At 39.6% G+C, this 144179-nt stretch overlaps 1 protein-coding gene and 1 pseudogene across 2 annotated transcripts; one reads left to right on the top strand and one right to left on the bottom strand.

Moving 5' to 3' along the window:
* The first annotated feature begins 76148 nt into the window (after positions 1–76148).
* Positions 76149–143438, top strand: LOC140530963 (uncharacterized). 2 transcript variants are annotated; one of them, XR_011976205.1, is made up of 3 exons: positions 76149–77177; positions 77928–78053; positions 83688–88042. XR_011976205.1 is itself a non-coding variant. In XM_072650127.1 (2 exons), exons 1-2 carry the CDS (start codon positions 76574–76576, stop codon positions 142384–142386), a joined length of 621 nt encoding a protein of 206 aa, XP_072506228.1. In that variant the 5' UTR covers positions 76149–76573; the 3' UTR covers positions 142387–143438. The 2 variants fall into 2 exon arrangements, 1 of the variants encoding a protein (XP_072506228.1); XM_072650127.1 differs by lacking the exons at positions 77928–78053; positions 83688–88042 and adding an exon at positions 142370–143438.
* Positions 94321–97837, bottom strand: LOC140530962 (mortality factor 4-like protein 1 pseudogene; annotated as a pseudogene).
* Positions 143439–144179: the final 741 nt, after the last annotated feature.

Genomic DNA, 144179 nt, shown 5'->3' with positions numbered 1-144179 from the left:
TCAACCATTTATGAAGCACCTACTAAAACCACTGGAAAGTCAGTCACATTCAGGGGATAGGTAATGGTCCAGTCTGTCTGAAAAGCAGAGTGAATGGACAGCAGCAGCACAAGACAGGATTCTAAGGACAGGAGGTCACCAGATCACAGAAAGCCTTGAAGGTTAAGCTGGAGCAGAGTGCAAGAATCACATTCCGTACAAGAAAGATTGTCAAAGATACTGGACTACGTGGAGTACAGATTGGAAGAAGAAAGATCAACAAAGGAACAGTGCTGCGGTCTAAGAGAAATGCTGTCTGGGACAGGGAAATTAGGTTCAGATCCCAGGTCTGGCATTTACTCCTTGTGCAGCCTCCAGCAAGTCACTTCAGTTCTCTGGGACTCCATTTTCTTATCTGTGAAATGAGGATTTAAACTCCAAGGTTCCTTCTAGCTCTGAACTGGCGACTTCTTATGTTCTCTTGCCCCTTTCCGCCACTCACAGACTAGTGGGGTGAGTCTGGGCAAGCCATGCCACCACCTCTGTGGGCTTCAGTGTCCCATCTGATAAAGGATAGGGCTTAACTAAAGGAATTCTAAAGGTCAAGTCCTCCAAATTCTAAGAGCGTGTCTGGTATTCTAGGCAGGGGCCAGAGTGCTTCAAGAATTGGCTAACAGATCTAAATCCAGTATCTGGTTTAAGAAAAAAATACCAAGTCCTTATCTAATAACTCTCTGTGAAAGACAGGCTCAGATTTCAACAGGAAATGGACTTGATGATAGAAGATAGTGACCAAGCAATGTGGCTGAGTTCATACAATAAAGGTTTAGGAACCAAGAGTATGCTGCGCACCACAGGCATTGCCAGAGTGGCCTAACTGTGGAGGGGAGGGATGCTAAAAGGGTGCTAACAGATTTAGGGATGTAAAATTTCCAGGAACGCTGAAACTGTAGTAAAGAAGCCATTTTGGAAGCAGGCATGTAGAAATTATTTTTAAGCCCATTTTGCAAGTCTGAAATTACTTAGTTTGTGAGTACAGAAATATTGTCTATAACTCGTCTTGTTCAAAGTTTAATGTGAATAAACTAAGAATATATAAATTAAGAAATGTGAAAGTTCCCCCCACCCCAAATAAATACATCCCCTGGAAGACCACTCCACTCCTTCATTTAAGGGGAAGGGGAAGGTTGAAACAAAAAGTCCTCAAAGTATGTGTCTTTTTGAAATAGGAAAAGAAGAGAGCTGCCCTCAATATATTTCCCCTGCCCCATCACACCATTACAGCAAATAGGCCCCCATTTGAATAAAATGGCATCCTGGCATCCTGGCATCCTGTAGTTGAAACAACATGACCACAGTGATTTCACTGTAGAAAATCTAAATGGCTTTCTTTTCAACAAGTCCTTTCAATGGACATTTACTGAGTACCCATTATGGGGGTAGGCAGAGAGAAAGAAGGGAGAGAAAGGAAAGAAGGAAAGGAGAGACAAAGGGAAGGTGGGAGGAAGAAACAGAGGAAGGACTTAGCAAGCACTTGCTATTTACCAGGCAAGAGGTGAAGTGTTTTAAAAATTTTATCTCATTTGATCCTCATAACTCTGGAACATAGATGGTTATTATCCCATTTTACAACTGAGGAAACGGGTAAACAAAGTGAACTGCTTGGGGGTCACACAACTAGTAAGGGTCAGAGGCTGGATCTGAACTGAGGATTCTGACTCCAGGCTCAGAGCTTTGTCCATACTAGCTGTCTAGTATAACGTACTATCTGTATATACTGTAGTGTATATTCTGTACACCTCACCTTTAAAATGAGCTGGAGAGAGAAATGGCAACCCCCTTCATTATCTTTGCCAAGAAAATTCCAGACGATGTCATGAAAAGTTGGACATAACTGATACGACTGAACCACAACAGCAACCATTTGGGTGTAGTATAATGTACTATCTGTGTAGTATATAGCCCCTGCAAACAAGCAAATTGTTTACTGTTTCCAATGAAAATGTTTCTGATAGCTGCCCACTTTCCCTTTTTCAACCAATTTGAGTCCAGCTGGGATACAGCCTAGATTCTCTGATTCCCAATATCTAACACTTCTCCCTAAAACCTGGTAACTCCTATTTCACCAGGAGGGCCCTGGATGGTCCCTAGACAGAGCTCAGAAGAGAAGGGGGTAAATTCACAAGAAGGAGCAGGTGGGTAGGGAATAATCAAAACCGAAGATTCTCAATCCTTCAGTCAGGACGGCTTCCTATATTCAGAGAGAAGAAAAGATTAGCTTTTATGATAAACATTTATCCAAGAACTTAAACTTGTTCCAAGGCCTTTCAGCTGGCTCAAAAAATATTGAGTGACTAGGAATTATTTGAGCTGGTCTTTTCACATTCAACTCTCTTTTAAAGACATGAGTAATTTTAGAACAAAATTTTAAACAGTTCAGTAGTGGTTAGAATATTTGAAACATGTGCGATAATGACAACTTTTAAAGTTATATGTAGGAATTCCTGACCTAGGCTTCTGAATTTTTTTTGGTTGACTAAAACTTAGCTTGGTGGTTTAGGGGAAGGATTTCCCCCATAGATGATCAAGAACCATACCCCTTTCTAAGGTTGTTCACCAAGTGACAGTAAGGTGACTGACATGCTACTCTAACAAGGCTTTTTTTTAACTTTGCCTCCAATTATTGAGTTCTAAGACTGCCTGAAGAAAAAATATCCTGAGGCACCTAGAGAAAACAATATCAGACATTATTTCCCCAAGAATACAAAGGAGGAGAGGGGAAGTACAACAAAAATGATTTCTAAAAACAAATTTTACAGATTAAATGAGTAGGTTTCCATTACCAGAAAAATTATCTTATGTTGAACATATTCCCAAATGACTGCTGTTGTGGTTCAGTCATATCAGTCATGTCCAACTTTTCATGATCTCATCCGGAATTTTCTTGGCAAAGATAATGGAGGAGGTTGCCATTTCTTTCTCCAGCTCATTTTAAAGGTGAGGAAATAGGCAAAAAGTGTGACATGACTTGTCCAGAGTCACACACCTAATAATTGTCTGAGGCCAGATTTGAACATAGGGTTATGAGTCTTCATGATTCCAGATTCAGTATCATGCCTGTGAAGCCACCTAGATGGCTTATTTCCAAATGATTTCAAAAACAATAAGGCACTGATGTACAAGGGGAAAAAAATACATAACTGAAATACTGAGAAAAACCGACAAGTTCAAGAAGTTAGTCCAGATAATATGGGAATTAAAGGAAGCATTAAACCAGTTATATACCTTTGAATCAGCCTATAAGATAAGAACCTGAAAGGCCTTAGATTGGGTCTAAACACATCTGGTAGTAGACACATAAGAACCTTCATTAAATTTTCAAATAAAACTCCCAACACAGACACATGCTACTAACTCCACTAGCTAGTGAACCCCTGGCAAGTGTGAGAAGGAGCTGCTGCCCATGTTTCAGTCAGTCTGACACTTATAATATTATATTAAGAATTCTGTATAGCTTTTTAAAAAGCTAGGAGGCCACAGTGGGTATACATGATACAGAGGAGGGGAAAATCTAAATATCCAACACACCCATTTCATGTGAAAGACATAGCAGTTCCATGACACCAGGAAACAATGGTTGGCAGAGTTGGCCTGGCATAAGCTCCAGAATCTGTCAGTGCTCTCTGAAAGCAAATTATGCCTCTTATTCCACAGATCTCTGCCTTCATACTTCATTTAACAAACACTACAATGGACAGTCAAAAGAAGCTATGAGAAAGAAAAAGGTTGCCAAGAACCAGCCTGTCTCTGTGTTCCACCTCCTTTCTATAAGAGAAAGTACAATCACAGAGAAAAGGAGAGAACAAAGTTATCGATAGGATTCAGGGAAATTGCTTGTACATCCTAAAAGAGAAAGTTACAACTAAATGGTACAACGGCAGGATAGGATTTCACTCGTCACTTAAAATCTAAGTCTTCTCTGAAGCAGTAGTCTACACAGCAAAATAAATTAAGACTCTACAAAATAAAGCGCACAACTGTTGACATGAAGTTGACTTTCTTCTGTTTATTTCTTTGAGTTTTCTTTCACTTACGGAAATTTTCATCTGAGTGTTGAGAGGGTGTGGGGTGGGGTGAGGTGGGGAGAGATGGGAAACAGCTCAAGCTACACACCCAAAGATTCCCTAACATTATCCCTAACAGGGAGATCTTGGTGTAGTGCACTGGTTTGGGAGTCAGAAAATCTGATTTCATATACCAGCTCTGTGACTTAACTACCTTTTCTTACATATAAAATAAGGAGGTCAGAGCAAATGACCTCTAAGGAAGAAGTTCCTGATCCTGTAACTTAGGAAGTTCCTGATCCTGTAACTTAGAAAAGCAATAGAAATAATCAGAAATTCAAAGGCCGTGAGATAGGAGGAAATTAAGGCAGGCCTTTAAAAAAAGGTTTCAAGATATATACATTTTAAATAAAAAACCTAGCCATATTGTTACTCTATCTCTTAAAGCTACGGATAACATCAAATGCATCAAAAATATCTCTCTGTTGATTCCTAATTTCATTGTTAGACAGTCATTTCTTTGGATTGCAACTTCAATCCCAATGAACTGGACTGGATCTATAAACAAGATCTTAAACAATACATCCGTTTTAACAAATTTACTTACAACGATTTATTTACCTATTGAACTCCTGATAGATTTTTCTCATAAGGAAATTCCTTTTAATCACTCCATATTTTATTGAGCCTTCCTTCCAACATGGCCTTTTAAAGTGCTTTTTTTTTTTTTTAAATGCCTCTGTAATTCACCCATTCATCAAGCTCTGCCTGGATTTCTAAAGCAATTTATTTAATGTCACCTTACAGCCAGTGCAGGACTGCCATCTAGTGGCTAAATGAGTAACTGCAGGATTTCAAATCTGTCAGTTTAAATGTTTACTATGGAGGAGGGCAGAGGCAAAATACTGGCTTTCCAGTGAAGAATATACTTTTAAAGTATGAAAGACTTCCTAAATACTGCCTAAAATACACAAACGCACATACACATATAGATATATATGTATATATATGCATATACATACACACGCACATATATACATTATGTATCAGCTAGACGCATGTACCTAAGTTGTTTGATATAGTCAGATTTACAAACAAGGAAATGATTATCGCAGCGCCAAGAATACAGTAAGTGCTTAATAAATGCTAATTTTCTTTCCTTTATTCAATGGAGAAGGAAGTATATTTATTAGGTCTTATTGGTAAGAAAAAGAGTTTGTAGTTAGCAATTTTTCCCAATATTTTCAAAAAGTTTATAAGCAGATAAAACAAATAGGTATAGGTCTTCTCACCGCCAAAGATACTTCAAATCACATTTCAAAGGAGAGTGACATTTTGCACATTCAAAGAATTCACAAAGGTGACAAAACCCAAAACTCGGGGTATCTTGATTCTTCAAAAGTAGAAAATACATATACATATACATATATATATGAATGTATGCATATACATATATATAAACGCAGACCCAATGACTCATACTAATATTAGAGTGTTCCATCTTAAGAAAGCCCGCCTCCTTTCTGTATTGTCCAAATGTGCAACCAAAGGAAGTTTTTAAGCTGTACAGCAAAAAGCTCAGCAACTGTCACTCATCAACAATTACTGTAGGTCAGACTTGGTTTGAATCAGACAACTGGTGATTCAGAGCAAGTCAGCTTCTCTGACTCTGTTTCCTCATCTGTAAAATGGGGATAATAAAGAGCACCTACCTGACAAGGTTGTTGTGAATAAATAACATATGTTAGAGCAGTGTATTTTTTCTTTTGTCACTGTATTCAGCTACATCTGACTCTTCATGACCCCATTTGGAGTTTTCTTGACAAAAATACCAGAGTGGTTTGCCCTTTCCTTCTCTATCTCATTTTACAGATGAGGAAACTGATGAAAGCAGGATTAAATGACTCTCCCAGGGTCACACAGCTAATAAATGTCTGAGATCAGACTGGAACTTAGGAAGACGAGTTTTCTATCAGCTAGTATTATGAATTACTATTATCATCAACTGATTCACTGATACCAAAATGTCCTTCTGAAGAATATCTAAAAAGAAAAACTCCTACAAAAACCAGCAATGCACTTTAATTCTCTGTTTATCAGCCTTAAAGTGTAATGTCATTAGAGCAGCTATTCATTTATAATTTTTCAGTTTCCCCAGCACAAATAACCTAATGAAATGCAGTGTGACCACAAGTCCATTCCAAGCAGCAAATACAACAGTGTCTTAGACTCCAAACTATGAAGCCTAAAGTCAGCTTGAACGTTCTGCTCTAAATGTGCCTTGAATACAATATGGTTTTTCCACCCAGCATTGCCAAACAGATCTGTTTTTAATCTATTGTTTTCCACTATCACGCTATTCAAAACTGCCATATGTCCAAATCACCAAATGTCCAGTCACCAAAATAAGCAGATGTCTCGATACTTCAAGTATCCTGGGAGATGATGTAATTGACAGCTCACCATTCAGCTACACCTCGGTTTTGCCCCCTCCCCTGAAAGCATAACTGTACAAACACTGGTTATCAGTATTTAACATTCGACTACTCTAGCTCTTATTTCTGTAAATATAATTTTAAAGTTGACTTTACATTATCCCTACATATGACTTGATAGTTTAATTTCTAGAAAGAAAGTGGGGTTATCACAGAGTGAGGGAAAAAGTAACAGTTGGGACACCGGCTGAGCTCTGTCCTGGCACAAACAAAATGCCACAAGGCCTCGGGGCAGGCCACTTTCTATGGAGGATCACTGGGGAAAAAGGGGCAAAAATCACACAAGATACAATGGTATGAGCGGACCAACTGACCACTGGGACAAAAATGTTATACTACCACTCTAAATCAGATAAGATTGTAAAGCTAGAGATAAAAGAAAGCTCCTTTGTATCATTAAAAAAAAAAGACAGTAACATGAACAATGACATCCTTATCTAATAATTCTGTTAATTAGTGGGTAGTCCCTCAGAAACATTCTGTCAATCTCCTTTATTTAGATTTACATTAGCTTTAACCATACAAATGTCAAAAATCTTGGGCCTGAAAGATACTGGGTAGTAGCAAACCAAGAATTGTGATGTTCAAAATAACACGTCAGATGATATTAGATAAATTTAATATACCTTTATGATGCTGATTTTTGCAGATTTATGTTAAGGAGGAAAAAACTTGGTGTTGTCATTAAATGCTTTGAGGAACTGTGTTGGTGGTTTGCTAACTTTTTAAAAATATTTGAAATTTATGCTTTATTAAGGTACTATATGTATCTAGAGGAACAAGGGCTTTTACACCGAGAAATTACTTCTACCCAGATAAATAACTGAATTGTTATTTTCCATCAAGATGGTTAAAGCATCAAAGCTACTAATTTATATTAACAATAGAGCATTATTTGTAACTATTGTGCAGTTTTCAATGTGCAGCTGCATTAATAAATACAAATTTATTTCCAATATGTTCTTCAGCCAAACATCCTTTTAAAAAAGAGAAAAACATATATGTATACATGGAGCTACATTTTTCATAATTTATGACCACTGCTTTCCATAATAATATAAATAAAAACAGCACAAGTAGTCTCTTAAATGTAAGACATTCATTTATGAATTTTTACAAAAGCTAAAGTAAGATACATTCGAAATGTTTTTAATGAATCGCTTTGCTATCAAGGGATTCATTTTCTTTCAGAACTGCACAAAAATACCGCTCTGGTAAGATAGCAAAAATTCATTCATCAATTCATGGTATACTAGAAGACACTCCGGATTTGAATTCAAAATGCCTGAGTTGGGATCTTGTCCATAATGATTACCGGCTTTGTAACTTTGGGTCATTTGAATCTCAGAGCCTATTTCTATATCTGTAAAACAGACATAATACTACTTAAAACAAAACATCATGGAAAGAAAGAATGAGAAGCCCTCAGCTACTCTATTATTGTATGTGAATTATTAAAATTTTCTCTTATGTCAAGGAATCACAAAATTAAAAATCACCCAGTGAAAATTAACAGGATTAATATGTTAACATAATTTTAATTTTTTTTTTTTAAAAACCAGTCTACTTACTCAAGTATGATGTAGTTTTATCAGTCTTGATCCTCAGATTGACAGATCTGGACTTTATCCAATCAATAATTTATCCAACTCTTCTGATTCCTGAGTATCTTTTGTTAATATCTAAATTACAAAGTTTTAAGGCTCCAACCAGGAGGAAGCACTTATGTGTGGACTGTCTAGACAAGGAAGACTATCCTTTTCCTGAAGATTTTTTTCTTTCCCTCTCTTTTTTCCTTTTTTTTAAACATGAAGGTTCGAGAGCAACTTAATTCATCATCCTGGGAACTGTGGGTAACCTGATAGGGAGGGTAATACTTGGTAGTGCAACTGCCTTTCCCTTTTAAGAAATCTCTTTGGAAAGACGTCAAAATAGATACAATGAAATATGTATCCTGTACTAAAAGTTTTATCTGTCTTTAACATTCCTTTACCCCCCACTTCCCTACCCCACCCATCTTGCATGTTCATACACTTCAATATCAATTTCATTTTGAAATTTGGGCACTCAATATTTCTGTAAACCTTGCCAGTCTGCATTATTTATTATTAGATGATATTATATAATTATTGTTATATAGAATAATTGTTTTATATAATAATATATCATATAATTATAAAGTTATATAAAATAATTATATTATATTGATTATATACAATAGTTACATATTTTAATAGCACTTAATTGTATTATATAACAATTTCACAATTATATATGAAAATACAGAATTACATGGCATATAATTATGACATTATAACATGCTACATAATAATTGTTATATAACGTAATTGATATAATATTGTTGAATTTTACATAACCTTCCTATGAAGCTTCATGTGGCATATATCAAATGATTCACCTTGATGCACTCCTAAAGGCAGTACAGCCTCAGGTATGTATTGGGGTTGGACCTTTGGTGACCTACATACACTAACAGCTGCCTTAGGAGTTCTCCAAAGGAGCCTAATGAGGACTGCATAGTTTCTGCAGTGCTTGGGTTAAGTCTGTCTGAAGGAGTCATAGGTCAGGTTCATTTAGACATACATTCTCTCCCCTCAAAGGGCCCACAGATCAGATTTGTTTTATGACTTAATGGTTGTCAACCCCCAGGCCTTAGTTAAACTCATTCTCTCACCGTTAGCACAAAACAATTTCAAATGTCAGACACAAAAAAAAAAAATTGAAAGAAAATAATAAAACCTACAAGCTCTTTATAATGGTTGTCTTTTCAGTCGTTTCCCTCCAATCCCATCAATACCTTTGTCTATGACAGGTTAAGTGATCTAAGGTCACATAGGTAATAAATAGCAGAGGACCCCTTGTTTCAAGCCTATATATACATACACACGTATACATATAAGCACATATATACATATACACATATAGTTTTGTCTGTAGGACTGGGAAAAATTGACAACACGGTCAATCTAGCTATTTCAGCCATCTTGATTATATATTTGGCTCAGTCTAACCAATCATATAGATAGTTCAAAATAACAGGTCAGTTCTACCACACTCATCAGACATTGCCTATAACTACGATGTAAACTCATCAAAGGCAAAGACCATCTTGTTTTCGTGCCCTCGGTGTCTAACACTATGTCTCCTCCACAGTAGATGATTAATAAAAATGTATTGAACTTTATTGTTGAAATAGAATGACATTTAAAATCATCTTCTGTGTGGTGCCTCATACACGAGGCTAATGTTTACTCTTGATAATAAATTTCTACTGAAGAAAGTTTAGCTTCACCGTATTAAGCTAAAGTGGCTTACTTTCTTTATACTAAGCAGGCCATGTTGAAGACATTTTGGTCTCAGTAAATACCAAACAATTCCAACTTTCATTTTAATATTTCTAGTCTTACTGTTTTCCGAGGAGTCATAAATGAACTTGATGCTTAGATTTTAAAATCCAAGAGAGACCTTAGAGATTATCTAGTTCAAATCTCCTACAAGATCAGGGGTTGTCTTTCTAATGGTATACCCCCCAAGCCCCTACTGGTGTGCTCTCTGCCATGGTGGACTTAGGTTTTATAGAAAGAGATATTAAAAGTGGCTGTCGGCATAGTAGATTCAAATGTTTGCCCCCTCTCTGTGACACACTCTCCCACAATCAAATACAAAGCCCGAAGGAAAGTGAGCTAAAGCTTGGAGAGTACTTGTAGCCAAGGGGTAACTCACAGCTCCTGAAAATCCTTCTGCTGGAGTCACACAGATATTCTCTTTAGGGGGTCACATCATTTTTTGTATTGTTTTGTTTTTTAACTTACTGGCCTCTTTATAGAGCTTTCAAGTCTCTGTCCAGCCTGTTCTTGGCTCTGGGTGCAGACAAGGCCATTAGCCATTCCGAAAATACTGATAGGATACCAACAGGAAGGTGGAAAATTGAAAATTCTCCAGAACCTTTCATGTTCCAAGGTCCTTCCCCAACCAAAGGGAGGAGAGAGGGTGAGGCATGCTCTCCTCTTCCCCAAAAAAAATTCCTCAAGGAGTTTCCCTCTCTGGAATTGTCTGAAAAACTCTCCTGGTTCTCTGCTCACTTGAACCTCTTGGCTTCTGAACTAGCTCTCGGGATTTATGTGAATCCCAGAGTGTGTGACTGAATACCTCAGCTAATCTGAACGTACTTCTGTGGAACATAAGGAGTTGTCCAATCTTGTTTACATACCTAGTGAACAAGGAAGATGTGTTCTCCACTAATAAATAGATTGGGGTTAAATGAAGTGGTATGATTTCAGTACTGCCTTTATACAATTAATAAGAGGCTGAGCTTGAATTGGAACCCATTGTACCCAGTTGCCTCAACTTTCTGTTTCTTTGCTGCAGTAACTATTTTATTCAGTCATTTTTCAGTCGTGTCCGACTCTTGGTGACTTCATTTGGGGTTTTCTCTGCAGAGATACTAGAGTAGTTTTCCATTTCCTTCTCTAGTTGATTTTATAGATGAGAAGACTAAGACAACCAGTTAAGTGACTTGCCCAGGGTCACACATTTAGTCAGTGTCTGAGGTCAGATTCGAAGTCAGGGAGATGAGTCTTCCTGCCTTCAGGCCTGGCACACTATCCACTACACCGCCTAGCTGTCCCAGGTAACAATATACGGACTACGTTAAAGATACACTGTTCTGTGCTTGGAGCTAGAGGTGGAATGGGATGACAGACTTGCTTTGGCCAGACTGTGTACTGCTCCCCTTCTCCTCCACCAGCCTTCTTTCTCTCTCCTCAAAGACTGAAAAGTCTTCCCTGCCCTGGGCTCTCAGAAGTCTCTTAAATATCTACTTCATTAAGAATCCTCTTTTTGATGGAAATCCAGCCAATATAAAATAGCTGACAACCTTCTTCAGATGAGCCTCTTTTACCTAACTGCAACCTTTTTTTAGCCCTTAGCTACAACATATTCCCAGGCTTCTGGGTACTTGACTGATGTACTATCACAAACAGGGAAGCTGACTTGTTCCCTCTTCTCAGTCCTACGGACAAGCTTCTAGTACTTCTAAACAAATGAGCCAATTCAGACTTTCTGTGATTTAAATAACTCAGTTCCTCTGCACAATTTCCTGAGAACAAATAAGAGCCTATTTGTGACAGGCCTGACAGGATTTTATCATCTATGAAGTATCTTCTAGTTCTAAAATTCAATAACTCTACTACAAATTAACCAATGTACTGAATCAAAGTCATAACAGGTTTTTCAGTCATTTGTCACGCCGATACCGTCCATGGGGCTTTTTCTTGGCAGATACTGGAGTGGTTTGCAACCATTTCGTTCTCCAGTGGATTAAGGCAAACAGAGGCTAAATGATTTGCCGGGAGTCACACAGCTAAAAAGTGATTAAGGTCACATTTGAACTCAGGTCTTCCTGACTCCAGGCTCAGTGCTGTAATCCTGAGTCATCTAACTGCTTTAAGCTAATTCAAAAGCACATGCTAATCCACAATGGAGTCAAAAATATAGAATGAAGCGGACTATTTTCTTTCTTGTTTTGTCTTTTTTTTCTCTCATGGTTTCTCCCATTCATTGTAATTCTTTTATGCATCATGACTAATGTGAAAAGGTGTTTAATAGGAATGTATGTGTAGGGAGCATCTATCAGACTGCATGCCGTCTTGGGGAGGGAGGGGAGAAGGAGAAAATTTAAAACTTATGAAAGTGAATGGTGAAAACTAAAAATAAATTAATTTTTAAAAAGCATATGCTAAAAATATTCTCAATAATCAAGTAATGAATTGTGCGTTCATCCATTTGGGACTTCCCTCCAACCAGGGAAATGAAAAGATGGAGATATGGGGGCTGAGCCTCTGAGGGAAGGGGACAGCTAGTTAAAAAGCCCAGAAAGGAAGGAGATGGAGGAACCTCAAACAGGCTAGCACAGCTCAATCACAAGAGTCCAAGTTCCAAGGAGGATGAGACCTTGCAGAATGATGAGGTTTTCCCAATAATGAACTTTCTGGGGTCAGAGGAGAACTTGGACAAGTCCCAACATAACTCATCAAGACCAACAGGCCAATAGACAGATACCCCATCTTGTAACGAAGAAGGAGACAAACCAAATACACACACTGAGCAGCTCTGCAGCTCTGCCCAACCCTTTACTTCTCTTCCAAGAAGTGGGAAATCTGCTTGACCACCAGTTTTCTGAAAGCACCACTGCTTGTGACTTTGTTCAGACCTCCCCAGTCGTTCAGACTAACATCAGTATAGTCATGGTATCAATCCTTCTGTTGGTTCCGCTTCCTTTACTCTGCATCAGTTCATACGAGTCTTCCCAGGGTTCAGCGACTCCATCCTTTTCATTATTTCTTATAAGACTCCATTGCATTCATATACTCTCATTTGTACAGTCAGTGTATCAGTGCCTACTTTGTTTCTAGTTCTTTGCTACCACAAAAAAAGTGCTACTAGAAAGACTTTTTACAGGGAATCCTTTCTGTCTGATTTCTTGGTCATATGCCTTGTAGTAGTAATGCTGGATAAAAACACAGGTGCAATTAAGTGACTTTTGGGGTAAAACTCCAAATTGCTTTCCAGAATATTTCTACTGAAATAAAAGTTTTAAATAATATTTATGGTCATCATTTCTCTTTTCAAACTCATTCTAACCTTTTAATACTGTAATTTCTTAATCTGATCATCCATATAATTGTAGCAGAAAAAGAAAATTTAAATAGACTATAAATGTCTCTAATTCCTTAAAGATCCTGAAATAAAACTGTCTTGCTAGTACTCTGTTTCTAGTATCTTATGGAAAAGACCTCCCTTTAATTCTTTACTAGAGGGTAATAAATAAGCTAAAACCATTTTTGAGTGTCTTACCACTCACCCCCAAAATCAGAGTGCTTGAATGCATGCCCTACCCCACCCCCCACAGCTTTCCAAGTACAGACCCTTCTATAAACTATGTTCTAATAACTTAGATTATATAACATCTCACTGAGAGATTTTTGTGCTTGGGCCCCACGGAGAAGAGGGAGACAATATCTGGGTGCAAATCAAGCTCAGTCAAGAACCGGACTAGTAACTGTTAAGTCACCTGTGGTTTCTCCACCTCTGATAAATTGTAGAGCTGCACCCAGCTAGCACCCACCAATTCCATGTTCTCTTTTTGGGTGTGAGTCAGGAGGAGAATAGGGGGGGAAAAGTCAAATAAAAATGAATTTGACTCTAGAGTGAAAGAGTATGTGCTCATCAGAATGCTGGTGTCACCCTGGACAAGTCACTTAAATTAAATTAGGATGGCCTAGCTGGGAAATCTAGCAAAAGGAAATCAAATTCATATACAAACAAAAGATATCAATAAAATCTATTTTTTCAAAGTTCATTTTGCTCCAGAAATTGCTATGTTGACTTTCTCCTCGCTGCACAAGATGCTCCACCACATAACTACAGTTACACCCCATTTTACTTCAAGAAGCATATCGAAGCTACTTACAGTGTTCATTCAAGTAGCACTGGCCTTTAATTCAAAAAGAACTTGGTGTAGGTTAAATCAACAGCTTCCATAAAGGTCTGAGGTTATTTTTAATGTTTTTTAAGATGTGCAACAAAACATTACTGCTAAAAATTAGAGTAAGAATAATCATAAAACTTGTATGATCTCTTCTTTAAATGGTGTCAAATTTGGCTCTTCTCAGAAATACAAAGACCCACGACAATTCCAAATGAACCTCCAGAGAAATACCTGACGGAATCTGAATGCACAGCGAAGCATACTATTATCGCTTTATTTTTCTCATTTTTTTTTCTTTTGGTCTATTTCTTCTTGCACAACATGACTAATATGAAAATGTTTTATATAGTTATATATATATATACTATATTAAACTGCTTAGTATCTTAGGGAGGAGGGAAGTGAGGGAGGAAGAAAATTTGGAACTCAAATTTTTTTGAAATGAATGTTAAAATGTCTTTTAAATGTTAAAATGTCTATTAAAAAGAAAATAAAAGACAAAAAGGCATCAAAATTTAGTATATTCTAACACTTCTCCCTTTTAATCTTCATCTAAATAACCTAGTACAATGATTAATAATTATTGTTTTCCTGCAACAATGCACAGTAATATTAAGCAAATTCTTATGTGCCAATCATATGGTTTCATTGTTTCTGACTAGGTAAGCGTGCTGACAACAAAACTAAAACGATTTTATTTGGTACATGTCCTAGTGTTCATATTCACCAACATCTAAATTGTCAACAATAAATCATAAACAACCTCAACCAATGGATTAAATTGTTCAACTATTTAAGGATGTAGTTAGTGGTTCACTCATGTTCATGAGCCCACACAATCTTAAGAACTGAAAGAAACAGGAGAGGTCTTCTAATCCAACTCCCTTTTACAGTAGGACTAGGCAAATTTGCTTAGGACTTAGGAGTTAGTCAGGAGCCTCATGGAAATTTCAATTTCTAAGGAAGGAAGACAGGCAGGCAGGCAGACACACACACACACACACACACACACACACATATGCTTTGGAGGGAACAGAAGAAGGAAGCATGTCCCTTTAGACCTATCTCAGGTCAAAATCAAAATTTGGGTCCTTGGGGGCCTATTCAACAGACTCCTTTAATAGCTCAAAAAAGAATCTAAGTATATTGAGGCCATGGTACTTCCTGGACCATATGTAGAGTTGGCAGATATCCTAGTGGTCATGACTCCAGCTCCCTTATCAAGCTATTTATTTTCCCCTTTCCTCCTCTCTTCCCTTCAGCTTTGGCAGGGAGGACAATCTGAGCCCATACTTATGCTAGAGTAAATGAGCCCCTGGCATATCAGGCAAATAAATTCCCACTACTATCAAGTGACACTACCTAGGGATATATGGTCATTTTTCAAAATTATGAGTAAAACAAACATAGGATTACAATAAATAAATTCCATTTGTAGAGTTTGAGACAAAATATAAATACCTGCGCCACAATTACGTTGACAGGAGCTAGGTTCCCCTGGGCTTGGCTGAGCACCAATATACTGAATCTCCAGCAAGGACATCTAGTCTCCACTCGAACATAAACCAGGATGACCATGAACTTCTTATCTTGCCAAGCAGTCCAATCCATTTTCAGGAAGCACAGTTGTAAAGAAGTTATTCTTATTTTAAATTAAAATATCTCTCTCTTTCCCCTCCCCTTCTGGGGGGTGAGAAGAGAACCCCCTCCTCCCCCCACACTCACTGGTTCTACTTTCATCACCTGGAGCCACGGAACCTAAGCCTTTCCCACATGACAGTACTTAAATATCTGAAGATGGCTATCACATCCTCCTTTCTCAGATGAAACACTCCCAGTTCCCTCAACAAATATTCATGATGTATGGTTTTCAGTCCCTTTACTCTCCTAATCATACTTCTCTGACACTCTGGCACTTTTAAAATGAGGTACACAAGACAACAAAATAAACACCAGAGATGTGGTCTTAACAATACACACAACAACAGAACTAACATACTTCCTTCATCTGTGTATGCTTTGTTTTTATTAACATAATCTATAACTAAATTTGCTTTCTTGAAAGTTGCATCACTTATACAACCTAGGTGAACTGTGCTCAACCATCAGTCAATTAAATCTATCAGGTCTTTTCTGAACAAACTATTGTATACTCATGTCTTCCTATTCTGTGCTTATACAACTGATCCTTTTTAACTTAATGTGGAACTTTATTTTTTTTCCTACTAAATTTCATCTTGTTGGTAGATTTAGTCCAGCAGACAAGTCTATAAAAGGCCTTCTTGGATTTGGATTTTGTCATCTAAGTAGCCCTCCAAATCTTCCAATAATCTATGAATTTTATAAGCATGCCACTTTTCTAATGTTTCTTAACACCCCTCTGGGATACTCCACCCAATTTACACTTGAACTCACAGATTGGGTCTCCAGAGGGCAAAACCTACGCATGTGAAATTTTTTACGTTTAAGTCTACAAACCCCCCCACACTGGTGTGCTTCCCAGTAACAATCCCTAATAGACTCAATTAGCTCTTAGCAAAGGCATTTACTCAAATGGCATAGCAAAAACAGTAGTTAGAAAACCTGGGATCCACAGTCACAGGAAGAGTGAACTAAACTTAGAGGACATTAGTAGTGAGGCAGATGTGTTGAATACATTATTGTGAAGTTCTTGCTACTGCCTGAAAGTCCCTTTTCTCTTCTTAGCACCTTCCTGCAACTCCCTTAGGGTACAGTGTCTCTGCTGAGTGGGTGTTTGGATGAGTTTTCCCAGGGTCTTCCATCTCCACAGTCTCACTCTCTTCGCTGATGTAAAGCACCCCAGTCCTTGAAGCTGCTTTCCCTCCTCTCTGAATCTGTGTCTATATCAACCTGCTTGCAAGCACCTTTCAAAGAATGAATCCCACTCTACTATTTGGTACCTTTCCCACTGATCCTTTAAAACCATTACTATTTATTCTAACCTTAGTCTCACACACAGACTTTGATTTGATGTGCTTTTTGGTAACCAATTCTGCTTCTAATGGGGAGTCAGAATTTTTCCAGGGTATGTACCTGACGTCAGTCTCTTAAGGTTCATTTATCTCTCAGCAGCTGGTAGCTAAGCTATCATGGCGTGAGCCCTCTGCTTCCTTCCAAGCTAATCAAAGGATGAATGTAGTGTCTTTCTAACTTCCCTATTGTCAGAGCATCTGATCCCTTTTTCATAAGCTGAAAAAAACAGAAAGGAGAAAAAAAAAGTTGTATCTTTCCACTAAGAAGTGAGAACTCTCTATAACTAGGGTGCTCTCTGATCCTAAATGATCTATTTTTAGTACAAGAGTGAAATCCATCTCTTTTCTACTCAGTTCAAGAGTAAACGTTCAAGTTCAAGTTTAAACTATTTTGCATATCATGTTTAATCAGATTCTAACAACACTTAGGAATATGTGTTTCTATAAACTGCTTTAAAGTTTAAGACTTTTTAAAAAAGACTACACCCTCTTATGCAAAATGTAACATTATATATTTTAAAACATGAATGTTTTTGAACAAGGTTTTAAATTCGTTTTATGAGGTCAGTTCCTCTCAGTCAGCCTGTCTGGATTACACTTATAGGGAGATGTCTGTTAAAATGACACTTTCTGTTTCTTCATGACTTCTCATTTTGTTGAAGATATTTTTAAATAGACTATACTTGGCTAAGGTTTTAGGTCTTACATTCCAGATTTCCTGGGATAGTCTTGATTTTAAGAATATAAAAGTAGGTTTTTTATTACAAGGCTTTCTGGAAGAAATAATACCCTGTCATCCAATGCATCCCAATTTCTGGTTCAGAAAATACGGACTGCAAATAATGAACCCAAATCCCGTCAGCCTCGTTATTGCCTCATTATAGTTTTTAGCTGTAATGAGCACCACCATCTTCTTTGTGCTTTCACCTCCTTTAAACAGGACATCAAGTTCCCTTTACTCACACAGTAGTGATTTCATTTTACCACTTTCAAAAAGAGAGTGGGATCTGGGGTAATCTTGGCCTATACCAAAATAGACAGAAGACACAGACAGATGAACAGACAGACACATTCCGTTACCACACTTTCATACTATTTTTCAAGTCATCTGAACGGCTAAAAATGCCTTTTTCAATAGTAGCTAATTTTGAACTGGTTTTAGCCAGTGTAAAGACATCATCTAATTAGTGTCTCTCAATTAAACTCAATTCAAGGCAGACAAAAGAATGGCATCCCTCCATGGGGCATTAGGGCCGAAGGCTACCATTACCTTCCCTACCCACCACCCCTATCTAAAAAATTAAATTTCAGTGACCTCAAATTTACACTAAGGCTATGAGATGAATTTTTAAAAAGTCATTATTGGTTCTTATTTTATAAATCCTAGAAGAAAAAGAATTACCTAAATTAAAGAGTAAATTTTTCCTTCTCTTTAAAAATGTTCACCACTTATTTATTCATCTATATTATTAAAATTACTGAAATTCTGCTGTAACAGCACCTCCCATAAACATGGACAACCAGTAAACTGGGTCCATCTTGGACAGACATCAAGTCTGTCCATTCTAAGGCTTCTATCATCTTCATCATAGAATTAACTTCTGTCAGTTGGTAAGAAAAAAAGATACCAAGAAAGGGGAGATACTCCAGGTCAAACATCTGATCTAGGGAGCAGAGGGGACAGGTCTGTTCTAGATTCTCACAGTCTCAACGAGTAAGGAAAATGTTCCTCCTTCTTATAGTGCCATTTTTTCTAAAATGCTGTCACATAGCCTGTGAGGATCCCTTACCTTTTAGGTCTCATTTTCCAAAATGAAGGGCTTACATGTTTTTTCCCCTGGTTTCAGAATAGAGAGAAGCCTACCCAGCCTACCCTTCCCTACAGTGTGTGCCAGAATGAGACTCTTACTAGAAACTGTTATATATGTAGAGTGTTCCAGAAGACTTAGTGTAGTTTTAAGTTCTTTTTTTTAAGTTATGAAAGCTTTGAACTGCACTAAGGTTCTTGGGACACCCTGTATTTTGAGTATTTAAAATATCACATACTTCATTATTAATGGACAGGTAGGTGGCACAGTGGATAAAGCAACAAGCCTGGAGTCAGGAAGTCTAATGTGTGAGTTCAAATCTAGCTATGTGACCCTGGGCAAATCACTTAACCTTGTTTGCCTCAGTTTTCTCATCTGTAAAATGAGCTGGAGAAGAAAATGGCAAACCAGTCCAGTATCTTTGCCAAGAAAATCCCAAATAGGGTCAGAAGAGTTAGACATGACTAAAAACGACTGAACAACAAAACTATTGTTAATGTCAACGAATATAACTTAAGGGCCTCAAGAAAAATTGTATCTACCGCTGGGAATGTCTTGAATTATGTAATCAAAGGGAACGTAGGAAAAAATGTCCAAGTCTTGTAAGCTGGATCTAGTTTGATGAGCTGGAGGCACCAATCTCCTTTACACACAAATAAGTTGCTGTATAACTGCATTTGTTCTTCTCAGAAGCAATCTGACAGATTTCTGAAGATGTCCCTCAGACCAGCAACAAGAACTGAGTGGGTGGTTCTGAGGACCACACACACACACATACAGACACACAGACACAGACACACACAGATACACAGACACACAGACACACCCCCAGAGACACACACACACCCAGACACACCCAGACACACCCACACCCAGACATACCCTCAGACACAGACAGACACAAACACACACACACACAGACACACACACATAGACACATATACACACACACACACACACACACACACACATAATCAAGGCCATGCACCCACTTGAGAGACTAAGCCAAGATGGTGGCTTAGAACAACAGATGAAGACTCCACGTTCCACTGAAGGCCAAACAAGTGTTACACCCTACAATGGAATATTATTCAGACAAAGCAAACAAGACAACATTAAGCTGAAGAAAAGAAAAAGAAAGAATGGACTCCCACAAGCTGTCTTCCAACTACTCATGGTTGGATATTAAATTTTCATTTGAAATTAGTATTCCACAAACTCTGTTCACATACTTTCATATGTAATACTGTTTGCTCTTTAATTTTTAAGAAAATTGCTTTTTTTAACAACAATTCCAACTGTCAAGGCAGAGTTAACCTCCTTATTAACTTTCTCAAAGGAATTCTGATTTTAAAGGAAGTTGGGTTGACTAAAATAGATTTCAATTTGGTGGAATTTCAGGGAGAATGGCAGGAAAGGAGAGCTTGTGTCTTTCAGTCCCAACATCTGAGTGGTAGGGAGACCTGAATTCCTGGTTCTCTTGGCAGTTTTTCTGTCCTGTGCTCTTCAGTCCTTCCTTCCCCCTCAACAGCCACAGAAATATGCTCGGCTCATCCCACTTCCTAAAGTCTCCCCACCACCACCATTTTTTCTTGGTGTTTGCCTTATGAGTCACTTGAGGTGACCTTAGATCCAGATCTGTTTTCTCAGGTCACTGCCAAGGAAATTCATCTCCTGCCTGGAACAACACCCTGATGCTACTGGTGCCAAAAGGCCTCTTGAGCCTGCCTCAATGCTGCCAATTCTCCATCTTTGAAAGGTGAATATGATTTTTTTGGAAACAACCAAAGGGAATCACCTCCCCCTCCCCACCTCTTGTGTAACTCCCTTGGCATGGACTTTCCTTTTGGAATTCCCTTCAAAGTCAGCTTAATAAAGAAAGATGTGAAGATCTACATTTTTCCTATCCTACCCCCATAAGTTGATTATGAAAATAATTACAAGATTAAAAGAAGGAGAACTTTATCTAGAAGCATCTGAAAGGCGCTGCCCATGATGGTGGACTTAAACCCTGCTTCCTTACTCAGGACTCTAATTGGTCCCCAGGGGCTTCATCTCAAATAACAAGCTTCAAGGGCCATACTGCTCTAGAGTCTACAAAAACTGAACACCTACTTTTGCTTCTTCTGGAATACAGAGAGTGAGAGACAAAGGATTTTTCCCTTTTCTTACTGCCAGGAGTCACTAATGATAGTTAGCAGGATGCTGAGCTGTCTGGGCTTGCCCAAGTTGTCAGAGAAGGGAGTTCACAGATGCCTTTTAACTTGATTTCTTTTTCTGAGCACAGGTTAGAGGGTAGAGTCACTCAAGCTTTGAAGCTACTTCATGGGAAACTCCAAGTTCAAGTTGCCTAGTTCCAGCATTCAGGAAACAGCCTCCAAGAGAGAAAAAAAATTTCTCCAACAACTTGCTTCTTAAAAGAAGAGGATCTCAATGAATTTTAGTCTAAGTCTCCCAGAGACAGGTAACTTCAGGTAAAATTTGGCACTGATGGAAAAGTTAACATTTTAATGGTAAATTTGATTTTATGATTGTTATTTAAGCAGGAACTAGAACAGGTTTAGAAAGGCATGTAAGCCACTTAAGACTTGCCTCAAAGACGTTCCTTAGCCAATGCAAAATTGCAGTCATATCTGAAACCCGGTTATTGGAACTTGCTATTTTAAGATGCTATGGGACTATTAAGTGACTGTTCTTCTGAGTCTAACTCCAGGTATGGATAGCAAGAAAGACAGTCGGAGCCTCCATTACATGATGCCAGTAAGCCTGTTGAGATGCTGGTCTGAACTGCAATAGGTGATCTCATGGGAAGGGTGGGAGAGTGGCTGTTCAGCCTAGGCTGAGGTAGGATTCTCCTGACTCAATTTCCCCACTGACACCTGGCAGATTCTAAGCCTGACTGAATGCCAGTTGACAATCTACTCCTGCCTGGAATTGACATGAAGTAAGGAAGATATTGTTTCCCTGCAATGTCCCTACTCTTAGTGGCAAATTCCTAGAGTCAAAAGATTTGTAAGCTTAACAGCAGATCTATCAAATTATAGACTGTTGATAGGGGAACATTCGAGGTCAAGTCTAAAATCAAGCTATTAGGCTTAGGACTTTAGACCAACAACAAGTTAGGGTCCTTTAATTCTTAGTAATAGCGTGGAAACAATTAGGTCAAGGGCTTATGAAATTAGCATACATAGTTACTATTTGTGTCCCATTTGGTTAATGTTAAAAAATAATCTGTTTGTCGTCTATATTGTAAATGCTTTAAAAGAAATATCACCTGACCAAAAGTTGGAATTGTGTTACGAGATATGAACTGTGTTAAAAATGAAAAATAAAAAAAATAAATAAGTATAAAAAAGAAGAGGATGTCCTGTCATCTGAAGGACTAAAGCTAACTTTCCCTATAATTACTGAGTTGTTCAGATGGTAAAGGATAAATGGGGGACTTCCCCAGGAAGAGTCTAAAGAATTTAATGGGTTTAGTGCATCAAGTTTCTGTATTTGTTACATGAGTATTCTGCATTTGTCCTATGAGTCCTTAACATTCTGTATACTAAGTGACATAGAATCTGGAGAATCCTATCACCTATGTTTGTGAAAATCTAGAAATGGGTCTAGAGGTAGAAGCAACGAGCAATGGCCAGGATTATAACTGGTCCACAAATACTGGTGGCCTTCTAGCAGCAAGCAGCCAGCCCCCCCCCCCCACCCCCCCCAACAACAATAGGAAAAGCTTAACAAAATAAATAAAAACACAGTATAACATAGACAACGTTAATTTGTGATTCTCTAAGTCAGTATGGGGCCTGCAGAGATCTGTTCCTATTTTCAGTTTGACTCTAGACCCTAAATTACACTGGCATAAGTATGTACCTAACAGAGATCTAAATATCCAACGCTAGTCTTCCTGTTCATTCCACTGCCACATCGCCAACTATATATCAAACATTTCACACTGGCTGGCCTATAAGCATCTCAAACACAGCATGTTCAAAATAGGACTTACTATCTTTCCCCAAAAACCTTCCCCTTCCCAACTAGAGACTAAATCTGGCTTTTGGGTGGCAAACTGACTTGTGCTACTCACTTAAGCTCATATCAATGTTGTATCACTTCAAATCACACTACAGCCTGCCTCCAAAACTGTCCTCTAATGGATCACTCAGCAACTGGTTTTGTCTACCAGCATCATTGATTTTCATATGACCAAGCAGACCAACAGTCCAAATGAGCCATGAATTTCAATGGCTTGGAACTTAGGCCTTTGTTCTTGGCATTTCCACATACCATCAGATAGAAAAGACCAAGAGAACACTGCTGAGACCTTGGATATCACCTGAAGATTCCCTAAAAATGGAGGGCCAGCTATCCTAGGCATACAGCAAGTGACACAGTTGCATTCCTTTGTGACATTTCACTCTCAACTGAGGTTGGTACTTGGTACCAGACTCATCTGCCACTCTGCCAAATGATGCTGGAAAGTTATTTACGACTCACTTTCAGGGTCTGATATTCTGGCATTGTCCAGGGTACAAACGTGAAAAAACACATCGAATATAAATACCACTTATCACTACTGTATTAATGCTGATTTAGCCTATAATATATTATATATTCAATACTGTTTAACCATATTACAGGAAGATAGTTTTATTACAGTGAAATCTAAATACTAATAATATTAAAAGCAGATTAAAAGCAAAGGGAAAATTATATCTCATTAATTCATTTATTTTAAACACATGAATAAAGATATGAAGATAAAACATTTAAGTTGCCATGAAAAGTCTAGTAGGGCACTGTATTAACATGATTATAAAATCCCATAATTGACCTGTAGATTCCTTAGGGGCAGGAATTCAATAGTAACCCTGAAAGCAAAACCATCCACATAATGCAGCATGTAAGATAACAAATGTAAAAGTCTTCCTCCATTGGAGGGTGGGAACTATCTTCTATCTGTATTTGTATCCCCAATGTTAGTAGAGTGTCTGGCACTTAGTAGGTGCTTCATAAATGTTTACTGACTCTTGATTGACTTTGAAATGAAGCTCAAGTCAATAACATTAGAAAGAAACGTCCAGTCCCTCAGGGTTCTGTTAGAATACTGATCAAGAGATGTAGCCTAGCCCTCTGGTGGACTCAATGTGTCAATGTGACTGGTAATTGGAATAAGATCCCAGGAGTTTATAAAAGCTATATATGATTATAGGAAGCTACTGGCCACATCTATTCTTTCCACACCCATTACTTCTCATTTTCTGTCTAGCCAGTTTTAGGTACAGAATGTTCTTTGATCTAGCAAATGTCTCTAATAGTTCCTCTCCTGTATCAAAAGAGTTTCTGATCTTCTGGATGGTCAGAGTCTTCTGAATAATGCAAGTCTATTCTGGTCACTTGAAGGGACTAATCACTTGGTCAGCATCTTTTCTGAAATCTCCTATACTGCTATACACAAGACAAAAATAAAATTAGACTTTTGACTAAATACAGATTTTCATAGCTATTGTGAAAGTGGATATAAGTCAGTCAAAGAAGACAATAACGATAGCAATCTAAGGGTGTTAAAGCCAGGGTAATATGCGAATACTGGGAGCTCCAAGGGCTGGGTCAGATGGACAACAGTGGTATGCGCAATTTGCCAAACTGTCAAAGGTATACTATGTATAAAAATAATTTCTTAAAATAAAAAAGTCACCAAAACAAACCCAGGGACTATATGGACACAATTACAAGACACTTTTCGCACAAATTAAGTCACTTCTAAGTAAGTGCAAAAACATCAGTTGCTCATGGGTAGGCTGAACCAATATAATAAAAATGACAATTCTACCTAAATTAATTTACTTATTTAGTGCCATACCAATCAAATATCAGACAAATATTTTCTAGAGCTGGAAAAATAATATCAAAATTCATCTGGATGAACAAAAGGTCCAGAATATCAAGGGGACTAATGAAAAGAAATCCTAGGGAAGGTGGCCTAGCGCTACCAGATCTCAAATTGTATTATAAAGCAGCAATTATCAAAACCACTTGGTACTGGCTAGGAAATAGAAGGGTAGGCAAGTGAATAGCCTAGGCACTCAAGACACAGTAGGCAATGAATACAGCAACCTACTGTTTGATAAACCCAAGAACCCCAGTGTCTGGGATAAAAACTTACTGTTCAACAAAAATTGCTGGAAAAACTGGATAACAGTGTGGCGGAAATCAGGCATAGACTAATGCCTGACACCCAACACAAGAATGAAGTCCAAATGGGTACACTATCTAGGTATAAAGACTGATACTATGGACAACTTGATGGAGCAAGGAATAGAGTATTTATCAGATTTATGGAAAAGAGAAGATTTTTTGACTAAATCAGAGATAGAAAGCATTATGAAGTGCAAGATGGATAATTTTGATTACATTAAACTGAAAAGCTTTTGCACAACCAAACCCAATGCAACCAAGATTCAGAGGGATGCAGAAAACTGGGAAAGAATTTTTGCAGCTAGTATCTGTGATGAAAGCCTCATTTCTAAAATATATAGAGAACTGAGTCAAATGTACAAAAATACAAGTCATTCCCCAATTGATAAATGGTCAAAGGATATGAACAGGCAGATTTCAGAGGAAGGAATTAAAGCTATCTATAATCATATGAAAAAATGCTCTAAATCACTACTGATTAGAGAGATGCAAATCAAAACAACTCTGAGGTACCACATCATACCTATCTGATTGGCAAACATGACAGAACAGGAAGATGATAAATATTGCAGAAAATGTGGGAGAGCTCCATCATTGGTAGAGCTGTGAGCTGAAGGGCTACAAAAATGTGCATACCTTTTGCCCCAACATTACCGCTTCTAGGACTGTATCCCCAAGAGATCATAAAAATGGGAAAGGGTCCCACATGTACAAAAATATTTATAGCAGCTCTCTTTGTGGTGGCCAAAAACTGGAAATCAAGGGGATGCCCATCAATTGGGGAATGGCTGAATAAATTATGGTATATGAATGTAATGGAATACTATTGTGCTGTAAGAAATGATGAACAGGAAGACTTCAGAGAGGCCTGGAAAGACTTATATGATCTGATGCTGACAGGAGAACTTTGTGCACAGCAACAACCACAGTGTGTGAGAGTTTTTTCTGGTAGACTTGGAACTTTACTGCAATGCAAGGACTTAAAAAAATCCCCAATGGTCTTTGAAGGCAAAATGCCTTCCGCATCCAGAGAAAGAACTTTGGAATTCAATCACAGAATGTAACAAATCACTTTCTTTTGTATTATGTTTTGGTTTGCTATATGATGTCTCCCATTCATTTTAATTCTTCTACACAGCATGTCTATAGTGAAAATGTATTTAAAATAGGAATGTATGTATAGAACCTATACAAAATTGTAGACCATCTCACAGAGGGAGGGAGAAGGTAGCGGGGAGGGAGGGATGGGGAAAACAATCTAAGTTATATGGTAGTGATTGTAGAACACTGAAAATAAATAAAATTAATAAAAAATTAAAAAGTCAGTAAATGATCAAAACAAATAGCTGTCATTTAGATTTGGTCAATTGCTGAGAAATCATAGGCTTTCCAACATGAATTTCCAATATTAATTTCCATTAATATCTCCTATCACAGTGATGGGGGGAAGCAATAGTTAAGCTTTAAAAATTCAACTTCCCAGCTTAGGTTGTCTGTAATTTTAAATTTCAGATATTTACACAGAAAATCTAAGTTCGTCGGTTTCACTAGCCACTTCACCAAAATCCTATGGCCCTAGTGACACTGCTCTCCACCAACTCCAAACACATGGAATACGGATGCCGTCACAACCCTACTTCTCCGTGATGATCCATCATCCTGTATGTCATCTCTCTTTGCTGCAGCTGGAGCATTCCTCCCTAAAACCCAAGTGAATTAAGTCATGATTTCTCTTACCTTTCTTCTCCCCACCCCTCCCTGGTCAGTTAACAGCCTTGAGAATCTCTAAGAAGATTCTATTCATCTGGCTTTTGGGGGGATGACATTACTGTAATTATTTTATCTGTATTTACACCTCTCACTTCCATTCACGCCCAGAAAACCTGTATCTATGTTACCAGCTCCCTCTCCAGGCACCATGCTTTGCTGCTAAAAAAAAAAAAAATTGGTAATACAGTCAAGTACAATTTTACAGAAACGTATCCCCTTAGCATTCTCCTGTTGTTCATAGTCTCCCACACCTAACTCTTCCTCTTCAGCCAGAATCTTCCTCATTAGGCCTTTTTTTTTTAACTGTTTCTCATTGGTTGTGTGCTATGTTCTGAGGAGCAGTTTCCTTTTTGACCTGTTTCCCCTCTCTTCAAGCATTCATCAAAGAATATTTTTAAATAGTCTTCTCACTAAATCAGACAGACATTTTACCTAATTTTCTGTAATACAAAAGTTTTTCTAGAGAATAGCTTTTTGGTTCTCTGGAGAAAGACTCTGAACAAAAATTATATGGGAAGCACGTGTCTTCAGCATCCTTCCTCCCAGCTCAATTTTCTGTCCTTTTCTTTGTTCCCTCCTGATGTTATACCCAGTATTCACATGCTTTCCATAACTTTTCTCTCAGGATAAATATTGGATCTGATTAAGCTAATTCATCCCATAGGGTCATGACAATATAGAACCCCTTCCTGGATTATATGCACTTTAAGTGAAGCCCTAAGAGGGAAGGCTTAGCAGAAGAGGCAGGAATGACCTGGGACAACATTTTAAGCATCACCACCAGAGAAGAGAGTTGAGGGCAAAGGGTACTTCAGGAACATCTTAAATCACATCCCACTTCCTAACCTACCTACAGTCAAGCTGGTCCTTCTCAGAAGACATGTTACCAAAATATATGGAAAATATCAATTTCATTTTTGCACAAACAACAAAAAGAATTCACTCTTACCAAATAATGTCTTTATTTCATAAAATTATGGTATTTGGTTCAATTATTCTCTGAGTACTTACTTATATCATAGGAAGATATTTATGACCTAAGATTTATATGACTGAAGTCATACTACAATGCAAAATGTCCTGCACAATGTCCAAAAATAAAAAATAAAGACAGAGTACACTGTATCAAAGGTAACAATCTCAAAATGCTCTTTAAGGATGATATTGCACTATTAACAGAACAGTAGAATACTACACAAAACCTTTCCAGAGAAATTCAAAATCAGACAACTGGAGAACTATTTCATAAAGTGAATGATAAGGGAATTATAATTTTCCATAGGAATAATGTTCTATCTGGGGGTTACATTACTGACTGAGCACACAGTATAAAATAAATCACAGGTGTGACCCATTATTAGTTCATAAAAGCAAAGATATAACTACTACAAACCTCAATAATAATCTGAATCAGTAAAATTATGTTCCAATGCTCTCATAATATTGGCATAAATATACTATTCATGCTGATTATACAAGAAGCCCCAATGTACCATATGTACATATTGTAAATAAAAATACATCTCCACTATTTCATAAATCTGATCTAAAAATAGCTATAATCATGAATCATTCTGTTGATAAGAATTTAAAAGAACTTTGAAGAAATTATTTGGATGGTCCAGATCTCAAGAGAGACAGAGACAAAAGAAAAATAAAATGAAAACCCTTAAAAGGAAGTATTAGAGAGGAACTGGTCAATGAGGACCAAGTGCCTAATAGAACATGCTCGGCTTTGCTCTTCCTAGTGAGTTAGGGAGAGAAGACGTATGGATCTCCTGCTTGGTTCCACTCCAATATAGGGAGACTTGCTGAACCTACTTCTGGCCATGAGGAACTTGAGACGGTGGTACTGGGTAGTGATGAAGAACCTTCTGGTTGGCAGAGGAGCCAGGACCTATCACCCTTGAGTTATGGAGCCAGAACTGTATACATACAAAAGGAATGATCTGCCCCTCTATTAAGCACTTTTTGCTTCTTTTCCTTTCTAATTCTAAATTGCTATATAGGAGAAAAGCTCTCTGTCCTTTTTCCCTGGGTTGCCGCATGTCCATGAGTGCATATTGCATTTTTCTTGTGCATTTGTTCTCTGCCCATCTTAGGAGAAGAATTATTCTGAGAGAGGAGCATCCAGGTGACTGAGAATTCAATCAGAACCACCAGAGGCCCCAGGGGCAATCAGAGTTGGGATACATAGGCTGTGAAGAGTGGCTGGGTTTGAAAACGAAGGAAGTGCCTTCAAAATGGAGTTGGGAAGACAATTCTCAGAGGAAGTCAGTAACATGTCAGGGTCAGAAGTGCTGGCTATGGCCTCTAGAAAGGCACCGCACCATCCTTGGAGCCCTGCAGAGAGCTTATGAGGAGACCTCATAAAGACTCAACAAAGGGAGAGAAACGCTGCTGGGAGCAGCAATTGGAGATACCCCTTTGCTACACGTGTTCCCTACTTATGCACCTACCAGTCACTCCACTTTCTAAGTATGAGCCCATTCTTCCCTGGGATCTCATGTATGATAAGGGAGAAACATTCCCAGGCTGGGGAAAATGTTTTGTAGCTCCCTTCACAGCAAATACACTCTCCTAAAATCCTATAGTTACTAAAATTCATCGATGATGGGGAACACAAGACGGTTTTGGGAGTGACAGTGTTCTATTAGAAACCCCAGCACCTTAGTTACCCACAGAACCCTGAGGAAAGTAGTAGCTCACTGCCCTTGAAAACTCAACCTATCAGTGCACGTGGGAGTTGGGAGGAGTGCACTGGGGGGTGCTACAAAAATCTGAGCTGATGTGCTTGTTTTTTTCCAAAAAACTTCCTTGTACCAGAGACGCATTTCGCTGATTTTGCCCTTTCCATAACCACAGTAAGTGATTATAATAGTCCTGCCAATGAAAAACATTTTAAATTATCTCTATGTCCAAACAGATATTATTCTCTATGACTTTTAGAGCTCTCCATAACCCTTGCCTTATCCTACCTTTCAATATTTATTATTCATTCAACTAGCATTTTTGCCAAACACCTACAATGTTCCAGGACCTTAGTATCCCAAGGATGGGAACTGTTGTTGTTAAGTTTCAGTCACGTCTGACTCTTCATGACCCTATTTGAGGTTTTCTTGGCAAAGATACCAGAGTCTTTTGCCATTTCCTTCTCCCATTCATTCTGCAGATGAGAAAACTGAGGCAAACGAGATTAAGTGACTTGCCCAGGGTCACTCAGCTAACATGTGTCTGAGGCCAGAACTCAGGTCTTCCTGACTCCAGGCCTAGTACTATTTACTGTACCACCTAGCTGCCCTTATGACGTATTAGAAAATTTTAAAAAAGAGCAGCAAAATAATCTTACAAAATTGCTAAAGCAGGTAGGTATAAGGCAGTATCCTAAGTGTTCATGTTGCACCTCAACCATTTCACTTTGGTAATAATGGCAGACTGAGATATTGGTATTATACAGTGTTGAAAGATTGGTGCAGTAACATGAACAGTGAAAGGATGAGGTACAATATATTCATATAAATTGCTGAATAAAATTGTTTAAAATGGGTCACAAGAAATTGTGCACTAACACCTCAGGCACATTTTCTTATCAATATCCTTAAATAGGTTGACTTGAAATTTTAAAACTCAATTTTCCCATACATGTCAATGTCTCCCTTTGCCTCCTCTTATACTAAAGTTATTCTAATCTAGTTGTCCTGGACTGAAAGTTCTATCAGGAGCTGAGAGGAAAGGACCATGTGACCCATCATCTTTTTTTTTTTTTGTACCACCTGTCTTCCTCTTCAACAACATCTTAGATTCTCCACTCAGGTAGTCTGCTCACATATGCCTTTTCCCCTCATGACTAGCTCCTACACAATTACCTCAGAAAAATTTCTCTTTTCTCCTGAAATCTATTCCATTTGCGAACCAAAAAACTGAACATAACCATGCTTTTAAGTATTAGGAGTACTGATAAAAATTACTCCTCAATCAAGGGAAAAGAAAGCTGTAAAATTTTTAATGAAATTAGACATAGCAAGAACCTAATTCACCAACCTCCAAAGCTTTTATAAATTATCAAAAGTCCTCTTCAGAAAATCCGTAAGTTTTCATCTCAAAAATGACAGAATGTCAGGGCTTAAATGCCCTAAGAAATCATCTAATCCAACCCCTCTTCATTTTTATAGATGAAGAAACTAAGGGCCAAACACATAGATGACCGGCTCAAGACAGCAACACTGAAGTTAGTGGCAAGCCTTAAATTTAGATGGTTCTCAACTCTCTGACCTCAATGCTTCCTGCTGCATTGTCCTCATTTTCCTGTAGATAAACCTGCTCTTTCTCAAAAACCAACATTTGAGATACTATTTTTTTTATTTCAGAGATCTAGGCTAGGTTGGGAAATCCAGTCTGATCACTTACCATCGAGCTCTGTCCTCCCCAAGTTTAGAGGCAGCCAGATAAGACTTTTATCATTAGCAACTTACCCTTCTCCCCACCTCCTAGCCCCAAATGACCTCAAACTTCATAGAAATAAAAACTGATTCTGCCCCCCAAATTGGTTGGAAATCACTACTATAATCCATGTAATTATTTCCCTATTTTGTTTAAGTAACAGCATAAAAAGCGGATGCGTGCCAAAAGTGTTGCATAATAATGTGCAGCAGAGGAGGTGCTCTCACTTCCTTTACAAGACATAGTCATGTTGTTCAGTATTTTCAGTCACGTCTAACTCTTCGTGACCTCTTGTGGGGTTTTCTTGGCAAAGACCCTGGAGTGGTTTGCCATTTCCTTCTCCAGCTCATTTTACAGATGAGGAAACTGAGGCAAACGCGGTTAAGTGACTTGCCCAGGGTCACTAATAAGTGTCTAATGCCAGATTTGAACTTCCTCACACCAGGCCTAGCACTTTGAGTATCTGAGACATGACTCTAACAGGGATACACCTGACTTCAAGTCAAGCATTCTAATAGGCAATGGATAAATAAAAGTATGAGGGACAACCCCACATTCAAAGACTACAATTACAACAGAGAAGATGGGTCCTGCTCAACCTCATTTCCCATGAACCTCAAGGGCTTATCTCATTTTGGACTATATGCGTATTATGCCCTTCTGCTTATAGGATCTCCCATTCAGTCCCTGGGAAATGGGACTGCCATATGGAATCAGTATCTATTTGTCACTGCTAGTGTTTCACCTCTGTCCCCAATCTGATCAGAAGGTAAACAACACATATGAACACTGCCTGCTTTGGCTTCAGTTAGAGGACTCATATCTCCACTTCTTCTTCCTCTCACTGAGCAAAAAGCAGAGCAAAAATGCCAGGTGCCAATATTTTTTGCCACAAAAACCCCCAAACCACTGAGAGCTGGCATCGAGGAAAGAGACACAGCACCAGGCTGTCATAGGCACTTCACCTGCAGGGCAAAAGATAGATGACCAAATTCTTTCCTCTTCCCAAATGCCAAGTTCAAAACTCATTCTCAGTTTTAGTACTCACCACTCTTTTAATGAAACTTTTATCTTTTTTATTTATTCTTGGTTAACTTCCCTTTCTTTGATCTTCTTTGCTCTATATACCCACACTAATTTATTCAGAAACCTTCCTCTTTTCTTCCTCATAAAAACTACTTATAAAATCTCAGTCCTCCCTCACTCAAAACAAAGTCAAGTGCAAGTCATATCATTATTTCTCTGATGGCATGGTCTTCTTCAGCAACAAAGGACCAACACACACACACATACATTTATACAATCTGAATTTATTTCTTGAAGGCATCCTTTCTCTCTTGGCCCAATTTTCCTATTGAATTTTAGGCCACTGGGCCCTATCTAGGCTTCCAAGAGATGGGGGAGAAATAGGAATGATAAGGGGGGGGGGGAAGGGAGGAGAAATGGTAAGAGGGGGAGGAGTCAATGATGAGTGGAAAGACTAGGCAACAGTCATAGTTAAACAGCAGTCCAGAGTTTGAAAAACCACTGGACAAGAAATGCAAAGAAAATGAGGGAGCAATCTGATGCAAAATAATATTAGAGGGGCATCTCACTCAACATACAGGAAGTTCCAAACAGATATTCAATAACTATAAAATGTCACATTAAAAAGAAGTGAAAGAAAATGATTGGGGTGATCTTTCTAAGATATAGAGAATTTTTAACCTAATGCCTTGTGATAGAAATCCCCAAAGAGAAAACAAATAATTCTGATTACATGAAACTGAAAATAAGTCTTGCACAAACAAAATCAATGCAGCTAAGATTGGAAAAGAAATTGTCAATTAGGAAAATATGCCATTAAATGGACAGGTATATCCCAAATACAAAAAATCACATTTTAAAAAGTTATGTTTGAAAATTAGAGACTAAGTACATTTAATAACTACTATTAGGGGGAGAATTCCTAACTGAACAGGATCACAAAAGGCAAAACAGAAAATTTACATTACGTGAAACTTAAAAGTTTTGCACAAATAATATAATTGCATTTTGAGTAACAGGAGAATCAGGGGAAATTCTGCATAAAATATCTGATACCCTATATATGTAATATGTGCATCTATATACATACATATACATGTATAACATACATATGTAGATATGTGTGTGTTCTGTATCTTCGAGATAGAAAAGTCTCTAGTGATGGTGATAGCCCAAGACATGAGCACCCCAGCTACAGGTAGCAATGCAGATGAGGTCATGTGGAGATGAGGAATATGAAGGTGTGAAGAATTACAGAATTAAGAAACCAAGTGAGAGAATTTATCAGTGGGAGTAGGAAGTCTCTGGGGAGGGTGAAAGGGATTGTGACCTAAGAAAATACTGTCAACTAGTGCTAAAATCACTGATAACTCAATCCATCGACAAATATTTATTAAACATTTATTGTCTATCAGGCATTGTGCCAAGCGCCAAAGATAAAGTGGTAAAAAGTGAAAATCACTGTGTGTGTGTGTGTGAGAGAGAGAGAGAGAATAAACACAAACACAAAGTAGTTGGGAGGAGGGCACAGGGAGCCGTGGGCACCAGGAAAGGTTTTAAGCACAAGAGGGTGCTGCGCAACCCCTTAGAGAGAAGGTAGGGCCTCTAAGCAGGCAATGAGGCACCAGTCTGTTCCAGGTGTGTGGGATGGCTCCTGCAAAGGCACTGAGACAGCAGGCAGAGGATCTTGTGGGAGGAACACAACCGGGGGCAGACTGAATGACAAAGTCAGAGCGTTACAGTGACAAGGATCAAGAAAAAGAGAAATAAATCAGATGGCAAGAACATCGAAGGGGAGGGAAGGGTGAAAGGATTAAAAGGAGCACCTACTATGTGCCAGGCACTGTACTAAGAGCTTTGCCATTCTTATTTCACAACAACCCTGAAAGCTATGTGCTATTACTACACTTATTTTACAGATGGGGAAACTGAGGCCAAAAAATGACTTTCCCAGGCTCTCTCATTTACAAAATGTCTGAGACTGAATTTGAACTTGGGTTTTCCCGACTCCAAGCAATATGGAATGAGGAGAATCTGAGTCCTCCTGGTGCTGAGGGTCACAGAAGGGCCACCACTGGAGAACGTAAAACACCAGGCTTCCATGATCCTATATTTACTCTAACAACGTGCACTGGTGAGGCCCTCAAATACCACCCAGCACCTCCCAGGAGCTACTGGAAGCAGACAGGAATCCAAGGTCCACTCCCCTTAGCTCGGCCCCTTCAGTTCTACCCTCTACATCCGTGGCAGGCCATGCATCGGACATGTTCCACAAGGCTTACGCTGCTAGCAGAGGTCAGAGTCAGAATCAGGGCTCAGAGGCGTACTCCCACTGTGGCTCTCTACACTACAAACCCAGGAAAGGAGGGTTATTCAGAATGCAGGGGCTGATTATCTGACCATCTGGGAAGGAGATGGAAAGGATTTTCGAGTTACGGCATAAACGGGAGTGAGCACCTCAGAGACAGATTCTTGGGCTATTCACCAGCCCCACGGTGCTAATTGCAAAATAAGGCCAAGCAGTTTTCACAGATTGAGTACCCCAGGGCATCAAGTCACAGATTTGACTGTGTCTGGAAAGAGCTGGTGCTCTGACATGGGGAGGTGGGAGAAATCAAATTAATTGAATCACTGAGATGGATAAATTCTTCAGGCTTCTGTGTAATTGAGAATGGCCAGTCAATCTACCAAGTGACTTATAAATGTTTTGTTTATCTGTCAATATTTCATCTACATAAAATGCAGCCCATGGGATAGATATGAATAAAAATGTAGTCTCTGATTTATCCTATTTAAATAGTCCGACTTATTAAACTACAAGCAAGGAGTCAAATGCTTGTCACGAGGTGGCACTGTACAAGGCAAACTATTTCAAGGCTTAAAAAAATAATGCTTCCATGATCAAGTTAAGTACTGAACTGCTGGATTTAAAATTTTATAGCTATTTTTAAGATTAAATGTTTAGTGCTAAGGCTATAATGGAAAATAAAATCATATAATTCAGACACATTTTAGTTTAAAACTAAACTAAAAATTATATAACCAAGTTGTATTTTAACTTAATATCATTTCAGTTGAAAAATCCTAAGCATGTCTTATTTACAATATTAACAATAAACACAGCCAAGTTAATAACTGCACTTTCCAAGACTAATATTTCAATTAATTTTTAGCCTAGAAAAACATGGGAAGTATGCCTAGAAAGAAGCTCTTGATCACTGCTATACACAAGTGACAAATGCACTCGAATTCACAGTCAGTATATAGAAACAATCATAGAATATGATGTCACATGCTAAATAAAGGACTGAAAGCTAGAATCATCATTTAAACTCCACTGGCATTACTCAGAACCGTTGCCCATTGGTGCTAGATTCCACTTAAAAGGTGTCAGTCTCTCCCACCCCCAAAGATTACGTGATTTATTTTACATGGGGTTGGGGGACCAGTACGGATGAGGTACCTGTTCTTTATCATCATGGTCTCCAACATCATCACCTCCTCCTTCAAATAGGATTTTCTCTCATAGACAAAATAAGAATTTGGGGGGGAGTGAACACAGAGATAAGAAAGGAATAGGTTCAGGATGAAGAAGATGAGGGCCCCCATTCTTCTGTCCTATGATCTCGAAGCACCACTCTAAAGAGGTTGGAGTGAGTATGTATAAGTGTGTATGTGAGGGAGGAGGGCAAAAGAGGTTAGTTGGGTGACATCACTGCTTCTTTTCTAAGGGGAATGCTCAACCTCATTCAGCATCAAGACTTCTGCAAACCAGCTACTTCCATCCTATCCCTCAGACCGGCAAACCCCAATTTCTCTCTGGAAGAGATGACTCTGAAACAAAAATCAGTCCCTCCCTCCTGCCACATGCCTGAGGCTCAGGAGAGAAACTTCAACCCCTTGTGGGACAAGCCTAGTCCAGAGCAAGACCTGATGTACTTGGTCCCCCCAGACCTACACAAGGTCTTGTGTCTGGGAGGTGGAGGTGGGGGTGAAAAGGAGGCAGAGCAGGAGCGTACCAACATTCTGTGCTTGAGAGTTATGTAACCAGAGCCCATTATGGGTACTGAGAATGACTTTCTTCCTTTTAATTTCAATTCCTAATTAAGATTAGTAAGTCCCCTTTCCTAGATCCAAACTCTCCATCCCAGCCTAGTGAACCACAATTTGCCCCTTGAGGGGCTTTTTCCAGCATTCTGACCTGTCCCCACAACTGAGACATCCACTCTCTCCTCCAGGAAGGAGTTCCACAGCTGGAGCACTGGTCTCTAGATCACTACCTAGGAGGATCACCTCTTCTTGTCTCTGTGTCCTGAAAGACTGATCCATCTCTATCTCCAAACGGGGAGATGAGTTCTTACCTCTCACAGCAGAGCCCACGAAAGGGCTGCGCACACAGTGTTCAGAACAGAACAGTCTGTGGTAGGGGAAGGAAAGGAGGAAGGGCATGGTCCACTTGCCCTCTCCTGTTTGGAAACAAGGAAACCCATAACCTTTCATTAGGGAGGAGACCATAAGGTCGGAGGTGGAGTATGGGGAGAGGGCTCTGATAAGGAAGCTGGGGTACAGCCAGAATGAGATGTAGAAACATTTCATAATCAACTAGGGGTGCACATCAATGTCCCCTGATAAATTCAGTCAATCAATCAGGTCATCCCATGACTCAGTTCTGTTAATGATAAGTTATGGAGAATGGGGGAGGTAGTCAGGGAGGGAATTGGGAAACCGAAATTAAAGTGAAAATTGCTTAAATATCTCTGCCAAAGGTCAAGCAGAGGCAGAATGGAGGAGACATGGACAATTAGAGCAAAGTAGCTGGATAGAGGTATGGGGTTAGGTTGCCATACCCCAACCGCACCCCTGTTTGAAAAGGCTCAAAGACCAGAGAGGGCCCGTGATTTACAGAGGCCAGGAGGCTGTCAAAGGTGCCAGACGATGTTGGGGAGGTCAGTGTGTATGTGTGCATGTGTAGATGGGGGAGGGGATGGACTCAAGGACTGAGAGGGCTGAGAGCCCAGCAGCCTCTCAATGCCTACGCTGAGATCCCTACCAGAGCAATCAGGACCTGCAGGTCAGCCTTTCAACTGATGAAGCCCATGGCCGAGCTGCTCCAGCTGATGCTGAAACTGAATCTCTGCTGTCTGCACCTGGGACTTTCCTCCTGCAAAAAGCCAACTTTTCCATCAGCTGCTGCTGGAGGTTGGCAGTGCCCCCTGCTGGGAAGGTACTAGCTGGTGAGAATGCGGAAGTGATGGGGGGCTCTGGCATGCTGCTTTGACCTGCTACAGAGGGAGGTCCTAAAGCTGCCATGGCTAGGCACTAGACCTGAGGCCTCTGCCTGCAGTATCTACAACCCCTGTTGGATCTGTAGTAGGACCTGAATGGCCCGGGACCTGGTAAGAATGGACATCAAGTCTAGCTCTGCATCTGCTGTAGAAAGACAGGGAGCTGCAGCCAGAGCTGCTCCTGCAACTGAGATTTTTCTCATAAACATGGTATGGTAATTGTCACCTCATCAGTGAAGTGAGAGTGTTCTGGATGTGCCTGCATTATACTTCACATATATAAGGTAGAGATCATGTTTTGCATTAGCTGGGGTTTCTCTGAAATTTGCTGGAGAAGGCCCTGCATCTCAGAGCTACTAAACATCCCTGACCTCAAGCTAGCTTCACTGATTCCAAAAGAGTTGCAAACTGTTGGGTGCACAATCCCTGAGCCTCCCGTGCCCTCCCAATTGGGCCCTGGGGTCTGAGGCTCCAGGGATTACGGAGGGGCTCCCAGTCCTCAATCTGGAGAGTTTGGAAGAGCTGCCAGAGTTCCTTGCCTGCCAATGAGGAGAAGCAGCAGGATCCTGGACTTTCCATGGGGGGACAGTGAGTCCATCCTTGATCCCATGCTAATTTAGTATGTTTCCATCTCTGAGACTCTTGCCAGTAAAGATCAGAACAAGACAGTCTTGTTGGGTCTTGAGCTTCCAACAGATCTCCTGCTCACTATCCTTTGGCAAGATGCAACCACAGATCATAATCTCTTCCTTGTACCTGGGGGTCTTGATGGTGACCCCAAACAGGGACCAGCTCAGGCCCAGACCCTCTGAGCTCAGCCATGCAGCTGCCACCACCCATCCACCCTTGTATCCTCCCACCCACCCGAGTCAGAGATGCTTAATTAATAAAGTGTTACATTTGATAAATATGGCCATAATTTCAATCTAGAAAAGATACCACAGCTGGTTAAGCCATTACAAGAAAGACAAAAAGTCTTAAAGAAATAAACAGAAAACTTTTAATGAAAAAAAAAGTTCCCTCCTTCCTCTATCCCACCCAAGTTTTATCCAGAGGGCATTTCTGATGTAGAGATTTTGTTTAAAAGAAAAATTTTAGGTTTTAAAAAATTATGTTTAAAAAATTACTAAAAATCATCAGTTGTTAGAATGATAAATAGAATATTAAAAAATAAATTATCTATTTCCCCAAAATTATTGTTATATCATAATAATAATTATATAGAGAGGAAAAACAATGCAGCTACAATTCTCAAATCTACAAGTTGATAAATCTGTCCCTGTTCCCATTTTTTTCCTGAAGAATAGGAAAATAAAATTAAGTACCTTTATTGTGCAAAAGACAAAGACAGAGGAGAACAGTAACAATCCTGAAGGATTTGAAATATAGAAAAAAGGTGAAAACCTTCCTATCTTGGTAATTATCATATGCCTCTCCAAAAGGTCCAGACAAAACAAATTTTTAAGAATTTAAGCATATTTCTGCTTATAACTGACAAACTAAAATAAAATATTTTATTAAGAAACAGAGAAAGAATTTTGTTATCAGTCAATTTGTCTGTCTACAAATCTCATAGATCTGAGGTCCAAAACATTCAAGTGGTAATAATGATGCCACTCCAGTTGGCTGTATGATAAAACAAGCAGCCTAGTTAGAATCATCGTGTTGGAAAGGAACTTTCAAATGGTGTCGAAGATCTTGGAGAATCTGTCCTAGGAACACCACCAAGAATGCCGCCAACACTCTGCTGCTGTAACATAGCAGGGCAAGGTAGGACATGGGCTGTGACTGCTCTGCTTCAGATTCATCAGCCTTCTGCACAATCTGTAAAAGAAACTGGTCTGTGTTTGGAGCTATGTTAAATTTTTAAATAAACATGTTAAGAGGACAAAAAAAACCCCTTTCAATCTGGGCAAAACTTTAGTTTCCAGAAGTCAAAGAATAAGATAAAAATGAAACAGGAGTTTCATGAAACAGCTGTCATTAAGAGTTCAGATAATGAGAATGACAAGATAATATTTCAAGTTGTGAAAATTGCATTTGCTGTGACAGGAGAAGACAAGAGGAATTAAGTAAATTTCAAGGTCAGCCCTGGGCAAGTAGGACACATACCTGGGGAGGTATATCATGGCAGGGGGTGGGGGGGGGGACCTTCTGATACTATTACTACATATATTCAAGATGCGCTCCTTGTAGGAAAGGCAGGCTAAACTATATCCTTCCACCTTAGCTTCCTAATTTAGCCCAATCCTCCCTCTGGAGGCTGATTTGGCTTACCAGGGAATCTTAAGAAAAAAATGAAAACAAAATCTCTTTTCCTACTCATTTCCTAGTAAGGGCATGAAAGGCAGCTGGGCTCGATTTCTTAGTTCAGGACTATTCCTGATGTCATTTTACTGCTCTTAATCAGTAGCCTCTGCTCCTGAATCCATACAGAAAGCATCTCAAAATCCCAGAAATCACCATGACTTACTGGAAAAGAGAGTCAAGGAGGCTTTAGGAGGAACCTTAAAATAGTTTGCTGAATTCACTCATCTGAGAGGAACCTTGGTCACAACATAAGACCTCATAGGAGTCACCTAACACAGCATTTCCTTTGAAGAGTGAAGAAGGTCCCAATTATAATGCATGAAAGGGACCTGGATTTCTTTCTCTTTCTCTCCCTCTGAAACTATGATTTTTCAATTTACCATGAAAGAATGAAAGAAGCACTTCTTAAGTACTCACTGTGCACTGCCCGGGGAAACAGTCCCTGATTTTAAGTGGCTCACATGCTACACAAAAATGGTGGACAAGGTTGGGTTTAGAAAATCACAGAGACAATGAATGTAGCCACAGGAGAACAAAGCAAAGGTAGTATTGATTAGATTTTGCTTTCTAGAGGTTAAAATGTGATGTAATCACTCCTCTGGAGTCCCATCTAGCCCTCAGATTCTGTATTTCATTTGACCTGGAACAAAATCAATATGGCTTTACTGATCTATTGCTTCATGAACCAACCATACTGAGGAACTGATTCTTGTTAATCTATGTCTTGGACAAGAAAGGCTTTTACCTGACTAACCTGTGATCCAACTATTCTGCCTCAATGGTCTCTATCCCCACCATGTCTCCCGATTTGATTCCACTGAGCCTAATCATATTACAAGTCCTTTCTAACATACCTTTTCAGATACCCATGAGATATTAGTTATATTATTAGTATCCATTGCTAAGTAAATCCATGATGACATAAAGCTATTACAAATTAAGTTATGCTTTTAAATGAGTATTATTTTATTCATCAGAAAAGCAACCACCTATCTCAATGTCAACGACCTTTGAATTCCTCTGACACGGGAACTTTCTCCACCAATACTCATCACATAATCTATAGTCTTAGTTATCTAAGGTTCAAAGATGCTAAATAAATTGCCCATGGCTACTCACTTCATTGGCAGCGAGGTGGCACAGTGGATAACATGCCAGATCTGGAATCAGGAAGGCTCACATCTTTCTGAGTTCAAATCCAGCCTCAGATACTTACTGTGTGACCCTGGGCAAGTCACTTAACCCTGTTTGCCTCAGTTTCCTCATCTGTAAAATGAGCAGGAGAAGAAAATAGCAAACCACTCTAGAATCTTTGCCAAGAAGACTCCAAATGAGGTCACAGAGAGTACAACACAACTCTCAACAAATGCCTATAAACTTTTTTTTATTTTAAAAGCAGCATATAACTATACATAGTACTGCCTATCCTTTTAGTGGTTATTTGGGCCCTCCAGTTTGTGATGGGGGAGGGGGGTTAGAAAAGAGTAAGCCACTAAAAAAAAACTGAGAGTTAAAAACGATACCTGCCCTTGAAGAGTTTATAGTCTAATAAGGACAATCTGACACATATATGTATGTCAAAAAATTGTGATATCATTAGTCTAAGTACTTCCTCTACCAGTGCATGTCACAACTCCTTTAGTAAACGGTCTTGTGAGACACCATGGCCAAAAAAAAAATGCTAACTTGCTAGCTAGCCTCTCTTCTAAGACTGACCCCTTTCTAAACTTACCAAGGCTGATCCTAGGGTAACAGACCATCCCTGGGCCCACACTCCAATTCTTGACAGCTTGGCAGGGCCTCTTCTAGAATAAGCTTAGAGAAACCAGTATCACTTCTGTGCCACAATTAGGCATCGGAGTAGGACTTTATGGGAGAATGCCAAGCCGAGGCTGAATTATATTGCTAGATTTCCTATTTTAAGATGATGCTGATTCAGTTCAGTTACTATATTTTTGTGCCATTGCAACTGAAAGTCATCAATATTGCTTCCCAGTTCTTCCCATATTGCACAGTTATGAAGAATATTCTTCAATTTGTGTTTATAGGCAGTATTTCCATTCTAATTTTTGAGACTCTGTCCTTTAAATTTCTCATCAACACAAGTCTTTTCTCAAGGCTAATTATCGACTAGAATCTCAAAGTACTCTTAAGTACATCTAGTAGAGAAAATTTAAGACTGAACTTCATAGATTCCGTTTCTGACTCTACCAGTCACTTGTTTTATCCAAAAAGTTGGTCCATTTCTTTTTCTTAATGCTTGCAGAAAAACTGTAATATATTCTATATCCAACTGTTCCATTTGTCCAGTCCTTTGACTTAAAGAATTATGTGGTCAGGATCATTTTTCTGTTCTCTCTCTCACTCACTCTCTCTCTTTCTGTGTGTGTGTGTATATAATATGTGTATATATTTATTGCTTTAGAGTCAATCCCACATTCTATCCTTTTAACACTGGGAAATAGTAATACTTGTATTATATATCATTCTTTCTAAATATATCATTATAAATATATGTATTTGGAGGAGGAAACAGAAGCTCTGAAAGGCTAAATGACTTGACCAAAATATGAATTTAAGGACCCTACGTGGCTGTCAAGCCTCAAGCCCAAGTTCTCAGTCTCCAATCCAACGCTCTTTTGGTTACGCCTCTTCCAGATAAATCTTCCTAAAACATACCTGTCACTGATCTTTTCAGGAACCCACAAGCGACACAGAAGATAGACAGATGGACAAACAGATATTAAATGCCTACTGTGTGCCAGGCCCAATACTAAGCAATGAGAATTCTCCACACACTCACTCACCTACACACACACTCACACTCACATACCCCCCCCCAAGATGAGGGGTGCTTTAATAGGGGAAAAAAAGATGAAGGGAAGTTGGAAAATTCTACACAATCTTGAGGACTCAGCTCATGTCACACTTTCATCAAGACTTTTTACAGCTATTTTATCACATAAGTAACCATTCCATGGTCCAACGTAGATCTGTACTCACACAGACTCTCACATCCTGGAGGCTTATCATACAGTAACATCTCTTTAGGGTTCGGAATTTTCATCACTATTAGCTCTTAAAGTGTCCTCAGGCTCCTATAAGCACCAAGAAAATAAGGCATGGAATACATAAGAGGTTTATCATATATAACAAAAACTACTGAAAAAGGCTTGTGTGTGACACCACAGACAACCAAGAACTTTTTTCCTCCCTCTCCAGAAAGTCTCTGCCTTCCCCAGGAACCTATACAATGGATCCAGATTTAGAGTACCAAACTATGGCTGAGAACCTCCCAAGTGAGAAAACAGTTCAGGGTTACCAACAAGTTTGCACACACCCACAATGCACCTCCACAGTTCAAAGGACTCACACTACCAGTGAAGGCCAAGGCCCAGATTTTCTTCTTTACATCAGAGCTGTGTCCTTTTCTGTACCTCTGTTCTAGCTTCTTCAGCTCCTGACCTGTCCCAAGAACCCTTTACCCCCTTTGCCTGGGAAATCCTCTGCATAAACCATTCAAGTCAACTCCACTGAGGGCTGGCCAACCTATTTCCAGTTCTGGTGTCAGTCCTCCCGATTTCTGTCACCGGAGTCCCAAACCAGCACTATGTCATGCCTTTCACCCAGATATGCAGAGGAACTTCGAGAAAACAGAGACACAAGGTAGAGAGAAGGTCAAAGGTGGCAGCTTCAACAGTAAAAGTCCACATCCCCTTGTATAAAGGTATGTGTAAAATGTTTATATTATATATGTGTGTGCACTCAGGTACTAATCAGGGGAGACCCTCTCCTGACATTCTGGACCAGGATACCATGCCCCACATTCACCCCCCCTTGCTCAAGAACACGTATGACCAGTGGAACCAGCCTGACCCCAACAGCCCCCATCACTGGGGCTGTGTTGAAGATGACTGGTACTTACCCAGGAAAAGCTACCCACACAGTAGGCTTTAAATGGCAAAAAATTCCTTTTCCTCTGTCTCCTCTATGTATTTTAACTCTAAGCTTTAAGAGATTTTCTCTGGGAAAACAGAGTTGCAGCATAATGAGTCAGAATATGAGAAAAAGCCTGTATCCTTTCTCTCTGAGGGCAGTTTGCATTAGTCCAGAACCAGAATTCTTTATCTTCTCCCAGGTTATGTTCCATAACCACGGTTGTCCCTCAGGGGTCTGTCCCAGGCCCTCTTCTCTCTTCTTCTACACTATCTCATTTGGTAATCTCTTCAGCTCCCATGGGATTCATTATCAAAGCTGTGCTGACGATTCTCAACTCAACTTCTCCTGCCCTAACCTCTCTGCTGGCCTCCAGTTTCCCATTTCCAATTGTCTTTTAGACATCTCAAACAAGATGTTCCACAGACCTCTTAAAATCAACAGACCCCAAACTGAACTCATTACCTTTTTCCACAAACCCTAACCCCTTCCCTAATTTCCCTATTTACTTTTGGGGACACCACCATCCAAATGGATACTTCCTTAATTGCTCATTTTCTCTCAACTCCTCAATCCAATCTGTTATCAAGGTCTGTCAAATCTGCATCTCTCAAAGATGCCCCCTTCTCTCCTCCCACTCTGCCACCGATGCGGTACAGGTTATCTCATACCTGGCCTGCTGCTGTGAGTGGGGAGGAAGGAAAGGAATAAACCTTCATATTATACTATTTTATATTTATTATTAAATTTATGTTATATGATATTTATACAATATATTATATAACAATAAATATAAAACCAAATATAATGATAATATACATATAATAATAAATATAAATTTGTATTATATGTTATATTAGTTCTGTGTTAAGTGCTTCTGGTTGATCTGCTCAACACAAGTCTCTCCCTATTCCAGTCCACCCTCCAACTCAGCTGTAAGAGTAATCTTCCGGAAGCTCAGGTCTGACTATGTCACCAAGCTACTTTAATAAACTCCAGAGGCTGCCCATCACCTACAAGATGAAATACAAAATCCTTTGTTTGGCATTCAATGCCCTTCATAACCTGCCCCCACCCAAACTTTCTAATCTTCTTACATTCTCTTCCCACCAGGGACCCTGGCCTCTTTGTTGTTCCTCTCCAGACCAGGAATGCTTCTCCTCGGCGGCTCTGACATGACACCTGGCTTCCCCGGCTTCCTTCACATCCCAGAAAAAATCCCACCTTCTACAGGAAGCCCCCTTTATCCCAGCATCTTTCCTCTGTTATGTCCAACTTACCCTGTATGTAGCTTATCTGTACATGGTCGTTTGCATGTTGTCTCTCCCATTCGGAGGGAGGTTCAGTCTTTTACCTTTTATATCCCCAGTTCTTAGCACACTGCTGAGCACCTAGTATGTGCTTAATAATCATTTTTGTTAAGGTTCGGTTGTTTCTGATTGTTTGTGATTCCACCTTGGGGTGCTCTTAGCAAAGATACTGGAAGGGTTTACCATTTCCTTCTCTAGATCATTTTACAAATGAGGAAACTGAGGCAAACAGGCTTATGTGACTTGTCCAAGGTCATACAGCTACACTAAGTATCTGAGGTCAGATGTGAACTCCGGTCCCCCCAACTACAGGTCCAGCACTCCATCCACTGTACCACCTTGTCATCAATAAACATTTAGAGACTGACAGACTACTGACTGACTCTATGGACTGGGAGCCTCCCCTCAAAAAAACAGAGGTTCAGGCTTCTCCTCAGACTCCCTGGCTCATTATACACAGATCCAGGACTCCCAGGGAAAATCTCTGAAATTAAGATTAAAGCTTATATCTAAGGTGTTCCTCAAAGGGAACCTGGATTTCCTTGATTTGAGAAGGAGCTAGAACCAGAGCAAGAGCAGCTAGCTAGAGGGCTCAGTGGATAGTGTGTGGGGCCTCCTGAGTTCAAATCCAACCTCAGACACTTACTAGCTGTGTGATCTTGAGCAAGTCACTCAACCTTGTTTGCCTCAGTTTCCTTATCCATAAAATGATCTGGAGAAGGAAATGGAAAAGTCCTCCAGTATTTCTGCCAAGAAAACTCCAAATGGGGTCACAAAGAGTCAGATTCAACTGAACAACGAAAACAAAAGAACCAGAGCTCTAGCTCTAGATTAATGCGATCTGTCCTTAAAGATAAAGTATCTTCTCATATTCTCACTCATTATGCCCCAACTCCGGGTTTCTAGGGAAAATCATTTAAAGCTTAGAATTAAAGCAGATAGATACCTAGACTGATAGCAGTGATGGACTTGTAATTCCATTGGTATAAGGACCTCTCATCATGCAATTCAGCAAAGAGATCCCCAGAGCACTAGGAAGGGAAGTCAAAGCTGGTCCACGTCAGAGGAAGGACTTGAACTCATGTCTTCCTAATCTCAAACCCACTATCTCCCTTCCTACCATCCTCCAATGCCTGCCATCTTCCCTTCCTTCTTCTCTTTCTCTCTTCCTCCCTCTCCATGTATGTATATACACATGCTTATATACAAATATTTACATGTGCACGCAGGTATAAACCAATCTCCATGTGTGCATATGCACACACATTTACATGAATGGGGCATATATAAAGCTCAACACATACCTATGTACAGACACATACAAATATACAGCTAAGGATCTGTGATCTCATCAGTTTGCAGAATTACCATTGGGGAAATAAGTCCCATCACGAGAGGCATACTACAGAAAATGACTTGTCCATGGTCATGATTATGAGGTGTCTGAGGCAGACTTCTCCCAGGTCTTCTGGACTTTCAGTCACGACTGCTTTCCCAATAGGCAGGCAGACAGAGAGGTGATTTGACAGAGAGGAAGCTCGGCACCTGCTCTGCAGTCTGGAGTCTTAGAGAGCCCTGCGCAGGTCCTGCAGCCAGGATGTGTCAGAGGCAGGTTTCGAACTCAAGGCAGTCCGGGCTCCCAGGCCACCTTCACTTTTCATTACGCTGGCATACTGCTGGACTCAATTCTACATACGGTCTTTCAGAGGAAAGCCCACTTCACACTTCTTCTGCAGCCTTACGCAAGTTTCCATTTAATACGTATTTGTAGATTTTTAAGTTCTTGCTCTTGAGATCAGTCTCCTACACTATGATAAAGTAGTGTAAGTTTAATTTTAATTTTAACAATCTGAGTTACGACAATAGATGAAATGTCATTACTATACCTTTGTCTGACAAATGTTAACGAAGATTTAATGCCAGCTGAAAGGCAGTCTTCAACATGATTAAGCCAGATTTCAGCTAAGTACCAACACAGAATTCTTTTTAGAGTTTGATAAAATGAATTATAATAAAAAGTCAGTCTATCAGTAGATAAGGAGAGAATCTGTTTTACCAGTATTCTCAAAACTGCGCCTTAAGCCTTTGATAACAACTGATAAGCACAGAAGTATATAGAATTCTGTGAATTATTAAGGACAGATCCATTTGTCTCTATTAACCACAAGATGCCTAATGACCACAGAACCGCAATTCAACACTCCACAGCTTAATAAACATTGAGAAAAATGCATCTGGCCTTTGTCAGAAGAGGCGCTAAGTACCAATCAATATATTTGTGCTAATCATACCACAGCTGAAAAGTCAACTTGGCAATTAATTTCTGCATTTCATATACCACATCCTGAATGGTATGCAACATAAGGAGTGGTAGTGAAAAATTAACAGCTTTATATAGTGAGAGAAATCTTAGAAAGAAACCCCTTTCCTGTGGGATTTATGATGTAGCCCCTCCCCGTTGTGGGCTCTCCCACTGATGCACAGGATGGGTCTCCTAGGAAACCAAAGGTCTCTGTGGATCCACACTCCTAAAACTACAGCTCATGAGCCCTCACCAGAATATTCCCCTTTAAAATCCAGCCAAGTCACACCATCAGCTCAAAGCAAAGGTATTTACTGAAATGGCATAGAATGAACTATGAAAACGATTCTCTCCATAAATCAGGCGTACACTCCCTCACAAGTACACAGAGCACACAAACAGAAAGATAGACCAATAGGAAACCCACAGCTCTGTCACTACTGGGCCTCTCAACGGTGCCCTCATCACTGCTCCCGCAGAACACGGCATCTCTTGTCAAGTTTCTCTCCTTAGCTCAGCTCTGGAGTGCCTGGGCTACTTTCTTCTCAACTCACAGAGCTCATTCCCTGCGCCTATTCTCTGCTGGGCACAGTGTCTCCTATTGGGCAAGTGCTTCACAGCAAGATGGCTTGGAAGATGGGGGTGGACGGAGAAGAAAGAAATGCCCTGCCTCCACTCCACTGCTACAGCTAACATTCTCAGAGCTGTCTCCTGCCTTCACTAACTTTAAAGGAACTGTGTATTGCCTGCAAACTTGGCCAGCTTTTTAAAGGCCCCCAGGGATGTGACTGATCCCTCAAGCCAGCAGATGGAAGGCCCCCTAAAATTCTATCAAACTGATAAAGGAGCTTCTTCATCCTTCCTAAAGTATCAATAAATACTTAATACTGTAGTGACTCTGTTATGAGCAAAGCAGAATTGAGACAATACAAAGTAAATGTAGGATGCATATATTTGGAGTACCTACCCCAAATATTCACACAGAGTAGAGCATTCCAAGCTCGTATTGGTCTGATCAGCCACAGTTGGACATACTGAAACTTCACTTTATCATGGTGATGTCATTTTGGTCCTCTTCCAGAAGGAAGGACAACAACCAACCAACCAACCATCTTCTCCACAGATCACACCATTTCCTCACATGGGCTAGGCCCTTTTACTCCTCCCACTACAATTATATATTTATACCCTGTGTAAACGCAATGCACCCCCCAAGTAAAATTTTGTCTTTGTATCCCCAATATCTAGGACAGTGCCTTAAAAATAATAGGTACTTAATAAAGGCCTGAAGTAAGGAAAAGCTCCTTATCAATTAGCCTACGTAAAAGTGGATCTGTCTTGTCTCCTGAGGGATCAGAGATCCCCCCAGGAGAATTTTCAATCAAAGGCTGAATGGTCAACTGCTTACTCCAGCATGCTACAGAATGGATTCTTCCTTCTATCAAGCCTCAATCTTTCCCTCTACCCCTTCCACCCATGGGTCTTCCTTCTGGGGCCTCAGAGAACAAGCTGAAGCCTTTTTCCAAATGACAATCCTTTTAAGGAATTGAAAATAGCTTCCATGGTCCCAGCACCCCATAAACATACATTGAATCTTCTCTTCTCCATGATAAATCTCTCTAGCCCTTCACTGAGCCTTCTGTGGCATTCCCTTGAGCCCCTTCATCATTCTGGCCACAATTTAACTCTTTCATATGGTTATGTTTAACTCTTCCCCACCATTAGATTGTAAAGGCACTGCTATGTCTCCTATTTCTCCTATTTAACACAGTGCTATGATTCACACAGGTATTTATTAAAGAAATATATGAAAAAACATATACAGAAACATTAGCACTGGAACCACCACCCGGATGTTCACTCTGAAAATAGCCTAGGGTGCTTGACCAGTGGCCTAGGGACTACTCAAACAGCAGTCACACAAGGTACAGTCTACTTGCGTACAGGCAATAGAAATCATCCCATCCTGAACAAACACAGAAAATGTGTCCTTCAGCCTCGGAGTATTTGTTTGAACCTATCAGTCAACAAGAGAACTGGAGAACAGGCTTATCAACTAATAATAATGGTGCCATTTCTTAATGTTGAAATAACGATCTGTTATCTACTCTGATAGTATGCTTTGATTGGAAAACGTGATTCACTAATATGAAATTTAAATATGCTGGCAAAGGATCTCTGTCTGGCTAAAAACAGGTGCCATATGTAATATAAATAAAATCTGAATATATTATAGCTGAATTAATTTAAATCTGTTTTTCACAAATGACTTTGTTGCAGTTAACTGAGCTTTAAAAACAAATCTCATATCCCCAAACATCATAAAATGAAAAAGGGACCAAGTCTACAAAAATATTAATAGCTTATCTATTTGTAATAAGGAAAAATTGGAAATAACCAATGTATAAAACAACTAGAGTACAACTAAATGAATTATATCTTAATATAATGGACTATGGTACAATAAAAATTTGAAAAACACAAGGAAATGTGGAAAGACCAAATTTGGTGACAGAGTCAAAGAAACAGAACCAAAACTACCGACACAGTGACTACAACTATATTATGAAAAGAAGAAGGCTAGAAAAGAAGGGAAGGAAAGAAAAAGGGAGAAATAAGAGAAGAAAGGAAAGAGACAGATAGGAAAACAGAAGGGAAAAGTTGGGGCAGACACAAAACAAAGGCAGCTTGTTTACTGGTTGTTAATTCTTTTGTTTCTGAATTTTCCAAATTAGAAGGTTTAAGATAGGATTTTGCTTCTAATTTTATATGGTTATTTGATTATTTGCTTTTGTTAATAGTTATTAAACTTAAAACTTCTTTTGATGTAAATTAATCTCAGAATTGGAGAAGACTTCAGAAACCATTTAGTCTTATCTCTCATTTTGTTGATGTTCAGCTGTGTCTAACTCTTCCTGAGCCCATTTGGGGTTTTCTTGGCAAGGATACTGGAGTGGTTTGCCATTTCCTTCTCCAGCTTATTCTGCAGATGAGGAAACTGAAGCAAACAGGGTAAGTGACTTGCCCAGGGTCACACAGTATGCGTCTGAGGCTGGATTTGAACTCAGGTCTTCCTGAGTTCAGGCCAGGCCACTGCACCACCTAGATGCCTCTCATTTTACCAAAAAAAACCTGATTCCCACTGCCATTCAGTAACTTCTTCAAAGTCAAAGACAGATGCAGAGGCAAAGCCAAGGTCACATAAACTGCTATCAATCAAATGTGCAGGTCACTGGCTGTAAAGCTAGAAGGGCCTTTCGAGATCATCTGGTCTAATCCCCTTATTTTAGAGACTAAGACACTGAAGCTAGAAGAGGTGAATTGACAGACAGAATAGGGATTTAACCCTACTGCCCCTTGCAGAAGAAGACCATTAATTTTTGTGTTCCTAACATTACAAGGAAGGTAAACAGATGCTTTTATTAAGACTCTAAAGCTAACACTTGTTAAAATAATTTTACTGTTTAAAATTTAGCAAAATGCCCTTTGATACAAAACCTCATAAAATCAAGGACAAACAATAACCACCACAACAAACTGGTTTGAAACTGCTGTGAAATGACATCTGTGGTTAGGAGAACCCCAAAATATCTAAACTTTTCACAAGTTTTTTTTCCCCATTCATTCAACAAATAACTAACAGAGAGATAGAAAAGTCATTAGACTCTTTAAGGGACTGTGAAGCCTGTCACCAAAATACACAGATGGGCCCATTTTAAAATATAATATTCACTATGTGACTAACATGCAAGCAGATAATGAGTCAGGGAAAAAAAAGAGGCCCAGAGATGAGTTTTTAAAACCATACTACTGTTATTTAACAAATTGCATGGCGTCGATGCCACACCTAACAGTTGGAGAATTTTTTTTGAAGTTGTCAAATTATATATTATGGACCATGCCACAGCAACTGTCTACTCAGCCTCTATCTGGCACACAGAAAGAACTTTCTGGGGACTAGGTGTAAGCGGGGCAACCTTTGACGAGTATGACTTAGAATCCCCAAATTTAAATTTATCACTGGTCACCTATCACAGCCAACGGCCCCAATGAAAGGTGAAACTACTGAAGTAATCAACTGGAGATTTTTAAAACTGATTCTTTTGACAACTGTCCCATGATTAGATGACAAGGAGGTTACTATCCTCTTTCTTTACATTGTTACCCAGCTCCAGAAGGCTGACAACACTGAAAATCAGGTGGAAAATACATTTGGAACATTTATTGTTGGTACTGTTCAGTTGTTTTCCAGTCATGTTCAACTCTCTGTGACCCTGTTTGGGATTTTCTTAGTAAAGATACTAAAGTGATTTTCCATTTCCTTCTCCAGATCATTTACAGAAGGAGAAACTGAGGCAAGCAGGGTTAAGTGATGTGACTTGTCCAGGGTCACACAGAGTCTAAGGCCAGATTTGAACTCAGGAAGAAGAGTCTCCCTGACTTCAGGGTCAGCACTCTATTCACTGGGCCACCTAGCTGCCCCTACATTTGGAATATATTTGCCTCCTAAAAATACAGTAGAAGAACTTTTATTTTTTAATTTATTTTAAAAATAACATAACATCAAAAGATTTTAAGAAACATCTCCTCAGAATACTGCCAACACAACTACAGAAAAGTGTAGTAGCTAGGCATAGAAATATATCATGTTTCATTGATTATTAGAATGCTGCACATATTTTAATAATGGTTGTCAAATATCATAGATAAATCAAAGTAATAATACAGATATGTGTAAGAGTTCTTCTAATAGTTAAACTCTTTAGAAATAGGTTAGCACCAACATGGCAGTTTATGGGCAGTAATACTCCGTACTGATATCAGAGTTCAGAACAAGGATCAACACTTTGTTTAGCCCTGGATGTCATTAGTGTAGTTAATAGGACACCAGTAGCAGCTCAAAATATAAAAGGAGAAAAGAAAAAAAGAGACTTTGAAAGGAAAAGGCAATAGAAATAGAATTAGGAAATCAAGAAAATAGAAGGGAGAAAAGGAATCTTGAAAATGAGGGTACAGTGGCACTAGCACTGCAGTCTGCCTACTCCTGAAGGAGAGCATGCATGTTGTGAAACCACTGGGTTCCACGAAACATCTTGAGTTTCAAAATGTGGTAAAAGAGAACATTTCATTTTTGCCTTCTCCTACATTCCAAGGCTTGCCTTTACTAAACATTTAACGAGGAATGGACTTCTAGTGGATAGACCATAGCTACCCTCCAGAAGTCAAAAATACAGTGGTCTAAAGAATACAGACAGAAAGTTAAATGAGATGGCAGAGGGAGAGGATTCACAACTGCCAAAGTCACAACGTACTTTAAAAGGCATTCACAAAAAACAAGGTAATTTAACTTTCAAAAAAGTAAGTGGAGGAGGGGGGGAAAATCTCAATTTGAGTTCAAAATGGTGGGAAAAGAGGCCATTTTCTGATATATAGTTGACTGTAAGAAAGGCTAATTTTCACAAGTATGATAATTACAATTAAGTTACAAAATAAGCCTCAAATTTAAAAGATAATACACAAGGAAAGAGTGAATGGCATAAGGAAATAAACATTTGTTAACTTGTAAATAATTCTCTTGTTAACTGCTCTAATAACTAAAACCTGAATAGTATATTTGCCTCAAATACTTCAAAATAAACTCAAGTGGAAAATTTCAACATCTATTTTAGAGAATTATGTAGAGCTGAAGACAAGAAATAATGAAATTTTCAAAATTAAAAATTGCCTACAACCTTACCTTCACTCTATGTCTTAACTCACTCTCTCCTCCGTTACTCTTCTCTCCACAGAGAGAAGGGACCCTTATGCCCATCCCTTCCCATCTTGTAATGGTGTGCCCTAGGCCTCCTTCTCGCTCATCTTCAGTCTCCCCCTACCTGCTGGTAATTTTTCCCAATGCCTACAAACAGACCCAGGTCTAGTCCTTCCTTTAAAAAAAAAAAGAAAGAAAAGAAACCTCACTTGACCTTACTATCCCTCCAAGGTTCTATCCTATGTTTCTCCTTTTCACTGCCAACTTCCAAAAAGGGTAGTCAATCAATCAACATATAGTAATTTTTCGATATAGTAGGCATTGTGCAAAACTCTTGAGGATACAAAAAGAGGCAAAAAACAGTGTCTTACAGTCTAACAGAAGTTAAAATCTAATAGACACCAAGCAAACAAATACAAAGCAAGCTATCTATAGGATGAATAGGAAGTAAATGAAGAGAGAGGGCACCAGAAAGAAGAGGGAGTGGGAAAGGCTTCTGGTAAAAGATGGAATTTAGCTGGGACTTGAAGCCAGGAAGTCAGCAGGCAGAACTGACTGTGATTCAGCCAGAGAAAATGCCAGAGACAAGTGTCTCATCCCTGGCACAGCCAAGAGCCCAGTGTTATCGGATTGAAGGGTATGAGATGACTAGAAAGGAAGGGGAGCAAGGAGACAAAGGGTTCTGAGCATGATACAGCAATTTTGTATTTAATCCTGCAGGCGACAGGCAGCCACCAGAGTTGACTGAGTAGAGGAGCAACAAATGGCTGGCCTTTCACTTCAGGAAAATCTCTTTGGTGGCTAAACAGAGAATGGAGAGGAGTAGCGAGAGACTTGAGGCAGACTCACCAGCACCGTATTATAATAATCTGGGACGGCACTGAGGGGGAGGAGGAAAAGGGGGCAGTGCCAGAGGAGGGAAGGGAGATGCTACAAAGGTGAAATCCACAGACATTGGCAACAGCTTGGATAGGTAGAAGGAAGGGGTGGTGAGAGGGAAAGGAGTTAAGGATGACTCCTAGATTTCCAGCCTGAGGGGCTGGGAGAATGGTGGTACCCTATAAACTAACAGGATAGGTAGAAGAAGGAGAAAGAAAGATTAGAATGAAAGATAACAAGTTCTGTTTTGCACGTACTATACTGAGTTTAAGATATCTACCAAAAATGCAGTTCAAGATGTCTGAAAGGCAGCTGGGAGTCAGCAGGGTGGTTAGGGCAGGAGGGGCAGCTTTAAGAATTGTTAGCATAAGAGACAGTCCATGGGAGCTGACAAGATCACCAAGCGCAGTAGTAAAACAGGACAGAAGACATGGGACTCCTACGATTCAAGGGAAGATCCAGCAAAGGAAACAGAGAACCAACAATTAGATCAGATGTGAGGAGAGTCAGGAGAGGGTGCAAGGAGAGTATCGAGGAGGAGAGAGGGAGATCAGCAGCGCCAGGCCACAGAGAGGTCAAGGAGAAAAGGCCACTGAATTGGGCAACTGATCATCACTTGATCGTTAGTAACTCTAGAGAGAGCTCTCTTGGTGGAATGATCAGGTCAGAAGCCAGACTGTAAAGGGGTAAGGCAAGATGAAAGAAAGGGGAGGCACCTATTGTAGACAGCTTCTCAAGGAGTTTAGCTACAAAAGGTAGAAGAGAAATCAGATGATAGCAGAGGAGGATGGATTAAGTAAAGGTTTTTTCAGGATGGGGGAGACATGGGCATGTTTGTAGGCAGCGGGGAATGAGGCAAGAGACAGAACTGAAAATAAGTGAGAGGGTGGGGATCACAGGGGGACAATCTGCTGAAGGAGAAGGGATGGAATGGTTAGCCTTGGTAAGGAGTCAGGTCACTATCATGTGAAACAAGGGTGAAGAAGGAGTAGCAGAAGGTACCAGAGTGACTCTTTATCAGCCATTTTTCAGTTGTGCCCAACTTTTCATAACCCATTTGGGAGCAAAGATACTGGAGTGCTTTGTCATTTCTTTCTCCAATTTATTTTACAGATGTGGAAACTGAGGCTAACAGGATTAAGTGACTTGCCCAGGGTCACAATGCTAGTAAGTGTCTGAGGCCAGACTGAAACTCCGGAAGATGAGTCTTCCTACTCCAGACCTGTTCTCCCAGCTGCACCTAACCTGCCCAGAGGAACGGAACAGAAGATGAGGAAGAGGGCCAAGAGGAATCTCACAGGGAATGACCTTTTTTTTTTTTTTACACCCCTTACCTCTACTTCCCCCTCATTCACTCACTTCTCAATCCTTCGTAACCTGGCTTTCAGCCCAACGTTTAACAGCTATCTCCAACGGTACCATCGATCTCTTTAACTATTAGATCCAATCACCTTCTCTCAGCCCTCACTCTCCTTGACTTCTCTTTTGATACCACTGCCCACTGTCCTTCCTCCGCTTACTTCCATGACGCTGCTCTCTCTCCTGGTTCTCTTGTGTGTGGAGACCTCTTCTGATCTCCTAGGGCCTTGGCACGGGTGTTTTCCAGGACTCTGTCCTGGACCCTTTTTTCTGCTCACAGCAGATCTTATGGGTTCGAGTAACATTTCTGCCATCAGTGAATCCTCACATCTATAGAGCCAGTTCTAATGTATCTCCTGAACTCATTATCAGCTTCTTGTGGGGTAGGTACTTGTGGATGTCTCATGATATCTCAAATCTGACAAGTCACAAGCTTAACTCATTATCATCCCCCTTACACCTGTCACTCTCCCCAGCTTCCCCCTTATCCTCAGTCACCCAGATAGTAACCTCAGAGTCATTCCTCATTCTTCCTTCCTCTTCACCTTCATATAGTCAATATAGAGACAACTGCTAAGTCTCATTGGTTCTAGTTACATAAAATTTCTGGAATCCATCCCCTTATTGTCTATTCACACTGTCACCACTCTAGTTCAAGCCCTTATCACCTCTCACCTAAATTACTGAAACAGCTTTCTCATTGGTCTCCCTGTTTTCAATCTCTCTCCAATTTATTCTGCAAACAGTTACTAAAATAATTTTACAAATGCACAGGTCTGACCACATCACTTCTTTGCTCAAAAATCATTAGTGGTACTCCAGTGCTTATAAAATAGTAAAAATAATAGCCAGTACCCTTTGACCCAGCAATACCACTACTAGGTGTGTATCCCAAAGAGATCAAATGAAAAAGAAAAGGACCCAAAGTACAAAAATGTTTATAGCAGCTCTTTTTGTGCTGGTGAAGAATTAGAAATTTGAGGAGGACGCCCATCAGTTGGGGAATGGCTGAATGAGTTGTGGTATATGATTATGATGGGATACTATTGTGCTTTAAGAAATGAAGAGCAGGATGCTTTCAGAAAAACCTGGAAAGACTTGCATAAACTGATGCAAAGTGAAATGAGCAAAGCCAAGAGAACACTGAACACAGTAACAGCAATGCTGGACAATGACCAGCTGTGAAAGACTTAGCTATTTGGATCAGTAGAGAGATCCAAGATAATTCCAAAGGACTTATGAAAATGGCTATCCACCTCCAGAGGAAAGAACTGATGAAGTCTGAATGAAGACTGAAGCATTTTTTTAAAACTTTTTTTAGTTCTTCTTGGGTTTTTTTGTCTGCATTTTCTTTTGCAACATGGCTAATATGTTTTGCATGACTGCACATGTACAATCTATATTAAACTGCTTGCCTTCATAGAAGGGAGAAGGAGGGAGAAAGGGAGACAATTTGGAACTCAGAATTAAAAAAAAAACCCAAATGCTAAAAACTTTTGTTTACCTGCAATTGAAAAAAATAAAATAAAAATTAATTTATTTTTTAAAAGTTATTATTTACATGGCACCTAGTATGTGCCAGACATTGTGCTAAGCCCTTGACAAGTATTAACTCATTTGATCCTCATCACAAGTGTCATTAGATGACATACAACTCCCTTAGACTGGCATTTCAGACCCTCCACAGTCTGTCTAGTTCTGCCTTTCCAGCCTTGTCTCATATGATTTCTTCCCATGAACTTTGCGTTACAGCCCAACTAGACTACCAACCATACCCTCCACACCAAAAATGTCTCATTTCCATCTCTAAAGATATGTGTTTTCCTTCAAAGCTCAACTAAAGTCCTACTTCCTACCAAAAGCCTTCCCCAGTGACTTACCCAAACCCCATTAGTGCCCTATCTCACCTCAATTTTTCCTTATATTATTCTTATTGTTGCATTCTCTCAATAGACTATGAACTCCAGAAGGGCAGCGACTGGCTTATTTGGGGTTTCTATATCTCCACCACCTACTACAATGCCTTGCTCATAGCCCACATTGAATAAATAATTAAATCCAACTGAAATGTGTCATTTCAGTCATCTCTGAGTCTCTGTGACCCCATTTGGGGTTTCCTTAGCAAAGACACTGGAGGGCCTGGCCATTTCCTTCTCTAGCTTATTTTCCACATGAGGACTGAGGCAAACAGGGTTAAGTGACTTGCCCAGGGTCACACAGTTATTAAGTGTCTGGAGTCAAATTTGAACTCCAGAAAATGTTTTCCTGACTCCAAATCTCCATTGCACCACCTAGCTGCTGGAATTCCTTCTGCAGAACTTAAAATTTTTAAATTGTAATACATAATAAAACCGGCCCCTCCCAAGAGTGAAAAAAAATTATTGGTGCAGAACAACAACCACAAAAACCTGAGCAAATTCTCAATGCCCTCATTAAACTCTGAGCTGAGTAGGCGTTTGGTACGGCTGTGAACAAACCAGAAGATTCAGTACTAATAATATCCATCTAGAAATGGAAATATGCACTCAAGGTCACGGAAAGCTCTGGAAGATAAAGGCAACGGATGAGCACTTCACTATCCTGTGATTGGCGTTCTAGGAGAACTGTCATGCAGACTTTCAAAAGTTTATATAACTCTATCCACTCAATGACACTGAAAGCCCCTCTCTCAAGAGCCACTATCTCTATTATGAATTCTATTCAGCTAACATTCACTGAATCTTAGTTTTTCCAAGGTACTACACTGAGAACTGAGGGAAATACCAAAAAAATAATGATAAAATATAGTCTCTTCCTTCAAGGAACTTAAGAGTTTAGCAGGGGAAGAGACTTAGTTCTACACTCAAATACAACACAAAGTTGTTCACAGGAGAGTGGAATTGAAGAATCCTACAAATCAGGAATTATCAGCTTTTTAAAAGTGATGTATCCAAGGTTCTGATTCAAGTTCCTTGGACATGCAAAGGCAGTGAAGATGTCCTGGAAACAGAAGGGTTGCCTGACGTAATGGAAAGATCACTGACCTATCTGGAGACTTGGATTCCAATCCTGACTCGGACACTGGCTGTGTGGCTATGAGCAAAACACACCTGAGCTGTTTTCTCACCTGAGATTAATAAGACTTGGCCTACCTAGGTCACAGGGTTTTTATGAAGAAAATGCTATGTAAACCACAAAGCACTACATAGGTGTGAGTTAGCATACAAAGTGCGGAGAAGGGATGCATTCATCTGCCCCACCTTGACCAAATGAATGTCTTCATCAGGCAGCAATTCAATGAACAATAGCCTCTGAGATTCTGGGGACCTAGCTTCGTCTGAGACCCTCCCAGGACATCCCCTTGTAGAAGAGCCTAAAACCTGAGGTGGTCCTAGAACTAAGTGAATTTGTTCTAACTTTCTGAAACTCAGGATGATCTGAATGGTCCTCCTCTGGCCTCTCCACTCCACCACCACGCACTGACTATGCCTGGGATTTCAATAGAAGTTGGCCTTCTGAGATTGCCCTATTCCAGGCTAGTCAGGAACCCAAATCCATGCAATTTGGCAAAAACTTGGCTCAGGACCCATACAGAATTGTATGCAGTCGTGGGGAGGGAGGGGGGTAGCGGGGGGGGTAGGTGTGGGGGGGATAAAATCTCAATTGTATGGCAGTGATTGTTAAACATTAAAAAAAATAAAAAATAAATAAATAAATAAAACTTGGCTCAGGAACGGAGAACGTAGTAACAGTCATTTCAGTCTATTCACAGGATTTAACTTGCTACATTATGCTTCTATGTCTTTAAATGTATACCATACCTCACCTGGGGATCTTGGCTTCCCAAGGGGTCAATTCTCAATCTCTGTGCAGATTGAGGCCTCTCCTTAAGTTCAGTAACCAACTGCCTCTTAGATATCTTGGGCCAATGGGATCTCATTCTTTTTCCCCCCAAACCCTGCCACCTTCCCCATTACTGTGTGAAAGACATCACCGTCCTCCTCTGCTCCTCACTCACACTCATTTCTATCTTTACAACATCTCTATTGTGTCTGTACCCTTCTCTCCACTAACCCAGCTGCCACCTTGGCACAAGCCCTCATCAACTCACACCCTGCTTACTACAACAGCCTTCTTTCTGGTTGGGCTTCCAGTCCCAGGTTTTTCATCCTCTACTGATCTTTCAAAGTAATCTTCCTGACTCACAGATCTGACTTCAATAAACTCCAGGTATCTCCGGGATCAAATGTAAAACTGGGTATCTGGCATTTGAATCTCTTCACAATTTACCCTTTTCTGCCTTTTCAGTCCTGTCTTCTTATACTTTATTCCCTCCATGCACTCTGTGATCCAGAAACACTGGCCTTTATTTTTGTTCTCACACACTAACTACACTCCATCTCCGGATTCCATGCCTTTTCAGGGGTTATCACTCAAGCCTGTAATGCCTTCCCTCTTCAACCTGCCTCCTGGCTCCCCTGGTCTCCTTAAACCTCAGAAAAAACCCAACTTCCTCAGGAGACCTTTCCTGGTCTGTTCCCCTTCACCACCACTCCCTTCTCCCCAACCACCAGCCTCATCCTCAACTCCTACTGTTGGCGCCTTCCAGGATGCCCTTCTACTTACAAAGTGCATATCTTACATACAAGGCTTGTACGTAGTTGCATGCATGTTGTCTCTCCCCCATAAGAACATGAACTCCTTGAGGGCAGGGATTGCTTTTTGCCCTCAGCTTGCTACATAGTATTTCAGAAATGCTTGCTGAATGAATTAATTAATCAAAGATATAATTAGGCACATCAAGTGATACACAACCAAAAGACTGGGTTGTTCTTGTTTGCTACAGCCTATCTACATGGACACAGAAGAATGAGTGTCTAAAAATGTTCTATAATTCATATACCCATCTTAATGGCCCACAGTAAAACATTATTTTAAAGACTGAGTCATTCCATACCCAACCGAGTCATGTACATGTCGACAAGTCTCTTTCATTTGGGAATAACCATCTGTCTTTGGCATCATAATACCATATCAACATGCCTCATTCACCTTAGAAAGATAAACAAGGATCAAAATTCTCCCTTGTGAGTCAGTCAATATTAAGTCAAGCAACTAATCACTGGGCAATTATAAAACTGAGCAGACTACATATCCAAACAAAATTTACGGAGGTCACAGGGTGCAGCAAATAGAGAGCACACAGACACAGACACAAACCCACACACAGAATTATTTAGAAGAGAGGTGACAGGACAGACAGACAAAATAGCTTATTACTGGACCCAAAAACATATGTTCAATTCAAATATTATACCAGCTTTAAACGTGTAAAAATATTTTTCAAAAGTAAAAAATAAAAACTAATTACTTGAGATAATTAACTTGGAGATCTTCAACACTGAAGATAATGAATTCTTTCATTGACTTATACTAAATCTTAGACTTGGAAGGGCCTTCAGAGGTTACCTAGTCTAAAGCACACCCAAAAAGAATCCCTCTACAGCAGCTCAATTCTTGACTCAGAGATTATCCAAATCCAACCCCTTAGTTGTATGAGAAATCTGATGCCCAGAGAGATGACTTATCCAAAGTCCACATCTCAACAACTCTCTTTGCCAACCAAATGAGAATACATGCTCTGAACATCTGAAGCTTTTCCATCTCCAGAATTTCTGCCCTGGGGCTCCAAATGTTCCGATAGTTAACTGACTCAGTTGATCTATGGGCACCCTCTCTCCTCCGATTCACTTCTATCCAGTTAACGGTGCTATAATGAAATCAATTCTGCTCCAATTCCTGAAAGGGACATATCAGTATTTCCTTGTGGTCCCATTCACCAAGCCTGTAACTTTACAAACCAAAAGAAAATTTCCTAACTACAATTTCTCTGTGTATACTGTTTCCTTCTACTGAAATGTAAGATCCTTGATGGCAGGGTCCAGTCTTTGCTTTTCTATTTGTATCCTCAGTGCTTAGCCAAGTAGGTGCACAGTAAGTCTTCCTTAGTAAGTGCTTATTCAGTTAAAACTATTTCTACTCTCAATGATATGCATAAAAATATATGCAGCATAAATATATAGTTAATGAATAAATACACAAAAACACAAGGTACTATAAGAGGAAGGATACTAGCATCTGGCAGGATCAGGAAAGGCTTCATGAAGAAGATGGTGTCTGAGCTGCACCGTAATGGAAGAAAGGACATCTCTGAGAAGGAGGGAAGGGGGAAACACATTAAAGGCATGGGAGAAGGCCAAAGATCAGTGCAAAGATCAGAATATCTTGTGTAAGCAACAGAAAGCAATGAATACAGGTCTGACTAGAAGAGAGGATACAGGAGGGGGAGTAACGTCCAACACAGCTAGAAAGGCAGGATGGGGCCATCTTGCATAAGGCTTTTAAAGCTACACAGAAGGTTTTGTTTTTTGGTTTTTTTTTGTTCTCAAGGCAACAGGAAATGACTGGAGTTGGTTAAGAGTACGGAGTCACACAGTCAGATCTGCTCTTAAGGAAAATGACTTTGGAAATAGGTAGAATGGACCAGAGTGATGAAAGGACTGAAGGCAGGGAGAGCAACTGAGAGGCAGTTAACAATAATATAGGTGAGAGATGACAAGGACCTAAGCCAAGGTAGCAGCTCTTCGAGCAGAGAGAAGGGACTGCTTGTGAGATGTGCTGAAAGGGAAAAAAGGCCTGACTGGATTGGTAGAGTGAGGAGTCAAGGACAATGCTGAGTCTACGAACCTGACTCATTGGCAGAGTTGGTGGTGCCTTAAACAGAAGTGGGGGTTTGGGATGAGCAGGCAGTGTAGGATTTAATCATCCGGAAGTTTCTTCTTCCATCAGGCCAAAACACAATACTTTTCTGAAACTTCCACCCACTGCTCCTCATTCTATATTCCCTAGCCAAGAAGGAGAGGTCTAATCCCACTCCAACAGAACAGTCCTTCCAGTACCAGAAGACAGCAAGTAAGTTTCCGTTTAAGCCTTCTTCTCTCCAAGTTCCTCCAACCAATCCCCCCATGGCATGGTCTCAAGGCTCTTCACCAACCTTACTGCATTCCTGTGGATGCTCAAACTTTAGAACTGGACATGAACTCAATTACACAAAAATCTAATCATCCTTCTAAAGTCGTTAACTTGCCAACCACATTATTTCCCAGAAAAAAATACACCAGGTTTTTTTTGGTTTAGGTTAGTTTTTTTGTAGATGCACATTATTCCCTTTCTCTCTAAAAATCTGATGTCAGACAAGATTTTCATGATTTAACATGAGATGGAGTTCTACCAGGTAAAACATACTTTTTTGCTTGAGAAAAGACTTCAGAATTAAGATTTGTAATATATACTATATTCTAACAAAAACTATGGTACAGGGCTACATTTGGAATGAGAGGCCCAGGATTCAGATCCTGACACTTTCACTTGCTGCCCATGTGACTTGGGTGGTTTACTTAACCTTCCTAGGACTCATTTCCTCATTTACAGAATGAAAAGGTTGGACTAGATGACATCTTGGGTTCATTCTAAATTTCTAAATCTGTGATTTTCTGATTTCCTCACACTGTGAAACCATGATATATAAAAACTTTGTACTTTATGTAAATATGGTTTATATGTACAAGATAAAAAAAGAAAGAAATAGGTTTTGGATACTTCACAAATGCCATTAGAACTACTGCCTCTTACTTAGACCTGAATCTTAATTTTATACTAATGAAAGATTCATTAGAAATTGATTATTTCATAAAGAGAGATTAAAAACAACTGTAATGCTACATAAATTTTACCTTTTATAAAGATATATACTGTAAAGGCTAGCAAGTAATTCTATTGTTTGGTAATAGCACTAGTATATCAACACATTTCAGCACTGGTTTATCAACACAGAAACTCAGCTTTGGGAAGAACCTCAGGGGTTTCTAAAAAAAAGGATCACTAAGCTTTAGAGGAGGTAGGATGTAGTGGCTACACTTGCAGTCAGGAAGACATGGGTTTGAATCCTATCTCAGATACACTTAATGCTGTGTGACCCCTAGGCAATTCATTTGACCTCTCAGTTTCCTAATCTGCCAAATATGGTTTGTCCTTCGTTCTTGAAGACAAAGGGAATGCCATGACATACAAATGAATTAGACTTAAGTGAGGGAGGGCTGGTTAAAGTCACTCACTCTCTCCTCCACAGTCATCTGGATCCAGGGGCCAAATATAGATCAGGATGACTCGAGATGGCCCAGAATCTGTCAAATGGAAATAATAACAATTGTCGTAAGGATGCCTGTTGAGATCCTTGCAAACCTTCAAGTATTCCATAAATGCCAGCTATTTGCTCCCTACCCCCACACCCCCATCCCACTCTGAGAAAAGCCACTGCCCTCCCAAGGACAGCCATTGCCTTTTTAAAAAATACACTGTATTGCTAGTAATTTGCTAGTAATTTATCTAAATCTACTCTTTGTGCCTTTCACCCACTACTCCTAGTTCTGAACTGTGGAGTTAAGTAGAATAAGGCAACTGATCCATTAACAAGCCTTAGTGTGTCCCTACTACGTGCTTGTGGGCACTATGCTAGGTGTTGGGGATGAAAATGAAAAAAATTCCCGGTCAAAAAAAGATTCCCTTTTATTAGAAAAGACAACATGTACAGATATAAATAGATACAGAACAAATGCAAGATTGTTTAATATAAGTTAGCTAAGGAGGGAGGGGATGAACAGTGGGGGACAAAGCAGGGAAGGTCACATGTAGAATGTTATAACTGACCTTCAAATATTTGAAGACAGATGTTGTTACCCCAAAACTCTTTCTTCCCCAGTCTCCACAGCATAACTGAAAGCCTTTTACCACCTTCAGGACATTCTCAAACTTATTCAACATCTTTCCTAAGATAAATCACTTAGAACTGAACATAAGAGTTCAGATCTGCTCTGACTGGAGCGTGGTATAACACGACTCTCACCCCCTTATCCCTGGGCGTATGTACCTCTTAGGAGCCTAACACCACTTTCACTTTCTTGGCAGGTAGCACAATTGAAATGAGTTGACTAAAACCCAGATCTTTTTCATGCCTCCACATCTTGGACAGTAAAGTTTTGAACCCAAGTGACAAGAATTTTGCATTTAATCCTAGAAAATTTCTTTTTCAGTTGGACAAAATATTCTAATCCAATACAATCCTTTTGAATCCTCTCTGTCACCTTGTGTTAGCTCTCTCTCCTAGCTCAGGGTCATCTGAAAATGTAATACCTATGCTCTCTCTACCTTTATCCCAAACACCTGTAAAATTATTAAACACAAGTGAAGTTCACATTCTTAGGTCGTGCTAGCTCCTTTCAAGTTGGCAAAAAAACCCAGCCCAACACGATAGAAACTACTCTTGGGTTGTGGACATTTAAATTTTATAACCAAATGGCCTACCACTCTAGACAAAAGTAAAGTAGTAATGCCTAACCTTAATTCTATTTATCTCAATACATACAGATAGGGGAAAAGGGGAAGGGAAGAGGGAGAGAAGGAGAGACAGAGGGCAGAAAGAGACACATACACAAAGAGAATAGTAAAACAAAATACAATTTAATTTACTTTCACTTGAGAAGGAGGTGGTATTATGAAACCAAATAAATGATAAAATGTTTTAATTCCAAAAAAAGTTGGGAATCAGCAGGCTAGGAAAAGAACCAGTAGTAAACTACTGACTATATCCATTATTGCATCTCCAGTTAATAGTACAAAAGCAATATGTACAGCTTGGTCTCTTTCAGTATTAATATTTATAATATCTGTATTTCATTTCTTAAATGAATACTTTACTCAAGGAATTTAATTTTTTAAGTTGTCACTTTATGGATGTCAACAAAAGCAGCAACACTTTTTTCATTCATATTAAAATGGGTTTTGGAATGAGAGCAAATGGGAATGGACAGAATGGCAGTCCATAAAAAAAAAAGTGTTCATAAATCATGGATTTATAGTAAGGAAGCAGTGAAGTGATATGAATGAAGAATTCCTACTTCGGATAGAGCCAAGATGGCAGAGTAGCAGGAAGAAATACAGCCAAGCTCCTCCCTTCCCCCCCAAAAAAGCTCCCCAAAACAGATCTAGAAAACACACCGGACTGAATCCTGATCAGGAAATCCAAGAAAAAATTAGTCATTTTTCCAGCTCAGTTTGGCATAGGAAAGCAGACAAAAAGGTCTGCAGACACTGGGGACAAGCTCTGGCCAGGAGTGAAGCATTCCAGGGCAGGGAGAGGCAGTGTACCACAGCAAGAAGTCCCACATTCAGCATCAATGGGGCCCAAACTGGTGTGGGGTACGTGGACGGGTGTCAGCTGGCAGTTTGGTTACTCACTACCCAGTTCTAGGGCACAGATCCAAGGAGAGCTAGAGAAGGATACCTGTGCTTAGGAGGTCAGTCTAGGGTGAGGAATAATCCTGGGCCCTAGATTGGGTACTGAGCAAAAGAGCAAGGTCAGAAGCAAGCAGCAGCTATGTGGCTCTCATCCCAGGAGCAGAGCAAAGACTCAAGTTTAGCCTCCAGAGGAATAACCAGGGCAAGAATCCCAGACCAAAGGGAAGCCTGCCCTTCTGAACAGCAGAGCTTTCCAGCTGGCTCACAGTAGTGAGTCTATCTACTGCAGCAATCTACTGAAATCCCAAACAGATAAGCCTGCTGGCCTGTTGCTCAGACCCAAAACCAGATTAGGAATTTGCAGAGATCAATCAGTCCAGAGGTCCACTGATTCAATTTTGTCTTCAATCTGACCATTTCAGGAGCAGTGAGAACTTGTACAGCCTGAGCTGTCCCTGAGATTTTGGAATAACACAACATTCAATTACCTAAGAAAGAAGCAGCAGGACCAGCCCAGACATTCCCTCCAGAAATGTGCAATGCCTGGCCCTAATATAAAGTCCAGTGTCAAGAAGTAGCCTGAAACAATAAGCAAACAGAAAAAGAATGGCACCGTAAAAATGATTACAGCCACACAGACATTCAAGATACAAACCCAGAAGAAATGAATAACTCCCAAACAGTTACAAGCAAAGCCTCAAAGAAAAACATAGCTTTGGCAAAGATTCAACTAGAATTCCTGGAAGAGCTGAAAGAAGGGTTTTAAAAGTCTAATTTTTTTTTTTTTTAATAAATGAAATGAAAGCACTGGAGTAAAAAACTATAAAAGAGAGTTATAGAAGAACTGCAAAGGGAATTAACAGCTTGTTATAAAAGGCAGGGACAACCCAAGTAGCAAACTACCTGAAAATCCAAATGGACCCATTAGAAGCTAATGACTCTAAGAAATATCACAACTAAGTCAAAAGACTGAAACAACAGGGAAAAAAATTGTAAGGTATATCATAGCAAAAACAACGGAGCTGGAAAATAAATCAAGGAGAGAAAATCTAAGAATTATTAGACTATTCAAACACCATGATTTAAAAAAAAACACAAAAAATCAGAGGCTTAGATATCATTTCAAGAAATTATAAAAATATGCAGATTTCTTAGAACCACTGTCATTTCCTTTTCCAACTGATTTTACAGATGAAGAACTGAGGCAAACAAGGTTAAGTGACTTGCCCAGGGTCACACAACTAATAAGTGCCTAACTTGGGATTTGAACTCACAAAAATAAATCTTCCTGATTCCAACTCTAGTACTCTATCTACTTTGCCACTGAGCTACCCTAGAATCGATGGGTAAAATAGAAACAGAAAGAATCTACCAATTACCCCCTAAATTGAAAATGAAAATTTCTCAGGAACATTATAGCCAAAATCCAACACTTCCAGGTAAAAGAAAAAATACTTAAACCAGAAATAAAGGAGTCGACAGTCAGGATTACACCCAAATTATCCACAATAAAAGGAACAGAGAGCTTGAAATACAATAATTTTCTAGAGGGCAAAGACTTACAAGCAAGGTTAACTTACCCAGCAAAATCGAGTATCTAATACTACAGGCGAAAAATAGATTTTTAATAAAATAGAGGACTTCCAAGTATTCCTGACAAAATGACTACACAGCCTCACAGACACTTTCAAATACAAACATAGATCAAAAGTAACAAGATAAGTAAGTACAGGCAAACATAAGGGATTAAACTGCTTACGATTCAATATGAGGAGATGACACGTGTACTCTCCGAACCCTCTCATCGTCAGTGATGATAGAAGGGAGACTAATTGGAACAAAGACCTGGGAATGGCTCTGTTATGTCTTGATCTTGAAAGAAGAGTGGATATACAGCATATGAATGAATTTGAACACTATTTCTTGGGTACCCAGAAGTGAAGAAAGAGATGGTTTCAGAGAAACCTGAGGGGATTTGTATAAAATAATGTGGAATGCAACGAACAGAACCAGAAGAACAGGCTGCATAATGATATCAATATATAAAGACCAAAAAAGCTTGAAAGATTTAGGAACCCTAATGACTACCCACAATTCCAGAGGACTGATGATACAACATGCTACTTACCTGACACAGAAGTGAAAGACTCAGACTGCAGAATGAGATGTGGTGGGGTTTTTTGGTTTTTTTAGCATGGCCGATTCGGGAATTTGGTTTGCTTAACTATACAAGTTTGTAACTAGGGTTTTGATTTTTCTTTTATTCTCAATTGAAGGAAGAGGGGAGAGAAGATGAGAAGAGGAGGTAGATTTGTTGATTAAAAATTATTTTTAAGAATCTACATATCATAAAATCATCGATTTAGACCTGAAAACTCCCTCTACAGTCATCTACTCCACTCCCTCATTTTACAGAGGAGGAACTGAAGCCCAGACGTCTCTGGGTTAGGGTAAAGTGACTTGTTTCAGATCACACAGAGCTCCCAAATGTATTCATCAGGTTATTAGGTCTTCCTGACTCCAAATGCTGCACTCTAGAAATGGACTGTCCACAGTTTGAAATGTGACTGATTTATATTCTTAATTATACGTTGCTTAATCTAGCACAAAGTTAGTTTTTTTTTCTCAGAGAAAGGGCTAAAGGGGTGGGGGTATTCCAGAAACACATCATACAAGGGAAGAAAGCAGGCAGGCCTAAAATCTGACTATAGTTAATCCAAAAAGTAGATAATCCCAAAACATGTGATGGAATTGATTATATACAGCACTAAAAATATTTCATTTTTATATATCGTTTACATGTTAGGCTATATCATCTCCCAGCCAAAATAGAACCTATCACCTGAAATAAAACTTAGAGAGTTTTCAATCTTAAAATTCCTCTCAACAGATGCCGAGTGTGTCTCCTACCTATTTATATCAACATTTCGAAGTCTGATAGTGAGAGTCTGTAGAGTTAAAAATGTTTCTGTTCACATTATAAACATCCTCTTTGAAATGATTATAACTTGGGTGTCACATGTGCCACAAACTGAGATTTAGAAACCTATAAAATAAATATTTCTATTCCACTGTTTTTCAATAAAGTTGGATTTTTCACTGTCACTTTTAATAAAAGAGAAGAATATTCTGGGTCTCTTTTTTCAGATTTACTGAAAACTATCTTTGGTTGTACAAGTCTAAACATAATAATTCAATGTGGACTTCGCCCCCACATCTGAATCACTAGAAACATGGGCAAACTGGGCAAAGTAAAAGAATCATTTAAATGAACTACGTTTGGACTGTAGCCCTATAAATTTCATAACCTTAACTCCTAAACTTTATAAAGTAGGTTTTTCAAGCTAGCAAATAAGGGTAACAAATATGTATCTGATCACTAAAATCATAAAACCCAAAAAACTAATAATAAAGTGAGTGATTACTTGGGCAAATACATCCCCCCTCTCTGGACCTCAGCTTCCTCATCGTAAAAACAATTTGAACTAGCTGATTTCCTGGGCTCTAGCCTAGATCTATAATCTTCCAGACATACTTCACGTCAGTAGTTTTTAATTTCCTAGAACAAAATTATGCAAAAATAAAGGCAGTTAACTGGTCCGTCCATTTTTATGCCAGCTTCATAACACACCCTCAGAAGCAAGGTTAGAAATGAGACAAATTCTCCCTTGAAAAAAGCATACAGAACTTCCTTATACAGGCTCCTCTAATTCACCTGCTGGAGATTAGTCATTATTATGAGCAACCACTTCTGCATTTACCGCCCCAAAAAGGAAAGAATCAGGGGCATTACTTCCATGGAAAGTTTACAAGGCAACTGATGCATTTTTTTTTTTTTGTAATAAATCACTAGACTCATTGAACAGCTCAAAAGTATATAATACAGTATCATATACGTTAACCTACGAATGGATGTTTACCCTCCGAGGAACAATTGACTTTATTTTTTCAGCAGCACATTATTTTGTTTACCAATTAAGTTACTAGGAATTAAAAATAGAACAAGTCCTCTACAAGCTTCTCCGTCATACGAAAAGACAAACACAGGACTGCCATATTGCACCAAGGGTAAACCACCACATGAAAAATAACAACGAAATTCAACCACGTTACTTTGCCCTATCATTTGCAAATAAAATAACTTTTACCAGCTGGCCCAACACCCACTCAATAAAACATAATACACAGTCTGAGATCTCAAGATCTAATATAAATTAGAAGACTTTTCCCCTTCAGTATTACCTATTTTCCTTTATTTCAAACACTGGCTAAGGCACTTGGTTAAAATACAATGTCCTAACAAGTCTTCAGCGCAGTTTGAAGCTATTAAAGCTTTAGAAGAAAATGGTTATTCTAAATCAGAATTTGAACTTTCCTGCTTCCAGCTTTTGCAGAGAGAAAATTCTGAGGTATTTTCTCATCTTTAAAATGAGTGGGTTGACACACCTTTTAAGGGTCTCTTAACCTATCCATGAAACTTTTACTAAAAAAAAAAATCTGATAACTCCATTTCAATATAACTGGTTTCTTTTGCAATCCTGTATATTTTATTTTATGTATTTAAAAGCATTATTCTGAAAAGCCATCTATAGGTTTTATCAGACTATCAAAGGAGTCCATGGCACAAAAAGCTTGAGAACTTCTGCTCCAAGGTCCTTTTCAGCTCTAAATCTATGATACTAATAAAGTACATAGACTGTATGTCTATATATGACTATACGTCTTCACAAGGACCTAGATCTAATTACTACTGCCACCACCACAAGATTATCAGTTGTTCCCCTCGCCTCACGTACAAGTATAGAGAACGTCATGTAATAAAAACCGAGCTCTGACGCAGCAAGTAATAGACCTGCGATGGTCTCTGTTAATTCGGCAGTAATGTTTTTTCTTTACACTCAGATAAGGTAAAAAGTTAATGACAGAGACGAAGTGCCTCTCCCTAGCAAATGTTAACTTAACCTTATAAACCAAGGGAATATAAGATAGCTGAAAATATATGCTCAGGAGCTAAGAAAAATCAATAGATCTAAATGAGGCTAGGAAGCCATGACCAATGTACTATAACCCTCCTCCTCTCCTTTTCATTTTCATACAGCTTGATTTTCATGGGAAAACCAAACAAAATACAAAGTATGCCAAAGAACTCTCTTTTTGCTACATCTAAAGCCACCAATATTTTTTTCCTAGTATACTATTAAACTAACACAATGAAGAGATTAAGATGGCTGAAAATGAGAAGCTTGGGCACTCGAAGATGCCAGTGCAAAATTTACAGCCCAAACCAACATTTAAATGTATTTACAAGATACATGTCCGTCCACTCTCTGTTGCTCCATCTTGTTAACCCACCAGATTGCTGTAACCTGAAAATCAAATAAGCATCCTAACCTTTACTTGGTAAATATCACAGCCCGCAAAGTCAAATGTCACCTATGCAATGGTTGTTTAATAAATGATACTCGTAATGAGAATTCAAAAGGACAGGCTATCCATTACATAACACTCATCAGTTGGAAATTTGTTGCAGTCACAAAAACATCTTCAGCTAAAACTTTTCTTTATGGTGTTTTTTTGAAGAGACCTTATTTGTGCAAGATCTCTGTGAACAAGTGGTTACAAAAATAAATGCTAACTTGTTTCAACCCTGATGGTTACAAAACATAAGAAGCAAAAGAAATGTTTGTTCCGGGATGGACGGTATGACCCAATTTTTTCTCCTCAAGAGTTCCACATAACAGCTTCTGCTACACCACATACGTTCCTGTCCCTCTCCCTGACACACCCAGAGCATGACCTGCAAATTTTCATGTTGTACATAAGTATGACGAACTTGTTAATGATATACCTCCCAAAATGTCTGTGAAAATTTGGATAGGTTAACCAATTTTTTTCTTACAAGCTTACTTGTCCCAAATTTGCTCAAGACCCTCTTGCATTATATACAATGTTCCAAAAATCTTAGTTCATTTTTAAGTTCATGACAGTTAAGCTTTACTAGCTTAAAACTGCACTGAGACTTTTGGGACACTGTGTGTATAAAAACACATGTTACCTATACATACCTATATAACACATATGTATGTATCTATTTTTAAATACTCATGCACATATCTCTGCATATATATTCACACATTTTCTATGTATATACACACATATGAAGTATATCTGTAGATGTACACACATACTCATATTGTTATGTATGTATAAATTCACATGTATCCGTATCTATATATACACGCATAGATGTAAGTGTGTATAGATACATATTTAAAATACATTGTGTCTATACACTCACATATGTACGTGTTACTTCCATTTCTTAAAATCTGCAAATTCTCCCCTATGCTTAGTGTTCTGGGGGCTCAGGGATCAGACTGAATGTATCCCGCACCCAAATGTATCACGGAAAGCAACGCACGTTACTTTTTCCTTAAGAGCAGGCTGCTACGCACGTCCTGGACCAACACCCTCCTTTCTCGCCTCGGATCGGGCGCAGCTTCCCGCACGTACCCCGTGTCCGTGCCCGGTCCTCTGGGGTCCCCCCTACCTGCACTAAGCGCTTCCAAGTTCTGCGGAGTCATGCAATCGCTCCTGTGTCGCTCAGGAGCACGTGCGAAGCTCTCATTAACTCTGGCGCACTCCCCTCGCCCCCCAGGGCGCCGAATGGGGGAGGGGCACACGTGTCAATTACCTAGACGCTCCGAGCCCCTCCAGAGCCCAGCTTCGCCCCGGCCCGGGAGGCTTCTACCTGCCGACGCTGCCCCGCAGCCTGGACCACCACTAACCCCGCCCCGCCCCCGCATCCTTCCCCGGCCCCGCCCCCGCCTTCGACCCCGCCCCCACCGGGAGCTGAGCCCTGCGGACGTCAACGCGCCCTCTTCTCCCCTCCCACCCAGCGGGCACGTGACTCGACACGCGTCAGCTGCACGCGGGTCCCATCAAAACAAAAACAGAGGCCGGCCCGGCCGGGCGTCGGCGGCGCGCCCCGGAGGGAGGGACCGCGGAAAGGGCGGGGGAGGGCTGAGCGGGCGCGAGCACGAGCACGAGCACGCGCCCGCCCGCCCGCCGCCGCGAAGGGACGCGGGCCGGGGCCACGGTCGCGCGCCGGAGGCGGCCGCGGCGGCTCCGCTCCGAGAGCCCAGCTCCCGCGTCAGCCCAGGGGCGGGGAGCCGCGGGCGGCTGACGGCCTGTTTACGGCACAAGCTCCGCCCGAGTCCTTTTCTCCCTGCCGGGAATGGAAGCGGCAGTCTGCCCCCAGGGACCGCGCCCGGAAACCGCCGCCGGGGGACAGGGCTCCGGGGCGCGCCTCCACCCCCACGGCGCATCCCGGTCCTGCGCGGGGGCGGCCGGCCCGGGATGCGACCCCGGCCAGCCGGGCTCCGTCTCTCATCGCCCGCGCCCGCCCCACGCGCGTCCTTTCCCCACCTCCAGGGGTGTCCGTCGTTTCCTCCCTTACGCAACCGCTCCTGAAAACGGCTGCGGGCTGGGACCCTCGGTGGTGAATAGGTGGGGGGCACAACTAACTTCGCCCCCAGACCCATCAGCTTCCTAAAGGGCGGGGGTAGGAAGGATGGAAGTGCGCAGCGGGGCAGACCGGGAAGGATGACTTCCGAGCTGTCAGCAGCCCTCCCATGCCCACCCGCCGCCTCTTAGCCGCGATGCCCCGCGGGGTGGGAGGAGGAGGAGGAGGTCTTCTCCCGGGCACTCCGGGCTTCGCAAACTTCCCACACCGTCCTAGCAAACAGAAAAGGCAGGAAAAAAGTAAAAAAGAAAAGTTATTTTAAAAGGGGACTCCCTGGGCCGCCGCACACACCTGCTAAGCCTCCCCAGCGCCGCCCGCGGCTGGCGCTGCCCACCTCGGCCCGAGCCCTCCGGCCCCGGGGCCGCTCCCGCGCGCGGACCGCCTGAAAGTGCTTGGGGATCGCCGGGCGAAGTCCGAAGGGGCTTGGGCGGAGGGCGCTCGGGCGAGCGAGCCTCCCGCGTGGTCCTCGGCGGAAAAGTGGGGGAAGAAAGATGAAGCCAGAAGAAGGGAGGCATGGCAGGGATGTGGTGCGAAGGTTCGCCAGAAGGAGCGAAGGCACCACCCCCGGACACGCGCGCCCCCGCCCTCCCCTCGTTTTTGTTGACAGCGAAGGTTGAGGGTGGGGGGTGGAGGGGAAGACGTGAAATAGTTATCCCTAGGTTTGGGATGTGGTTCTCCGAGGGGTGGAGAGGTGGGTTCTTGAAATGGAAACAGCCTTCTCCTCCCTCCCCTCCCCTCCCCTCCCTCCCCCCCCCTCCTCCTCCTCCTCCTCTTCTGTTTACCTCAAGTTTGAATTTTATCTGCGCAACATTAGCTGGAATGCGGACATTGAAGAAAAAAAAAAGCCACCACTCTCTCAACCCAGCAGCAGCTCCGGAGGAGCCATGTGGCACCGAGCCACCTCCTTGGGGGGGGTGGGGGGGTAAGAAAGTCCTCTTAGCCACCCAAACATGGCGAAATCACCTCGAAATCCCCGTTTGATGCGACCGATCCCACCTTCCCTCTCCTGGTTTCCCCAAATCGGCTCCTGGAGCCGCTGGACCCCTTCGGGGGCAAGGAGAGGAAAACGGAGGGGCGCTGGAGGATGGGAAGGGGAGAACCACAGCCCGGAGGGGCAAGTGTTACCGACTGACACCCCCCGAAAAATTAAAAAAAAAACCCACCCGTGAAACCGAGTCTAAGGAGGATGCCTTTTCCCAACATCATCTCTTCTTTTACTCTAATTTAAAGGAAAGACATGGCAAGTCTCACTAAAGCAAAGGAGAGGAAATTCTCCCAAAGTCCTGCTGGACCCGCTCGGGCTCCTATAAATAACTTACCTTGGGGTACCTGACCCGCCGCGGAACATCCTTCTCTGTTTTCTGCCCTGGGAGCGAAGTGGCCGCGGGGAAAAACAGATGCGCACCTATCGCGGCGGCTCCTCTCCCGCTACCGTCGACTATCGCGACTTCGGAGACAGGTGCAGTTCTGCCGGAGGAAAGTTGGTCTCTGGCCGCCGGGGGGAGGGGGCTGGCAGGACGCGGGGGTGCGGACCCCTGCCCGGTGCCCCATCCCCCGTCCCCCACGACGCTCCCCTCGCCTCCTCATCCCGGAGGCGGCTGCTGCGTGTGGGCCGGTCTGCAGGGGAGGTGGCGTAGTTTCTCTTCCTCCCACCTCTCCTCACTCACTTGTTTTCGTAGCCCTGGGCTCCCCGAATGCTCTCCGCTCCACAATGTTGTTTCATTATATCATGTCCATCATGTGACACCGGAGAGGCCTCTCTATGGAAACTTAAAGGGGACTCCCACGTGACTCTGCAGCAGCAGCACCAGCCTCAAAAACAGCAGCGGCAGGACCGGCGGCGGCAGCGGCAGCGCCGCTCTCAGCGCCACCCGCCCAGCCCCCCGCGCAGCCTTCCCGAGGGGCTCCGAGCCGGGGCGCGCCGACCCCCGGGGGCCCTTCTTCTCTCTCTTGTGAGAGCGGCTGATGCCACCGACCAGAAGAAAGCGCCGTGCTGCCTTCAGTCCTTCCGACATTCACAAAACCCACACGCCGCTCGACATGACATCTCGGCGTTTCCTATTTTATGTTTCCCCAGCCGTAATGAGTGCCCCAGCAGATATGAGTCATGGTAAAAGGCTGAAAAATGAAAAAATAAAGCAGAAACAGGAGTTTAGCTCCCCCTCCGTCACTCCCATGTGATTTGTGGCGGAGCAGCGACGACCACACCGTAAGACGACAGCCCTGAGAACCAGGCTCCCTTGAACGCATCCTTACCCAGCCCATCACCAGCCCAAAGCTTTCTAGAATTAGAATCCCCCCGGTAACTGTGCCGATGATGCAGGAGGAGGGAGGCAAAAGGCAATGCAGTTTTTCTCTTCCGCAGCTAAATTAGGGTTTGGGTGCTGACAGCAGTAAAAACTTGTTTGTGTCAGGAAGCAAAGTTCTCAGATATGACCCGGAAGGTACAGATGAAACTAAGGTGTTACTTTTTTTTTTCAGTTATTTTTCTGGGCACCTTCTTTCAGGCCAGTTGAAAGTGCGTTCCATTTGTAAAATCCATGGCGGGGGGGTCCTTTGTGGGATGAAACTCCATTTTGGAAATACATTTTATGTAAATATCTCATGCTAGATTATATTAAAATTATGTAAAATCATATATATACATATATACTAGATATAGGGAGCAATATTTCTACTAAAAAATGTACTTTGTGAATGTACTTTCAAACAGTGAAGAATGTATTCAGTAATCTCATCATTCTGACGCATTATTTTCCAATATTTAACTGAAGTTAACATTTTAGTTCTCAAAATGTGTTCTAACTTGGTGGGTGCAGGAAGCAGGAAGGGCAGGAAGAGAAAAAAAGATGGAGAAGCAATCTTTTAATCAACGGAGACTTTGCTGTCTACGCTGACAGAGGCAGTGCAGTTTCATATGCTTTCTTCTATCCTGGGGGACCACAGATTTCTCGTTACCTTTTATTCCTCTCCCATAACTTGAGTTCCAAACCTTATAGAAAGAATGACATTTATCCTCCCACATACGCACACACGAAAGTTCATGGCTGTGATGTCTTGGGCATTTCGTAGGAGAGAAGTAATAACTTCCCTGTTTGGATGGCAGACGGCATTATGTAAAACTTCGCCGACACAGGGAGGTGAAGGAACTCTGAGCATCCTTTCCCCACTTTCCCTTCGGGCTGCCTCTGTCCTTATCCCATTTCTTATCAGTGATAAAACTTTTCCATTGCACCACTTCATATCCTGAAATGTTCCCACAGGTCCCCCCCGCCCCATTAATGCCTTCTTCCTTCCATATTTATGTCCCTCTTCTCTTTCCTCTGGCACCACACTGGAGCACCTGCTCCGCTAGCATCTTCACCCGGGCCCCCCAGGCTCTCCACTCCCCTTCCTCCCCCGCCACATCCTTTCCCAGACCTTCTGGTCTCACCTCGGCCTCGCCCCCACCCGTCCTCGAACCTCTCTGCTTTCCCTGCAGCGTCGTCTTTCTCCCACTTCCCTGGCCCACCACCATTTCCCACGAAGATAGCCCATCTCGTACTGAGGCTCCCGTTCAGAATTTCCTCCAGCGGGTCTTCCTCCGTCGTGACCCCACTTGCCCATGCCCCCTCTCATTGGAGGCTCCCCCGCGGGTGGGCAGGGAGCGGGGGATTCCCCTCCTCTCTACGCCTCCTGCTCCTCTCCGCCCCCCGCCCTCCCTGCGTGGCTGCGCTTCCCGGGCCGCTGGCTTTGGACTGCTGCAGCAGCTGCCGTTCTGCTGTGTCATGGAAGGAGGCGGCGGCCGCGGCCGGAGCGCCAGGGGGAGGAGGGGAGGAAGCCCATCTCCGGTACCCGGGGGCTGGGGGCAAACGCCCAGCTCCCACGGAGCCGCCTGCCCCGGGTGACACCCACCTCGGGGACCGCGGTAAGTGGGGCGACCCAGGTGGGAGACGGGCAGGGAGGAGGGAGGGGGCTGCCGGGGAGAGCGGGTCTTCACCGCCAGCCCAGCCAACATGGACACAGAGCCCTCCAGCTTGGACCCGGAGCCGGACCACGAGAGGCAATGATTCACGGCCTGAGATGCCTCCTCGTCAGTTTCATCTTATCCCATCAGCCCTGGCGCTTTAGGTGACTAGCAGGAGGAAAGCCCGGATTCCTCCAGACTGAGGCTTGAGTTTTGCTACACTTGTTTCTAATTTGCCTTGCACAGGACCAGGGAAGGGGACGGGATGGGAAATCTGCCCAAGCCCACTTTAGCCCCGAAAATGACACTCTTGGCCCGGCGCCTGAAGGAAACAGCCTTTGGTGCTATTAAACAATCGATAAGAAGAGCCTCACCGACCCCCTTTAGAACATGTTTTGGGTCAAAAGAGAGAGTGAATTCTCCTTCACTATTATATTTCCTAACCCCTAGCAGCCTCACAGATTCACATCCCAAGTCCAGTGGGACTTAAAAATGCTGCTCGCTAACAAGTTCAGCCCCACTGTCCTACACTGTCAGGGAATTAAGACACCCAAGAATGAAAAATAATGTATTTAAGAATAGTCTGGAGCCATAGGAGCATATTATATCCCTCATCAGTGCAGTTAATACATTTTTTACAATTATCTGTTTCTAATATCCTTCAACCAAAAATCTCAGCATTTTTATGTCTCATCCCTACATTTTACATAGGATTGATTGCAGCACAAAGGCACGCACACACACAAATCCCTGCTTGAAAAGCAAATGCTGGAGGTTATAAAGGCCAGGTTCCCTCTACTTTAGTCACTATGTTTGATGCAGATAAGTATCTTAGGGGTGAGTATTAAAATGAACGTCATTATTTAAACGCTGCCTTGCTTTTGTATAGCCTCCTGATTGTTTATGTAAATCTGATTGTTTTCCTTTCTGGTTTTCTTTATTTGTCTCTTGGCTATAGACAAGCAGACTAGACTGGTGAGGTTGACTACTTAATTTGTCAAGGAATATTTATTTGTCTTCATTACAGGACCTTAGCATAACAGATCCAAAGCTAAAAAAAGCTTTCTAGTCCAACCCCCTCATTCTATAGAAACTAAGATCCAGGTGTAAGAAGTGGGATAAGACTTTACCAAAGCTATTTTCTTGTCTTTCAAGTCAACTCAACAAACGTTTATTAAGCTTCTCATATGTGCAAATTAAGGCAGAACAGTAAGCACTTATTATGGTCCAGTTCTGTGCCAGGCAATGTGCTAAGTGCTAGAGAGGGGGGAAGGAGGAAGATCAATCCCTGTTTTCAAGGAGCTCACAGCTCTGTAGGGGAAACAACATGCAAACAGCTATCTACAAACTAGATATCTACAGGATAAATTGGAGAGAATCACTGAGGGAAGGCACTGGAATTAAGGGGGATCAGGAAAGGCTTCTTGTAGACTATAGGATTTATTAGCTGGGATTTGAAGGAAGTCGGGAACGCCAGGAAATAGAGATTTGGAAGGAGATAATTCCAAGCAGGGAGGATATTCAGCAAACAACTATGCTAAGTGTTGAAGACAGAAGGGTGAAAAACAACAATGTCCTTTCCCTTACAATGTTTATAATTGTATAATTATATGTAGTATATATATATATTATATATATATACACATATCGTATATAAATACATATATATTGTATATATATAATTGTATAATTAATAAAGAGCATCATACATGTCCACAAATTAGCTGAACATAAGGCAGGATGTTGTAACCCATAGCCCATAGTGTGACAAGGGGAAAAAGTAAGAGATGAAGTGCTATAAGAAAAATTTAAATATCACTTTTCGTTGAAAAGATCAAAGAAGGTGGCACATGATCCAGGCCTTGAATGAAGAAAAGAAAATAGATTTCTGTGATGAGTGAAAACATTTCCATGTGCCTTAACTTTTATACTTTTGAAAAATATAGTTTGTTTCTCTCTGCTTTTTTAAAAAGGTAATTGGAATTAAGTGACTTGCCTAGGATCACATAGCTGTTGAGTGTCTGAGCTGGATTTGAACTGAGGTCCTTCTGGTTTCAGGGCTAGTGCTCTACCCACTGCACCACCTAGCTGCCCCCAGTTTGTTTCTTAAAGGGCAATTTACACTGAATCTCAAGAGTTTAAAGAATTTCAGAGGTAATATAGTCCAACCTATACCTGAAGTATGAATCCCTCTAAAACATAACCAATAAGTACTCATTCAACCTTCACTTGGAGTCAGCCAGTGAGGAACTTAGTAGCTTCCCCCAACCTTTCCCCTTCAAAAAAAATTATTCTATTTTTAGACAGTTCTGTTAGGATTTATGTCCCTGTATTGAGCTAAAAATTTGCAATCAATAGGTTCTAGCTCTTCCCTCCAGGACCAAGAAAAACAAGGTTAATATCTCTTCCAAATGACAATCTTTCAAATATTTTAAGACAACAATGATGTTTCCCCCTCCAAATATATATATATATAATATATATATGTGTGTGTATGTATATATGTATATGTATACATGTATGCATATATAATACACATGTGTGTGTTCTAAGTCATCAGTATATCTCAGTATCCTTCAATTCCTAGCATTTTACTCAGCATATAGTAGGTATTTAATATTTGTTTAATAAATTGAATTGAACTCATTGTGCTTTATACATGGGTAAGTAGTTCTGACATAATGCACTTATTTGATTAGAGGGAAGAAAAAGATCTTTTGAAATCAATTGTATGAATAAATGGAAAGGATACTGGTCTGGAAGAAGGAAAATTGGTGTTCTTGCCCTGGCTTTGCCGCTCATTGTTAAACAATTCAGTTAACCTTCCTGAGCCTCAGTTTCTACATCTGTAGAATGAGAGACTTGAGCTGGATAATTTCCAACTTCCCTTCTAGCTTAACATTTAAGAGACATCATTGATCTGACCAAGCCTTTCTTGTCATGTGCTTTCAACTTTATCTGGATCTAGTCATATTTATTAGCATGTAATTTTATACTCTAATATCCTACTCAAGAAGGCCTTGGGAGGAGTAATAATGGGAGAGAATTGACTCCTGACACATCATTTTTTTAGTGTTAATTGCCAGACGATCACTTTAAGTGTATTATGTCTCAGTGCCCTTAGCTAAAGCAAAGGTAACTATTTGTAAAAAGGGCAGGCTCAGAAACATAAAATTTTAATCACCCAATTTTCCAATCAACAGTTATGACACATCCAAGTTCTTTGGTGAGGATGGTAAAGTGGCTGGCTCCTAAGTGAATTGAAGATATGAGCTGAGCCCTCAAGATACTTACCATCTATTTGAAAAGTTAATAATTTTGCTATCTGGAATAGGATATAATTTCCAGTTACGGCTTTAGAGATTTTAGGGTTTCAGATATTAGCCATGAGCCTAATGTAATGTTTATTATCAGGGAATCTGCACTTTTGCAGAAACCAGTTCATAGTCTACAATCTACTGGCCATCTCCATTATGGAATTTAGCAGTTGATCATTTCCTGTTATTAAGAACAGGTTTTCTCAGTTGAGAGCACTAAATTGTGGAACTCTTTACAAGAAGCTGTTCAACATAAACTTGAAATTGATACACTCCAGAAAAGATTCAAAAGTTTTGAACTTTGAATGAATAAAAAAAAAATGCAGATTCCCATGGATTTGAGTCTAGAACAAACTTGGTTTGAGGAAAAATACAATCTTTCTCCCCTTTTTGTTTTGTTCTTCCACTAAATTTTGAGTTGTCATAGTACCCCAAGATTCCTGGAATGCCCTTCCCCAATCTCTGCCTATCAAAATTCCATTCACCATCCTTCAAGTCATACCACAAATTTTATTTTCTCATGAAGCTTTTTCTTATTCTCTTCACTTAGACTTGATCCCTTCCTCTGAATCCCTATAGGACACTTAGGGCTCTTATCACGCACATCATTTCCTAAATTATAATTATTTGTGGACTTTTCTTATTTCTCCAACTAAATTAGAATATTGTTGAGAACAGAGTCTGTGCCTTAGTCACTTTTGTGTCACCTTCTGACTCCCCCTGAGCTTAGCATGGCATACTGTCCATAACAGGAGCTCAATAAATATTGGTTGAATCAAAGTATTTTGATGAGTAATACCCATCACCTCATCTTGTCATTATGAGTCATCAAGCTCTTCTTTTAAGCCCCAGGTATTGACAGAAATAGGAATTTGCCTTTCTCCTTCTATCTGACTCCATCTTGTCACCTTTGGTCAGTTGGTGATAACTAAGATGATAGGGGAACCAGTTTCTAGTGCTCCCACCTCCTTGTATTCTCAACATCCTCAATAACAGCTCACAAGGTTTGCCTAATCTCCATTTCTCAACAGTGGAGAATAGGAAACTTGGAAGAATGAGAGTGGTAACCTCTTAGAAAACCCAGTTCGATTCTCAGTTTATCACTGATATTTGGAAAAGTCCTTATTGCTACAGAGAGCAGAATGCTAAGAGAAAAAGCATTGGCATTGACACTGCTTAGAGGATGGTGGGGGAAGCAGTGAAATGAGTAGTATGTTCTCTGCCCAGCAGAAGATTACTTTATGACAATTAGTTCTCTATACCAGAATAAGAAACAAATATATTGAACTAAAATAATTGGATATATTTTTGCTAATTTTATTCAAGTGCTGCTATACCCTGTTATTATTCACTTTCTCACAATTGTACATGCAGATCATGTCACTGGGATGTTTTTCAGTTCTATGCTTCTGATACTATCAATCCATGTTTCATAGGAATCACAATTTTTATTTCTTGTGTTTATTTGAACATATATTTGACTACATTTTACCTACTTTGATATAGAGCCTATGTCTTCTTAGTTCAAGATCCTTTCAAGTACAATGCCTCTTTATTATTTTACATATGTGTGTGTATATATATTTTAAATTAGAAATCAAAATAATTTTTACCACTTGACTTTTGACTGAATATAGAAAATAAGATGACATTGTCTTTCAAACCACATTCTAATGGATATTCATTCATTCAATAAGCATTTATTAGTAGTAGTAATAACTAACATTTATGTGGTGCTTTAAGATTTGCAGAGTGCTTTACATATTGATCCTTAGAACCCTGTTAGGTAGGGGATATTATTAGCTCCATTTTACAGGTAAGGAAAGGAAGGCTGAGAAAAGTTAATTGACTTGCCCAGGGTCACTCAGCTAAGGAAAGATTTGGAGTCAGGTTTCCTGACTAGAATTCTTATCAACTGTGCCACATAGCTACCAACTAATTTGATCAACTGGTACCCACATAGTACCACACTGTATACTTTGGAATATACAAGAGAAGTAGAATTCATATATATATATAGATATACATGTGTATCTATATAGATATATATGTATATATATGAAAAAAATGGTTCCATAAAGCCAAGGTAGGAATTTGAGGGGAAGGTTTGTATATTTAAATGATAAGGAAATTTAAAATAAGATCTCCATGAATAGGCAAAGTCAAGGAAGGCTTTGTGGAAGAAGCAAATCTTGAGATAAAATGGAAACTATAAATCAAACAATATAATGTGCCTTTGAAATTATTCATTCTAAGAATATTTCCATATGAAATGTACTATTTTGATACAGTATCATGAAACCTAAGAGATCATCTAATGTATAGATTAATATGTCTCTATGTGACAGTCATTCAGTATGGCATCCATAAAATCATACAACACTGACTTGACACTATTTTTCTTCTTGATCACTGGTGGTTTCATATGATTGGTTTTCTCCAAACAACTAGAACTTCAAAAAGCAAATAAACATCAATTTTTATTCTCATGCTTAAAGACAAAAGGAGCATATCTTTAAGGTCATATTTAGAGTCCATCATTAAATCTGTTATCTCTGTATCTATCCAATCCATCCATCTATCTATTTCATTTAATGTGGCATTCAATAATGAGCTTTATAACAGAGGACAGACATTTAAAACTTATCTTAAGAAGACACCACCATTTAAATCAGTTACGAGTCCTATTCTTTTTTTCCCCCCGATATCTCTCACATTTAAATTTTTTTATGTTCCTGTTGTTACTACTATAATTCGGGTCCTTATAATCTTACCCTTGGCCTACTGTAGTTGCCTCATAATTATTTTCCCCATCTACAGTTTTTTCTTGGCTCATCTCATCATCCATCCATCCAATACTCTGAACTTGATTAATCTTCCTAAAACAGATTTCATTATGTTACTTTATACCCATAATCTTTCAGTGACTCTCCATTGCCTGTAGGATGAAGTGTTGATGTTTTAGTTTAGCATTCAGGGTTTCCATGAGCAAACCTCAGCCCACTTTTCTAACATTATCTTTCCTTACTCTAGTACACAGACTGTCTTTTTTAGTCAAATTAATTTCCTTATTGTTCCTCCAGACACAATTTGTACTTGCATGCATTTGCTCGCACCATTCCCTCTACCCAAGATGTTCTGTCCATTTCACTAGCCCTATTCAGAGCCTCTACATCCTTCAAGTCCAGATGAACATTCACCTTGAAGTCTTCCCACATCTCTTCAGGCAACGATGGATTCTCCAGCCAGCCTGAACTCATGACATTTATTTTGTGTCACACTCGTATGGCAATCCCTCGGTTCCTTTCATACCCAGCTCAGGTCCCATCTGTTACATGAAGCCTTTTCTGATCATCTCCCTCCTCAAACCATCTTATATTATCCTCTCTGTCCATGAGTTGTATCCACCAGTTTAACATAAACTCCTTGAGTATCAGGGCTGTTTCGTTGTTATCTTTGTATTCTTAGTACCAAACAAAGTGCTTTGTATATAACAGGTACTTAATAAATATGTGCTTAATCAACTTGATTATGCTCTGCCTATGGCATTTCTTGTATTGTTATATCTGTGTCCCCAGGATCAGCCTAGCTAAGTATGGAGAGGCTTATCAATAGACCGGCTACCAGCTGATGAATTTTTTGGCTAAGACAACCCATGAAATAAAGAAAAGTACAAAATGGTCTTACATCCATATTATCCTCTCCAGGGTAGCAGAAAAGTACTCAGTAGGAAGAATCAGTTTTTAGATCCTCTATAAACATTAATCTAACTCTAAATGGAAGAGTTTTATCCAATTACCAACTTGTTGACCTACCACTGGAGGAAGTGAATCATCAATATTGACATTTGCACTATAAAGGAAAGCAGAAGATTCCAGGAAGTTACAACTAAATGGAAGAATGGCTCACAGGTTTTTCTTGGAGAGGCAAATAAATGTGCTGATGGAGTTGGTTATGTTGTTTGTCCAAAAGCAACAAGAAGCATCATTCTATGGAGCCCCTGATCACTTCACATTTTTGTTCTCATAATGAGCATGAGAAAAAACAAATGTGAAGATAATTGTAGCTTATTTGCTAATAGGATGAAGAAAGTTCAATGTCAAACATCTCAGAAAAGAAAGATGGACTCTGAAAGTGCTGTCAAAAGAAGCAGAGTGTATAATAAATAAATCATTAGATTTGAAATAAAAAAGATGTGGGTTTAAATCCCGACTCTTGCAACCCTGGACAAGTCTCATCTCTCTGGGGTTCAGTTTCTTTATCTAAAAAATGAGGGAGTTGAACTAGATCATTCAATTTAAAAATATATTTATTAAGGGCCTACTATGTGCCAAAAACTGTTTTAGGAACTGGGAATATGAAATTAAAAAAAGAGAAAGTACCTGCCCTCAAGGAGCTAACAATTCAGTTAGGGAAAACAATATGTATAAATACAAGTTAATGTTTTTGATAGAGGAGGCACTAAGAATTAGAGGGATCTGGACAGGTTCCATGTAGAAGTGTGTGCCTAAGCTAAACTTTGAAAGAAATCCAGGATTCCATGAGGTAGAGGTGAGGACAGAGATAGAAAAATTCTAAGGTCCCTTCCTGTTCAAAATCCATGACCCAATGACTTTTTGTTTCAGAGTATGAGGAGGAAGAGAAATTCTGCAACAACAATATGTTGAAAAATATACTAGAAAATATGGCTCAGCATCAAGAAACAAAACAGGTTAAAAGCTTATAAACTAAAGAAAAATATTAGTCCCATATGTCATTGATTCTTTTTTCAAGAAGAGAGTTAGTAGATGCTAGATATGGCAAACTCTGAATAACCTCACAAAATATGAAGTTGGTTGTATCTTGAAAGACAGGAAATGACTGGTTATTGATGTGGGAGTCATTTCCGATATAGCTGCTTATATATAGACAAGCTATCAAATGGAGCAAAGAACAAAATCAACACCACATAAGAAGGAAGAAAAAAATGTAATCAAAACAGCTCCAAGGTAGACTATTTAAACCAGATATTGAGAATGGAAAATGGATAAAGGAACAGACATCAACACAAAGAAGTCACCACAGTGAGGAGGGGAAACGATACTAGAAACTAGATCAACCAGCCAACAATTCATCTCCTTGCCAAGCAGTGAGGTATAGCAATCCAAGGCAACACCAATTTAGTATAGTCAATATAATTAATAAAATATAAATTCAGTTGTGAAATCTCATATGTAAGGATAGAAGACAATTATTAGATTAGAAACAGTGTCATTTCATAAAATACCTAGAAGTGGTCAAAGGAAAAAGAAGTTTATAGAAAGCTTAATGTGAGACCCAGTTAAGCCAGATCATTCAAAGAGCATTTAAAGGTGAAATTCTAAAGAGAATAGAAACCAGATAAAATATGGAAACAGTCTGTAAAGTTGTCTACAATGAACCATATTTTGCATCAGTGACAGTGAAACTATTACATTTGAACTCTAACATCATAGTCCCCAATGTGCTACATAAAAAAATAGAAATAGCACTAAAAATAATTGAAAAAGAGGCTGGGCCAGGCCAAGTGTGCACAAAGAAGATACATTATGGAGACTCTATAAATTTAAAGGTACTGAAAGATCAGTTATTAAAATATCTGAAAGAAGACCAAAGACTAAATAGATAGGAAAAATCACAGGTACTATGACTGCCAAAAAAAACCCAAGTGTGAGGATGTCACTAATCCCATGGCTATTTCCTTATCTCTACAAAATCTACAAATTTCAGTTGTATCTAATCTTCATGATGCCATTTGGGTTTTCTTGGCAAAGACCCTGGAGTGGTTTGCCATTTCCTTCTCCAGCTCATTTAACAGATGAGGAAACTGAGGCCAACAGGGTTAAATTACTTGCCCAGAGTCAAATAGCTAGTAAGTGTCTGAGGCCAGATTTGAACTCAGGAAAAGGAATCTTCCTGACTACAGGCCCATCTTTGATGACAATATGAAAAGGAAACAGGCAAACTTTCACTAATAATGTTCTATAGTAGATCATATCATTCTTCAGTTGACTGGAAGGTGTAGAGAACCCAGGATGATCACTGTGCTTGTTGTTTGTTGACTATGATTTGACAGTAGAGCAAAATGCTACTTCACAGATTCTCCTTCAAATTGTCTCCTATACGTGTGTAAAGATCATACAAGATTCATTAATAGACAAGATAACTTTTTTGAGGGTTCTCTGATGTCCACAGCAAGCAAAAGTGTTTGCGATAGGTATGGATGACTTAAAATTCAGATTCCCAATGGAAGAGGAATTTCATCAACATGGTGATATTTGTATAGAACATTGTACAGATTGCATCAAGAATTCTGCAGAGCCTCCATAATGAGATGTATAAACATTCAGAAGCATTTGACCCAAAAATCTTGGTTCTTCTTACCAAGTAGGTAAAGAATACTATCACCTAGATGACTATATGTAGTTGGGTGGACAGCCCACAGCACTGGTCTTTCCTTATATGTACATTAGATATGTACTGCATATGGACAATAAACTAGTCCCAGAATTTAACAGGAAGATGAGAATAACCTGGATTGCATCTGGGAAATTGTGTAGTATTTTCAACAATGCCAACCTTCTCCTTGAAACAAAATCCCACCCTTTTAACATAATTATCCTTACAAAGCTATTATATGACTAGAAATCATGGAACAGCTCAATCTCTGAGTGATCAGATTTGTGGATCACTCACAGGAAAGAAGTACAGTGGGCACAGACGACATGCAGCATTTTGGCAACAAAGATACTGTCAACAAGATATGTGACCAGGAAAGGAGGTGATTAATCAATAAACTAACAAGCATTTATTAAGCGCCTGGGTATGTACCAGACATTGTGCTAACTATAGAAGCTAGAGAAGATCAGTTTGCATACAGCACGAACATCCACGTTCTTTAACAAGATCTGAAATGGATAAAGGGCTGCTAAGGAGAGAAAGATATGGATGGGTTTTGTTCTCTATCACTGGAGGAAATACCGACATGAATGAGATCAGTGAAAGTATCCATGAAAGTAAGCAGCATTGTTATTTAACTCTGTATAGCATTATAGTAGGCACTTAATATTTTTTTCATTCATTTAACTCTGTAGGTATATTCCATTATACTAATATACTTTCCATTTTAATTTCAGAATCAAGGTAGCTTAATAAGGAGTTTAGCTGAAGCAATATAAAAAATGAAAAGCAACCTAGTTTTAGCTCTGCTGAGACCAATTTGTATCAGTTACTTCACTTTTTGTGGGACTCCATCTGTCTGCCATTTCACTCCCTTCTATGCCTCAGGTTTTTTATGCATTATTTGTAAAACGACAGTGACATTATTTACATCCTAAGAATGTCATTGGTATGAATGGAATAATATAAAATGGCCAATAATGTCTTCTGTGAAAAACAGGTGCATTATTATTTCATTTTTCCTTTTCAATCTTGTAAAATGGAAATGAAACTAAAACTCTGTTTAAAATAAAGCCTGATGTGTTGATGATTGCTAACTTGTACGAAGTGAAATATTTTCAGTATCAGCAGCTAAAAACCACAAGGTCTATACAACTTAGCCAGAAGGTGTACGAGCAAGAAATACAGTATTAATTTATAACATCTGCCATTGTTCTTCATCTTCTCTGTGTACTGCAGTCACAAATTGCATTTAGCCAAGGGATTCTGTTCTGCCCCAATGTACATTTGAAAGGACAATACCCTAGTGTCAATACAGTTTTGAATGGAGGCCAGAATCAAACAGAGTCCATATAAGGAGATGGCTCCAATATTAGGGTACATCTCAAGGCTATTTCAAGCCCTCTTTGTCATCCTGAGGTCCTGGACCAAGATTAACCATTTATCCTCATTTGTTCAGATCAAATTACTTTCCTACTACCACCAGAGCAGCATCATTCACCCCTTCATTCAGCATTCAATAAATATTTGGCACCTACTAGGTGCATCACAATAGAGAAGATACTAAGAGAAATAAAGCCCCAAATCAGAGCTGTCTTACCTCCCCGCTAGTTGGTGGGAGTGGAGGACTCTCTGATGTGCCCAAGAGTAGGGAGTGAAATCAACAGGCATGAAAGTGGACAGCAGGTGGCGGTAGAGTGACTGTGCCCTAAAAGGACCGCACCTGTGGTCACCACCTCCTTGACTGTACTCTTGCTAGGCCTGGCTCGCTGGTACACTTCATTGAATCTAGGTGTTCTAAATAAAACCTTCATCCATATGTTCATGAATGGTTCTACATAACTGCAGCTGAATCAGAGAAAAACCAAAATATTTGGCCCTTCCAATGCCCATGGAGCTTTCTTTTTTTTCTTTTCTTTTTTTGCTGAATATGAAGACTTTAAGTAGCATGTTAACTGGTCACCTGCTTCTTTTCATTTTCCCTTATAACTGGGAGGAAAAAGCACTGAAAGTCAGGACGCCTGATTTGACTCCTGACTTACTGTGTGATATTGGGCAATTTGCTCAACTGCTAAATTATCTCACTTCCTCAAAAGGTGTTGAGAGAATTCACAGCAGCTGGATTCCATTCCCTGAACCTACCCCCAAGCTGAGGAGAGCCCTATATTCTTTCTCGTGTGTAGAGAGAAGAACCCTCTTTGACCTTTTTATTAAAAAAAAAAGCCTCTTACTTTTTGGTCTAGGCATAGCATTATAATGTCAGCCGGCAGAATACTAAAAAGCCTTTGGGAGAGGAAGCAGTTACCCTCAAGGTGAGTGCTGTTCTGCTAACCATGGGGTTGTTCAGCATCAAAGCCATGGTTAAGACTGAGCCTGTTAGATGTAGCTAGATGGGTAACCCAAAGACCTAGGCCTTCAGTACATCTCTGTAGGACAGACGCTACCTATGGAAAATGAACTAGTCCTAGAATTTAACAGGAAGAAAACAATAGTGCTTATGTTAGTGCTTATGTGCTATTATCTGTTGGATGGTAAAGACCTAATTTCCCAAAAATATATCACCTCCTCTATGACCCACTCCCTCCTAGCCCAGCAGCTTGTTTCAGATTTCCAACATTAGAGTTATTCTTTTGGGTTAAGGCATTATTTCCAGAAGGTTGCTATAATAATATACATATTATTAGACAGCTAAATGACACAGTGGATAGAGCCCTGGGCCTGGAGTCACATAGACCTGAGTTCAACTCCAGTGTCAGGTACTTACTAGCTTGTGAACCTGGGCAAACCCTCTAAGCTCTATCTGCCTCAGTTTCCTCAATTGTAAAATTGTTTTCTTTATTGTAAAGTAGGGATAGCAACTACTTCTCAGGGTTGTTATGAGGATCAAATGAGATAATATTTGTGAAGCACTCAGCATAGTGCTTGGCACATAGTAGGTGATATATAAATGCTAGTTATTGTCATTATCTAGTTCAACCTCCCCATTTTACAGATGAAAAAACTGAGTCCTAGTAAGGTTAAGTGACTTGTCCAAGGTCACAAGGGCAGTAAAGTGACATGTGAGCTGACTCCTAGCAGGAGACATAACCTTGACAGAATAACGTAGAAAGGCTATAGAACCTAAGAAAAGTATAACCAGCATGTGGCTCTATAGTAAAGGATCCTGAGAAGCCAAATGCTTATTAATTGATTGACTGACTATGGGAAAGGGGGTGGGTGACGTGAGGCTGAGTGCCTGGAATGTAGGGTCACTGAAGGAAACAAATGAAGGAAAGAGTTCAATAAGTAATAAAGACTTGCCTTCCCATTTCATAATTTTACCATGGATAACCTAGGATACTGGACTTTATAAACACCACATATCATATCTCCTCTTAACCTGGCCATATGGAGGTACTAGGAGCTCATGGTCCCAGGGGACCTAAGTATATTCTCATATGCTTCATCTTTAATCCTGGGATGGAGATGATAGGAGTTCATTGCTATTATCTGTAATGAACATTACGAAAAGTTTTAAAATAGATGCTAAATGTTATCATGACATATTTAAAAATAAGTCTCGAATTTATCTTGAGCTATTTATGATGACATTCTTTTAGGCCATCCCTCATGCCCTGTTCATCTATACCAACCATAATGCTTTCCTTCCCTCAGAGGTAGGCTCAGGTAGGACTTCTTCTAATTTGATTCAATCATTTGACGATTGAAGGAAGCTTCTACTATATATATATAAAGAGCTGAGGGTACAAAAACAAAATACCCCCTGCCTTCTGTGAAATCCTTCCTTGATTCCACTGTCAGAAAGTGGATCAAATTTTCCTGGATCTCATTGAACCACCCAGAGCTGGAAAGTCATCTTGTCTAACTCCTATCTGAAAAAGAATTCCCTCAAGAATCCCTACTGATAAGAGGTTCTCCATCCTTTGTCTGAAGACCTCTAATGGGAGGGAACCCTCTTCTGTTGTTGTTTCAGCTGTGTCTGACTCTTCATGACCCCATTGGGGGTTTTCTTGGCAAAGATGCTGGAGTAGTTTGCCATATCCTTCTCCAACTCATTTTATAGATGAGGAAACTGAGGCAAACAGGTTAAATGACTTGCCCAGGGTCACTCAGCTAATAGGTGTATGAGGCTGGATTTGAACTCAGGAAGATGTGTCTTCCTGACCCCAGGCTCAGTGCTCTATCCACTATGGTGCCACTTAGCTGTTCTGAGGCAGCCCATTCTACCTACCTTTATATAGCTGTTATGGGAAGAGAGCTTTTCCTTAAATTAGTCCTAACTCATCATTCCAATTTCCACCCACTGCTCCTAATCTTTTCATCAAGGACTACACAAAACAAATCCAGTCATGCACACAACTGTTCTTCTATTTTGTGACGATAGATGTCATATCCCTCTGAAATCATCTCTTTTTCCAGCTTAAACATCATCTCCAGTTTCTTCAACTAATCCACATATACAATGCTCTTCTAAAATGTGGGGTGCAGAACTGAACACAAGACTCCACATGTGGCTAACCATAGCCAAGTAGAATGACTCCTCTCACTGCCGTTGTTCTGAAGGCTGAGCCTCTCAAGGTGGCATAAGATCACAATCACTGTTTTGTTATCGCTGTCACACTGTGGACTTATATTGAGCTTGTGGTCCTCTAAAATCCCCAGACCTTTTTCAGATAAACTAGCTAGTCACACCAACCCCCATATTGTACATCCTCTAGCCCTTAATACTCTGCCTTGTCTTTTATTTATCTGTATACATATCAAATCCCCTTAGGTGTCTTTTTAGATAGGAACTATTTTTTATCTTTGGTTCCCTGGTCCCTAGCACATAGTTCCTTGCATGCATGTAGTAGATACTTTATGTTCAGTCATTTTTTGGTTGTATCTGACTCCTCATGATGTCACTTGGGGTTTTCTTGGCAGAGATTCTACAGTGGTTTGCCATTTCCTTCTCCAATTCATTTTACAGATGAGGAAACTGAGGTAAATATGGTTAAGTGACTTGCCCAGGGTCTCACAGCTAACCTCTGAAGCAACATTTGAACTCTGGTCTTCCTAACTCCAGGTTTGGTGCTCTATTCACTGCGCCACCTAGCAGCCCAGATACTTAAAAACATTTACAAAAATTCTAATCCACAAGTGTTTATAAACATCTATGATGTTCCTAGCACTGTGTGAACACTCAAAGATTACCTATACATGCTCCAGAAAATTCATCCATGTTAGTCAGCTGTGACAGTCCCTTTGCATGCTCTGATTAAAGCTTTAATGAATGAATGAGTGAATGAATAAATGAACCAATTTGGCATGTCCTATATAGCCTCAGGAAGTTTAACAGTTAGTATAGGAGTATTTCTCATCTGTCCCATTTAGGTTTCTTCTCTAGTCTTCAAAAATCTAGGCTCCTGGGGCTGTGTTTGTGGGTCACCCAAATATATCTTGTGCTCCTGGCATTGTCTACTGTTGGATTCACAGTTCACCCCGTACTTCAAAGACACTGAGGCAGACCAATGGGGAGGATAGTGATTGATTTTAAGTATTTTAAATAGTTTTATGACTGATTAATTTGGAAACTTATTATATGAGCCGTGAGATTTTTTTTTTGAAGAAGAAGAAGCACCAGCTTTCACTATGCAGCTAGATGACACTGTGGATGGGGTACTGCATATGAAGTTAAGACCTCAGCTAAAATACCTCAGACAGTCATCAACTGTGTGACCCTGAGCAAGTCACTTCCCTCTGTGCCTCAGTTTCCTCAAACGTAAAAAGGCAGGTAATAAGAGCACCTACCTGCCAGAATTGTTGTGAGGATAAGATGACCTAACTAACACATATAAAGTGCTTTGCAAACCTTAAATGAGAAAATGCATGCAAACTCAAAAAAGGGAGACAACAGCATAATAAAGTCATGGGTTATCTCCTTCCCCTGCTGGAGCCTTCACCCTGAGACAGTTTCCTCTGTGGCCTGTCTGGAAACTATGTAGACACAAGAATCCTCAAAAGTTCCTCTTGAGGAGTGTCTCAATGATACCATTTAGTATATTCTTTTTATTATATAGGACCACGTCTGTGTTGTCTCCAATTTTGTAACTATTTTCTAACTGAAATTTAGGTAAGAAAAGGTAGTCTCCAGAAGACCAAATAAAGAGGCTTCAACATGACTCTGACATGTGGGGTCATGTACACCAAATGCTAGTTTAGTGGAAGCCCTCTGACTTTGGATTTAGGACCTCATGGGTTTAAGTCTCAGCTCTGAAAGTACCTAACTGAGCCACCCCAAGCAAGAAACTTTTTGAGTTCCTTAGACTGTGATCTCCTTAAGGGCAGGGGCTAGCTGCCATTTTACCTTTCTTTGTTTCCCCAGCTCTAGGACAGTGAGTGCCTGGTGCCCATTGTTATTCAGCAGTTTAGTTGCATCTGACTCTCCTGTCATGCCAATACCATACATGAGATTTTCTTTGATGAAGATATCGGAGTGGTTTGCCATTTCCTTCTCCGGTGGATTAAGGCAAACATAAGTTAAGTGACTTACCAAGCTAGTAACTGAGGTCACATTTGAACTCAGGTCTTCCTGAATCCAGACCCAGGACTCTATAGATAAAGTACTTAATAATTGCATGATGACTGACTCAGTTTATTCATAGATACTAACCCAGAAAGCCCCACAAGTCTCTACACATTCAAAATTGGGACACCCTGAACTTTTTGTACCACCTACCTCAGAGAAAATGCTTTGTAATCCTTAAAGCCTTATACAATGCTGAATTGTTAATACATGTGTGCAGTGCATAGGGCACTAGACCTGAAGTCAGGAAGAATGGGGTTTAAATCTGGCCTCAGACACCTACTAGCTGTGGGACTATGGTCAAGTTGACCTCTCTCTGATTCAGTTTCTTCAACTGTAAAATAAAGGTGATAATAACACCTACCTCCCACTGTTGTCGTGAATATTCAATGAAATATTGTTTGTGAAGTGCCTTGCAAATCAGTGGTAGTGATGATGATTTCTTGCTGGTTACAAATGATCAAAACAAGAATTTTAATGACCCTTAGTGTCAGTTAATTTGATATGTGCCTCTACATACCTATGATGTTCTGAGAATTAAATGAGATCATATTTGTAAAGCACTTAGAAAGTACTTGGCACAAGTTAAGCGCTTAATAAATGAATCTTTCCTTCCTTATTACACAGGACTAAATCCTGACGTGAATTCTGCTCTTGCCAGTATATTGTAGGCAGCTCACCACATGTAAAGCTCAACTGATCAGAAACAGAAAATCCTCATTTTTTCCTTATAGAAAAAGAAACAAACTTAGGTGGGTTTTTTTTTTTTTCAGAACATCAGAAATGGAAGGAACCTCTGTGATGGTTTAGTTCAATCCCCTTTTATTTAATTTGGTGGGGGGGGGGGGGGGAACTTGTTAAATAGCTCCTGCAAGACCAAATTTCCCAGAAAACCACAGATATACAATAATAGCATTCTGAAAGTTGGAATATTCATTAGAATACAAAACTCATACACACACACAAAAGATTATCACTCTTTCTCAATCTAGGCAAACAGAAATGTCTATGAATAACACAGTCACATTTCACAAAGGGACTATATTTACTTAAAGCTTCAAAAAATAAAATAAAAAAGAGTCCCCAACTGGACCCCATGATTTAAGCCTTTGAAACCACAAATCATTGTGTTTTATCACTTTTCATTAACATAGATTATAAAAGTTCTTAGTGTTAAAGAGACGGAATCATAGAATTCAAGCAAGCTTTTTCAGTTACACGATGAAACATCCTACCCTGTGTCCCTCATTATATCCATTATCTCATATACTGGCAAAAACTCTTTAAAGAAGGGACTACCCTGTCACTTAGTTTCAAACGGAAACAATTGTCAGTCCTGCCATACACAAACACAATTTCAGGAGCTAACAAAACCCCTTTATAAACCCAAACATTTTATATAGGGCTATGCCTTCGGGCCACTTTTTGGTGATACTCAGGAGGAGCATCCTTGTACGCACTGGCATTAAAAAAAGCAAACGGATTCTTTGCCAAGTATTTTAAGAAATCGTGCAGATAGCTGAACAACGACGCCAGGCTCTTGTCATCGAAAGGTGAACGGGCCAGTACTGCCCCAATGCCAACAAAGAGTCTCAGCAGATGCGGGGCCCCGTAGAGTTGAGACGGGGGAACACCTGGGTGGCTGGCGAGGACCTCGGCGTACTGGGGTCTTTCGAACTCGTAGAGGAGCTGGGTGCCCAGCAGGACGTTGAAGTGGGCTCGGATGCCCGCGACCACCTCCTCGGCGGCGTACTGCGTGTTATCCGCCTCTCCGCGTGCTCTCTGGTACGCGACATACTCCTGCAGGATGGAGTCCACGTTCTTCTCCGCCGGAAGGGAGAAGAGCTGCCGCGCTTTGGTGACCAGGTCCTGGTCCCGCACCAGCAGCGGCTTCAGCTCCCCGGGGATGCGGACCTGGGCCTGGGCGCGCGCGGCGGACGTCGCTGCGCCTTGGGCAGAGGGGGGGCCCCGGGCCCTTCTCCTCTGCTGCGGCGGGGGGCCCCCCCTGGCCTCGCTGGCCCCTTCTCCCGGGCCCGTTTTCTGCTTGCCCTTTCTGGTTTGGCGGCTCGGGGCCTGCCAGGTGGCCGAGGAGGTGGAGGGCGTGATACGAATGTTCTGGAAGAGGGTCTCCACGTGCTGCTGCTGCTGCTGCCAGGCCGCGGCCCCCGCGCTGCCCCGGCGCCCCTGGGGCCCCCCCCGCGCCCGCTGCTCCTGGTGCGCCCTCTGAAGGTCGCGCTGCTTCTGCAGGTTGGCCTCGGAGAACTTGAGGACGCGGCTCTCGGGGACCCACTCGTCCCAGTTCTTGTTCCAGCCGCTGTAGTGGATCAGGTAGCGCACCTGCTTGTCCTCCGTGACCACCTGCAGGCACTTGGCCTCGTAGAGGAGCGGTCCGTGGAAGCAGAGCACGCGCTCACCCTCCTGGAACTCGGGCTTCGGGGGCTGCTTGGGTGCCATGGTGAGGCCTGGCTGGGCTCAGGGACGGGCTGTGGCCCCCGGGGCTGCGGCTGCTGGCACAGTCCTAGGGAGTAAGAAGGTGTTATTCCTGTTTCCCACGAGAATCTTAGAACACGCTGCTCAGCAATGCCTTTTCTGTCTACCCAGCTCTGTTCTGCATGGTGGTGAAAACCAAAAACAATAACAGAAACAATAAGGCCAAGCTTTCAAGGCCTCTCCCCCACCCAGATCAGAGCATGGATTTTGAGCTGGAAGGAGCCTTAGATCTTCTCTGCAGATAAGGAAACTAAGACCCTTACTCAAGGTACCAGAGCTAGTAAATAGCAGAGCTGAGATTTGAACCTATCCCCTCTAACTTCAAATCCAACATTCCTTTAACTTTACTATGCTAACTTTTGGACAAGGAACAGCTAGGACTTCACTGCTTATATATATTTAAAAAACCAACAAAAAAAAACCCCTTTTAATGTATCATTGTAATATTTTCTCTCTGTTTTTCAGATACTGCATTTTTTGACCCTGAACAGCCACAATTTGGCCCTGATTTTTTTTTCAAAGTCAGCAATCTGTACTCTAGGGATTGGGGCTTTTTATTAATAGGAGTTGTTGACTGGCACTTATGTAGCAATTTTTAAAGTCTTTGTTTCAATTTCTCTAAAATAAAAAATAACTTGATACAAAACTTTAAAAATAAACAGAAGGTTAAATACAATGTATGTGGAAAAAGAGAACAGTGGAAGAAATTCTCACACTGATGAGATCACAGATATGGCCAAATATCTAAGTTAAATAAATTCTGCCATAGCTATCGAAAGAATTAACTATCCTGCAAAGACCTTCACCTGAGAAGCCCTAATCTCACCAAAGAACTGGACTCTTGTCCTGGCTCTGCTACTAATGAGCTACATGGCCTTGAACAAACCACTTCTCAGAGCTTAGTTTCTTTATTTGAGGAATGCGGGTATTGAACTAGAGCCTCTCAGATCTAATTGTCTATGAGTGTTACCACAGAGCTTTTACCTCTTTTTATCCCAATGAAATTCAACAATTTAGCCAGTGCCTGGTATATTTAAGGTACTTGGGATACATTTTTTTAAAATGATGGTTTCTATCCTCCGGAATCCTATAGTCGAATGGAAAAGATAAAGTATATTCACAAAAGAATATGATACCTGTAGACCATGAAAGGGACAAAGAGGAAATCCAGATCAAGTGCTTTTGGAAAATTTAGAGGGAGAGGTTGCTTTCAGGTGAAGGAATCAAACAAGGTTTCTTGGAGGAGGGGTCCTTTGTTGAGCCTGGAATGAAGAGGAGAAATTTTAACTGGGGAAGGTGAAAAGAAAGGGGGCATTCTGGGTGTAGAGGAATGACCTTTGAATGCAAGTCAAATTAAGTCAACAAGTGTTTATTGAACAGTTACAGTATATGCTTCCAGTACCATTCTAAGAACTGGGGATACAAAGAAAGACAAAAATAGTCCCTGCTCTCAAGAAATTCATATCTATGGTGGAAGACAGCATGGAAACCATTATGTACAAACAAGAGAAACTGGAGGGCACTCAAAGGGAAGGCACTAACATTAAAAGATGGGGGCAGAAAAGGCTTCTTGCAAAAAGTGAAATTTTAACTGAGATTTTCAAGTCAGGGCAGCCAGGAAACACAGATGAGGAGGTTGTATGTTCTAGGTGAGGGGGACAGTAAGTGAAACTCTAAAGAGTTGGGGGGATGCAGTATTTTATGCAAGGAACAATAAGGGGACCATGTTGCTAGATCATGGCATAAGTGAAAGAAGGAAGGGAGAGATGGAGAAAAGGAAGGGGAAGGAAGAAGGAAGGAAGGAACAGGAGAAAAGAAGGAAAAGAGAAAGAAAGAGATGAGGAGAAGGAGGAAGGAAACAAGTATTTATTAAATACCTACTATGTGCTAGGAACTGTGCTAAGCACTTTCCAATGATTATTTCATTTGATTCTCATAACAACCCTGGGAGATAAGTGCTCTTATCTTACCATTTTACAGAGGAGGAAGTTGAGGCAGACAGACTGGAGTGACTGTGATGCCAGATTTGAACTCAGAAGACTGAAAAGGTAGGAAGGGGCCAGCTTGTGAAGGGCTCTAAGAATCAAACAAAGGATTTTATATTTGATCTTGGGGGTAAGAGGGAGCTACTGGAGTTTATTGAAAAGGGGAGTAACATGGGCAGGACTGCCCTTTAGGGCAGATTACTTTGATAGATGAGTGGAGGATAGATTGGCATGAGGAGAAACTTGAGAAGTGAGAAAAATGAGTAAGATATTGTTGTGATCCAGGTGTGAGATGATGAGGTCCAACACCAAGTTGGGCAAGAAAGAAAATGAAATGACTGGTAATCAAATTTAGCTGTCACATAGACTTCATAAAGAGAAGTTGTATGAAATAGGATTGGAAAGATACACTGGAGCATGACTGTGGAAGACTTTAAATGCCAGGCATTCTGTATTTTCTGCTCTAAGCAATAAGAAGAGTCTTGTTTTTGATCAAAGCAGTGTAACGTTAAGGTAATTTGAAGATCTTCCCTACACCTTACTAGACCCATGTGACCAGCTTTGAGCTGTGGCTCAGTCAGAAGCCTGAGTCACATGAAACCCATGATGGGAGGGTGGAGCAGCAAAGATGCAGCAGGAAGAGAGAGTGAGGTGGAGCTGAGAGAGAGGCAGCAGGCAGAGCAGAGCAGAGCAGCTAGCCTGGGTGAGAGAGGGAATGATTTTAACTAAGGAAGCCTGCTGGAAGGAAGGTGGTCCTCCCTCTACTGGTAATGTGTACAAACTTCTTTGTTACTATGGTGGAATTGGCTTTCTGGTATCTGAATAAATATCTTGGTTCCATCTTTGAGGAGGAGAGTTTATATTTTGTGAATTTACCCTCAAAATACACCTGCATATCCGTAGTGGTTGCTAATATATCCCAAGGGTATCACATTAGGGCTGAACTGTCCATTTTACTCCCAGGTTGCCCTACTTGGTTGTTTTCCCACATGTAAGGTTTCTTGCTTGGCTTCAAGAATAATCTTTTAGTTTCAGGTAGAAATTGCCTTCTCCCTAATCTCTCAACCCCTGATCCAAAAGTTCCCCTGCCCCTCTCTTCTGCCTAGATCTTCTTCATCAAACCTAGACTTTTTTTATCTTCTCAGAGAGATTCACCTAAGAAAGACCTCCTGAGTTCCCCTGACTTTAGCACCTCTAACCTGTACTTTTTGTGACCTACAAACAACTTTGTTTTTGTAACCATTCCTGTTTCCATCACTAACTCTCTTTGTTTGTTACAATTGGCCTATCAACTCAGAGATGTGGGGAAGGGGTAGGGAAGGTATGGAAGGTCTGGATAGGGACATGTATTTGTATTGGATTACGGCATGGCCGAGATGCACTCTAAACTTCCTTTCACCTCTAAAATCCTGTGGTCTGTGACCATAACAAAAAAACTTGGGTGTCATTCATGGAGTAAAATTTACTCCACATATTCAGAGGGAGCTAGATGGTTCAGTGGATAGATTACTGGATCTGGGAAACAGGAAGACCTGAGTTTGAATCCTGCCTTAGACACTTGCCAGTTGTAGGACCCTTGACAAATGACATAACCTCCCTCAGCCTCAGTTTCCTCCGTTGTAAAATGGGAATCATAATAGCATTTCCCTCACCAGGTTGTTATGAGTATCAAATAAGATGGCATGTGAAACGCCTTGCAAACATTATATACTATATAAATGTTAGTCATTATTATTAATTATAATCAAAGAAATTTCCAAATAATGAGAGCTGTCTAACAATATAATGGGCTGCCTTGGGAGGTAGTGGCTCCAACCTATAACTGGGGATTTTACAGTGGTTTGGATGACCATCTGTCAGGGACATTGTAAATGGGATTTGCTACTCTGAGTACAAGTTGAGTCAGATCACCTCTGAGTTCACTCCTAACACAAGGATTATAAGATTCTACAAGAAACATAAAATGAGAGAGCGAGTGTTTAGTTACTTCAGTTGTCAAGGGTCTATCTCTAAAATGAAAAACAAAAACAAAAACTTTGGGTTAAAAAAGTCAATTCAGTGATTTTTTTGACTGTCTTAAAATCCAGTTGGTTTAACTTAAAGCTTTTCTAATTGAATGTGCAAAAATTGTTCATTAAAATAGCTGAAGACATCAACCCAACCAAAAAAGTCCAGTTGATGGCTGCTTGGAGATGTGAACTATGAGGTCCAACTACTTGACTGTAGTTTTAAGACCACTTCTCTACTACTATATCTGGAAACCTAGTACTGTTATGGAAACTTCTAGGCTGGGTGGTAAGAGAGAAGAAAGTATTCTTTACTTCAAAGAGATTTTGCATTTTTGTTTTCTTCACAGACATGCATTCACCTTAGTTGTTTTGTGTCCTAAATTTCTGTTTTTCTACACTCAGGTACTTGGAGACTGTTCTTAAAATGAAAGAACTAAGTGGTAGTAATAGTATTTCATCATGATAGAGTCGGTCCACAAGTAGTGCTTACATACTATGTGCTAGGCACTGCTTTAAGTTCTAGGAAAAACAAATTTCTAAGCAAGAAAAAACTAAAAGCAGAAGTCCCTGCCCTTAAGAAGAAAGCAGCACATAAAGCTAAAAAGCTACGAAGAGGGAGGCACAGAAAAGGCAGGGCTGGCTAGGGCATTGAAGAGAAGTTATAAGAAGAGAGTTATTAAAGTAGAGCCTGGAAGAGGAGTGAAGGCGTGAGCATGGGGCTGGCCTAGGGCTTCCTCAAATGGAAGTTCAAGGAACTCACCAATTGGAAGATGGTACTAAAGGAGCAGAGAGCTCTGCCGGTGGCACATGGAGACGTCTAGAATCAGGAGGGGAGCTATTCTTTTTAAACTCTACAATTCTAATTTGTCACTTCAGTTATAAACACACTTCTATTTGAAAGTTTCCTAGAGCACTTTTCCTTGGTTATATCTATTAAGTAAACATTGTTGGAGGAGGATATAGTCTTTAGTGAAGTTCCATTAAGATCTTCTCAGTAGATTGAAAAACATACATATGGAAATTGCCTCTGATTTCCTTGGGATAAAAAGTTTTGTAAGGTGCTTTGGAGACTCTGTCTTGGACAAGTCACATATAAAATTGTCAGGGACTAAGACTTCTGAAATGAACACTTTCTCAGGAGAAACATATAAGCCTTAGTAAGAAGTTTTAGACAAATGAGTTTTTGGTCAGTCAACTTGTCATCAACCAATTTGCCCCAAATCTTATGTGCCTCCATTTCCCAAGTTAGAAAACAGTTACCTCAGGGAGATACTGGGCATCCTCTTAAGCTAATGGATATTTCATCATGTCATAAAGAACTGACAGAGAAGGAAAGGCACCAAAGATGTTTAAGAACCACCATGTCCACTAACTTGCTTCAGAGCTGTCTTCAAAGCCTTCCTTTAAAATTATTCCATACTTCCCCCTGCCCCTACAGAATGATGTCAGTCGGCTTAGCTAACACCACTGATTTACCACTTCTGAAACCTGGCCTTAACAGACTGTAGGCAATAATTGCCCTTGCAGTGCAATATTGGCACCTGGATCTTCCCAGGGTCCGGGGTTGCTCCTAGGCTACTCCTCCATTTCTGTGGTTCTGGGGCCCCGTGCTTCCTTTTACCATCTGCTACTCACAGAAGTTTGGTTTCATTGTTCAATGCTTTTTTTAGTTACCAGAAACCAAAAATCTCACAAATGTATACCCCTTACGAGTCCACAAAAACTGGAAATTTTTTTTTTCAAATTTTCCATTTTTGACTAAGTACGAAGGTAAATTGCTTTGAAAAACCACAACTCACACACAATTCCCCCCCCCCCCTCAGGATTATGAGCAAACGAATACTGTGAACTATGCTGGCATTTAGGCCACAACTTTAATTAGAGTTCTCACGACCTCATACTATGTAATTTGCAGAAGTTGAGGTTTTCAGTGCTTAGCTATGAATCCCTGGGGGTAAAAAAAAAAAAAGTCTAAGAATCATTTCCAGAACCAACTTGTTCATGTTGATCTTTTACTTATCGGTCACTATTTACTCTCAGGTGGAAGGAAGTACAAACATTATCAGATTTTGGGGTTTTTTTTATTGTTTTTTTATTTAAGATAAGGGCAGAAAGCAACTACCTATTTGACTGCTATGAATAAAAAGTCTCTTAATTTCCCTTCTCTCCCTAGTATTCTTTGGCAGAGAGTTCTTAACCCCTGGATTAGTCCTGGCTCCAAAATGCCCATCAGTAGCATGTCACAATTTTGTTTCTTCTGAGGAAGCAAAGAACCTGGGTCTTTGCCTTTTGGAACGAGGGAGATGGAATGTTAGTTTTTGAACAAATCTGCAGCTTTATTATGTGCAGAGCTATAACTTAGTCACCAAGGAGGTTTATAGGACACTTCATGCACATGTTAGCATGTATTAAGGTAATAAAATAGCACAGTTGATGGAGAACTGGAACTGGAGTCAGGGAGACCTAAGTTCAAATCTGGCTTCAGATACTTTCTAGCAGTGTGACCCTGGGCAAGTCACTTGACCGTTCCGTGCCTCAGTTTCCTCATATGTAAAATGGAGATAATAATAGCATTTACCTCACAGAATTGTTATGAGGATCAGATGAGATAATATATGTAAAGTGCTTTGCAAACCACTAAGTGCTATATAAATGTTAGCTATTAGTATTACATATATGTATACATATAGATATGTACTAGTATTACTAACTGCTCATATTTACGTAAGCTGCCTGTCCTTGGGCAAGTCTCTTAACCTCTGTTTGCCTCAGTTTCTTTGACTGAAAAAGGGGGTAACAATAGCTCCCACCTCCCAGGGTTGTTGTAACGATCAAATGAGATAATGTTTGTAAAGTGCTTAGCATGGTGCCTAGCATGTAGTAGGTACTATAAAAATGGTAGCTCTTATTATTATGTAACATTTTATACACATTCTGTGAAGTAGATTGTGTTAAACATCATTAACCTTATTTTGTAGAAAAGGAAACTTAGACTTATATAGGTAGAGGGACTTGCCTAAGATCACACAGCTGGCAAGTCAAGATTTAACCTGGCTCTCCTGATTCCCCATTGAGAACATCAATTCCTTCTCAAAGAATTTAGTAAGAAAGAATAGAAATAGTACAATTCTTCCCTCAGAGTTCTTCACATTTGAAAGGGGGAATAGGACAGTTATCTACAAATGTACGTGGACTTCAACAGAAGGGAATTCAGCATGGGAGAGGATAGAAAACCCAATTCCTCAAGTAGCACCATAAAATAAAAATGCCAAGTAGATGATCCAGATTATGGCAATGTAGTTGAATGGACAGCCCATTGAGTTAGTCCATCAGTACATCTACCTTGCAAGTGAACACTGAACTGGACCCTGGACTGAACAGAAAGAAAGTGAGCTTGAAATTACACAGTGTCTTCAATGATTTGATATTGCTTCTTGACCTCATTTTTTTAGCATAGATATTCTCCCAATGATGCTGTATGTGAGAGTAATGGTACACTATAATCTCTGTAGAATCAAAATTACAGTTGACTCAAAGGTTAATGGAAAGATGCATAATAGGGGTAAGGAGGATATCAGATATTACCAACAAGGACTTTCATGAAAGAAAGAACATAAAAACATCATTAATGACTGAAAAAGTGTGTCTGGTGAGGTAGCAAGAGAGAAGGATAACAGGTGGCCAGTCTATAATACACTGGTACCCCTGAACTACTTTTTAAAACCAGAGAAATGTCTCTAGTATATTGGGGAAAATCCTCTATGGAAGATTTACTGAAAAAAAAACTGAACAAGAATCATGAAAGATGAGAAGGCATAGATGACTTGCTGCTGTGGTGTATGGAATTATCAGATAGTTGTCTTCTCCGTTCTATCAAAATAATGCCTAAGTACTCAGAGAAGTAGTTCTTTTATGCATTTATTACACAAAGGGGCTTTTCCACTGAGTCAAATGATAGTGTTCAAATTGTGGAGTTTGCTGTGAATTACACATGCAGGATAAAAATACTACAATGAAAAAAATGCCAATTTATTTAATAATGGTCCTCATAAGAGGACCATTGACCAAAAGTCAAATTTTAGTTGGGGACAGTCAGGTAAAGCGAAATGAGAAAAAAGTTCATGGAAGGCCTTCATCTTGTTGCCCTCATTCAAGATATAATTGAGGGAAAGCACAAAGTGCCCTTGAAAGAATACTGAACTAGTAGTGGGTTTGGGTTTTTTTGTTCTTGTTTTTGTTTTTGGACTAGTAATTGGAAGATCAGGGTTCCGGTCCTAGCTCTGTCACTAATCTTAATGAAGTTGTTTTAGTGATTGAGAACTGCATGTAGTCATGAACTAAATGGTCCATTTATTTGACTGTAGTTCTAAGACCATCTCTCTCCTCATATAGCTGGAGCTCCAGTACCCTTGCTGAAATCACTAGGGTATGGAACAAAAGAGGGTAAGAACATTTAAATCAAGAGCTCTTACCCCTGGGGCTGTGCGTTTATTTATTTTTAAACAAATTTTTGTAATGGTATTTCAATATAGTTGGTTTCCTATGAATTTTTATTTTGTGGTTTAAAAACAATTCTGAAAGGGACATCTTTAAGTTTCACTGTACTGCCTAAGGGTTGCATGACATAAAAAAAGGTTAAAAACCCCAAAATTATTTTAATTAATTAGTTTTATTTATTTTCAGTGTTCTACAATAACTACCATATAACTTAGATTATTGTTTTCCCCACCCTCCCCAAGAATACATACAATTTTGTATAGAAGAACCCTTAAATTAGATTATTATGTAATTGTTGTGGAAATCTAATTATAGCCATTGAATTTATGGGGGGTAGGGAGTGTTCAGTCATCCTAAGTAATTTTTCCCTAATTGATTGGCTCAAATATGGAGTGGTCCAAATCAACTGTTAATATGGCCAAAAAGCCCAGATTGACTTTTTCAGATCTGTTTTTCATCAAGTAGACATGGCCTTGGATCTACAATAGTTTCACAAAAGCTAGGGGAGGGGAGGGTGTAAACTTCCAGCTTGTTGATATTTTTTTATTGCCAGTGCATCTGAAAACAAGACAAAGAAGAAAGAGCTTGGCTTCTTCTGACCTACTTAATTATTTTTTTAAAAAAATTTGTCCCCAGCTGCCCATAACTAATGTTGTAGTTAAAATTGCAAGAGAATTTTCTTTTCTTTAGAAGCTTGTTCTCATCTGTAAGTTATTTGACTGAAACCTGAGGTGCCTGGTTTCAGCACAAAGGTGACTTTGGAGGGGAAAGTTTATGCCAGACTGGTTCAGTTGTTTTTGTGTTATGCAAGCAGAAGAAAAAAAATTAACTGTTTACTTCTAAGTTATAAATTTCAGATTCGTTTTAGGGCAAATGGCAAAATGTCCAAACTTCAAACCTCACTTCTGTGTTAGTATTTAGATGGAATATCATCTGTTTCTATTCAGAACTAAAACTGAGAAGCTGAAGGATATTAAATAATAGACTTTTGTCCATTTAAGGAAACTACTTGAAAGTCTGATGTTTCTTGCAGCAAAAAGAGCAGTGAATTACATTTTAATTGTGACAGCAGTAAATTTTTAAATGTTTGAATTTACATAAACCTATATTTCTGCCATTTGGGTATATCAGGTATAGAGGAGTGGGGGTTTCTTTTTTACTTTTTTTCTCCCAGAAAAAACTTTGTAAAAAAAAATTATATCAAAAACACACCAAGAGTTGGGCATGGTGGTATATGTCTGTAAGTCCAGGCTGAGGCTGACGAATCTCTTCCGAACTCAAGTCGGCTCAAAATCCATCATCCATCTTCACTAGATCTGACACCAATATTATGAGCCTCTGGGAGCAGAGGACCACCAGGCAGTCTAAGGAAGGGTGAACTGACTCTAACCTAGTCAGAAATGGAGCTGGTCAAAACTTCCAGGTCAATCAGCAGTAGGATTGAGCCCATGAGGACACTGTTCTTCCAGTCTGAGTGAGACAGACAAGAGGAAGGAAGGAAGGAAGGGAACAGAAAGAAAGAGAAAGGAAGGAAGAAAAGAAAGGAAACACTAATGCATTTTAGGATTTAAATTATAAATGTATGACCTGACACATTACTTTTATCTAGTCTAATGTATGATGAGATAAAACATTGCTACTTTGGTTTCTAACCTAATTGTAATGAAGACTGTAGGATGCTGCTGATGTTAATTTAACTACAATTTTGTTTACTTTTTCGTTCTTAGCTTTATTTTTATGTTAATAGTTGAATTTTACTTAACTTCAAGTATATGTGTATATAGATTAGATATAGATATTTCAAGCTCCCCATACTTGAAACATTCTCCCTCTTCATCTCTGTCTCCTGGATTCCCTGCCTTCAAGTTAAAATAAGAAGCCTTTCTCAATCCTCCTTAATCTTAGTGCCTTCCCTCTGAGATTACCTCTAATTCATTACGCACACAAACACACACACACACGTATGTATGTGTATAGATATATATGTAATATATAGGGGTTTTTTACACAATTGTTTGCATGTTGTTTCCTCTGTTAGATTATGAGCTCCTGGAGAGCAGGGACTGTTTTTTTTAATTTGTTTGTTTTTTGTTATCCCTGGAATTTACCGCAGTACCTAGAATACAGCAAGAGCTTAATAAATGCTTGTTGACCTCACACACTATCTCATACAAGTGAGATCTCGTTACTTTCCCAGGAAAGTAATTTTGTTATCCTCTTTTTACAGATGAGGAAACTGAGGCAAACAGGGGTTTAAGTGACTTGCCCGTCATCACACAATTAGTGTCTGAGGTCAGATTTGAACTCAGGTCTTCCTAACTCTTCTGGCACTACTGTACCACCTGTCCTAATTTCTATAAAAATGAATATAGGCTCAGATTCAATCCAGCTCTGATTCTGTCTAGCTGAGATTCTTTCTGACCTGCTAGTTAATACAGGCATCACAAATGGTTAAGCTTCTTAGGAATCAACCCAACATGGCGAAGTTTTAATAAACTCTGTTTTACTTTAGTAGGAAAAAAATAAAAATGAATATATATTTTAACACTATCATTAATTTTGATTCACTTTAATTCAGCCTTCATCACCTCTCATCTAGACTATTGAAACAACCTCCTAATTAATCTCCCTGATTCAAGTCTCTCCCTATAGAAGTCAATCCTCCACACAGCTGCCAAGAGCGATTTCTTCCTAAGCCTACTCAAAAACTTCAGTGTCTCCAATTGCAAGGATAAAATATTAATTCTTCTGTTTAACTTTTAAAACTCTCACAATCTAACTACAACCTATCTTTCCAGCCTCATGTTATATTGTTATTATATATTATGTATATTCTACAATTCAGTCAAATTAGTCTTCTCTCTGTTTCTCAAACACAAGCCTCCGTGTTCTATCTCTGTGCCTTTGAACTGGCAGTCCTCCATGCCTGTTATCCACTCCCCCTTCATCTCTGGCTCATAGAGTCACTCTCTTGCTTCAAGATTCAGTTCCAACACCACCTTCAGTGAAGGCTTTTTTTGACCATCCTATCTGCTAATGCTCTCCTTCCCAACTCACCTTGTACCTATCATGTATTTATTGGAGTTTATATTTATTTTTATGTGTTTATATAAGTACTTGTCTCCTCCATTAAATAGCAAAGCTCCTTGAAAGTAGGGATTGTGTCATTTTTTGTATTTGTATACATAGTGGTAGGCAGATAGTAAGTGATCAATAAATGTTTGTCATTGAAATAGTGATACTGACTCAGGAAGTGTCATGCCAGGCACCAGTTTCTATGATACTTACCCTGCCAATGAAAATTATTATGAATGAAGAAAGTATTAGAAAAACTAAGGTTGTCTTTTACTTTTTTTAATTTATGGAAGGTACATAAATTTATTATGGAATAGGGAAGTGTTTGGCAATGTAGAAGGAAATGGTAGAGGCTGCTATACTTAGATGTGTCAATATATGCATCAATTATGATTTTAAAAATCCCTCTACTTATCTGTGTATGTCATCATATATTTGAAAAAACAACAAGGCAGTTAGGAATTGCAAAAGCTTAAGATTAGTAATTGATTTACAATTAAGGGGAAATCTTAAGGTCTAGTCTTGCAAATTATTTCTACATACAGTTTGAAGTTCCACCATCAGAAATTCATTCCTTTTGATTCAACTGCAGAAGTCTTCTTCTTCTTTTTTTTTTTTTTTTTTTTTAGTACACGCTAAGTGTAATACATTAAGCTAATTTACACTAAGGTATCAGTGACTCATCAGATAATTTCCTCTGGTCAGAAGAGTGGAAATATTGGATACCCTTAGGAGGCATTATAAACCAGGAATGATCTTTGCCTATTTAATAATATTCTCCCAGTATTTCCTTGTAGTAGGAGGAATTAATCAAACCACTTCCTGATATCTCTTGATTTCCCCAGCATATCCTAATAACCCATCCACAAAGTTGGAACATTTTGTTTAGAAGCTATATATTATCCACAGAGGCATGCAATTATTACAAGTCATATTCTGAAGATACCAGCAAAAGGCATTAAGCTGTATCCCAGAGATGGCAGGCACTGGCAGTACATTCATATGCCCGGGGTTATTTAAGAAACCTGAGGACCCTCTCCTGCTGTCGTTGTCTTTAAGAAGCCTGGAAGTAGAAACTTAGCCCCTGGGTGTGGTTTGGACAGTGATCCAAGCAAGGCAGAGGCTCTATTCTGTTGACCTTGGCAAAGTCACCAAGAATTGTCCCAGGAAGATTATTTATCCGAGAGAGAAGGCTTTGGGAAGGTAAAATAATCATTTTCAAAACACACACACACACACACACACACACACACACACACACACACATACACACATATATGGGTATATATGCAGAGGTATTGTTATTATGGATGAGGGTGCATAACAACACCTTGTTAAAATCTTGCTGTGTGCAGACCACTCTTTTAGGTGCAGAGGGAGATAATGACGTTTAAATATATATAGGGTCTCTGGCCTTGTGGAGCCAAAGATTACATAACTACCAAGTCCCATGGAGCTTACATAAATAGCAATAGGAAAGATTTAGGTTAGCTATAAGAAAGCACTGCCTGAAGGGAGGTTTGTTAAATGCTGAAATGGAGGTAACAGTAGGGACTTTGAGCAAAATATTGAAAAACCAAAACAGCTCTGTGTTTAGATAGTTGAGGGCTAGTTTATCAGAGGGCAGAAAGTAAGGATATAATTGTATAACCTCACTTCCATTACATTCAGCTCTTGGGGTTCAATGGAATGAGTTAGAGTACTGCTCTCATTTTTTGTTTTGTTTTGTGTTTTATTTTGAAAGACTTTCACTTCAATCCGATCTCTTTTGAGCAGGTAAATTTTATAAAATTTATGAAGGTCCTTCCTATTCTTTTACTATATCTGCTCCCTCTCCTTAAGGCAATAAGTGGTCAGAGATAGGGAGGAAAAAGAAAACCATGCCACATCACTGGTTTTCTCCAGCCATGAACTCTGCCTATGCTAAAGCAAACTGATTCTTCGCTCTGTCATCTCATCCTTTCTGCCAAGGGCAGCAGTATTTGGTATTGACAAAGAACTCTAATTTGCACATGATTAATACCAACTATTATTGTCCTCTTAATAGCATTATTTTATCCTCCTTTTATACATATTAACATATGTTTGATACATGCATCTTATATATGTGTGTGTGTATATAATTTCTTTATTTAATTTCAAATACCAAAGGGCAGGTTCAGTTTGCAAAGCTAGCCCCATGAGTTAATTTTCAAGCTTAACAGTCTGAATTAGAACAAATTGGGAAAATATGTTTAGCCTCAAGCCCTTCTTCCCCAAATGTTTAAGCTTTTTGAATATTTTATGAGGCATGGAAATGTTGTGGAACCGTTGATTGATCAAAATCCTACGAACTGATTTTTTGTTTGGACTTGAATCCCCAAAACATTTAAGTTTAGTTAAGAAATCAGACTCTGAGAAGCTGAGAGATTTCAAAACATGATAAAAATCAGTTATACTGTGATTTTGTTCTTGTAGTCACTTTTCTGTGCCTCAAAAATGAAGTTCTTTTGGGGTTTTAGCCACCAGGCCTTGGGAGACAAATTAATGAGGTTTTTACTCTTTTTCTTTTTTTTTTTTTATGATCATTTCTTGGTTAATTAGCCATCCCACCACAAAAGGGTGATGGTTTCATTATATTAGTATGAAAATAGGTCTGTAAGTAAACATACATAAAGGAATGGGACTTTGTTAAAAAAAATTTAATTTACTTGGCAATTACAAATAATATTCAAATGAGCTGATGTGGAAAGAAATTTGAGAGGCAGTGAATGTAGTTGAAAACATCATGATCTGAACGTCAGGAGACGTAGCTTCTGACCAGACCTCCATTAGGAGGTCTTTACTGGTCCCTCATGGCTGTTGGTGTCCTTCCCACTGAGATTGCATATAGAGAGATTATATACATGTACATGTATATATGCATTGCATATCAATGTATATGTATGCATGCATTTTGTATATGTATATCATGTACATATTTATGTATTACTGTCTGTACTTGTGTATGAGTATTATATATACACATGTCACATGTGTATATATGTATATGTATACATATATGCAATATATACATAGATATGTATGTATATCTTGTATATATACATATATACATAGTTATCAATATGTTCTTTCTCCTATTAGAATGTGAGCTTCTTGAGAGCAAAAACTGCTTTTGCCTTTCTTTGTATCCCCAATACTTATCATGATGCCTGGCATATCATGAACATATCATAAAAGCTAATTGATTGCTAGACTATAGGAAAATCTCTTCATTTCTCTGGGCTTCAGTTTTATCAGCTATAAAATGGGGGAGTTGGACTAGGTGATCTCTTAAGGTCTCTTCCAACTCCAAAATCCTATGATTCTATGAAACAGACTAATAAAAAGTTTGCTTGAACTACCAAATTTGAATCTCAGCATAAAAACTATATGTAGATTTGTTCCTGACCAAAACAATATTAGTCTAAAACTAATGTGTTTCACAGATGGGTCTATCCGGAAGCACTTTTCAACATTCAAAATATCACTCAATGGAGACATCTAAAAAAAAAGTTTATTTTATTATCTCCAAATATTTGTTTATGCTAAAACACTTGAAGCAAACTGGTACTCCAAATTGAAAAATAGGCATTTCCATCAGGAACAAACATTTTGGCAGTTAAGTGTCCCCTAATGAAACGTTTTGTTGAGAAATGGGTATTTGATTTGAGAGATGTTTGCCAATGTCATTCGTGGCCTGAATGCTACCATCTCACAATAATGGAAGCTAGAGCAAAACATAACAGCAAACTTCTGGGAAAACCTCCATGACTATGCTGTGTCTATGACCAGGCCTCATAGCTCAACAGGACGGGCTTCATTGCTCTGATTTTCATGGAATGATTCATGTGGGTAATTATGATGACCAAAATAATTACCTTGCTTATGTGTAGCTATGGCTTCTATCTCTATCTCTGGAAAGAATGTGGAAAATTCAGCAATTGTTTGAACAACTCAAGCTAAAAACTTTTCCTTAGATATTTATATAATTGAGGTAAAATATCTTTTGACCTGAACAAGTTTCAATTATCCTGTTCTTGGTATATGCAGTTAGAACCTCAAAACTGCGCATAGACCACCCCCATCCCCTTAATCCATGATTCTTTGCATTTCAAGTTGTACTCTCCAGTATAGGTGGTTCAGTAGAGGTAGGGCGAGATTTGCAATCAGGAAGAATTGTGTTGAATTCCAGCCTCAGAAACTTACTAGTGGTGTGACCCTGGGCAAGTCACTTAGCCTCCGTTTGACTCCATTTCTTCATCACTAAAACAGAGATAACTATAGCCCTACATCCCAGGGTTGTTATGACAATCAAAGGAGATAATATTTGCAAAATGTTTTGCAGACATTAAAGCATTTTATAAACGTGGTTGTTGCTGCTGCAGTTATTTCAGAATTTCATTGAATCTCTCATCTCTGCAGTTCCAGGACTCCCTCCACTGGTGCAGAACATAGCCCCTCCATATTTTCTTATCCTATGTGACTCTCCTTGTTTTTCTGTATATCCTCTTCAGAATGTATGCCCAACACCCAAAATTCCTTCCTCTGGTTCTTTCATTGTGCCATTGTACCACTCAGACTCGTCCTCACTCCTGTTAACATGGCCAATCATATCACCTATTCCTCTTCCAACCACCCATGTCCTTTATGACATCCTATGCCACTCCTCTTAAAGGTAAAGACACCTTTTGTCTTTCTGTTGCCCTTTGGGTCATCTACTGTTTTGATTCTTCTGAAATCCTGGTATTTCAATATTCACAGCTATAAAACATCATAAATTTTCAGTTAAAAAAAATCAGTTGCCTCAATTCCAGATATTCCATGATTTTGACATTGTTGTATTCTTTAAATAATTATTTTTATTTTTTACTCCTCCTACTCCTCTTCCTGTTGCTACTCCTGAAGAAGATGATGATAAGAAAAATGTGGAGGGAGAGGAGAAGGAGATGAAGAAGATCTTGACCTGAGTTCAAATTTGGCCTCAGATAACTGTGACCCTAGGCAGGTCATTTAACCTCTGTTTGCCTTATCTTCCTCAGATGTAAAATGGAGATGATAATAATAATGCCTGTATCCCAGGGTTGTTGTGACAGTCAGATGAGATAATATTTGTAAAGTGCTTAGTGCAGTGCCTGACATATGGGAGATTCTTAATAAAAGCTTGCTCCTTTTGCCCCTTCCTTCTCCTTCCCATATGACAGGGAAGTTTACAGGATACATTTATCTCATTTGAAACTCATGATAATTCTATAAGAGAAGTACTTTTGGGGAAGGACAAAAACCACTGTGATTTCAACGGTGTAAGAAATTCCCTCTAGGAAATCAACTGCTTGGGAAGGTCTCTAAGAGGTTAGGTGTGGCTTACCTAGAGCCACACAGCCAATATGTATTGGTAAGAAGACTTGAACTCACATATTTTTGACTCTGAGGCCCTTTCTCTATATTCTATATTACACTGCTTTTCAAGGTAAATTGTATACTACAAATACCTAAATTAAACTAAATTAAACTCTTCATTTCATTAAATAATTAAATTATAATTTGTTAACTAGTTCTTTATATTTGACTTAATAATGACCATATTTGCGAAGCATTTTGTGCTTTACAAAATATTTTTAGACTTTTGACCTGGGGGGACAAAAGGTCAAATCCAGTTACAAAAATGGAAATATTTGTCTCACAAAAAGAGTTGCCTGAATTGATGGCCCATTTATTTCAAGCACTCCTTGGTTCACTAAAAGAATCAGACATTCTCTTGGAGTTTGTTGTAATGGGATTTGGAGAAGCTGAATTAAATGTTCCAAGAAATTTCTCCCATGATAGTTACAGGAGACTTAATCCCATTATAACTGTTGGACAAAACTCTTATCAATTTTCTGTGGCTACAGCCCTATCTAGGAACTCACTTTACCTCATTTCTAGCATTGAATTGAAAAGCCAGAATCTAAGAGAGAGAAAGACTCTGAGAGAGAACAAGAAAAATTAAATGTAAAAGTGGATGTATTGCCTGCTTTTCCTTTCTGTGTAATGCTGAGTACATTTTTTATTAATTTATTTATTTAAGTTTTCAACATTCATTTCCACAAAATTTTGAGTTCCAAATTTTCTCCCCATTTCTCCCCTCCCCCACACCAAAACTCCGAGCATTCTAATTACCCCTATCATCAATCTGCCCTCCCTTCTAGCATCCCTCCCTTCTCTTATCCCCATCTTCTTTTTTGTCCTGTAGGGCAAGATAAATTTCTATGGCCCATTACCTGTATTTCTTATTTCCTAGTTGTATGCAAGAACAATATTCAACAGTTATTCCTAAAACTTTCACTTCCAACTTCTTTTCCTCCCTCCCTCCCCACCCATCCTCATTGGAAAGGCAAGCAATTCAATATAGACCATATCTGTGTAGTTTTGCAAATGACTTCCATAATAGTCATGTTGTATAAGACTAACTATATTTCCCTTCATCCTATCCTGCCCCTCCATTTCTTTATTCTCTTTTGACCTTGTCCCTCCCAAGAGTGTTGACTTCTAATTGCTCCCTCTTCCCATTGCCCTCCCTTCCATCATCCCCCCCACTCTGCTTATCCCCTTCTCCCCCACTTTCCTGTATTGCAAGATAGATTTTCATACCAAAATGAGTGTGCATTGTATTCCTTCCTTGAGTTGAATGTGATGAGACAAAGCTTCATGTTTTCTCTCTCACCTCCTCCCTTTTTCCCTCCACTGAAAAGTCTTTTACTTGCCTCTTTTACAAGAAATAATTTGCCCCATTCCATTTCTCCCTTTCTCCTCCCAGTATATTCCTCTCTCACCCCTTAATTTCATTTTTTTAGATATGATTTCATCCTATTCAGCTCACCCCGTGCTCTCTGTCTCTCTCTTTCTATGTGTGTGTGTGTGTGTGTGTGTGTGTGTGCGTGTGTATAATCCCACCAACTACCCAGATAGTGAAAGAAAAGTTTCAAGAGTTACAAATATTGTCTTTCCATGTAAGAATGTAAACAATTCAACTTTAGTAAGTCCCTTATGATTTCTCTTTCCTGTTTACATTTTCATGCTTCTATTGATTCTTGTGTTTGAAAGTCAGATTTTCTTTTCAGCTCTGGTCTTTTCATCAAGAATGCTTGAAAGTCCTCTATTTCATTGAATGACCATTTTTTCTGCTGAAGTATTATACTCAGTTTTGCTGGATAGGTGATTCTTGGTTTTAGTCCTAGTTCCTTTGACTTCTGAAATATCATATTCCTTGCCTTTTGATCCCCTAATGTAGAAGCTGCTAGATCTTGTGTTATGCTGATTGTATTTCCACAATACTTGAATTGTTTCTTTCGAGCTGCTTGCAATATTTTCTCCTTGACCTGGGAACTCTGGAATTTGGCTACATTGTTACTAGGAGTTTCTCTTTTTGGATCTCTTTCAGAAGGTGATTGGGGAATTCTTTCAATATTTATTTTGCTTCCTGGTTCTAGAATATCAGGACAGTTTTCCTTGATAATTTCATGAAAGATGATATCTAGGCTCTTTTTTTTGATCATGGCTTTCAGGTAGTCCCATAATTTTAAAATTGTCTCTCCTGGATCTATTTTCCAGGTCAGTTGTTTTTCCAATGAGATATTTCACATTATCTTCCATTTTTTCATTCTTTTGGTTTTGTTTTGTGGTTTCTTGGTTTTTCATAAAGTCATTAGCCTCCAACTGTTCCATTCTAATTTTGAAAGAACTATTTTCTTCAGTGAGTTTTTGAACTTCCTTTTCCATTTGGCTGATTCTGCTTTTTAAAGCATTTTTCTCCTCATTGGCTTTTTGAACCTCTTTTGCCAATTGAGTTAACCTATTTTTAAAGGTGTTATTTTCTTCAGCATTTTTTTGGGTCTCCTTTAGCAAGTTGTTGACTCGCTTTTCATGATTTTCTTGCATCTTTCTCATTTCTCCTCCACCTCTCTTACTTGATTTTCAAAATCCTTTTTGAGCTTTTCCATGGCCTGAGACCATTGAATATTTGTTTTGGATGCTTGGGATACAGAAGCCTTGATTTTTATGTCTTTCCCTGATGGTAAGCATTGTTCTTCCTCATCTGAAAGGATGGGAGAAGATATCTGTTCACCAAGAAAGTAACCTTCTACAGTCTTATTTTTTTTTCCCTTTTTTGGGCATTTTCCTAACCAGTTACTTGGCTTTTGGGTCCTTTGTCAAGAGCAGGGTATACTCTGGGAATCTGTAAGATCTCAGTTCCTCTAAGGTGGGGGAAGAGCTATCATATGTGCGTCTTTCTACTCCACCATCTTGGCTCTGCCCCCTACTGAGTACATTTTTAAGGGAAGTTTAGCTTGAATCTATAGCTTTTATGTAAAAAGTTATGAAACAAATTTCAAAACTGATACTAAATTATACTAGAAGTTAATTTCTATCCAAAAGAGCTGGCTCACTAAAGATTAAATTTAAATCTAAATTTTACTAAATTTGGAGGGGGGTGTAGAATGACAAGATCTAAGAAATAAGCAAAAGAAATTGAATCTTGTCATATTGTTCAGTACCAAATGAGGAGGTGAGGCAGAGTCTCACACTTGATTTTTTTTAACTGAGTCTGAAAAAAAACATGTCTCTTTTAATATTCTGCATTTTCCTTAAAGACTAAGAAACAAACAAAATCTCCTGGAACCCTGGAGGTTCACTGCCAAACGCTTGTCTTTTAGCTAAAAGGAAATAAGAAGGTCTGTGCATGGAGGCTTTGAATGAGATCTTGCCTTCCTTCCAAAGGATTTTTAAAATAGTGGTTCATTGGAAACCATTAAGTCACCTAGTAGAGGGACTGGGGAAAATTCCAAGAGAAAAGACTTAAAAGATCCTAAATCCTTCCTAATTAGTTCCATTGCTTCTCCTCAGTCCATTTACACAGTTCACCTCAGGATCAGAAGATCATTCGTTCATTTCACTTCACTAAATAAATATTTATTGAACACCTGTTCCACTCATAGCACAGTGCTATATAATGTGGGGAATTCTAAGAAGTGTAATATGTGATTCTTGATCTTCCTATCTATCAATGCACACATATGTTAATAAATACTTATGTACTAAGTATATATCAATATACATATGTGCATATGTCTGTGTGTAACATGCGTGTGTGTACATATACATATATACATACATATACGCCTGTATGTATGTATAACTTTGTCAGTAAGTTATAGGACAGACCACACGATAAGTCTCCTAAGTTCAGAAGGAGAAAGTACTAAGTTGAGTTTATCACAGAAGACTTCATGGAGTATTTACCTGAATAAGGTCTTGAATGAAGATTGGTATTGAATAAATCAGCATCTATTTAAATAGAATAGGGAGGAGAATTTGAGAAGACGACAGGAATAGTGAATAGACCAGGTTAGTTAGAACTAGGTAGGTAAATAATGAAAAATAAAGTTGGAAAGGCGTATTGGCTCTGGGGGTGGAGGGCCTTGAAAGCCAGGCTAAAGAAATTGGACTTTGTCCTCTAGTCAGTGAAACATTGAATGTTTTTGAATAGAGAAGCAACATCATGAAAGCTGAGCCTGAGGAAGTTTGGCATCTGGCAATAATGTATAAAACAGATTGAAAGGGGGAGAGATTGTTGGAACATCACCAAAGCATTAAAATGATTATCATATAACTAGATGACCCAAATGAAGTTAAGGAGCTAAAGCTAGTCATAGTCTAGAGCTAAAAAAAACACCTTAGAGATTATCTATTACAATTATTTTTATGTCCAGGGAAACTGAGGTTCAGATACATTTTTTTCCACCATCACCAAGGTCAGACAGGTGGTATGCAGGAGAGCCAACATTTCAGCTGAGCTCTTCTGACTCTAAACATAGTACTCTTTTTTACTATACCATAATTAATTTTCAGTGCATTCAAATCTAAATATCTAAAATGCCTTGCAGGACCAGAGGGTGTATCTTTTAGAGGCAATAGAAGTTGGTGAGAGTGTAGGTGGAAACAGAAAACTGTAGCATAAACCTAATGCTGGATTTTCAAGAAGAGAATAAGACTTGGTAAAGTCTCACATGAAAACTGGGAATTTCTAATTGCTCTTGACCTATGGTATTAATTCTTAAATAGATACCTATATAATATTTTATATCTATGGTTAGTGTATCAGATATAAAAGATGCAAGACCTAAATAGAAATTCCTTGTTGCTTTTTGTAAAGGAAGTGAGATATTATATGGAATTCATTTTTAGGAAATGTATTTATTAGATGTATTAGAATGGTGTATTTCTCTTTAAATATTTAAGCATACAAATAGTAGAGACCAAATTTACATGCATAATATTTAACCACATAAAAACCCCCCACCTATTTGCATATCCTTGCAAACCCTGTACCACTAGGACAAAAAATGGTAGATGACATTACTTTACAAGCTAGCCTGCCTAGAAACTTAGAACTTGAAATGAAGTAAAATACTCTCTGCAGGCAAAACTTGAATCATACATTGAATTCACTTGTTTAATGATGGGAATCTATTGTGGTAAAATTTTTTTATTGATTTCCAGCAAACAGAGATAGCCCAAGAGTTGGAATATATAGGCATACTGAGCAAGAATGGACTAAACATGATACTAGGGAGTGGTATGGTGACTATTTTGAAATTTTTTTAAATTAATATCTCATTTTTATATCACCTTCAATTCTGAAAATAGCCCTCCCCTTCTCATACCCATCAAGGCATCCCTTATAACAAAGAAAGAAGGGAAAAAAGCAGTCTAGAAAAACTTAGCAACATATCAACTGAATATAATAGTAGATAACAATGTTCAGTACTCACAGTACCCTATTTCTTCAAGGGAGGGAGGAAGGATGTGAATTTTTTTTTTCATTTCTCCTCTAGGGTCTATTCAGTTTTGATTTTTTTTGTTTATTCCATGTACATTATTGTAATCCTTATGTATGTTGTTTTCCTGACTCTGCTTACCTCATTCTACATCTGTTCATATGTTTTCCCATACCTCTCTGAATTCTTCATAGTCATCATTTCTTATATGACTATTCCATTACATTCGTGTACCACAACTTATTTAGCTATTTCTCCATCAGTGGACATCTTTATTTTTCCAATTCTTAGTTACAACAAAAAGTGCTGCTGTGAATATTTTAGTATATATAGGAACTTTCAATTCTGGATGACCATATTTTCCAAATCAAAAATCAGGATGCACATTTTATTTTCTTTTTAAATATGCATTTATTTTATAAACATTTATTACCTCTCCCTCCCACTTCTTTCATCCCAGTTGAACAATAAAAAATCCTCATACAAAAAATACGTCGTACAGCAAAAACAATTTCCACATTGGCCTTGTCCACAAATGTATTTCTCATTCTGAATTTTAAGTCCATTACCTCTCTGGCAGGAGGTAAGTGGTGTGATTCATCTTCAGTCCTCTGGACTTATCATTTATAATTGCATTAATCAGAGTTCTAAAAGGACCTACATTTTCATATTTCATAAAACATTTTAACAGCTTATCAGTTGTTGTCTGTTCCCTCCTTCTTCTGGGCAGTTAAACATCTTCATCCTTTACATTAACAGCAGCTGGTTTGGGAGATCCTGGATTAAGTCAGAAGTAATTCTTGTTGGTCCAAAATAAAAAAGATATATTTATTGAACTAAAAGGATTTCATGTACTTCAAAATTTATTTAAAGTTCTTTCTATTTGCTTTCTACCATACTCATTATTGGCTTGGCAGTAATATGCTAAAATAAAGCTGGGACTGAATTTTCAAAAATTTCATTGACCCACATTCAGCCTTCTTTAGCACGATTTACTCAATATTGTTCTCCATTCAACCACTACCCTAGCTAACTAGAACAGTTCGTTGTTGTCTGAAATGAAGAATAATTGGAAACATTGTGCTTATTTCTTTTCTACAAATAACAATTCCTCCATTTAGTGCTTTTCCGGTGATTCTCAGTTCTGTGCTGGGGGCAGCCTGGTGTCTGATGCTTAGCTAGGATGAATCCCAGAAAATTCTAGCCTTCCTTCCGGTAGCACGCCCTCACAATGTAAACTGCTACATCAATGCAGTGAACCACAGTTCTTCTTTAGAGATGCATGGTAGCTCATTAGTATCATCATCCTCGGGGAACTAAGTGGTGAACTGGAAAATTCTAGACTAAGAGAGAGAATTTTGGCTTTTGACATCATTAGGCAAACCCTATCACAACTTACCTCATTGTTTTGCGCCTATAAAATTTGGTGAAACCTTCTTAAATCCTAACCACATTCCTGCTACTTACTAAAAAATACCCTTCAGTTACTGGAGTAGATGAATAACCCATGTAACTCAACAGTGAAGTAGCAGGGATGCAATAAACAGCCTCATTGATTCTATGGGACAATTGACACGGTGTAGCAGGTGGTGACTATTATCCGCTCTCCTCCTCCCCCCCATTTAACAGAAAGATACACTGAGATAACAGAGAAAAGTTTCCATCACTTAGTATCACAGGCAAGGCTGGGAATGAGCCATGTGAGACCCAATTCCCCTTCTTGTGTGCTGCAGTGACACTAAGCCACGTGAGGCCCCATTCCCCTTTCTGTCTGCTGCAACTGATAATGCTTTCTAGATAATATTCAGGATCTGCCTTTTTCAGGGAATCCTGGCTATTTTCATCATAGAGTTTCAGAAGCCCTTTATAACCTTGAATTATAATAGCTATTCATTCTTCCACTTTTCTGTATATTCTCTGGAGAGCAAGTTATTATCAATGATAATCCAATAATAGTCATAAAAATAATGCAATCATATCAGTAGAGGCATCAATGGGTTGCTGTTGTGCTGATGGGGCACTGAGCTTTGCTAGACCCTCTAAAGTAAGGAGAAGAGAGGAAATAAGTAGCTACTACGTATCACATACTATGCTACACTCTTTACAAATACCTCATTTGATCCTCACAACAACCCTGGGAGGTAGGTGCTGTTAGGATCCCTATTTTACAGAAGAGGAAACTGAGGCAGACAATCGTTAAGTGACTTGCTTAGAGTCAGATCACATGGCTAGTAAGTGTCTAAGGCTGGATTTTGAACTTGAATTTTCCTGATTACAGGCCTGGTAATGGGCTATCCACGGGACCCCCAGCTGCCTCTAGGCAAAAGCAGTGTTTTAAAAATGGTTTCAGGGGGACCCAGGGTCCTAGCTTGTTTGGATTCCAAGAACTGTTTCCCACTTGAACGTAAGTGGAGGAAGGTTTTACTTGTCCTGCAGAATTACTTGTGTGAGAAGGCTATTTCTGAAGCCAGTTTTCTTTCCTTCCTTGTACTGTAGCTCCAAATAATGCTCTCATCTTCATCTTGACCCAGGTTCATTTGTTCCCAAAGGGCAACAAGTACTACACTAGGAATAGTGCAAGTATTGCCATTATAGGGGGAAGTATATTAAAATTTATTTTAACCTGACCCAGATACAGAACCACATAAAAAGGAAAGAGAGAGATGTCATTTAAAATCTCCACACTTTGTTACCTTAACATCTACTAACTTTTATTGCCTGTTGGTACTTAATACCCCATCTGAGAATGCATGGATTGTTAGTTACAGACTGCTATGAATTTAGATTTATTCAACTTTATCTTGTATGTCATTAAAACCTTAACTCTTACTCATGGTGAGTTACCCACCCCTTGGACTGAGAAGTGATGGACTCAGGGTAAAAGTTGAGACATTTATTTTTGACATGGCCGATGTGGTACTGCTACAAGGTGGTTGCTTTTCTTTTTCAAAAATGGAAACGGGATTGAAATTGAAATTGAAAAGTAAATAAAGTTTAATTTAAATAAAGAAAAAATAGATGCTTTTTAAAAAGTCCTTCTCTGTTAGTCACAAGGATTTCATTTCATCATTTCAAAAAGTTTGCTTACGTTGACTCAAAAGGATAAGTTACTTCTATGTTGCCCCAAGGGATAAGACCTGATGATTTTAAAATTTGTTCAATCCCAATTTTTCTGTGATACATTTTTAGGAAGCAGGTGCCACACTAATTATAGAAAGGAAGATGTGAATGCTTAGCAAGACATTTTCTATTATTACATTTTCATAAAAACAAAAGAGAAAATGTCTTAAAAGCACTCAATTTCAACTTCCAGATCTCTGATCTATCCATTCTTTGTCATACTATGGTCTCCTACATAGAAAATGCCACCAGAGATCGGAGAGAAGATGGGTTTAATACAGGACTAACTATATGTGCCCCCACCCCCACCCTCCTCCTGTTGCCATGTCTTGAATCACCAAGTGCATCTTAGAAAAGGAAAAGAAAAGAAAACCATCAGTACACTTTCAAAGTTTGGTACTTAATGAGGGCTCCATCAGAATAGTCTGCCAGGCTTAAGTTCTCCTCTGGAAGTTCCAAGAGTTTGGGGATGGCTGTGATGAGCATAGATTGGGCACTCTGAAAAAGAAAAGAATCATGGCTCCTGCCCTCAGGTAGGGAATTTCCATACTGAACTCTCTTCCCCAAGAACTCCCCAAGAAATTTTTGAGTAGTATATGAGAAATATATATGAGAAACTTGATGTTGGAAAGTGATACTTTCCAAAATGGCAACAAAGTCTATAATTAATAACACAACGGATTCTGAGAATACAGACTTGCCTAGTGACCCAGAATAGCGTATAAAGATAAACTTACAATAAGGCTTGTGCCCACCTGGATGTGTACTCCTTTGGATTTCTCTGTCATGCACTGAGTACTTGCTCTCCCCCCTTCCCCTTTTCATCTTCCTTTTGTCAGTTGTCTTCCCCAATAGATTAAAAGGTCCTTGATGGTAGGGACTGTCGTTCTTTTTGATATTTATATCCCCAGTGATCAGCATAGTTCCTGGTACATAGTAGTAATTAATAAATATTTGTTAATTGACCTTCCCCTTAGCCCATAAGTATTTGTGTTCACACAGATCAGGTTTGATCCTGGGAGTATAACCGGAAGAGTTGGTTTCTTTGGCTGTGTCCCCACTCGTGGGCAAAATTTCCTGAATAAAGTTTAGGTATAGCTTATGTGTAGGTTTCCTCAAATGTGGGTAACAGGATCCTAGATTTAGAGCTGGATGTGGCTTTTACAGACCTTCAAGTTAAACCCCTTATCTTAGAGGTGAGGAAACTGAGGCACGAAGAGATTAAATGACTTTCATAGAGTCGTAGCTTACATGTCTGAGGCAGAATTTGAATCCAGGTCTTCCTGACTCCAAGTTCAGTACTTTACCCTCTACTCCCATGTATAGATAGTGGGTTATTTTACTCACCATAGAAAATGAATAAAACACAAAGGACTCAAAGGAGATCATGCACAAATATAGAAATATAAAGCACTCCAAAAGCCCATTAAGCTCAAACTATTGGGAAACATTCTTTTTCTGGGACTGATGAACAATATTTCCCATTTACCCCAGACCTGCACCGTTCCAGCAACCCACAGCAACAGCAGGATTGGCAAGGTCCAGACTCTTTCCCTACCATGGCATGAGACCTTCAGCTGTTAAGGATCCTCTTTTCTTCTCTCAGTAGTATGTTGTTAAGGCAAACTTCTCCCTTTAGGAAGATCAAACTTGCATAGAAAGTCAATTCTCGGAACTCTAATCTCTTACCCATGCTCAGAAAAGCAAAAATGAAAGTCAGAAAAAACTGGCCAACAACTGGAGGTTCAGAAATTCTCCTATCAGCCAGCTATGTGCCTCTCCAGCAAGGACTCTTTTTTTTTTTTTTTTTTTTTTTTTGCTCCTGAGGGAAGGAAGGGAAAAATTTCCTTCATCCCTTCCTTGCTGCATTCCAAGCTGGAAGTTCAAGGCACTTTGGAATATTGGGAAAAGAAAGTATGAGCCTATCTTGCATTTTATTTTTATGGATCACCAAAGAGGTAGCCCCCAATCAGGAGTCTTTCCCTTTGAACCAGGGTGACAAGCCTCTGAAGCCCAAACAGTAAGGCTTCAGTAGATAGAGAGAGCAAGGCTAAATCCCTCTTCCCTACACATATGAAAGCCAGTTCCTGAGATCTACAGTTAGTTATTTATATTATTTTAATTTAACTCCTTGGGAAGATGGACTGTCTTTTGCCTTTCTTTGTATCTCCAGCACTTGGTACAGTGCCTGACGTATAGAAGGAGCTTAACCAATGTTTGATTGATTGACTGGACTGTGAACTAGAATTTGAGAAAATGGCGCATATGTGCTGGATTCTAAACAAGCTGTCTGACCTCGGTGCCACCATTGTTTTCAGTGGTATAGTAAGGAAGAAGAATGATATTAACCTACCTTTGAGAGATGTTTTGAGAAATAACTGAGTTCGAAAAGAAGATTTTTCTATTGTATCATGTAAGATTCAGATGATACAGAGAACTGGATAGAGAATGCAATTTATTGGTAAATGTGGGAAAAAGAAACCTAAAACATCTGTTTGAAAAAATATTTCTTGGTGGTTTTTTGTATTTTTTCTGCCTAAACTACAAAGGCTGCTTTCATTTTTTCCTAAACTGGTAAGGATTATGGTTGATACTAAAATTAATATTCAGTCTTTCAGCAAGCATTTTAAAAGAAACTATTTTTTTTACAAAGTATTGTGCTAGACCCTAGTGGAGGTACAAAGAAAATGAACACATATCCCCTGCCCTCAGAGAGTATATGACACATAGGTGTACAAAAACTGTGGTTATTTCAATAACTATAATGCAGAATAACATATAAAAAGAATATAAGACAAATTATTAGACAAGATCAGAGGAAGGAAAGATTATTCCTAATGAAGTGAGGACATATCTGACAGACAGTTGGAAATTTGGGCTGGAACTCTGGGAAGAAATTGGTGAGAAAGGTAGGTTTGGGAGTTCATCAGCATGATGGTGATAATTGATACCACAGGAATGAATGAAGTGAATGAAATAACTAAAGGAGAAGGCAGAAGAAAAGAAGAGAAAAGGGCCAAGAACAACTCTCTAACTACACTTTATTAACAAGGCAATCATATGTATGAGTATGTGTTTTTCCTCATGTTCTCGTACTTGGATTAATGCTACAGTGTTAACTACTTACCAATAGTAAATTCCTAATTTTCCAATAATGGAAGGCATGGGTAACCCAGAACAGCAGAAAAGGCAAACAAAGATTTAAAAATATATATTCCTTACCATGGATCATTATGGAGAGAATGCTCATGACACATCTGTCTTTTCAAACATGCGATGCCTACAGATGAGAATCACCATTTAGAAGTGCCATCTTTGAACAAAAAAGACCAAAATCTTCCAGCTAATCATAGGGGTAAGGAGGGAAGGGAGAGAGGAGAGAAGTAATTGTCAGCACACCAAGGAAGCCCGTTAAAAATTCAAATTGGTCCAGTTCAGCATGCTTTGATGGGTTGATTTTGTTTTGGTTTGGTTTTTTTGTGTGGGAGTGGAGAATAGGGCTAATGGTAAGAAAAGTAACCATTTTCTGAATTAAAATAACTATTGGCTTTTTTAAAACCCTGGAATCATACATATTTCCCTTAAATTTGATCCCAGAGTAACCAGGAGTTTAAGGAAAAGGAGAATATTGTGCTCACTTTCCGTTGCTTTAGACTGTTTGTTTGCATACAGGAGACACTTAATATATGTTGAACTGAGTTGAATGTGCTCATTGGCATAAACAAATACACAGGCAGGTAACTGACACTTCACAATAAACCTAGAAGTCTGAAGACCTGAGTATGAGTCATAGGTCTAGCACTTACTAGCTTTCTGACCTTAGACAAGTTCCATTACTTTCCCAAGGCTTCATTTTCTCATCAGTAAAATAACAGAGTTCATCTGACTGAAATGTATAGTCTGTAGCAATCTATGGTTCTGTGAATTTAAGCAGAACCAACAAAGGTTTACTTGCCTTCAATCTCTAGCTCCCTTTCACTTTTCATATGAGCAATGTGGTCCCTTGTATTCAAAGAAGGCCCTGCTAATGGTGATTATTATCTGTCAGACTAGACCAGAAAAAAAAGGCAGACGTGGGATGAATCTTTGCTTTTGCACTGAATTATGGGAAGATTATATTTTGATTTCTTATGTATTGCTTTCTGGATTACCATATTGACATTTTTAACAGCAGGGAACCAAGCTTAACAGACAGTTTCAAATGCTAATGGCAATAATAATTTTTCTTGCCGATTTTTTAAAAACATCCCTGGGCTATTAGCAAGAAGGTCACAGAGACCGTAGGATTTAAAGTTAGAAGGGACCTTAGAGTTCATCTAAAACAAGTAACGCATTTTATAATGAATGAAACAGAAACCTAGAAACGCTGAGTGATTGGCCCAAAGTCATCTAGGCAATAAGTAGCAGAGCTAGGATTTGAACCTAGACCCTTGTACTCCAACATTACAAGTCTTTTCACTGTACCACTGTACAAGTCTCACTCGGGTGGCAGACATATTCATTGCTCTCAAAGTAATTTAGTACTTTGAAGGAAACCAGAAATCCACTCCCCTAACCCCTCCCACAGAACACACACACACGCACACACACACACAGTGTGCACGTATACATGTGCAAATCTGGAACATTCTTTCTAGGATAAATACTTTCAGCCACCATCCTTGACCCCATTTGCCAATCCCACAATTGCTAATTGCTTTTGAAATCACTTGCATCACGGAGATTTCTGTCTTTGAAGTAGTTGCTAGGTAGGGAAGGCCTATGACAGATGAAATTATTTTTTGGATACCAGTTGAATCAGAAAGGTTAAGGATGCCTGAGATGGGGAATTTCTTTGAACTTATATATGGTAAAAATGAGTCTAGTTTTTGGAGGGGCATAGAAGGTACCTTGGAATGCTTATAATTAACTAGTTAAGTGGGTGCTTCTGTAAACACCAGGAGCTCTCAAATCTATAGGGTAACTAAAATCTGCATGCAATTTTGAGAAATAAGCAAAGGGGCCAGGTCACTTAAGGATGGGCTCAAGGACTCTGCCAGGGAGAGGCTGTCAGATAAAGGTAAGATGCTCACAGGTGTGAGCAGTCAGCAAAACTCACCTGCTCACACCCAGGTGGATGGATGGAGCAGTGACTGCCTCTTTTCTTGCCTCTCCCCACTGGTCACAGCTTGGAGGCAGGACAAAGACACTCCTCCTGCAGAGGAAGGGTTTGGCTTCTCCAAGACTTACCTTGGCATTCCTTGATGTCTTGGGGAAGCAGATGACCCCAACTGAGCGAGACAGTCAGCAGAACAGCAGCCCTTGATGCTGCACTGGGAAATTTCCATTCTTTGCTTGCAGCCCTGAAAAGAAAAAAAAAAATCTAAAGAGCTCGGTAGCTGGGAAATTTCCATCATGGAAAATTTTAACATATTCTTTAGCTCTAAACTCTGCTGGTTTACAGGGACCCTTCTTTTCCCTTTTGGTAATTTCCTTCTTTAAAAATTATTGTGAAAATGGCAAAGCTACAAATATGCTCCTCTGAGACTAAGAAAGATGATGTGATGGGGAGAGAAAGGTACAGTGTCAGTCTAGTGCTGATATCCACCTTTGTCTACCAAAGCCCTAGAAACGTAAATAGCTACCAGACCCACTGTTTGGGAACCCTTCCAAAAGAAAGAAGTATCTTCTCTTGGAGCACAGCAAGTAGCAGATGGATGGATGGATGGATGGATGGATGGATGGATGGATGGATGGATGGACGGGTGCAGCTTTGGAGCATGACATAATGAGTGAACTCTGCTGTTGGAGAAAACAGTCCCAGGCAGACCCTATAGAGTTCCTCAACTTCATGAGACCAGCTTGTCTTGAACTGAAAACCCCATCCAGGGCTAGCAGCAAGTGAGCTCCTGAGTTTATTGTCTGTACTTCCAGCAGGTGAGTCAAAATAGGGGTGCTTAACCTTTTTTGAGTCACAGACCCCTTGGGCAGTCTAGTGAAACCTATGGACTCTTCTCAGGATAACGCTCTTAAATGCATAAAATACATAGGATTACCAAGGAAACCAATTCTATTGAAATACAGTTATCAAACTATTGTTTAAAATGCAAACAAACAAAAATAAAAACAAGTTCACAGACCTCAGACTAAGGACCCCAGATCTAAAAGGAGGTACTCTGTCCAGACTGGATGAAATGATAGATGCTTTAGTGAACTGTGAAGGTAGAAAGCTGGTACCCAATGGCTGCCTGACTCCACCCAGGTAGAAGCTCCTGGATGACCTCTGAAAAAATGATGCCATGCCAGAGATATCCTCAATTCAAATCTGCCACAGTTCCCCTCCTGCATACTCTATTGCTCCAAATATAAGCTGGCTCTTAATCTTTTTCAACATTTTGGCGTCTCCATATACATTTCAAGGGATGGATGTAACAAGGTGGCCATGGAAGGGATGAGAGAGGAAAGAGTTAAAGACTTAGTATCTGCCTCAGAGCATTGTTCAGAGAATCAAATGAGACAATGTGAAGCTTTCTCCCAGTTTTCAAGCACGAGGTAACTTCTTGTTACAATTACTAATAAAAATAAATTACATTCTAGTTGGTCTAAAATATTATAAATATTTTTATTCTTATAAAAAGAAAAAAAAAAGCAGAGGGGGAAGGGAATCTTCCTGGCTCCCAAGGGCTTCTGTCCTGACTAACCCTCGTGTTGCCTCTAACACCAAATCAGAGTGAAACCAAAGCTGTCCAAACCTGTTATCACTGTGTACTAGCAGCTGGGCCCTGGCTCTGACCTCCAAGGTCATGCCTAGGAAGCCTGGCCTGATCAGTAATGTGCGTGCTGCCTACAGAGATATTTTAAGCATCATTTGTCCTCTTTCTTTTGCATTCAGTAAATTCTTTGACTGGATTATTATCAATTTTCAAATCAAAATCCTCAGTGGCATAGTGAGAGAGGGGAAAAGGATGAAAGTAAAGAAAATGTGGCATTGCCCCACTAGACTGTGATGAGCATAAAGCTAATCTTTTTATAAAATGAAAAAGAATAAAAAAAGAAAGATATTAGGAGTTGACAAGCTTTTGTTTAACTATCAGGCTTTTGTTGGATAACTTAGGCCAACGTAGATTAGATGAAACCTCTCCTTTCAAAGTTTCTGGTTGGAAATGTTGCTATGGGCCACAGAAATATAGAATCGAGGTGAGCTACTTGATGATTTAGGTAAAATGAGTTGTGTTCTATTTTGGAGTGAGCCATTTAATCTCTCTGTACCTTAGGTTCCTCACTTACAAAATCGTTGGTTTCAATTAGCTCATGGTTCATGCCTTTTTTTTCCACCATGGATCCTTCAGGTGGTCTGGTGAAGTCTGTGGACCCCCTTTCAAAATGATGTTTTTAAATGCATAAATTAGGTACATAAGATTACAAAGAAAAGCCAATTAGATTGAAAAATAGTTATCAAAAATATATATATTTTTTAAAAGTTCAAAGACCTCAGGTGAAGTACTCCTATACTAGAGGATAGCTAAAGTCTCTTAAGTTCTGTGAATCTGCAGATCCTAGAGGGGCAAATATCCATCTTCCAAATCCATTTGTGGAACTAACTCTCAAACTGTATACATTCAAGAGGAGAATTCATTTGACTGGCAGGAATAGCTGACATTTATATCACATTTTAAATAAATTATTTAATGTGATTCTTACCCCAATCTTGGGAAGTAGATTTTGAGGTTGTTGTTGGGACCTTGGGGTAGAAAGCATAGACATTCCTGCTTCTCATCAGTCACTTACATATTACAGAGAGACCTGGGACAGGAAAGGCTAAGTGATTGGTTTGACATCTAGTGTTTACCAGAGACAGCACTTGAACCCAGGTCTTCTTGACTCCAGGTCTAACATTCTGTGTACCAAACCATATTGCCTCTGACCTAAGGCAACTCAACAGTCACTTGCCCATGGTTAACACAGTTAGTGTTGGCCAGAGGCAGAACCTGAACAAAGTCTTTATGACCCCAGAGCCAACAGTCTGTTTGCTAAATCATAGTCCTAAAGCAACTTAGCTCCTTACCAGTTAAAAGAGTGTAATAACCTTAGGGACTTTAATCATTTTCCATTACATAGCACTTATTTTATAGATATGAAAAATATGGAGTGGAAAAGTTAAATGACTTACACAAGATGACAAAGCAAGTTAGTGGCAAAGCTAGATTAGAACCCAAGTCTCCTGATTCCTAATCTAGTAGTCTTATTTACTCCAAAGTTCTTCTGTAATACTCTTGGAATCATCCTATACTTCCTTTAAACTTGATCCCACGGTATGCTAGAGTTGAAGAAAAGGAAAATATTTTGCTCATTTTTCTATTGCTTTTTTGTTGTGTTGGATTGATTTAGTTGTGTCCTACTCTTCATGACCCCATTTGAGGGTAGACTTACATAATTATCTTTATTGTTTGTGTTTATGCGGTAGACTCTTATGTATGTTGAGTTGAATGCCATTTGTATAAACAGCTAAGGAGGCAAGTAATGGACATTTGATAATTTAGGGGCTGATTATACTCTCAGTAGATTATCTAGGCTCCTGGCTTCTTCTAGGAATCTGTCTTTTCTACCCCCCTTCATTGTCAGTTCCTGGAACAAGGGGAAGCTTCAGTTAATCAATTTTCTATTTGTTAACCCCTCTGATGGCAAAGGAAATCAAAATTGGGTAAATGAGGCTTGTACTAATACATATATCCTGAATTCATACATTGGTGTAAGGTTTACTCTCCGTACATCAGCTTCATAAGCTTAGGATCTGCTAGCATTATTACAGATAAGGAAAGTGAGAGGGAGGTTAATTGCTTATTGTTCACAAAGCTAGAAAGTGTCAGAGAGGAGATTCCAATATAGATCCTCTGGCTCCAAGTCCAGGGTGTTTTCTGTTATTCTACTCTTTCCACCACCATCTTTAGGCATATACTTGTTGTTCAGTTGTTTTCAGTTGTGTCTGACTCTCCATGACTCCATTTGGGGTTTTCTTAGCAAGGATACTGGAGTGATTTGCCGCTTTCTTCTTCAGCTCATTTTACAGATGAGAGAACTGAGGTAAACAGGGTTAAGTCACTTGCCCAGGGTCGTCGTTGTTTGTCCTTCATTCTCAAAGAAGACGATGATATAGGGAAGGTGATGTCATGACTTACAAGTGAATTGGATTAAAGTGAGGGAGGACTGTGTAAAGTCACCAGCCTCACTTTCTCCTCAGGAGACATCTGCATCCAATGACAAGGTATAGATTAGGACAATTGCAAATGGCCCCCTGCCCAGGTTCATACACAGTGTCTGAGCTGTGGAACTTCCTGAACTCAGGAAGAGGAGTCTTCTTGACTCCAGGCACTCTATCCCCTGTGCCACCTGGCTGTCCTAGGGGTATACCAGTTTGGTGCATATCTTACTGTGATTCCTCGCTGTCCTTTATCCCCCCCAAACATTCTTATATGGCTGAAATAAGTTTATAAAGAACATCTACGTTGAAAAAGAAAAGAAGTAATTTTTAAAAAAGGATACTGGTAACCTGAGGGTTAGATAGAAATGGAACAAAGTAGATAGGCCAGCTAAATTTGTGATGATGAAAGGTTGGTCTAAACCAATGGTTCCCAAGGATGGTCCAAAGGGTTCATACTAAAAATTCTTTAACGATGTCTAAAGCAGTGAATAGTTATAAAGACTATTATGACCAGTTTTGATTACCCTGGGGATTTGCAACATATTTTTGTTGCTGTTGAAAAGGGCTAAAGGAACAAAAAGTGTTGAGGACCATCCTGGAGCATGCATTCTTAATCTTTTTTGGATGCCTTTGGCAGTCTGGTGAAACCTATGAATTTATTTTTTAGATATTTTTTTTGAATGTATAAAATAAGATTACAAAAGAAATCAAAGGGTACTGAAAATAATGGTTTAATTTTTCCCACTAAAGTTCAGAGATCCTCTACAATCTATTTACATATCCCCAAAGGTCCGTGAACTCCAGAACAAGACTCTAGAACCACTTTTCTAGAAGAAATTATGGGATAATTAAGAGCATTTTAAAAATAAATTTATTTATCTTTAGTTTTCAACATTCATTTCCATAAATTTTAAATTTTCTCCACCTCCTTTTCTTTCTCCCTCCTCAAGATGGTATGCAATCTAATATAGGCTCTACATATACATTCATATTAAATATATTTTCACATTAATCATGTTGTATAGAAGTATTAGAATTAATGAGAGGAACCATGAGAAAGAAAAAAACCAAAACAAAACAAAAAAGGAGAGCAAATAGTATGTTTCAATCTGCATTCATACTCCCAGGTTAGATGTGGAAAGCATTTTCTATCATGAGTCTTTTGGAATTGTCTTAGAACCTTGCATTGCTGAGAAGAGTTAAGTCTATCAAGGTCAGTCATTGCAATAATGTGGCTATTACTGTGTACAGTGTTCTCCTGGTTCTGTCCATTTCACTCAGCATCAGTTCATGTAAGTCTTTTGTGGTTTTTCTGAAGTCTGCCTACTCATCATTTCATATAGCACAACAATATTCCATGACATTTATATACCACAACTTGTTCAGCCATTCCCCAATTGATGGGCATCCCTTCAAGCCACCGAAAGAGCTGATATAAATATTTTTTTACATGTGGGTCCTTTTCCTGTTTTTATGATCTGTTTGGGACACAGACCTAGAAGTGGTATTGCTGGGTCCAAGGGGACCAAGAGCATTTAAAACCCTTCACTCCTTGGCTCCAACCTACATATCCAGCTTTCCTATATATACATCACTCCTTTTTTGGGATCTAGTCACCCTGACTGTCTAACTGTTCTTCATGAATGACACTCCATCTCCAGTGACCATGCTTTTGCCCAGGTGCTACCCATGCCTGGAAAGCACTCTCTCCTCACCTCCGGCTTTTAAAATCTGTAATTTTCTTAAAAACTCAGCTCAAATGCCACCTCCTACGTGAATCCTTTCTTGCTCTCTCCAGCTGCTAGTGTCTCTCTCCTCTCCTCCCCACATTACCTTATACTTATTTTACATATTCTTCTCGGTATTCATGTTACCTGCCCCAATAGAATGAAAGATCTTTGAATGCAAGAAATGCTTCATTTTTGTATTCACCTCCCCAGTGCCTATCATAGGGCCTAGACAGAGTAAATGCTTAATAAATACTGTTGGTTGTGTATTTGTCACCTATGGTTTTCCCTCACCTCTGAGCTCACATAGTTCCCAGGGCCTGATCCTTGGGGGTCACATTGTCTTTCCAGGCCTCTGCCTCCACACAAGATTAGGTATAGTTTGCTATACCTACAGTTTCCCTATATGATTCTCCTCCAAAAAGGTTTATGAAATGGGTATTAGGTATGAGACATCTTCTTATTTCCTCTACCACAGAAAATGGATCAGACACAAAAGACAGATAGGCATGTATAAACAAATACAGGAAACATAAAACAATTCAATAGCCCATTATACTCATTAAACGTTCCTGGGAGGTAAAGATACTTTATACTGAACAAATACCACCCCCTGCCCCCCATTCACCTGGGACCTGCTTCATGTGAGAAACTCATAGCAATTCCATGGAGGGGACGGCAGGAACAGATCTCCAGGCCCCTCATCATGTGGCTTTAGTCCCCCAGCTGTCAGCTCTCATCTCCTTCTCAGAGAGAGGTATCTGATTCCCAATTCAGGAGTGGTCTAAGGAATTCAGGTTTGCCAATAAAGTAACTCCCAGTCTGGAAAAAATCTCTCCTCAGGATCAGCATTCACTGACTAGTGCTCAGAAGAGGAAACAGAAAAAGCAAAAGATAGCCTAACTTAGGAGGTCCAGAAACCACCCTTCCAGAGGTTTCCATGTCTCCCACTGCTGTGTGCTGCTGCAAATCACTATTGTTGCTATGCATAGGGATGAGGAAGAGAGAAAACCCTTCTGCAACCCCTGTGCCCCAACCCAATTTGCTGTATTTTGGTGTGGAAATGAAGAAAGAGAAATGTAAAAGAGGTCGTTCATTGTTATAGACCAAAGGGAGGATGGTTTCTCTGAAAAGGGACCATTCTCTTCATTCTACCTCAGTCAACTAATAATCGGGTGGAAGTCCCAATCCCTGGGACCAGTCGGAAGACTTAACTTTCATTCTCTTGTCAGGGAGATCCAACATATGGCTAGCTCCATGAAGGGGGCCTCTTCCATTTTTCTTTGTTGTTTAAATTAAATTTTATTTCACTATCATGAAGATTTGCTTTCTTTCCTCACTTCTCCCCACCCCCTACTGAAAAAGAAAACAACCAAAATCTGTAACAAACATGTATATAGTCGAGCAAAACACTGGTCATGTCCAAAAGAAAAATCTCTCAGCCAGCATCCTGAATCCATCCTCTCTCTATCAGGAGGTACGCCCTTCTGACAAAGGTCCAGACCCTATAATCTCATGAAGTTGATTCTGGAGAATTCATTAAATTGATTATGGCTTTCCCTAATCAACTCCCAAATTACATACGTGTGTAAGTCTCAAGTTATTTACATAAATATGTATGTATATATGTGTGTGTATAATGTACATGTATATACATATAAACCATATTCATGCTGTATGTATTTTTATATGTACTTGTCTGCTCTGTTATAATGTGAGTTCATTGCAAGCTCATTTTCTTCCTTTTGCACTTATATCCCTAATATCTAGCACAGGACTTGGCACATGGTAAGCCCTTAATAAATACTTGTTGATTTATTGATTAATTGATTGATTTTTAACACAGTTGGGAAGCTGCTTCCTTCCTTTCCTCCATTTTTCTCCCTTCCCAGCCACTGCCCCAATAGTTCCCATCAGACAGCCATCCCAAAGGCAATCCTCGATTCCCTATTGGCTCTGCTTCTTTGCCATTACAACCAATAATATAGGATTACCAACAGCTATAATTAGCTTCTAGATGCACTCATGTCTAAAAAATTGAACAGCCTCTGCTGTCCCCTTAGAAATGGACCTTTCAAGAAAGCTGGAGCCATTTCAGTAAGCAGTTTCAGAAAGATTATAGAATCATAGAATTTTCGAGCTGGAAGAGATCATTTCATCCAATCCCTTTGTTTTACAAAGAGCAAAGCTGAAACCAGACCCTAGGCTTCCTGGCTCTGTCCAATCCCGACTGTCTCTAAACTGCACTGTCATTATTCTGTGCTGATAAATGCCACATTGCAAGCTTTAACAATTTCATAAAACTTCATTTAAATACTGTATGTACCATCAGCTTGTTGCAGCTGCCTTTTCAGGAGCAGTGCATAAAGTTCAGGCAAACCCTTTGGAAGAGATGATTATAAACCTGGGAAAATGAAGTCTAAGAAACAGGTGCATTCATCAAATGAAAAGCAGAGGATTATGTTAATGTTGCATTCAGGTGGCAAACTTAAAGTCGCTAAAATCAGAGGTATAAAAAGATTTTCAAATCAAAGTGAACGAACTCCCTCCTTGGGTGTGTGTGTATGGGGTGGGGGGAACTTTGGTGTGTTAAATGTGTGAGTTTGCAGCAGCCTATAGAGATCTTGGAGACATCCTCGTGTCTGCAATCCATGATCCTTTTCCAATTTCTTGGCTCCCTTAAAAAGAAAGGCCTGGAAGGGAACAGTTGTGCGTATAAGTGCTCTTTTATAGTGGGAACCTGGCAACAATTTCACAAGCAGAACAGTGAGTTCTGTTGGAGGAGGAAGGATATCTTAATGGAGACTATAAATTTCTGGGAAGGTGCTCCCAGGTTTGGGCTAGTTAATAATATGTCACATTAATAGTAATAATAGCTAACATTTCTCCGACACCTACCATGTGCTGGGCACTGTGCTAAGAAAGCACTTTTGCAAACATCATCTCATTTGATCCTTACAACCCCAGAAGGTAGATATTATTATGATCTCCATTTTATAATTGAGGCAGGAAAAGATTAAGTGACTTGCCTAGGTTTGGCTCATACAGCAAGTAAATGTCTGAGGCTGAACTTGAACTCAGGTCTTAGTGCTCTGTCTATTATGCCTCCTAGCAGAAGACACTTCACAGTTTACAAAGTGCTTCATTTTTAAAAGTACTTTTATTACAGTGACCTTGTGAGGTAGATGGTGCAACTATTATCCTGCCCATTTTACAGGTTAAGAAATTGAGACCCAGTAAGATAAAGTGACTGATCTACAGCCAATTGCAGTTAATAACAGCCAATTATAGCTAATTATTGGCAGAGCTAAGATTCAAACCCAGGTCCTCTCTTGGTGGTGCTGGAGTTGGTCCTTCATTTCCAAGAGGACAGATGACCAGGTCCTCTAACACCAAACTCAGTACTCTCCTAATTATACACTATACCACAGCTACCTCTATCAACTCCATGAGGTTGACAGTATGATTGTTAGTACCATTTTACAGATGAGAAAACTGAGGCTCAGAGCATTTGAATGACATGTCTAAGTTGACATGAATAGTAAGTGGCAAAACCAGGACTGAATGAAGACTCAGATATTCAGGGTTTAAATCCAGTACTTTTTTCACCATGTTAAGATGGACCAATTCCCTTTATCCCCGGTTCAGTTCTTTATTGGAAAACTGCAAATCAATTAATATTTCCTATTATCTCTTTATTCTTCTGGTGCAAAATACAGGTTCAGCCTTGTAGAAAGGCTGTACTGACATTCATCAGTCTTCGGATTCCTTTATCACCTAATAGAAACTCCTAAGGTATCATGCCACTTAGGAAAAAATAGAACTTTTAGAATTTTGATTAAGAATCTTAATCAAATGAATATTCATCAGAATGAATGAATCTGTAAGTTGCAGAGGTAAAAGATAAGAAACAAGCATTTTTGTAGGGATGTGCTCGGTCCTGCTCAAGCCAGTTCCCAAGAGTCAATGGTTAAAATTTTCAGTGTGAGCATTTGCACTTCAGAAATCAGCTGTAAATCAGGGCTTGATTTATTGTTTTGTTGATTGTTTCAAGTTAAGGAAGTGATGGAGAAAATGCTAATAACAAAAGAGGCCTGATTTTACAGAGCTTCCAAGATGTTTTTGGAACATATCTCTTCCTTATGAAGTTATTTTGAATTTATTCCTCTTTGTACATGTTGTATCCCTCTGATTAAAAGTAAGCTCTTTGATGTCAGGACCTTTTAGAAAAAGTGTTGTCTTTGTATCATCATTGCCAAGCAAGATGCCTCACGTATAGAAGAGGTTAGAAGGATTCACAGGCAAATTGTACCAAACATCTAAAGAACAATTAATCCCAAATACTACATAAACAATTTAGGAAAATAGGCAAAGAAGGAGTCTTATCAAATTCCTTTTATGACACAAATATGGTGTTGATACGTAAACCAGGAAGAGACAAAACAGAGAAAGAAAATTATAAACTAATTTTCCTAACAAATATTAGTACAGAAATTTTAATTAAAATACTAGCAAGGAGGTTTCAGCAATTTATCACAAAGATCACATGCTATGACCAGGTGGGATTTTTCTAAAAATGCAGGACTGGTTCAATATTAGGAAAACTGTCAACATAATTGAGTATATCAACAACACATAGTAGAAGCTACATAAATACTTATTATTGAATTGAATTGAAAACTGTTCTCCCAGTTCAATTCGATAGGTATTCATTGAATGTCCACTTTGTTCCCAGTGCTGAGCAAGCTCCCGTAAGCAATATGCCTTTCCCCTTATGTCTCTGAAGAAGACCTGGCTCTCTTTCTACTCAAAGCCAACTCCATTACTTGTGCCCTTGATGTCTGCCTCCTGCCTGTAGGACTTCACTCAGCATCTTCCGATCCTTTTTCCTAATTTTATCTTTGGAATATAAGCAGAACAAGTCTATAACTCCTCTTCTACATAATAATTCTTTAAGTTCTTGAAGATAATTATAAAAAAATTACAATTTAAATTAAAAATTTTTTTAAGATAATTGTCATGCTCCCCCCCAATTCTTTTCCCTGCATTAAACATTCTCAGGTTCCTCAGGAGATGACAAAGAGAAATGCTACTCAGATTCTGAGTTGATCATTCATAGCTCAGATGCCCAGATGCCATTTCCTAAATGGAGATATTCCCAATCTCCCCAGTGCCTCTCTCTCCATCCCCCCAAAAACCCTTGTAGTTATTTTGCAAATATTGTGTATATACTCACATAAGTACATAATGCCCCTCCTCCCTCCATGTGGATTCCTTGAGGACAGAGATTATTTCATTTCAGTCTTTGAATCTCTAACCCTTGGTGTAGGGCCTGACACCTAGTAGGCACATAAATGCTTGCTGCTTCATTAATTGGATTTCCTCAGATAAATTTTTAATATCCATAGTTCTAGGGCTTCAAGGCCTCCAAAATTTGGCTCCAACCTATCTTTCCAGGCTTATTTCACATTACTCTCTATCAGGTATTCCCCATTCCAGCCAAACTAGATGAATCATCTCCCAAACACTTTCCAAGCTTTCCCATGTTCCCACATCAAACTTTTCTTTGTATGTAAAATGCCTTTCCCCAATCTCACACCCATAGGTTGAAATCCTATTCAACTTTTTATACTCTTCCCAAATATTGCCTCTTCCACAAACTCTTCCCTGATCATTCATTCATTTGTCCATTCTTTCAACAAGCTTTTTCCCCTGACTCCCACCTGAGCTGGAAGTGATCTCTTCCTTACTGCATCTCCTGGTCCTTTGTACTTCTCTTAGGTACTTTCTTGTACTCCTTATCTATGTATAAATTTGTCTTTCTTACTAGATTCTAATCTTCTTGAGGGCAAGACCTGTATGTTATTATTGTATCTTCCCCTAGTCCCTAAAACATTGGTCTGGACCATGCAGCTCATAACTACCTAATGAATATTTGTTAGATATTACTGTTAAATATGGACTAATAGGTTTCAGTTTCTGGCTTAGTCTTACATTGTTTCAATATGAACAATATAAGTCATGAAAATAATAAGGCTTGCACTATGTATCTCACAGGCTTTTTGTGGGAAAAGTGTTTTAACACTCCACAAAAATGTGAATTGTTCTTGTAAGGCTGCTGGAAGTCCAGGAATGAGACAGACTTGTTGCCAGCCACTTACATATAATAAAGACAGGAAGTTGGAACAAAGAATTGAAATGGAGGAAGGTGATGCCTGACTCAGTCTGGGATGTTTTGTTATCGTCATCTCTCCCTTTAGTTTGCACAGGCAAACTAAAGCCTCTTGAAGAGATGAGAAAAATCACAGAGCTTCAGTCCCAGACAGAGCTTGGCAATCTGTTGAAAGGCAACAATCATTAAAAAAATGATTTTGAAGGGGGGTAGATTTGCAATCAGAAAGAAATTGATGGAAGTTAAAGGGAACTTTCTAATCCTAAATCAGATAGAGACTTGCATTAAAAAAAAAAGTTTCTCCCAGTAAATATAAGCAAGTATATTCAAAGATAGATTAAATGCCTGTGGGGCGTACTTAGCTTTCTTGTTCTGTCTTCCAAAAGAACTTGATCCCTGAAGGCATGACTCTCCAGGTGAGAAAAGTATTAGTAGAGACTCTTGGATCTGACAAATTCTTCTCCTTAGGGAGAGTTTCTTCCTCATCTTGTGGTTAGGTTTGTGACCAACCTGCCCCCTCATTAAAAGAACTGATGTTAAATCCCTGTGCTCTAAGCTAAAAGATATAGATGGTAGTGACCTCTCTCATGATGAAGAGACATCTTGTTGTTTGCAGACTCCAGGTGAAGCCAGAAGATGTTAGCAGAGAGATAAGTTCAACAACCATGTGCTCGGTGAAGCTAACCCTCCAGGGATATGAGACTGGCTGATGCTATGTTCCAGGGACTACATCCCATTAGAGACCAACAGGGAACAGGCCCAGCAGGAGCTTCCTCTTTGTAGACAGGGACCATGCAAGATCCCTTGGTTCTCCCATACAAACAAAAAGGAAGGAAAATGGCAAGGGCCCTGCATGTAGATTCACTGTGCATTTCTACTCTTCTCACTGATGATGCACATATCTGTAGGAGAGTGTGTCCCAGATTTACAGGTGAATGTTTGAGTGCTATTTGCCTGCTGCTGTGGTATTTTATTAAATGCTTTTGCTATGAACTAATAGTTTTCTCAAGACAACTAGTAAGTAAACAGGTACATCAATGGTGGTTCATAAACTATGAGGTTCTTTTAGTTGATGTGAGTCCACAGAGTATCTTGTATGGAAAAGAACTTTCCTAAGGGCCTACATAAAGTGTGGGTGACTGGTGCTGTTATAATGGCTGTTGTCTTTCTTGTTCAAAGAAGAACAAAATGGCATCACCATGTTGGTGTCAAGGTACAGTTTGATTGACTGTGGCTGATCAGATCAATAGAAGCTCTGATACAAATTGGGCAAATAGTCTACATGAACATTTGGAGTTGGAGATGTCTCTTCATCTGCACATCTCACATGTCTTTTGAGCAATTCTACTTTGTCATTGAGTGTAGCCTCTTTTTTGATGTGGGCACGCCATACAGGGTGGTCCTGTGCCAATGTCTCACAATTGATTCACAACAGTAACAATTTTACTTACACAATCAACCTCACTTCACAATTGTAAGAAAAGTAATTCAGAAAGTGCTCAGAACCATCAATAAACATGAATTATTACTGTTTATTATTATATTTTTTGAATAGCCACTAGAATTTTTTCATATACTCAGTACCTTAAATGTGGACAAAGGAAGGTCAGTATTAATTAGTAAAAGTATGCTTTGAAGAGCTGGGGTGGGCTTTTTTGGGGGGGGAGGTTTTAAGGATGATGCAAAGATCATAAGGATTTAGATATAGAAAGGACCTAGGAAATCATCTTATTCAACTCCTTCATTTTATAGGTGATGAAATTGAGGCTCCAGTGAAGTTAAATGGTTTGTCCAAAGTCATGCAGTAAGGCTGAAATTTAATCAAACTTCTCAGACTCTTTACTCTATCATACCTGGTTCTCAAATAACCCAAACTAACTGAGAGTTGACTACTGACTGCCAAGTATAAGTTTTTTTGCTAATCCTTTACTGAATAAGTGTGACCCTAGTGTAGTCTGTGTCGTTGAATGTTGCTAAAATATTAGAATTCATTTTAGGAAGCATCATGGAATGCTGACTATATGTTTGGCCCTAGGCTAGAATACAGTTTGTCTTCAGGAAGTTAACATTATCCCTGCATTGCTTTTACATATTTTGCTTGGCAAATTCATTCTTTTTTTTTTTTTTAAAGCATAGATTTGTAGTTGCAACAAGGTATCTCAACTTCAAACAAGTGTGGTTTCACTGGTCATGGATATGTTGAATATCATTTTTAAACAAGGACCAAAATCAATCAAGCAATAAGTAAATAATTGTTGCTTGGTTCTTCATGACTCTGTGGACTATAGCATGCCAAGACTGACCATGGGGTTTTCTTGGCAAAGATACTGGAGTGGTTTGCCATTTCCTTCTCCAGTGGATTAAGGCAAACAGAAATTAAGTGACTTGCCCAGGGTCACACAACTAATAAGTGTCTGAGGCCGAATTTGAACTCAAGTCTTCCTGATTCTAAACTCAGAGCTCTGTCCATTGAGCCACCTGCCTCACCTACCTAGCGTTTATATAATGCTTCAAGATTTGAAAAAGCACTTTTTATATGTATTATTTCATATGATCTTCACAAGAACCCTGTAGAACAGGTGCTGTTTTAAACCTCATTTTACAAATGAAGAAATAGAGGCTAATAGGTTAAGTGACTTTTGCAGGATGTTAAGTATCTGAGCCAGCATTTGAACTCAGACCTTCCTGATCGCCTTCCATGTGCTCAGTATGGAACTATTACCATGAGGGGACGAATATGTCTGAGACATCCTAGGTGAATTCTGTATAAACTGAAGATCAAAATGAGAATCATTTCCTTTACCTCTGGACCATGTTTATCAACAGAGCAGCTCAGTCTCAGAGCTATCTTGTTGGTCAGAAATGTTCAGTCTGGCATTTGAGCTCATTTTTGTTTCAGCCACATTACTTTCTATTGCTAAAAGATATTCAGAAAATTTGATTAAAAGTTGAGTTCTTTTTCCAATGTGGGAAGTCAAACATCAAAAAGCTGTCCCAGTGATCGAAATAATTCTGTTTTATTTAGATTCCTGGAAATTGCCAGAGGGCCTTAAAGGAAGAGAAAACAAAGGTGGGGTAGGGGAGAGTGATGAAATTTTCCCTGTGGGCAATTGAGGAAAACAAAAAATGTTTTTGTACTGGTTGAGATTTCTTCAGAAAGGAGGGTTGGCTAGCAGCAGCCACTTCTGTGCAAGGGGAATTTCCACATTTGGGAAAACATGGTCATAATTAATGACTTAGAAAAGCCAGGAAAATGGGCTGCTGTAGGAAAATGAGATATTTAATGACCAAGTCATTGTCAGAGGATTGGGCCAGAGAATTGGTCTGTTTGAGAAGGTGTTTTCTATTTGTGGATCTCAGCCTGCTGGTCCCTCCTTCTGTGGGTCTAATATGTACCCCACCCAAGCTCTGGGATTCAGCTTCCCAAACTTCCTCTTTGTCTCTGCCAACCCTAAGGAATTGTCGTCTAAGGCTTCTGACCTGGAATCTTTTATTCTAGGCTGTGATGCTTTCGTCTAGCCAAGATGGCAATTAAGCTCCATTTAGAATAGGAAGATGAACATATTTGTCTAAAACTCCAAGACAAAGCAACAGAGAAGAATGAAGTAGAAGTGGTTATGACAGTTCAAAATAAGAAAGTGGGTCTCATCTTCCATTCGCTTAGAATTTGGGGCCTATCCTTGGAAAAGTCCTCTCACACCCACTAATGGAATTTCCTCATTCTGTATGCAACCTCTAATTTGCTAACTCTTCTTCCTCTTTCTAGCCCTCTCTTCTACTTAGAGGCAGCTGGTGGTACAAAGGAAAGAGCACCGGGCCTGGAGCCAGGAAAATCCCAGTCTCACACATTTACCAGCTGTGTGACCCTGGGTAAGTCTCTTAATTTTTGCCTCAATTTCCTCTCCCATTCCATCCCCCCAGACCAAATCCATGTGCTGTGTCAAGCCATTCAAACCAAATCATTTCAAAGAACTTCCAATATTCTGGAATCAGTCTTTGAAACAAAGCCTGGTTAACAGGCTTAATACCATTCATTACTTTGTTTATGTTAGGACCAGTTATATAGCCAGAAATGCTGTGTGGCTTATTTTTTTTCCTATCTCAATAATCACTATTCACTAAAAACTGGTTTTGTGACACTTTGACCTCTTCTTGAATAATTTTCTCAGAATTACAAGATGACTCCAAAGCAGATCATCAAACATTAATTTTAGTGAGTGCCTGCCCTGTGCCAGGAACTGAAGATACAAAGACACAATAAACAGTTCCTACCCTCAAGGAACTCATATTCTAATTATATGAAATAACAACTACTGGGAGAGTTAAATTCAAGAGAAAGAGAATATTTACAAGGGGATAGGTCATCATGAAAAACCTTGTGTAGGAGGTGGCACCTTAGTTGATACTTGAAATTAGGGGTTTTAAGAGTTGGAGGTGAGGTAGAAGTGCATTCCAACCTTGGGGGACAGGTAGTACAAAGGCACAGAGGTGGGAGATTGGGTGTTAAATTTGGAAATAACTAGCAGGCTAATGTAACTTGACATTGGAGTGTTTGAATTTAAGTAATATGAAATGTCTGTAAAGGTAGATAAGAGTTAGACAGTCAAGAACTTTAATCCCAGGTTGAGGATTTTGTGTTTTGTCCTAGAGCCCATAGGAACCTATTGAAGTTTTCGGAGTAGAGAAGTGAAAGGATCCAACCTGTGTCTTTAGGAATACTAATTTGGTAACTGTGTGAAGAGTGAATTGGAAAAGGGAGAGATTTGAGTTAAAATGGGGCTTTAAAATTGAGAGGCTCCCAAAGAGATGTTAAGTACCTGAACCATAGTAGTAAATGGGGAAAGAAGAAGGAAACAACATATATGTTGGTGGAGGTAAAATGAGGAAGACCTGGAAACTTTCTAGATAATAGAGGTAAGACAAGAGTGATGAGTCAACACTGATTCCAGAGTAGCCCAGAAAGATGGCAGGCAGAGAGGTGTGGAGGAAGGTGGCTTTAAGGGAAAAGATGAGTTCTGTTTTAGATGTGTTAAGTTTGAGTTGTCAGTGGAGATGTCTGAGGGTTAACAGTGATCTCAAAAGAGGAATGAAGTATAGATGGCTTGTTGCATTGCAACATATTTCCCAATGTGAAGGGTCAGACTTTTTAAGATGGAAATAGAAATGGAAAGGAATAGCCTCTGAGCACTAGATTTGAATTTAGAAGACCTGGGTTTGAATTTTGGCTCTGCTTGTGTGACCTTGGGCAAATCAAGTTAACTCACATTGCTTTGGCACATAGTAGGTGGTTAATAAATGCTTGCTGAACAGATAGTCATTAGGCCTCAGTTGTTTTCCTTCAAGCTCTAGATCATGTGATCCATAAATCTATCATCAAGTATGTTTTGAGGGTTTCTCCAAGTTAAAGTTTGAGGGGGTAAGGATTTATCCTTCACTTGGATTAAACATCCAAGCAGTAAAATTTAGGAAACTCTCCAATAAACAATCCAGAATTCCCCATTGTCTGTGCCCCCTTGTAATGTGAATAAAGCTGCTCCAAACACTTGTTAAGCCTGGGTAAATGAATGCAGTTAAGA

This window comes from Notamacropus eugenii, chromosome 3 (assembly GCF_028372415.1).
Source record: "Notamacropus eugenii isolate mMacEug1 chromosome 3, mMacEug1.pri_v2, whole genome shotgun sequence".
Taxonomy (NCBI): domain Eukaryota; kingdom Metazoa; phylum Chordata; class Mammalia; order Diprotodontia; family Macropodidae; genus Notamacropus; species Notamacropus eugenii.
Note: the sequence above shows the minus strand (reverse complement) of the source record. Positions and strands in the feature narration are given on the sequence as shown.

Coding starts and splice junctions, on each gene's coding strand:
- LOC140530963 (XM_072650127.1), top strand. CDS start 76,574: ATGTCCCTCTTCTCTTTCCTCTGGCACCACACTGGAGCACCTGCTCCG.